Below are 122,961 nucleotides of genomic sequence, written 5' to 3'. Positions count from 1 at the left end.
AATTTAAGTGAGTCCACCAAAACAAAACTCAATTTTTAACTTAATCAAAAACTAATATTTGTAGCTTACTGTCAACCTCAACCAAAACTTCAATGCCAAACAGTCACTAACTTTTGTTTATCATCCAATGAGGACGGCTTTTGTTGGCTCGTAATCATAGCTCCGGTCGACAAAACAAGCGAAAGACGAAATATAGAGTGGATCTGGTTGGTTTCTTGCTTAGAAATGGTGGTCCGTTCAAATATCTTCAGCAGTGGAGCACTTACGCAGAACCGTAGAATGCTTCCAAGACCACTAATTGCATTGCTGACATTAGAACCTCCCTTCGTCGTCTAATAAGTTTCCTTTGGCCTAATTAATTAATAATAGTTTTATCTTTACGCATATTGTCTAATTGTATCCATGCCATGTGGTATGACATCCATGCACCCACCCAAAATTAACGATTAACATTTGAAGGGTATAAAATGACTTTTAATACACGTTTCTGATTTTGTTTTTACTACCTGGAAATTAATAAAGGAAAATTCAAAGGGAGAAATTACAAAGTAAGCATCCACTTAAAGTTTGTTGGGATGCTTGTAATCCCTTTGAGGAAGTGGACGTACGTGTGCTATATGGAAATTGAAGGGGCTTTTTTATTTTTTATTTTTTTTATTCTTCATTCTTCGTTAGAAAAATGGTGGAGGCTAAATGTCAACAGCGTAGTCAAAGAAACATGCATTGCTGAAACATTTTCATGGAAATAATCAACTTAGAAGCTAGAATTAGAGATAATTAAAGCATAACTGATGTAACAGTAGTCGAATGGAGGAGAGTAAGCTTTCGCATGTTTGTCGATTAATATTATTAATGTATCACAGCGAAAAAACACCAGCCTCTTTTTTTTTTTTTTATAGTTTAACATGGGTGTCCGGGTCAGCTTGCGCGCACCTCGACTAATCCCACGAGCCCTGAAGTTAACGACCATGTAAGTCTCCAGTGACCATCATATGATCAACCACAGGGCTCGAACCTGAGACCACAGAGGAAATAAATCTCTTGGTCCCAAACTCTTACCACTGGACCACCACCTAAATGATTAACACACCAGCTCTTTTTGATATTACATTAGTTAGATACATTTTAAAATTTTTTATTTAAACTTTTTATTTTTTATTTTTAAATTATTTTAATATATTATATCAAAAATAATAACTATTATATTTTCAAATTCGATATTATTACATTTCAGATATTTACCTAGATAGGATTTGTGGGCCAGCCCCATGATGAGTGGATGCATAAATCATGGTCTGCTATCAATTACCTTTTGGACTGGGGCTCTAAGCAAGATGTATCACAGCTTTTTCAACCTTTTTTTAAGTCAATGACTAAAATAACCTTTTTCCTGTCCGTTTATGAAACCTTTTTCTCCGTTACCCATGTTTATCCACACCACCTTCTCCGTTGCCCACACAAATCTGCATTACCGCCGCTGCTGAGTTTGTATGGGAACGACAATTAAGGTCAATGCGAAGGGGAAGAGGAGGGAAGAAGATGGGAGGGGCAGAGGAGAGAGAACGTGGCAGGTGTGTTTTAAAACAGCAACCAAAGCAAGTGTTTGGGTCTGCTGTTGCGGCTGCGGTTAGAATTAAAAGTTATTTTAAAGCGTTTGGTTAATATTAACCACACTTTTTTTCACGTGGCCCCACTTCAAAACTGAGGACCAACCTCAGTTTGTGAAAAGCAATTTACAATTGCTTTTCGTTGCTGTGTTCTCCTCTTTCTCACCAACACTGTATAAATTTAATTAACATTGCAAAACTTTCCCGGCGCTCATCCTCCCCTCTGTTCCCAAATTACTGCCATTAACTTGAAGGTTTTCAGGAAAACTAGACTTTTGACAAGTGGCAAGATTCAATGTCTTCAAAAAAGATAAAGGAGCTTCAAACACTAGCAACTTTCTCATCAGCTCCACCAACAAAACGATGGTTCCCCTTTCCTTGGATGATGGCCACACAATTGATGTTATGGCCATGAATATGAGGGCGAGCAATTTCATGCCAGGATTCCTTGTCTGTGAGAGAAGCACTGTTTTGCCATGGAGCAAAAATACGAGTTGTCTGAAATGAAGACTATTTGTTAAAAGTGACTGAAGTAACCTGTTTTTGTTTTACTTTTGTTTTAATAATGGTATTACTAAAATAACCTCTAAAAAAAAACCTTTGTGTGCAGAGGCCGTGTCGTAATTTTCTTTTTACATGAATATTTAAATTGCTTGAATACCTTTAGGATCGAATTTTTTATTTTACCCCTCAAACTCCCTTTTTTGTTTTAATATTTTTTACAGTTACTTGCATTACCTGGACTATCACTAATTTATTTTTTTATTTTAATTTTAGTTTTTATTTTAATTAATATAATTTTTTTTATGTTTTTCTTTTCAAATAGTTTGATGAGACACTGAAAAACTTTTATTAATATACAAGAATTATTCAATTCGTTATGTAATCATAATTATAAAACAATAATATTTTACCATAATATATATATATATATATATATATATATATATATATATATATATATATATATGTCATTTGAGATAATTTTACAATCAAACCTCATACAAAAAGAATATTAACTAAATATAAAAAACTGTTTTTTTCCAACTACAATTTTAACCGCAGTTTTAACCAAATACGTTAAACTTTAAAACTAACCTCACAAAAAACATTTTTTATTAAATTTTTTTTTTTATTAATGCTTTAAAGCGTGTTTGTTTACGCGATAACAATTACGTTTAGAATAAACAACAATTTTAATGCATGATTGATTAAAGTGGCAAACAATGTTTTTAGTTTATGGGACGCACCAAAAATTGCATAGAAACACGGGTCGGGGAAAAGCAAGATATACCTGTTTTATCGACACTGTTCACTGTTTAACTAAAGACCATTTTTTATATATTTTTTTCAACAAAAGAATTACGTTAATTCATATATTTTTATGGAGTGAATTTGATTCTTGTACAAGGCAATTATTGGTTCAGGCCAACTCATCCAACATTTCGTCAATTTTGATTTTAATTGACCAAAATCAAGAACACAAGGGGTAAAACCAAAAGGCACTGCTCTACATGTTTTTTCCTTTTACTTTCTTTTTCATTGGTGGAGAGAAGAAAGCAGCCTTTACCACCGACTACTGTTTTTTTTTTTTTTTGAAAAAACAGTACCGATGGAAAGGGACGTATCTCTCCCGTGGCCTTTGAAGAAGACGATCGTTTGCTATAAACAAAGAGGGTAAAAGGATGGTTTTTGCCTCTCTTTTATTTTCATTTCGATTCCATGACTGCTTTTTTTCTTTTTCTACAACGCCTAGTGCAAGTTTACATTGACTAGAATTGGTGCTAAAAAGTCAAGAATTCAACCTCAAATTAACCTACCTGCATTTTTGTCCTCCTTCACGACTTGAACGTTTATATTGTTTTTTTATTTTATGTTGGTCAAATTAATTTAGTTTCTACGAACATCCTCAGTTGCCTTAATTAAAATAAAGCACCTGAGGATTTAATCCGTTGATAATAGATATTTTCTTTCACTACTTGTTTAATTCTAAACCAAGTCTGTGGTCGCTGTTTTCGAACAAGTCTAGGCTTACTACAGAACTGGTGTTGTATTTAAGGCTTGTGGTGACCCAACTCTCCATTCACCTCTTCACTTCTATCACTGTCTCTTTATCTCTCCTTCTCTAGCTTGCATCCATTGCCGCAAGAGGGCGGGGGAGAGAAAGAGCAAAAGGATGTGGGCAATTGGATTGGTTGTTGTCGCATTGGTTGTGGTATACTATAGTCATTTGATTAGCAAATGGAAGAATCCTAAAATTGACGGGGTTCTCCCTCCAGGCTCCATGGGCTGGCCCCTCATCGGAGAAACTCTGCAGTTCATTATTCCTGGAAGATCTCTAGACCTCCATCCATTCGTCAAGAAAAGGATGCAAAAGTACGTAATATGCCATAGTCTGTGGATTGTGAGAAAGAAACAAAGTCCATGCGTTTACTTGCTTGCTTATTAATTTCACTACCAACGAATTGATATATGAATTCCCTTGTTTCAGGTATGGACCGATCTTTAAAACCAGCTTAGTTGGTAGGCCTATCATTGTGTCCACTGACTATGAAATGAACAAGTACATCTTGCAACATGAAGGAACTCTGGTTGAGCTATGGTATTTGGATTCATTTGCCAAGGTTTTCGCTCTTGAGGGTGAAACGAGGGTGAACGCCATCGGCAAAGTTCACCGATACTTGAGAAGCATAACTTTGAACCACTTTGGCGTTGAGAGCCTGAAGGAATCATTGCTTCCTAAAATAGAAGACATGCTGCACACCAGCTTAGCAAAGTGGGCTACTCAAGGACCTGTTGACGTCAAACAAGTTATTTCAGTTGTGAGTACACCATTTTCAGCTGGCACACTAGTATTAATTAACATTTTCTAAATCTAATGCATGCGTCTGCTTAATTATAACCTGCTTCTTCTTTTTCTGGCTGTAGATGGTTTTCAATTTTACTGCGAACAAAATATTTGGTTATGATGCTGAAAACTCGAGAGAGAAGCTAAGTGAGAATTACACAAGGATCTTGAACAGTTTCATCTCCTTGCCCTTGAATATCCCTGGCACTTCCTTCCACCAGTGCATGCAGGTAAACAGAGGAGTCCCTCAAACATCCCTTGAAGTTTTTATTTTAATTTCTACTCATCAGGAATTGGGATTCATCGATAACATGTCTTTCTTTTGATTCAGGACCGAGAGAAGATGTTGAAAATGTTGAAGAATACACTGATGGAGAGACTCAACGATCCATCAAAGCGTCGGGGAGATTTTCTTGATCAAGCCATTGATGATATGGAGACAGAGAAGTTCTTGACAGTGGATTTCATCCCCCAACTCATGTTCGGGATCTTATTTGCCAGCTTCGAATCTATGTCAACCACTCTAACTCTAACATTCAAGTTTCTTTCAGAGAACCCCCGAGTAGTTGAGGAATTAGCAGTATGTGTTCACTCACACCTATTATCAATTCTTTTTTAAGCTTCCAAATTAAAAATGCCACTCTGTTCACACCCGCACGCACTAATTGTTTCATCAGGCTGAGCACGACGCAATTGTGAAGAACAGAGAAAATCCAAACTCCCGCCTCACTTGGGAAGAGTACAGATCGATGACTTTTACCCAAATGGTTAGCTTCCACGTTCTTGAAAATGGTCCTTTTGTGTTACAATTTTACATCAATATTTCGACTCCCTTTTTTTTAAGATGAATCTTTTTTATCCTCATGGAATATGTGGTCAATCATCCACAGGTCGTCAATGAAACACTTAGAATTTCCAACATCCCACCTGGTCTGTTCCGAAAGGCATTGAAAGATTTCCAGGTCAAAGGTATGCCCCCAAAACCAATTCTTAATTCAACATTTCTATGCTTTCCTTTTCCAAACTGTTCAATCTAATGGATTGCTTGTGAAATTTCCAGGATACACTGTTCCAGCTGGTTGGACAGTAATGATTGTTACTCCTGCTATTCAATTAAATCCTGAGACATTCAAGGATCCAGTTACATTCAACCCATGGCGGTGGAAGGTGAGAAATTCTTCCTTCACAATATCTCTGGGAGGATTAAAATCGATTCACTGTCACAATCATTTATACGCTTGCCATTCCTGCTCTTAATTGATATAGACATATATTTTTTAATTCCTTACAACAGGAACTTGACCAAGTTACCATTTCCAAAAACTTCATGCCATTCGGTGGCGGCACAAGGCAATGCGCCGGGGCGGAGTACAGCAAGCTGGTCTTGTCGACTTTTCTTCATATCTTGGTCACCAAATACAGGTAGATTTGATTTTTTTCTCTTGATAGGCGTCATACTTGAACGTTGAGGTGACTACTACATGGAATATATTTTTTATCACGGAGGTTCTTTTGTTAACTGTTGGGTTTTTTTTTTTTTTTTTTTGTAATGCCAGGTTTACCAAGGTCAAGGGAGGAGACGTATCTCGCACTCCTATCATTTCATTTGGCGATGGCATCCAGATTAAGTTTACAGCCAAGAACTGAAGTAGTTTTTTCCCCTTACCTCTGGAAGTGCATGTTCTTAATCACCTTTTCTTATGCACTTGTTATAAGCAAATAGAAAATAATAGTGATCCTTCCTCGTCAATGAAAGAGTCTCAAACCTCACACCGTGAAGAGGACGAAGTTAACCTTTTATGTAGAATATTACATGAACTTTCTTGTATAAGCAAAAAGTGTTCAAGAAATGCAATAAAGAATATCTTTCCCATCTGATTCAGCTTTTTATATATATATATTTGCAAGTTATGTTAATTAAATAGAGCATGCAAATTCTTGAGGGTGTCTCCTACTTCATTAGCACCAATATAAACCGAGGTAAATGACCGTGGTTATGACTGTTCTGTTTATTTTTGTATTTTACTAGATCTAAAAATGGATGGATTGGTTTGATTTGAGATTTTGCTACTAAGAACTATTCTACTTATTAGTGTACTTTTTTTCGGGTAATTATATCCTGTTTTTTTTATGTTTTAATAGTGTTTTTAAAAAAAATTAAATTTTTTTATTTTTTAATTAAAAATTAATATTTTTTGGTATTTTTAAATCATTTTGATGCTCTGATATCAAAAATAATTTTTAAAAATAAAAAAATATTATTTTAATATATTTTCAAATAAAAAATATTTTAAAAAATATCAATATCTATATTAACTGACACAGTAAAAAACAAACACCACCAAAACTTGAAACACAAACAAAAGAGAGCTAAAGCGAGTGTATCTCCATGTATTACAACACTTTAGGCTTTCAATCTATTTGCGGGCCAGGTTTGATTAGAGTACTATTACAGAGCAGGGATTTCGTGCCACCTCATCATTTCCCGTTTGCTTATGAGTCCAGTGGGAATCCTGCATAAAAAAAGCTTCAAACAGTGGTATAAAGTATCACTTTATTATTACACATTATATTAACAAAAACAAAAATGCATTGTGTAGAACAATATGATGTGAAAGGTCATAAAATAATCACAATGATAATTTAAAAATAATCACAATTCATATATACTTTTTTATACGTGAATCTAACATACATAAGTTTTTTTAAAAATTTCCTTACGAGAATAAAATATATATCTAGTTATTTTAATGTATAGTTTTTATACAATCTTCTCAGAATAATTAATTTTTTATTTTTGCATACAGTGTGTAAGAATTATCAAGACATAATCTTTTGCTCTTTTTTTTTTAAATTAAAACTTGCTCTATTTTTCAAATCATGATAAATTTTTATTAAAATAACCATGCCATGAATTAAAAAATATGTCTTTTAATTAATAAAATACATAAACAAAGAAATTTAATTTTAGCATGAGATATTTTTGAAAAAAATTCATAAAAAAACTATTTGCCGGGACTCGATTGTGTTGATAATGTTTTGAAGAAAAAAACTCCTTTTTATATTAAATATGCATTATTCAATACTTTATTTTGAAAGTAACTTGCTCTTTATGCATCGTAAAGTAATCTCTATATAGAGTAAGTAAAACGGATAAGGGATACGTATCAAATTTTTGTTTTTTGGATAAAAAGTCTTAAAATTTGCAGATTGAAATAGAAACTGCGCGAACAGTTCAGCTAGGGGTGACTATATGGGCTCTGGGCAACGGCAAATGTACAGAAATGTCATTCCATCGGCGGGACACCACCAGTTAGTCGATAAATAATCATTTTAAGGGGGGGAGTGGCCTGCAAAGTATCCGTCACACTGACGAGCTGAATGAAATATTGTCGTCTATTTCACAGATGATTTAGCTTGTGTTTCTCATGGGTGCCCCTCCCATCTAGATTTTCGTTTTTCACGTTCGACTTGGTAAATATATGTACAGTAACTGTTTAGTACTGAGATTCATTTATATTTTCAGGATTCTTGTCTCACAACTCCTCCACTACCGCCTCATTCCAAACTCCTTAAATCTCAGGATAACGTCGAAGAAATATTTTCAGCTTAACCCAACTCATCTCTCAATTCCCACCATCGATGATCTCTTCATCCAGAGAATTACCTGTACTGTGCAATCTAGCTGATCATTTCTGTGTGATCGGAGTACACAAAGCACACCTTGCACAATGGCAGCTTAGTTTTCACATATCCTTTCCTCACACAAGTTAATTATTACCACACTTTGTATCACACAACCACCGGACAGCACATATTATTTAGATGTGAGATTTGAAGATCAAACGAAACTAGGGTTTCTAAACCATATCATTACAAGGAAGAAAAAAAGTGCGCGCTTAAGGTTTTTTGACGCCGGACATCGAGAGACATTGTATGCGAGACCTACTTAAAACGGTTGAGTTTATTGTTTGTTTAGACGTGAGTACATAAAATTGTTTGTTTTATTTTTGTTTTTGTTTTGTGGGTTTATTATTTGTCTAGTTTATCTTTTGTACTCTGTTTTCCCCCCCCCCCTTTATATAGATTTTTTTTACTCTTTATTAATAGCTGGAGGGAGGATGAGAAGATCGTGTTATATATTTATTTATTTTTAAGAATTCTAATACAGTTTAATTAATTAATAGGCATTAAAACTCATTGAGAAAAGATAATTCAATGTGGTTTCCATGATGATTAATAATAAATTAAATTTTTTTAAATGGGATAGGAATGAGAAATATGATAGGCTTGCTACTATGATTGATTTTAAGGAAATTTAATTCTTTATATTTTTCGACCTATAAAGGTTTTTTCTTATTGAAAAAAAAAATGGCTATGGTGAAATGGATTCACGAGTAATGACAAGGCCGAAGTTCTACCATCACTGAAGTCCACCAGAGACCACAACTAGACAGCGAAACGAAAGAGGGAAGAGGAAGGGTGGCAATTAGCCCAAACCTGCAAGATAAAATTAGCCCAAGCTACGTGATAAGTTTTTATCTTTTGTTTTGGGTAAACGATGGCCCTAACACCAACCCAGAGAACTAATTACAGTTTCTAGGCTCGATAAAGCTCATTATCATTTTAGATGAGCAGAAACTGGCTGCAAAGTTAAAATTCAAAGAAGTTTCCAGTCATCTGCCCTCTCTAATTTTAAAATCTTAAATTTAATGGTTGGTTAACTTCAAACCCAGTCTAGTCTTTTTAGATCACCAAATGGAACCTTTGGACTTTAAGACCGGTATGATTTCATATTAAGAAACAATGTGGTGTTTTTAAGACCGAAGGCTAAAAGAGGTATGACTGACAGAGTTGTAAGAGCAAATGCAACTCTTCTGGCGTTTTGTTTTGAGAAATTGACAGATAATGCAAGAACAATGGCCCAGCTCAACAGATCAAAAGTTACATACAGGAAAATACAAACAGAAGAAGAGCTGTAGATCGATCATTTTGAAAGGGCATTGCTTTCGGTAGAATGCCGAGGCCAGCACTACAAAATATTACAGAGAAAAGCGATATCAAATTATCCTTAAAGCTCACTGTCTCCTGATACCTATTATTTTACAGTAGATCAAAACTAGGTAGCTATGTGCTTGTTTTTTGTCTTGCCATTGTCCTAGTGCTATCTGTACAGAAACTAAAATCAAGCTGAGGGACTTGAATAGTGCTTCTGTTTACTAGAACACGTGCACTTCGCTTTAGTATCCGTGAGGGTCTGCAAAAAAAAAGAGATTTTTGGTAAAGGAAGATAGAGATACTTGAAACATGAAAGATCATGTGAATTTGATTGATGATTAGTATCTTTTGTATGTTACCTTTACTTGTTTCTGTAGATCTTTAATGTGCTCAACTGCCAAATCTAACATATCTGCCGTGTTTGTTTGCTGTCCAAGAAGAAATTGATAATTGTTTAGCATATATCTCTAATGTCAATTTGAATTACTGTTTGAGAATGACATATCTAGAGTCAGAACTACCTTGTCCATGTTCGGGAAAAGTTCTTGCAATTTTCTCATTCTTTCACTAATCCGAGTTCTTCTTACCTGCAATATACACCCAAGAAAAGCTTTTTATTAGTTGATTACGGGTTTCCTAAATAACAAGGAAAGGCCATCGATACCATGGCTAAATCAACTAATTGCCATCAGGGACATACCCTCTCTGCTATGCTTCGTGGGTGGGTAGCGAAACCTCTTTTGGCTCGAATCTTACATGGGACAGAATTGCCTTGAAAATCCAAAAACTTCTCGATGGTAGCCGTTTCTGAAAGAGTCTTGGGCAAGCTCAAGTGGTGAGTCAAACCAGTCACACGGTTTCCAGAATTTCCATCCTGATGGAGAATTATAATACCATTATCATTTTAACAAAGCATAAGCAGAATGAAGAAAAGCTACAAATTTATCTGCATGCTGCAAATGATACCTGATTGTCCAGTGTGTTTAGGCCAGAAAACATGTTCCCATCATTATCCCTCTGTCTCTTAAGACCACTCAGAGAAGCACCGTCCCAAGAATCACTAGTGAACCTAGACATGTACCTTGCCTCGCTAACATCGCCTTCTGGACTCCTCCCACCAATACATTCTTCTCCAATTTCAGCAATCTGAGGCAACATCCTTTGCCCTGATGAGAAGTTCACATGCCTTCTTAACTTATTAGTTGGACTAGCTTCTCCATTCGTACCATTTCCAGCTCTGAAGCTGCCACCTTCTCTCATTACAACAAAGCCTGTTAACCATTAAGAGTTATTCAGCAATGAATCAATCTTGAGGAGATGAACATTAGATAATTTATTAGTCGTAGACATTGAACTAAAGATTAAAAGGAAACATATTCAATAACCAAATTATAAGCAGACCTGCTCAATTTGTCATCAAAATTAATGGTTTGGGACGGATCATTTAACATAATTCATTTGCAATGACCAATTTTGTTCCAGAACTCTGCTCGGTTCTCTGTTTCTTTCACCGACAACATGAGTGATTCAATGAGAAGAAAAGAAATGGGAAACATTTCAAAAGTCAACCTTGTATAAAGTAAAACTTTTGAGATCCCTTCAACTTTCCGGCCAAAGAAAGTGCAACAAATCCAGGAAGAGACCACAACATGTTTGATTACTGAGAAAGTGAAGAAAAAGGTAGAGTGTCTATTCTCCTTTCTTCAAAAATTTGATCTTTTTCATTTTTTTCAACTTGACAAAACCAAAAGCCATTTAACAGACTACTTCAATTTTTAGACAATTTTCTTTTCCTGAAATTGATGACACTGATCAACATAAAAAACACAACACAAGGTTCTGACTACATTTCTCAAATTTAATAAGGCGATTTTCATGGAAAAAATTCATTAATTAGAAATATAGAAATTCAAGAGAGAGAGAGAGAGAGAGAGAGAGGAAAAGAGCCATACCATTGTCAACGCCAAGGTCGGAGAAAAGTCCAGCTGGAGAGCTGTTTTGCCTAGCAAGATTAGATCCGTTCGCGGTACTCATCTTAGTTGCTTGCATAGAATTCTCTAAAGCCATTGAACTCATAACATTGAATGCGCTATCCATAGAATTCCCAACACTCACTGAATTGTCAGTAACCAAATTATGCCCTGGTAAACTTTGATAAACCATCTCCGAATCTCCTCCTTCTTGCTTTATCGCTGGTCTCTCTCCAAATTCTTGCAGATTTTGAGAACTGGAATCACCAGAACCATTACATGATGACATAAACCTTGCCAACATGGTATCCATTTCAGGGCTTGAAGATCGAAGATACCGATAATCCCCGCTTTCGATGCCACCACCATCATGGCCACTTGTACCATTCACAAGGCTCTCCAGGATTGAGCTTGGCGCAGAGCGATAACGCATCAGACCAGAATTTTGCTGGATTTGTTGCTGTTGTTGATGGTAGTGATAGGGATTTAAATCCATGAATTCTTGACTCTTTCTCAATTCTCCATCTGAATACTTGAAACTAGAACTGTACAAAAGATTCATGTCTTCTTTTGAGGATCCCTGCAAGCCACCAATACCATACATCATTGATCAATTTAATCGCTAATTGATTTCTTTTTGGCTCGGCTTAATTAAATTGTTGATAAAAAAACACGAGAACCAGATTTAAGCACTTCTAAATAGTGAATTGCTTTGCTTGCAGCAGTGCTCAGACCTCTAAACTTGGCTTAAACTTCAGAGTTGCTTGCCCTTCAATATATGGAATATAAAACCCAAGAAAGATCAACTTTTCCTTCAAAGTAAGTCCAACCCGAAAGATCTACAGAAAAAAATCAACAAAAATTACATCTCAGAAAAAACCCAGAGCTTGCATCTACACAGCTATAATTGGTCAACTCTTGCTTAACATACAATTCAGGAACCCAAAAAGGCAGCTTCTTAAATGTTGGATAATACTAGGACATGTAAATATGACAAGAACAGAAAACCAAGTTTGCTTTAGCTCAGAATATTTCTTGATTCAGGTTCACGTGCATTGAAAGTGGCATCAAAGCAAAGGAAGCCTCAAGAGGGAAAAGACAGGCAGCATACATAGTGCAGTCTTGACTCAAATTAAACACCGCTTTTGAGTACTATCAGGAAAGTACCTCAGCTTTTTTCTGGGTCTTTATCCAAAATCACAGTCGTTTCGTTTTTACCTGCAAAACACAGAAATTAACAACAACAAGAAACCAAAGACAAACTCAGAGAGAGAGAGAGTGTCTTGCAGGAGTTGAGCAATCTTGTAGCCTTGTTCCTGTCTCTCCACATGGTATATTTATGAACCATTTTGCTACATCATAGCACTCACTTTTTTATATAATTTCATTAATGCCATTCGGTGATGTCATCTGATCCTGGATTCATGACATGGACTCGTGGCCGTTGACCAAACTAGCCTGATGGTTATTGAAATTATTAATATTCAGTTTTGTTTATTGATTTATTGGTTAAGGATTTTTTTTTCAAATCTTGAAATTAGCATTTCGAATAATTAATTAAATCCTTTTAATGTTTCAATCATTTAGAAAAGAAAAAAAAAAGCTTAATCTTGATTAATGTTTAAACTTATCTAAAGCTGTCTCTTACCTTTAAAAAAAGTTTCAGTGATTTTATTTTATTTTATTTTATTTGGTTTTAGGGTTTTTGACAATGTTATCCAGTGAGGCTTAAAAAAGGTATAGCGTGCTTTCGACTCTAGTATGACATGGAGAGACAAGTCAGTGGATGTGTGCTGCTGTGACTGTGGGGGCATGAAACGTGGCGTAGCAGATGGCGTGGCTGCCTTTTGGCTATGGGTCAAGGGAAGAGGCAAGTGGCTCGGCTAAGTTAGATGTGCCCACCTCTTTTGGAGGCCTAAATGTGAGAGTTGTTTAGTTTAATTAGCCAGCTAATGGGATGTTTAAACTAATTAACTAGCCTGGGAGTTTCTTGATTAATTTATCATTAAAGAAATACAAGTTGATAATTTCTTTTTTCCATGAAATATTATTGGTTTTTATTTTATAAATAAACATTTTAGTTGCTAACAAGTTGATTATTGATATATGAAAATGAAAATATTAGTAAAATAAAACAGCTAATGCTGGTTTTGTTCTATACATTTAATATTAGTTTCTTTGCACAATGATGAAGCTATCAAGTCGAAAGAGTTGAAATTAAACTTTATTTTAAAATATTCAATGATTGGAAAAATAAAATAGTCTATTTTACACGCTAAAAATAATATTGTTATTATTTAATTAATTTGATTAAATACAGAGTTTATTTTTATTATAGTAACGTTGTTTTTAAAATATTTTTTAATTAAAAATATATTAAAATAATATTTTTTTATATTTTAAAATTTATCTTTGACATTAACCTATAATATAAAAAATAATTTAAAATAAATAAATAAATAAATTTTTTATATTGGTAAATATACTCAGGATGAAAATTTCGGAGTCATGTCAATACGTTGACTCGTCCTCAGCCGCAATTGCAACAGTGGCTGCTCCGGAGAAATGTAAAGGTAAAGGACCATTTTGTCCTCCGACTGTAACGTGATACTCGGCTAGGTCTCCAAACAAATATGTATTTCCAATTACATCACTAGTCTATCAGAGAATACCCAACTAACCCCTAGCATTCCGATTTATAACAAAAACCACGTCATTTTAAGACAAATCAGTCCTCGTCTTTTATGACTTTAAAGGCAAAAAAATTAAGATGACGGTTAATTGGATAACGTCGTCTAGTAGTAGATGGGAACTCAATTGAGATTCCCTTTTGTTTTGGGACAAATGAGAATTGAATGATAATTGAGGGAAAATATGTCATTAATTTTAGCAATGAAAAAGAATTTCCTTTTTGTGGTACTAAATTTGTTATTTATGACTTTATTTTTCAGAAACACAAGTTATGTAAAATATTTTTTTCTTGCAAATTTAAAATTTAGAGTAATCATTCAATGAATTAATTTTTTTTGGATATTCAAGATCATATACCATATAAATCATAAATTATTAGTAATAATTTAGTACCTTTTTATAAAGTAATGACTTCACTATTAAAAAGTATATATTGGAAACTAAAAGGCATGGCAAGTATAGATAATAATCCCTATTTCATGAGTTAGATTCTCTACAACATATTATTATATTGTAAAATAATATAAAATCTGAACCGAACGATTTTTGTGTAGTCCTTATTATCATTGTTATTTTGAAAACATAAAAAAATTAAATTTAAAATTATAAAGTGATTAAGACATGTTTAATGTGGTCATATTATTCATTATAGATAGTAGTGGAATGGGAATGACACCATTTCTTTTGTCCTCAAATGTTGTAATTATGAGAAGTTGGGGTCAAAGTAAACTTATTTAAGACAGTTATTTTAAGACAAAATTTTAATATTTTTTTGACAAGAATATATAAATTAAAAAACATATGGAAACGATTAAAATTAAAATATCAAAAAAGTATTTTAAAGCTAAAAGAATTTAAAAATATTGTTGGACCGTAGTTACCGACAAAACTTTCAGCGTGTAATATTTTCCTGTAAAAACATAAAAAAATAATCTATGCAAAACTGTCTTCGCACGTGGTTTATGGGATTTTTCTACATAGTGGTTACTTTGAAGGCATTAAATATCAATTCCCTTCAATGTGAACATATTGTGTATAAATATTGACTCTTCCCAGGAGTTGAACCATCGGAGCCAAGTCATTTTTAAATAAATAAAAAACCCTTTCGGTGAATGCATCAGAGATTCGGGAATAGAGACAAGCTGAACAGAGTCTCTTTCCTTCATATTTGTCAAGAAATTAAGAAAACCCTAATTGTTTTGTCCAACAATAATCATCATGTACCGAGCTGGATTGTGTTTTATGATATTATTCTAGCCTTTCAATGACTGGCAATATTGACCATAGCCAGGGTAGCTGTGCCCACCACTTAATTCAAATTCACACATGGCTACAGGAAGGCTGCGAACAATGTAAGCAATCAAATATTATTTGATGAATTTAAGTAGATTAACTGTAATCAAATTCCTTAGAATTAGTTGACTTGTAAGAAGTCCACCCTCATGTCGACAAGGTTTATCCTCTTGGGGTGGACAGGCCTTCGACCATCTCAACTAAGTCAAATGACATAAATGGTCAGTACTGCTACGTACTGAAAATGAACAAAAAAAAAAACACTAAAAAAACAAGGTTAAGGAATGAAAACTATTGTCAAAATGGATGTTCAAATATATAGAAAAGGCATGAAAATTAAATAATTTTTTTAATAACTTCCATGGGTTAGCTAGTCGAATTAAAGAAGATCCTTTCATTCTTGATTTTTTCTAGTTAAACTTGCATATATTTTAAAATTAATGTACTAGACTAATGCACAAAATAGATTTTTAAGATTGTCTGAAAAGAATACTTAGTCCAAATCAATGCATGAATGATATAGGATATTTTAACCATAAAAAAAATAAATCACTAAAAAAACAATAAAGAAGATATTACAAGCAACTGATAAATGTTCTCTTCTGAAAGGGAAAAGGGACTGTTCCAGTGGATAGAAGGCAGGAAGAATTTGGCCATTCCGATGCTTTCACTAAAGAATTATTCCCGACGAGCGGACGAGCTGGCGATCCAGTATGACCGTCAAGGTTGAGCATCTCTTCTCTATTCCTTGGTCCCTACCCCGCTTGGCCTCGTCATGTCAGCTTCGGCGTGTAACCTAACTAACCTTTCTTGTTACTGTAATTTCTCTTCAACAAAATCATAATTTGCAACTATCTTCCAAAACAGGTTAGCGTAGCGCTGCTGAACATGATCAGCTAAGAACTTGCCTTGGTTTTCAATTCATCGATCCTAATTTCACTTTTATTTAATTATCTGGGAAATTTCTTTCTCGTTGTCTTGCTGTAAATTCTAGCAGGAAATAAACCTACTTGAGAAGCACGTGACCCAGCAATCTTCACTGATGATTTTCATGAAAAACCCATCATGGAACCGGTCTCTATAATTGATTAATTTTGTGCTGTTTATGTCCCTTTCCTTTTGAAAGCCAAATCGTAAATCACTCCCGCCAACCAATGACCCGAAATGAGCCTCATTAGACGTTAGGAAGCTTGTGGTTCTCAGTTCTCACCAACACTGACCTAAAACTGGCATTTTGGGGGTCACTGATTGGAGCACCACATAAATGCACTTTCATCTATCCGTCCCCTCTTATCAGACGGGGTAGCTGTTCTTGATAAAAATAAATAAAAAAGGTACGATCTTGTTAATTGGAATCTTTCTATATATATATATATATATCGTGTGTGTGTGTGTTTGTGTGGAATCAAATAAATACTTTGTTCTCAAATGCCAAAGCATCAGGGACGAATCTACGATTTAGATGGAAGTAAAGAATAATATTTTAGAAAGAAAGAAGAAAAATCTTTTCACTATTGTTCTTTTATTCTTCTATTGTGCAAGAACCTTTTATTTTCTTCCCCTTTTGGTACTAGATAAGCACATTTTAAGCCCGCTAATTAATTTGGACAAACTATAATGTGATAAAAGGGCAACTCCTTATCTTAGGACCCTTTGTTTATGATCAGCTAGCTGTGCTCTAGCTGGTGGAAAGAGGGGCAAAAGTTCAGTATGATATAAATAATCCACAACTGTAAAATGGGATAAAAAGCAAACCCTACTTTATTGTGTGATTTGCCCCAAACATAAGGTTGTGGAGTAATTTATTCGGGAAAATCTGGACATGTATCAACCCAATCCACCTCTTAATTGGTGGTTGCTTCAGTTTGGATTGTACATATGGTCTGTATGGCTTAATGCATGGTGCCTTTTGTGTTCATGCGTTCTTTTAATCCGAGTCTTTAAAAGTGAATGACCATTAATGGCTGTGAAGTTATCAGTTAATATTTACTGTAAGAAAATAAAAAAGAAAAACCATAATATTCTTTAGAATGTGAAAGAATCCAACAATAATGCCTCTAAAATCTGCAGCAACTACAATCTAGGTATACTGATATGCGCACAGACCGGAATATCCGAACCTATGATTCGTTCTTAACTGTCCTTCGGTGCACTGTTTGTCCATGAATTGGCCATTTTAACAAAATAAAATCGTTTTGCTTCTATAGAGTTCTAGTAAAACAGAAAAAAGTTCTGTGTATCAAAGAAAGAAAAGAAAGACTCTGCTATCTGTGGTTCAAGTGAGGATTTTCGCTGGTAAATAATTTCAAGGAATATGCTAGTATAATGGGAAAAGCATGAAGAGAAAGGAACAAGCTTTTCGCGTTAAATAGCAAAAACCATAAAAAAACGAAGGAAAAAAGGTAGCAGCTGTTTGTTCTGTGGAGGGAAACAGAGACACGTGAGTGTATTTTCGCCTCGATGTTTGGTTATTCACTCCAAGATTAAGCTTTTTAAGGTACTCTGACGAATAAGTTCCTGCCTCGAAAAGAGGAGTTTTGCAAGAACCTCGGGTGCTCTGATATTAATTAATCTTAATTTGAGAAGCAACTTGACCTGTATTATTACAGTTTTTAAGGATCTTAAAAATATGTAATATAATATTCCAAATAATGGCATTTGTTCTAAGATTCTTGTCATGTATACATGTGCCGATAAGGATTCACTGCTTGGATTCCGCATATTGCCCTAGCTTTTGGTTGCCATGATCGGTAATTTGAAATGAAATACGGATGCCTCCATTCTCAAAGAAAAAGGGCATGGCTGATGGCTGTTCCGAGCTCAGGACACTGGATGTGGCCCTGAACACGGTGGCTCCCTAGGCTTCATTAAATTAGCCGAGTAGGGATGTGGCCCCCACGGTTATAGCGCAAGGTATCCAACTAGAAGTAGCCAACACTATCGAACACACGGCGGAAAATGAGACAGCCTTACTTTCAGAGGCCCACCTACCCAGGGGTCCGGGCCTAGATCCAAGGTTCAACTTACCCAGCGAAGAAAAAAATATATATATCCGAGGGCAGTGCTTTATTGAAGTTCTTGATGGATGGACGACTTGACGACACGACAATCAATCTGAGTTCTTTGGGATTCTATCATGGTGAGAAAAATGATAAAATATCAAATGCAAAAAATATCTAGAAAAATATCACGTAAAGTGAGCAGTGAATATCATATGCTACTATCAAATTATCAAGTTATTGGACACGATTCAATAAAGAGAGATGAAAGAGGGGAGAAGGCAGAAAAACGAAAGAAAAAAGAAAAAAAATCACAGAGACATACCAAAATTACAATGATAATATTATTAATATTGATAAAAAAATCTAAAGACAAATATGATAACCCAAAAAAAAATCATAAATGTTGAATAAAATAAGCCACATAAATTGTTCAAAAAGAAATAAACCCCAACACTTTTAAACAGTTCATAAAGCTCACTTTCTTCTGTGATTTTTTTTTATCATCATCATTTGTAATTTTTTTATCATTGAATTCATCTTGTCAAATTTTTTTTTTAATAATACGTTGTCTTCAAAGCTTCAATTATCTCTAACATCATTTTTTTTTCTCAACTCTTTATAATTTTTAAAGAGAAAAAAGATAAAAAAGTAAAAATAAAATAAAATAATTCAAAATCTCGATAAAACTTCGATGACAATACCACTAATATCATTAAAAATATCTTAACAAGATAAATTCAACACCACCAACATAAAATCACAAACAATAAATAAACTAGAAATAACAGAACTCAATTGCCTTTAAACCGCTCATAAAATCCACTTCAATTGTTGTTGATAATCTTTTTTAATATCATGATATTTCTACCAGTACTGATATAATATTATCATTAAAGTTTCAATACTTTCTTTATTTTCCTTTTCTTCTCTCTCCTCTCTTTATTGTCAATTTAAGAGTGTATAGGACAACTGCAACTCATAAATAACAAAAATCATCTACGACTTTCAAAACTCTGATATTTTCCTGTGTTATTTTATCAGTTTTTTTTTTTTTACTATGTTATATTCCCAAAGAACTCCAATCAATCTACCATTCTGTCCCTCAGGTCACAGTCCATACCAGTCTAGATTCTTCTGTAACTTAATTTATTTTGTGCACGTAGAGCGAAAAAGTAAGAGGATTAACAAGAAGAAAAATAGCAAACTAAAATGAATGCAGATCGTTTCCTTCCCAATACTGCACGCAAACTAAAATGAATGAATTTAGATCGTTTCCTTCCCATTTCCCAATACTGCACCCCTACTATGAAAGCAGAAAAAAGAAAAAAAAAAAAAGTAATTTATCATTGAACACTGATTTCACAAATAGCAAACTCTAGACAACTTCCATTCTGTCTGGGGACAATCCAATACTCTTCTTCAGCATAATAAGCAGTTTCGACGACCTCTGTTTATTTCTTGAAGACAAAGTCTACAAACAAACAGCTCGCATGAAATATTGATCAGTAGTACGCTTTTCGAGGGTTGTTCTGTCAAGATGAAATGGTAGACCATCAGAACAAGGCTAGCCTTGTAATAATTGAACTTGCAATTCTACGGAGGATACGGTGGACAGTTTATCAAACTAATAACCAATATCAAATTACATGAAGGAAAGGACAAGAGAAGCAACGGATAATACCAGAGGGTTTGGCCTGTGACGGTAACCAAGCATCATTCGCTTCTTATACTGCTCGTATATATCATCATCAGGAGACACCTCCCCAGGGTTGTGAGCACCAACACCCAAGTGATCCTTCTTTACATTGCCAGCCATGATCGGATTTGAAATACCACTTCTGGAGCTCCCCAGACCCTCACCTGAAAGCCACACACAATATTATCAGGCTTCTACTACACATTACAAAGCAAAAACAAATTATTAAACAAATAGAGCAAATAGAGAAGTCCAACTACGTTCTCAGAAATAATTACAATCTGCTCAAGTATAACACACATTCCAAGTCAGGCTGCAAATGAGGAATTCAACAAAACCACAAATGATTCCAACTCTAATCTCATGCTCTGTTTGAGAAGGAGAAACGCACTGGAATAGTATGCATATCATGCATCTAAATCTAAGTATTCCACCACTTATGGTTATTATAAGGATGTTCAAGCAGATCCATTGTGGTCCCGCTTTCTAGTCCTTCGGTGAATAATGATCAAATCAACAAAATTCTTTAGTTCATGTTTTGATTCAAGAAAGAAGTAGTATTCATGACCACACTTTGTTCACATTTCCTTGCTGACCATCATGCAAAAGGTAAGCTGTAGAGTAAGTACACTTTATTAATAGAATAGAACACTTTGTTCACATTTCCTTAGGTGATTGTTCACATCAGATCTCTGGTTCTCTACACTCCCTATCAAGGGTTCCATCAACAGCCCCTCAAGCAACTAATTAGAACTCCATCTCAATTTTCATGAAAGGTAATGCAAAATGCTATTGATAAATTCCCTGAACTGCTATCAGTAACTCATGAGCACACTTCGATCCGATTTCCAAACTAACTCATTTTGCAAAATGTAGCTGTAAGAGCAATTACGGTTTTACTAATAGAGTAATATTAACTGCTATCGGTACAACACATGATACAAATCAGGCACAGTTAAATAAACTAATGCAGGCAAACGAACTAGAAGAAACATACTAAGAACAATTTATTCATTCTCTAGCAGGGAAAACAATTCAAATCCTGCCATTCACAGCAATCACATTGTTGAATATCCCATCAAGACAGAATTATTTGATTCATGATTTATAACTTCAGAGAAAATCAGAATTTCATGTGTGCACATGTGTGTGAGAGGGGGGGGACAAGACTCAGAACCTTCTTTCCAACCCATTTTGGACAAGAGTTTATGGCCAACATTATCCGCCTGGATTCTAGCCCTTTCTGCAGCCTCTTTAGCAGCTTTTGTTGCAGCTACATCATTACAAGTAGCCAAGAATTTCTCAAGCTCTTCTGGTGGGATGTAATCACCCATGTGATGACCTTTTAAGGAAGAAGCTGCAGTGCCACCAAAATTTCAAAATAAGACCATTATATGAAGAAAGCATTTAGAGACCACAATTGTTCTGCACATAAAGCATATACCTTGAAGAGAAGCAGGAGGGGGCATCTCATCCTTAGACAGTTTAGGCTGTCTCCTCCTCTCTTCCTGAGCAGCTTTCTTCATGTAGAACTCCATCATTTCTATAGGATCTGTACCTGCTGGTGCACTAGATTCACCTGCAATATGAAAAAGAAGTAAATGCAACACCTAACAGATGGATACAGTTATACATAAAATCACATAATCGATGTGTGTCCTGACATAATGTGGGACTTAACATGCAGACAATTCATCTGTTCACACACGAGAAAGCAGTGATGTACCAAATAGCCACCAATACCTCTACGCAACAATGACAAGATCAAAAAAGGCCACTGCTAAAAATCATGCGAGGCTACAACAATTTCTAGACAATCATTTTGATCTGATTCTAATGGAAATCATTGTAAAATATAACCAATACATATATTCTTTAAACATTGACCCATGACTTTGGAACAGGGTGACTAATCCAGCATTAATTGGCTTTCAACATTATGCAAACAAATTCAATAAAAGAGCCGTGAAAAAGCCATGAAATGAAGTCTGTTTGGTAGACATTCTGGTGTAGAGAGAGATTGATGGATTTGAATGAACCCGAGTCTGAAAGGTTTGCCTAGGTACAGAATTAGGTGATCTAACATTCAAAAGATCTAATTCGATACAATCTACAGACTCCATTCAGTTGACTTTCATCAAGTGCGAACATCTCCAGAGTGCTCAAGCAGCTTCTGTTTTTAAAAGAACTTAAAGAACAGATTTGTTTTTCCCGTGGGTTAAAAATAGAAATAAACTTCCAAATACATCCATTGTATACTGATAATGAGCTATTACCAGCTCTTCCTGAAGATGTTGACAATGAACCCTTGGGCTCTTCAGCAGCTTCGTATAAAGCTGAAGCGGGAATTTGGTAATTTGATTGCTGCTGCTGTGACCTTCGAGAGCTACCCGTGGATTTAGATGCCGAAGTACTTGTACCACCTATGCAGACAAAGTGTGCTTGGCATGAAAATTTCACTCTAATATCAACAAAATTTGAAGGAAAATTAAACAAATCAACACAAACAGAGACTCCCAACAATACAAACAATGAAATGAAGATCCTTCTTCTAAAGTCACATTACATTACTACTTTAATATGTCGAGCATTTTTATCTGTCATAAGATCAGATAAATGCAGTCTTAAGATGTGACATCGTGTCAACATCTTCAAGTGTGAACTTTGTTACTAGACTTGAGGGCAAGAAACAAAATGCAACCAGGGAAGCTTTAGACAGTCTTAGCTCCCAGACAATAAATATAACCGCTACAAGGATAGCAATCGAAGGACTGACCACTAGAAGAGATATGAGAATCCCTGTTCTGTGAAAGAGCCTTTTCTTCTTCGGCAAGCCTATACTGATAATACTTGAAGTCTGCGCAATTCTCATCAAATAAAAATCTGCAGATAACACAAGCACCACTTATAAATAAAACATTTAAGTCTCCAATGCACAACTTGCAGCAAAGGAAAAGGATGCTATCAGAATTAAAAGGAAAATCAATATGTAATGAGACCAGTGTTACTCGTGACTCACTTGAAAGGTGTATCTCCAGGATTCTTTTGGCGTGTAACATTCTCAAATTGCCTTCCATGTTTAGCAACGAAACTTGCTAGTTTGTCTGCAACATTCTTCACTGTGGGATCACTTGGGGGAGGTGGTGCTGCACATCACTTATAAAACTGATTAATACCAAGAGCATGAACAAGGGAATGCAAATTACTCTTGTAGCAGGCGTGCCACATATGGCAAATCTTTCATTGAACATCTCTTTCCACCAATGTTGATTGGCACTTAAGATATAAGCTGCATTCATGAGACAAGAAACATTCAAGAACGATTTGTTCTCCTCATTTGCTGGTCAAGATCAGAGTAGGCATTACCCAGATGATGGTTTCAATCGCACTATACTTAACTGGGGGGAGAAACTTTATTCCACAGCTAAAGACTCCTTTTTGAAAGAGATGCGTCCATGTAAAGCTTTAAAAACATGAAGACCATAGGAAATAATGAAGATTGACAACTACTGACAGTCCAACTGTGTGTGAAGGAAGGGGTGAGAAGAAAATCATTTTACAAAAACTTTAACTCTAGTCATCTGTTTTGCAAGTGAGTAGATCAAAGGAAACATAGACTTGTGACATACATGAATACCTTAATATAAATTCAAACCATAAAAATCAAAAGCCAATAGAGAATAGAGTATGAAAATCTAGCAAGAAATAGGTATAAGCAGAAGCATTCTAGCAGCTGTGTGTGCAAGTGTGATAACTAAGGTCATATCTGACACTACAGCAGCAGATATCTTGTCAGAATGTAAAGCCGCATTCATAAATGATAAATATCTTCTAAAGTATCATCTATCAATCAAGAAGTTAAAACACCAAATAAATCACAAGAAGCTTTCATTGCAACTCAACCAGCTCAGAGAATATCTATATTAGTAGTAATTACCAACATCCAATCGTTTCAATGATTGTTCAGATGCATCCAGTTGACCCAACTTCTGCCTCTTTGCAGACACACCACCTGAAGTATTTACAGCATCTGCTTCATCTTCATCCTCGTCATCTTCACCCAACTTAACTGCAGGTGCCACAAGCTTTGACTTCTGTTTCAAGCTGAAAGCAAGTTTGCCACTGGAAGCAGTCTGGGATGTCTTCGATGCATCATTAGTCTTAAACTGCATAGTTACTTTACCAAAAGAAGGTTTAGGCGTCACAGTCCCTGAAACAATTGTTTTGGGTTTAGAATCCTTTTCTGCAGCACCCTTATCCTTTTCCTGTTCCTTCCCATTCCCTTGCTGAAGTTGTTTAAACTTCTCCATAAATGAACCATCATTAACAAACAGACTAGATGGTGCTCCTTTGTCCATTTGCTAAAGAGCCAAATATCCTCAGGTTGTTTACAGGAAGTTACTGTCTGACAAGTAAGCTTTCAAGCAATTTAGACATACGTAGAGACCTTTAGGTCTGATCTTTACGACTGCGAGTCATGCATTTCTTAATATAACAATGATAGTAAACAAAAAGGAACATGAACAACTACATTATCAATAATCCACCCAAATCCTTTACCAGAAAAATTATATCTTCTGCATCTCAAATAAGACCGGTAATTATCGACCATCCAAACCTGCCTATAATAAATTAATAATCCACACTACCTAGACCAAACCTGCCCAATTACTCCACAGCTACCGAACCCCTCAACCCTAACCACTTGTAGCCCAAATCCCATTTTTAGCACTCTCAAATTCGTTTCAGCCCCTATAAAAACTTTTTTTTTTAAAAAAAAAAAGTTTAGCTTTCAAATTATAAAATTTCACTCCTTTAGAGGTTTTCAGGAAAAAAATAAAACTCCAAATCATGGAAGAACCCAAATACTTGAGAAATTCTATAATTGATATAGAAACGAAATTTCCCAATCGTCTCACGACTATAATCAATCCCTAACTCTAATTAACTGACATGAAGTCATTTCAATTCAAAGCACAGAAAATATACGAGCCAAAGAATTCCAATTTTTTTTAGATCCGCAAAAATAAGTAATTTAAACAGATAATCTAAAACCCTAAAACTCAAATCTGCCAAACAATAATCAATAAGCTTGAAAATCCACAAAATCAAATTCGACGAGATTTGAAACTTTTGTATAGATACCTTAATGATTTATCAGAAGCGTTGATGTCAATTTGGTAAAGTTATTTAAGCATTGATCGTGATGATTTTTTGGGCTGGATAGAGAAGAAGAAAGAAAGGTTTTTTTCCTTCTAAATTGGGGAAAAGGAAGGAGAGAGAGGCTAGGACTTGAGTTGAGACGCATGAGCGAGAGGATTTGCTTTGCTGTATATGGTTGGGTAAATTGACATTATTGTCCTTGGCGTTTGAGAAAATATATATTATGGTAGCGTTACTTCATTTACTTTAGACACTGGATGTAAGGAGAAAACAAGAAAAAGACCATATTGCCACTTTACTGGTTTTGCGTGATGAGAATGGAAATAAAATTTATGTAAAAAAGAAATGTTGAAAAGTATTTGATAACATTTATAAAAATATATTGTTGGATAAAATATCAACAACTTTGAATGTTAATTATATTTTTAATATAATATTAATATTATAACATGTATTGAATACTATGTTGATTTATTAAAATAAAGATTCATAAAATATTTATTCGTGCATATATTATTTATAAGTCTATTCATACTTATCATATATAATTAAAATAAATAAAAAATCAACCATTGAATAGGTGATCCAGTAATAAGAGCTTATAATTAAAAAGCTTGCTCTCATTGTGGTCTCAGATTCAAGTCTTATGATTGCTAATATTGATAGCTAATGAAGACTTACCTGGTCGTTAATTTCAGGATCCGTAAGGATTAGTCAAGGTACGTGCAAACTGACCCAAACACCCTATACGGAAAAAAAAAAAACCCTTTTCAAGTAAAGATATTTATTCTAATGTCGAATTATATTGCTAAAAATTAGTATCTCCATGCTTATTAATATAAATGCATATTATTTAAACAAACAATAAAACTCTTTTTTTCTTTCTTTGCAAGAAAAAACATTAAATTTTCTTATAACATGTGATATAGAAAAATATTTTTTAATATCTAACTATGCTGATAAATAAATTGATACAAATTTAATGGTGATTATTATTTTCAAGAGATCTAATTATAAATAATCATACACGCATTTATATATCAACTACCAGACCCCTCTTCAACACTACAATCGATGATGTTGGAAGAGAATTCCCATGACTTAATTTTTTTTTTCGTGTTCTGATGTATACTAAAAAAAATCAATTAAATAGACGAACAAAATCTTCTTTCTGTATGAAAAAACAAAAACAAGCAAGGAGCTTACACTACCAATTCAACAATTTAGAGGAGCAACATAAAATAAAAACAAACATTACTATCCCCAAATTCCATTACAGCTCCATCCAAGCAGTGCAGCAGAAAGCAAGAAGCTAGACAACCCACCAGTACTGCTACAAAACACAGAGGGAATTCCGTTCCCATGGACACAAGTAGGAGCTTAAAAACCTTAAACATCACAACCCCTTTACCTTTCAACTTCCGTTCAAGAGCCTCTCTTTTACGTCCTTTCTGCTTATCACAACTCAAGAAGCATTTCAACCCTTCTCTTCCACTGTCTCAATGCTACTCTCCTTTTTGCTCTCAATGTAATACCCTCTTTAAATATCTTTCGCGATATGCTTATGATTTTTTTTTTTATAATGTTTTGGGGGTGCTTATTGTTTAATTTTGTGGGTGTAGCTGGAAGAGGAAATGGGAATTCTTTGCCAGATGGAGTGGGTAAGGGAGTTAACGAAGTCTCTCGCAATAAGAAGCTTCTTCAAGTGGTACTAGTTTCTCCTCAGGTACTGGCTATAATCTAAATTTCACACCTTTTTTATTCAAGATGTAGTATCGTTGCTGGCTCAATGCAGTGTTTGTGTTATTTTGGCTCTTAATTATCTAATTGTTTAAGTCAACTCATTGATTTTATTAAAGACGAAGTTAATCCATTGGAATTCGGGCGTGTTTATGTGAATTATATGTAATTGTTTTAGTTTGAGGTGTAATTAGATTGCCAATATATCATGTCGGGTGTAAGCCATTGGGGCAGTTAAAATTGAGGCAAGTTTAGATTGTTCAATCTTTGTTATTGTTGCTGTTCATGTTATTCGGTTCAGACATGACAATGGTCCATACAACGAGGGGTGACCCCTCCGGTAACTATAGACATCCCATAGAATTGTGATGGTGAAGATGCAATATTAATAGTCTAGAGTAATGGTTATAGACAATCATGCAAAAATAGACTCACTTTCAAGCAAAAGAAAGAAGATCACCAGAGCATTATCTTTTGTACTTTATGGAGTAAAAGCATAGAGTTGTAGAGCCATTTAGTTTGAAATTGATAACACTAAATAACCATTCATATACGGCCCTGTCTGTGCATGCCTACTACAGTCCCTTTAATTAAAAAGATGATCAATGAGAATATATGGTTGGGAGTTAGGGGTTGTAAACCATCCGGGTTAAGCTTGTGATGTTCTTGCTGTTGCTTGCTCAATATGTCCAAAATCAACCATTGAATATGATATATTTTGTGTAGTCTGTAAGCATTATCTGCTATAAATGTTCTGAAATCTGATGTTCCTATCTCTCATTGTTAGTTGAAGAGAAAACACAAAACAAGTTGAGCAGAATCCTTAAGTTCCTAGTAATTTGTGGTCAACTTGATGTTTCATGTAAAACGATCTGTTGTTGCTCATAAATTGGGTTGCTTCAATTGTTTGAACCTGATTTTTGAAATTGTGGGTTGGTCGGTTGGACTATATAGTTTGCATTCTGTTGTTCATTGTGAACAGTGCCTCTATGGTACCCTTTGTTTGAAACTGTTGTGGAATTTGCTCGTGCTGTTTGAGTGTTGACAAGAAGTAACCTTTTGTTGCTTGCTAAGTAGCTCTTGTGCGTTTGTGTTCACAAATGGAAGGAATAGTAACGACTGTAGATTTTCATATATGGAGTAAATTAAATGGCTGTGCATAACGTGAGAGCTCAATATATTTTCCCAGTTATTTTTTTTTTAATCATTCATTTTCCCTGTTATTAATTTCTCCAAATGTTAGAAGTATTTTGGTATCATCAAATTCAATAGCAATTAAAACATATTTTTCCTGTTTCTTTTGGGTTGCAGACAACCTCAATTTCTCAAGGCAGCCTTATTTTTGTTGTCCTTGGCAGATTCCTGGAAATACTGGTTGCATTGCAAGAACATGTGCGGCAACGTCTGTTGGCCTACACTTAGTTGGGGTACTAATTCACAATTGATCATTTACTTTTGTGATTATCACCCATTGCTCATTTGACGTGCCTCTTTCTCTCTCAGCCCTTAGGATTCCAAGTTGATGATGCAAAACTAAAGCGTGCTGGACTAGATTACTGGCCGTATCCTTGCACATCTTCTGTCAAGGGATCTTTTAGCTAGACATTTTGTCAGTGTAGTTACTTGTTCTGCCACATCAACATCCCTTGATATGGGACTAAAGATTTATATGTTTCTGTCTTTCTAAGGTTAAGACCAAAATGAGCTGCTTGTGGAACTGCATGTTTTCTTCTTCTTTAACCTTAAGAAGATGGAAGAACAAACAAAAAAATGGTAATTTGATAGTGTTTACTACTGTAAGAGCTTGACTTTTGTTCGTTGCACCAGACCCAGCTTTTTTTAGTTGTTTCTGATTTTAGAGATAGAAACAACGTAGATCTCTTGGAAGCATTATTCTGCAAGATCATTTAATATTCAAATTCTATTAGCATTAAATTCATATGGATGTGTTTCCTTTTATCAAGTCTCAATCTTAGATATGTGGTTGTGAAAGTTCATGACTCCTGGGCAGAGTTTCAAGACTATTTCAGGCAGCAGGTTTTGCTCATTTCTGATGGTGTATTTTGGAAAACATGTTTTCTTTCTTTGATTAAGCATATTACTGTCCCTTGATGCATGCAGGAAGGGGATAAACGTCTGCTGGCATTTACTAAAAGAGGAACAACAACTCATTCAGTAAGTCTTTTTTTCTTGTCACGACTCGTTAAGCAATTTTGCCATTCTTAAAGATCTCATTTGCAATGAGTGAATAACTGATGCATCTCATTGGTGTCAAAATCTATGACAGTCCCATAAATGCTTAAAATGAGCTACAGATTTGTATCTCCTTTTGCAGGAATTCTCCTATAGGAAAGGTGATTATCTAGTATTTGGCTCAGAAACATCTGGCTTACCGCCTGAAGCCTTGCTGGACTGCAAAAGCGAAATGTTTGGTGGTGGGATGATCAGGATACCTATGGTTGAAACATATGTTAGATGCCTAAATCTCTCTGTGAGTGTTGGCATCGCTTTGTATGAAGCTTCTAGACAGTTGAACTATGAGCAGCTTCAATTCCCCTCAGAAGATTTTGTGAACGGCGGCGAACAGTCATTTATCACCGAGGATATTTTTGCTTGATATTAATACATCACCAGCAAACCAGTGAGACCATCAATGATTATTTGGAAATTTTGGATAACAATTTGAATTTTTTTGGTTAACAGGGATTTGTAGGAGAGGTAACATTCAATTTACAAACCAAAACAGTATTTAACGTTGTTTTAGTTGAAACTCCTTGCGATGGACCGTGCAAAACGGGCACTTCAGCAGCAATGTTCGTGGATTGTGTTTTTGAGAGTGTGTTGTGTGTGTCTCGCCACCAGAACTCTTCAATCGTCATAATCCAGAGTCATGTTTTGTGGGCCTCCGACTATAACCTTCACATCCTGTTAAATGCTTCTTTGCTCTTCATGAAACACCAAATTACATGCAAGACGACTGACACTCCTAGATGAATTGCGGACTTCGTTCAATTTTCTCTCAAGATCGGTGTTCACTAGAAACTTGCATTGCAATTCAGAAATTGTAAAAGTTAATAAGACGAGCTTTTTGTCCAGAAACGGATAAACATGCACGTGCTGGAATCAGAATATCCCAGAAACATGTATTTTTCATCAGCTTTGTCACAACCATCAAGAAGAAAACAAACGATAATAACCAGGTAAACAACAGAGCAAACTTAAAAATAATTAAATGAAACAGGTGATTATGCAAGTAGCTACTGAGACTGTGACTCCACCGACATGAAACAGTTAAATTATCTGTCATTATTTCACGATCCAAAATCTCATGGCATTGTCTCCTTTTTTTTATGAGTAGAGGTGTCTGTTGGAGGTTGGCCATTTCACATGACAAGTCTCAAACTTTCAATGATTTTCTAATTAGGACAACGCCATGTTCTTGCATGATTGATCATAATCCACTTCTCCTTCGTTAGGCCGTTTATACGTTTGGATCTTTATGATCAATGTCTCTCTCTCTCTCTCTCTCTCTTTCTTACGTTCTTCTTCTTTTATATTCCCTTCAAAACTTCTCTAAATGTGACCATATTCCACAAGAGGTCTTAAGCGTTCAAAGAACTTAAACCGATAATTAAAAAGGTGGGTTCATCGTAGGCTTTCACTACCCACTTAATTAACAATTATAAAACTATCTAGGTAGTGGTCCAGTGGTAAAAGCTTGGGATCAAGAGGTTTGCTCCCTCTGTGGTCTCAGGTTCGAGCCCTGTGGTTGCTCATATGATGACCACTGGAGGCTTGCATGATCGTTAACTTCAGGGCCCGTAGGAATAGTCGAGGTGCGTGCAAACTGACCCGGACACCCATGTTAAACTAAAAAAAAAAACAAACAATTACAAGCCGAAATGAAACTCTTTGGAATCTATATGGTCAATGTTAAGAAGATTTTGAACTATAAACTGCTAATACAGGGGATAAAATTATTTAAATTCATCCTCTACTTTACCATGTTCATAAACAATTTTGGGAAAAAAAATTAACAGTGCTGGTGATAATTTGTTCTAACATCCAACAGTGTATAAAGCAGGAAGGGCGCCTATAGGCTGAAAAACAAAATGCACCTACCCATGTGAGCATAGACATGTGCTTTGGAGTTTGGTCCTCATACAGCATATAGATTTTTACCCGATATTGTGAGCACAGTGGGCCTGTACATTTGATTGATACACTATATCTAAAACATCTCTTTGCTTTTTATCACATGATATACACACAAGTTGCTTGTATATGGTGGGGTCATAATTTAATTATCTTGTTCACGGATATACTTTCCCATGTTTGGTACTGCCGTAAAAATAAAAATCGATCGATTAAAATTTGTTTTTTATTAAAAAATAATTTTTTTTTTGTTGTTTTAATGTGTTGGTATTAAAAATAAATTTTAAAAATTAAAAAATATATTATTTTAATATATATTTAAACAAAAAACACTTTAAATTACCACTACTATCACACAATCCTCTTTGTTCTCAGGCTTTTCATAAAAGAAGAAGAAGAAATCAATTGTACAGCAAGAATGGATGAGAGAAGCAAGATTATGCTGTGGAGCTCCAAGATTACAGAAGCCAGATAGATATATAACTATGGATTGCATTCTCATAATAAATAAATGGAGTCCCTTTTAAGTTTAAAATCCCATCAAGATTTTTGATCAATTGATTACCGAGGAAGTGAAGCACAAGGTTCAGTAACAGAAGTAAGAGGCACGGCACATTCGAAGATTTTGAAGATCCTGTTAGCATCTGTTTGTCTTATAATTTAAGGATTTTTTCTATAAAAAAAAATGTACTCTGATGGACATACATTTTCTATACATGGACAACTAATTTATGAAACATTTATTAACTTGCGTGACTGCGTCCTCACCTGGGTCCCTTCAACAGAACACCTTGGCTCCACCATGCCAACCAATCAAAAGCTTTCTTCTTCCAGGGAAGTTGAGGAGGACGAAGAACAGTTGATGTGTGATGAGAGGAACCTGAACCAGAACTACATGTCACTCAAACCCAGTCCTGTACAAGTCACAGCCTGATTTCATCCTTGTAATGACTTGAATATAGCACATTGCTTTCGTTGCAGGGACCGTCACTTAGGACGACGCATAAAGTCTCCTGTTAGTTGATACAGTACTTTCTTACTTCTTCGCCCTGTCTTTAAATGGTCGCCTCGCTTTCTTCTTCTTCTTCTTTCTAGGGTCTATCTTTCAAAACTATTACAAGGTTACATAATTACATCATAGCTTGTTCGAAACACTGCTGAAGCTTGATTTGTATGTACATTTGATGTGAGGAGCAGTGGCAATATTGCAGAGGCAAAAGATATTCGGACACGGGCCTGCCAGTCATGGAAAAAAGCTTTTTGGTATAGCTGGTGGGGTTTATCCTGGATGAGTCCTTTCGATATCATCATAACTTGTGCCAAAAGTGAGTGCGGAAATCCCCTCATGGAGGAGAGCCCTGTGAGCTGTAAGACTTATCCAAAAGGAAAAAGGAAAGAGGAAAGATTAGAATGATTATGAATGTTTTTTAAAGTATTTTTATTTGAAATTATATTAAAATAATATTTTTTTTATTTTTAAAATTTACCTTGATAACATCATATTATAATAATTTTAAAACATTAAAAAAAACTACAGAACTACTGCAACACGACAAACACTTTCTGAAGCCCAGATGAAATTCAAGAACTTATGTGCAAAACATAAAATTTAGGTAAGGTTAACATTTAAGAAGATATTAGTTTTTTTTGTACATAAATGCGGTTCCTCGTCATGGCATTAGTTGCGGTAAGAATATAGAGATTCTTACAGGAGGGTTTAAGAAGAAACATGTTCTCTCACTCCCACATAAACACAGGAATTCGTTGTATCAGCATCACTCATTAATTTTCGGACAATAATTTGGTTGAAGAATTCTCCTCGATGTACTAATGAATTAGCACCGATTATGTCGTTGATTACTGTACTCTATAAATCTTGGTTTATTCGGTAAGATCTGCTTTTATAAAGTAAAAATTGAAAACAAGAAAAAGTCTTGATCATGAGGGCTGTGATTCTTGTTCTGAAATGATGGTAGGGTCTCTGTAACGTTAATGTTAGATAGATGATGTGGCCGGTGTCTGCTGTGAACTAGAAAAAAAAAATTATTAAACCAGGAAAATAAAAATAATAATTGAAAAAACCAAACCGATTAAAATGGGTTGGTTTAAACTGATTTTCAATTAGATTCAACTCTAAACATGTATATTTTTTTTTTGATTTAGTTGGTTTTTTTAATTAAAAACAAACCGAACATGAACTTTTGCAGATAATGTCTTTATTAGATCCAAGTTTTTATTTTTTTCGCATTTTCCAGCAGATAATGTCTTTTGCATAGAGAGTGCCCAGCTGGAGGGAGGAGGGCCATTTATATTTTTCCTGCCTGATAACTGAGGAGGCTGTCTCAGGGCCCCGCGGCCTCGCTCACCTATACACTTCATGGAGGCCTTCACTGGAAATTCGATTGAAATGTAATGGTGACTGGGGAGAGAGCACAGAAACCAAATTTGGAAACAGAAACGGAAACTGTGATTGTTTTGAATTTTTCTTACCGAGAAGAAGGCAAAACTAGAGAGTAAAGACCAATGTCCCACTTTTTTAAAACTATTTTATTTGTTTTTGAAAAGATTTGACAAACGAGTGTTAGTTTCGTGAATTTCTTTTCCTTTTGTTTTCAAATTTGTTCTTTAAAAACAGAAAACTAATTAAAATATATCAAATTAATCCTTAAATCCTTAGTAGTGCATTTTCTAGCAACTAGTCACATTATTTAATTATCTACGAAGAAAAAAATTATAGCGTAATATATGTGAGCGTTCTAAAATGATTATAATTAACTTATCAATATTTATTTTTTATAAATGGATACCTGAACTCTTAAAAAGAAAAATAGAAACTAAATCACTTGAACCGTAAATTAGACAATAGATCAAGGACATGCTCGTCCAAAACAATATATATAACAAACCTCATCTTCCAGTTTCCAAAACCTCCTCCCCTCTTTCTTTCTCCCTCTCTCTCTCTGACACTACACTCTGTGCTTTCATTGCCGACATCCTCGTCTTAAAAACACAAAAGCTAATACATTCTAGCAATTAAAGACACGTCCTCCGAGCAAAACTCAAAATCACCAGAGATGAGTGCGTTACTCACAACACTAGCTCTCCTCTTCACCCTCATCTACACAGTCACTTCCAGCTGCACTCCATCAGACCTAGCAGCATTACTAGCCTTCAAGTCTTCCCTCAATGAACCATACTTAGGCATCTTCAACACATGGTCAGGCACTAACTGCTGCTCCAACTGGTACGGCATCAGCTGTGACCCCACCACAGGCAGAGTCGCAGACATCAACCTGCGAGGTGAATCCGAAGACCCCATCTTCGAGAAGGCTGGCAGGTCAGGCTACATGACTGGTTCCATCAACCCTTCATTATGTAAACTTGACAGGCTCTCTACGCTCATTCTGGCAGACTGGAAAGGGGTTTCGGGTGAAATTCCTGGATGTGTTGCTTCTTTAAGTAATCTCCGAATCTTGGATCTTATAGGTAACCAAATATCTGGCAAGATTCCTGCAAATATTGGGAATCTACAGAGACTTACTGTTTTAAACCTTGCTGATAATGGACTCACTGGAGAGATCCCTGCTTCTCTCACAGCTTTGGCAAATATGAAGCATTTGGATCTTAGCAGCAATAAGTTGACTGGTCAGTTGCCAGCTGATTTTGGTAACTTGAAAATGCTTAGCCGTGCATTGTTGAGTAAAAACCAGCTGAGTGGAGCAATACCAAACTCTATATCGGGCATGTATCGGCTAGCAGACTTGGATTTGTCTGTTAATAAAATCTCGGGTTCGGTACCGGGCTGGTTAGGCAGCATGCGGGTTCTTTCTACGCTTAATCTGGATAGTAACATGATTTCCGGTCAATTGCCAGCATCTTTGTTGAGCAGTACCGGTTTGGGGATATTGAACTTGAGCAGGAATGCTATTGAAGGTAACATACCGGATGCTTTCGGACCGAAATCTTACTTCATGGCTCTTGACTTGTCTTACAACAATCTGAAGGGTCCGATACCCGGTTCACTTTCGTCGGCAGCATATGTGGGGCATTTGGATTTAAGCCACAATCATCTTTGCGGAACAATTCCTGTTGGGACACCATTTGATCACCTTGAAGCATCCTCGTTTAGTTTTAATGATTGTCTTTGCGGGAATCCATTAAAGACTTGTTAATGTATTAAGAGGCCGATAAAGGGTAAAACCGGGCGTCTCGTTTTTCGCCCGAAATACCGGGTTGTTCTATAGGTGTGCTCAAGTGTCATTATTGTAAAAGTGGACCATCATATTAAGTGTGAGTTATTTCTATATTTTATTAATGTAATTGCAATGTGATGTTTGATCCTAAGCTGAAATGGACAAAATGTAAAATAATTGCATGCACGTGATAACACAGCATGAGCTCGATTGACAGAGACTCCTGGGAAAGTGAGATCAAGATCATGCACTATTAATTAATTTCTAAGCATCATTATTATTGTTTAATGATGAGCATTGCTGAAATAATTGCAGGACAATAAGGAGAATCCAGACATGAAAAGATAAAGAGAGTTGGTTCTCTGACAGGAAATGGCTTCGCTTCTGATTGTTTTTTAAAATATAATTTATGTTAAAATATATTAAAATAATTTTTTTTATATTTTAAAAATTATTTTTAAAATCAGCATATTAAAACGATACAAAATATAAAAAAAATTAAAAATTTTATTTTTTAAAAATACAGGTTGACCTGCGTTTCCAAACAAGTTTGAAAGTGAGATTGTTTTTAAAATATATTTTTATTTAGAAATATAGTGAAATAATTTTTTTTATTTTTTAAAATTTATTTTTAATATAAGTATATTAAAATAATCTAAAAACAAAAAAAATATTTAAAATAAAAAAATTAATCTTTTCCAAAAACATTTTTAAAATGAAAAAACAATACTAAAAGAAATCCAAAGCACATTCTTTTTGTTTTTTAGCTTTTGGATATGCAAAAGCAGCATCCACGTGATCAACAACAACAGGATCATAAAGAGATTCGCATTATTTGTATGAAAAGATTTGCTTTACTTATTATTTTCATAGATGTGCGGTCTATCTTCAAGGCCTTCGGTACCTGGAGGAACAGAAGTGAAGGCTATATATCTTTCTGCACTTTAAAAAGAAATAATCAATGAATACATAAAGTTCCTCAATTTCTTTAACTGCTAGCACTACTACACCTTTTGAAACCTACGAGTTTTCCCAGCACTGTGCAGGAAGCGCAGAAACAAATCAACTTCCATTTTTTGCGAGTAGGTTAGACAGTAGTTATGATCTGCTGCCCTATTTAAGATACCCTAGCCCAATTCATTGGATTTGAGCAAGCTCTTAACAAGCAGTGGCATGAACCAGTTATTGTTTGCATAAAGATAGACATGCCCATACTTTTTCGCGTGCATTTATCAAAGATAGAACTTAAATTTCTCACACAGCATTAATTTATGATATTGTTAGGTGGGAAGAGAAGTAAACACAATAGCAGAAGTCAGACTCTCATACAGCAATGCATGTTCCCATGTAATAAATGTTGCGTACCTCATTGATTACAATCTAACAATGCTGCTCCCTTCTCCCTGCTCCAAAAGCAAACCATTCACTCGTGAAACCAAGTTACCCCTGGTGTCTTGATTTCTCTCAAAGACATCCAGCAAAGTGCAATAAGCAGCACTTTTCTAGTGACTGTTAATGTTGTTGATAGAAGTCCACAGGCATTGATCTTAAAACCCCTGTTGCGAAACAGGCAGATGATTTTCCGGAACATTTTCTATAATATTTTGAACAGTCATATATAATCCAGAACAAACCATAAGACATGTACTTCTTATCATCATTAAGCTGAATATTGCAACATCTACTTAAGTGTTTTCGGCCTTGACTGAATTTCGCCGATATCCAGTCATGACTCGATCGGTCATGACGCAGAAAATTTTAACCAGATTGAAACATACAGTCATTTTGGTTTTAAAAACGACTGTTTTTTTATTTCAAAAACATTTTTGAAAAAAATTAAATTTATTATTTTATTTTAAATTTATTTTTTAATATTTCTTTAGGTTGTTTTGATATGCTAATATAAAAATATTATTTCAATATATTTTTAAAAATACACATAATTACCACAAACAAGTACGGAAGAAGAAATAAATAGGTTACACAGAGCTTAAGAGCTACAGCATTTCAATTCTTAGCAAATCAAATCAACACGGGAAGCTTGGCTCTTGGAGCTATAAAGTAGTCCGAAGTAAAAAACTGGAAAGCAAGTTTAAATCAGCAAAATACTATAATTGCAACCCCGAAGAGCTGTTGGACATTTAAGACATTCAAGAATTTCCTATCCTAATTGACAGTAAAAGGGCAAGGTTTAGCATAAAAAGAAGCCTAAAGAATATCAGCTAGATCCTTGTATCGATAATTTAATCTGCCTGGAACAGTAAATTTCCATATTGGATGTGTCTTTCAATGGTGAACATAAAAAGGAACCTAATGTTATGAAAAGATAATCTTACTTTTGATACACATCAGGTAACAGGGAAAGAGGGTTGGCCTTGCAAATGCTCGAAGATATGTTATTTTTACTTCCATTTATTAGCTATTTACCAGATTTGATTTAAAACCAAAAATAACGTGACAAACAGTAAAGGCATCTCAAGCTCAAGAAAATCACATTTCAGATTCAAATCCAATATTCCAAAATCCCTCAGGAGTCAAGGGAGGGGCATACTTGTATCGATGCCTAGAAACACCATCATGATGTTCACACCGAACGTTCTGTTGATTACCATCAGCAGACTTACCTCCATTATTGGGAAGAACTGCATCATAGAATTTTTTGCACTGCTTGCATTGAACTCCTTTCAAATTTTGCCTCTCAGCTTTCTTTCGAACTGGTTCAACATACTTGAAACCTCTTTTTCCACCTACTGGAACTGGCATCCACTGCTCCCCAGGGCTACGATCAACATTTGCATCCTGCGTTTCATCATCTGAACTGCCAGGGTCCATGTTTTTTTCTTTCTGAACTACAACGTGAGGATCATGAGCTTCTTCCTTCATGGCTTTGTCCAAGTCTGCCCTAAGGTTCTCCAATGGGGTATCAAGGAAATCATCGTGAGGGTCAGGCCCATCTTTGCCTTGACGAGATCTAGTATCTATCCAACTAGATGCAGGTCGCTTTGTGCCAATTATTCGAGCGGATTTTACAGTGGGAGGACATTTTGGTGCTGCATAACCAGAAGTCGGAGATTTGAAGTTTGCGATTGGAATTGATTTCACAACTTCATTGTCCACCAAGACATTGCTAAATTCATTTTCAGTCTTGACTTCCTTCATCTCACAAGGCGCGGCAGATGCATCAACATTTTTGTTCCCACGATCTAAAATACCAAGCAATTGAAGATCGATTAGGATCAGGAAGAAATGCACATGCAATTTATGAGAAACTACATACGCCCTTAGGGTTTTTTTTCTGGCAGGATTTTATAAAGCACAAACATCATAAATTCAGAAAAAAACAGATTAAACATTCGAAGTACCTACCAGGAAAATTTAGCAATTTATCTATGATCTACCAAGCTACAACTACTAACGAATCACCACGGAATTCAATTGTCTAGTTCTCTTTACTTTATAGAAACATGAAGTAAAGAATCAATAAAACCTTACCAGTTGAAGTTGTCAGTTGATGCTTCAAGGAACCACTTTCATCTTCTAATTTGTCATTAAGCATATTCTTCATAGTAAGACCAGACTTTGTGCAGAGATATTTATATTGAGACCTCAACTTTATGTAAAGACCATGCAAATCACTCATCTTCCTCTTCTCAGCCAGCAACTCACAATCCTTCAATTCAATTCGGTGAAGCAAGTTTTCATACGAAACCTTTCTTTCAGCCTCTTTAACGCTGCTACTGAGATTTGCCTGTAGTTCATTGACCTTCTCCTCTAAACCATTCACTTTGTCTAAAAGTACCTTTTTATCATTCTCAGACTTCTCCAACTGTTCTTTTTGCTTCAAGATTTCCACAGCATTCATTTCAATTTGTTGAAGTAATTCAGCTTGCAATACTCTCCCCTCTTCAATTTCTTCCGTTTTTTCCAAAAACTTTTTTTTAAGTCCACCAAGATTCTCCTCCAGACATTCCACTTTGTACATTAGTTGTTCCTTCTCCTTTTCATGCTCAGTCCTCAACTTCTCGTTATCCTCAATCAATTTCAATAGAGACGAAGCTTTCTTGCTCAAACTGTTTGCCAACTCTGTTTTCTCTGCTACCTTTTCTGTCTTCTTCCTATCCTCCTCTTGTAGCTCTTCAACATGTTTCTCTAAGCTCTTCACTTTAGCAAGCAGCTCATTGGTCTTCTCCTCATTCGTTTTCAATTCCCTTCCTTTATCCACAATCATAGCTGCCTTCGTTTGAACCAACTGAAGTAACGTATTCTGCAATTCCATTCCCTCATCAACTTCCTTATACTTCTTCATAACCTCCTGCTCCAGCTCATCAATTTTTGATTCTCGATTTCTTGGTATAGCAAGCAGCACATTTGCCTTCTCATTCGGCTCCCCCGCCGACTTTTCCTTCCCAACCTTGAGAAGCTTGTTTTCTTCAACAACTTCCTGCTTCTCAACCCGAAGCTTCTCAATAAGCTCGTAGAGATGTTTTTCCTTTTCTTTCCACACCTCTTCCGCATCCGAATAAATTTTCAGCAAGCTCTTGGATTTCGTTTGGAAATTCGGGTAAAGCTGGTTACAGAATATGTATTCTATTTGAGAAATCCTGTCTTTTGCTTCCTGAATTGTTGCTACCAGTATAGTACTAAGCCCTGAGACATCACCGGCTTCTAGTTTCGGACAACACTCCAGGAGCTCTCCCTTCATCTTTCTAAAACGAAATTTTGTGAATTTTAATTACAAGATCCGCAAAGCACAGAAACCAAATTAGTTGCATGATGGATTGGAATGCAGATAAAAGCTTAATTAGGAGAAACTAAGCAACTTAAACCTGAAGTTTTTATATTCTGCAAATGGAGAGTTTTTTTAACCTCGTTTTCTCAGGAAACAAACAGCAAAAAGGAAATGGAAATGTAAAGATAAAATAAGGAGAGAATTTGGGAATACCTTATGTGATTGAAGTGGATGGATAGATCTGAGTAGAAGTGGCGTTGTGAATTTGTTGAGCAGGCGATGGCGGCTTAATTGTCCTTTCAAAAAATCAAAACGAAAAGCTTCGCGGGCATGACATTTGCTTTCATGCGGCAATGGACTGGGCCTTTTCGTTAATTTGACAGTCCACTGGTTTATGCAGGTTAAACACGGTATGAATGTTCTTTTAAAATTTTTTTTTTTTGATATATTAATATTAAAAATATTATTTAATATATTTCTAAACAAAAAAATATTTTAAATTATTAATCCCCGAGTATCTTCAGCATAAAAAGTTGTTTCGCGGTATTTTCTTAGGGAGTGTCAAATCAAAATGATTTTATATTAATTTATTAATACATTTTTTATTATCTTGAAATTCAAATAATAAAAAATAGATAATGAGAATCAAGATTTTAATTATTATATCAAATACGTAGTTTAAATCAAGACCATCTTATTAATAAAGAATGTTTTTGTATATTAAGGGATTTAAAGCCTGTAATTCAGAGTACAGACGGACCGATTGTCAGAAAGCAGCCTCGCTGCAAAAACCTGAACAAGCTTTAACTAGGCTCAAAATCCCCAAGAACATGCCCATCTCATAAGGAAACAGGAGCTTACAACTGGGCATCGGAGGTAGGTCTCTTGCACTACAAAGATCTCCACACCTCTAAATAAGCTGAGAATCAAACTTTCACAATCCCTACTTCTGCTGGCACAAATAGGTGGAAAAGTTGAGTTCATGCTAAAATGTGCAAAACGCTTTCGACACCAAATTAACATGGACAGTCAACTCTTGGCGCAACTGAATGACATTGGAAGCATACACGTTATGAACAGCTAAAGACCTCTATTCCACTCTGTTCTCAAGTAAAACAGCCATCGATTTTCTTGTATATATGAAGCCAAGCATAGCCCTTGTGTGGTTATGGTTATAATCATGTTGTAAGCCCTCAGCTCAGAAGAATCAGCAGATACACAAGCACTTGTTGCCTTTGCAGGGGTAATGGCCAATAGAGATGAAATACTAGATTAAACATCAGCAACGAGATACTTAAAACTATCAAGGCATAAATAAAAGTCAGATATTCTCTGGTAAAGATGTTCCCTTAAAAAACTCCAAAACAAAATGAAATTCACTAGAATGCTCAAAAGATATGGCCAAAACTGAAATTAAACTAATAACACAACGGAGGCAGGTTACTTCACTCTTCTTTGTCATCAATGACCATGGTGCCCAGTCCCTTGAATCCCTCTAGGGGTAGCTCTGAAACAGTGACAAGGGAGTAAAATTCTTCCTTGGCATCTTGATCATCATTCCTCTTCCGTGCAACGCGGACACGAATTCTCCTTGGGACACTCCTAATACCACGGCTCCAGATATGCTTGTTTAGCTTAACATCAACTCTAACATCAGTAGTCCCCATGGCCTTCTGAGCAAACTTCCTTATTTCCTTAATGGCCTTTGGAGCCTTCTTCTTGAAGGTGCTGCACATAGAAATCAAACATTTTTTTCAAAACAAATCATATCTACCACCCAACCAAGAAGGAAGATGGAGTTGGCTATCAATGAATGAGCACTACCTTGCAAAACCTATTCAATTGCACTAATTACATGCCTAGCAAAGTTTGAACTTCTTAACCCTCGCAGGTCAAAGCTTAAATTACATCAGTTTTAAGAAGACATCCTAGAATGTATTGTGAAAATGTCTGCAATAAAGGTTTAAGACAAATAACGCAGCAAGGAGAAATAAAATGTACAACAAATGCCCAAGATTTGTAATCCGGCATGGCGAAAAATCATTTTATGTAAGCAGGTACAAGAAAATTAACCTCGCAACTCTGAAGAAAATATATTCACATTTATTTCAAGAGGAAAAGGCTGAAAAACGAAGATGACAACCGAAATCTCAAGTCAATTAAAAGCAATATAAAATCAAGTCGAACTAAAAAAGAAATAGGTTATAAGAAAACAATGAGCAAGAGCATAAAGGGCTCTCTTATAAGAACAGGAGATATATATATATATATATATATATATATATATATATATATATATATATATATATATGAGCCCTATGATTGTTTGTTCCTTCAAATTCTCTTAGAAGATTCATAACAGCAACTAATCAAGTTCTTCTTTCAATTCAATAGTAAATAGCCTCTCTTCACTCTTTAACAAATCTGATAAACCAAAAAAATAACTTCAACCTTCCAATCTAATTTGTTGTTTTACCCGGGAAAAAACACACCTTTCAGTATAGAAATATTTCAATAACTCAAAAACCTAACAAATTCTTAAATCATATCTAAATGAAGAGGAAGAAAGTCAAGTACCATCCATGCAAGCGTTTATGGAGGTTGATGGTGTACTCTCTGGTAACAACCTCCTCCTTTCTTCCTTTCCCTGATTTCTCTGGCATCTTTGCAGCGCACCTATTCACAGAAAGGTCACAACCTTCCTCTTTCTTTCGGCTGCTACAACTAAACCCTAGCTGCTGCTTCACTATTAATATACTACCAATCTATAATAAAATATCCTCGTCTTTCCGCAAAACTACCTATATACCCTTTCGTCGAGGCTTTTTTTGTCATTTGGATTTCTATATTTTTTTAAAAAAAAAAAAGCGCTAGACTTTGTTTCCTGGGTCGGCTCAAGTCTGGACCCAAGGGGAATTGACATATGGGCTTCGTTGCTTGAGACCAAGTAAAAATGGACCAACAGTCCAGACCTTTTTGTTCAAGTTTGACTAGAACTAGTAATGTTGTTTTAGCTTCAGTGTAAAAAAGCAAAGCGGGAAAAGCACAGCAGAACAGAAGAAGAGAGAAAATCTAGGGCACACTTCACTTCCCTAAAGAAAGCGAGGTTCTTGCTTCTTCTTTTTTTGTTAATTTATATTTAGTTTTTTAAATAGTTGTCATCATGGATGTATTTCTCGTTTCCGTGGATGATCCTTTTCTTTTTGTATCATTCTAGGGGATTTTGGATTTCTGTGTAAAGAGGAGCTGCATAATTGATTATATAAGATGGTAATTGAGATTATGTGTTAAAATTTTTAATCTTGTGATTAAGGTTTAATGTGTGTGATCAAATGTGATTTCAGTCCGGAAGGAAAGAAACAGTATTGGATTTGGCTAAGTTTGTGGACAAGGGTGTTCAAGTCAAGCTCACTGGTGGTAGACAAGGTCGATACTTTTTACCTTTCTGCGTCTATTTTTATATGTAGATATTATGGATATGGATTTCTGGATTATGATTTGTTTTTGCATTGTTTTGGAGTTCAGTTTGGTTGTTTGGGGTGATTAGGTTAAAGAAAAGAGAAATGAGAGGACTTGAAGTGTATTTACTGAAAGTGAATGTTAGGTGCAATGTTGTAATCGTCAAATTTTCTCAAGTTGGGTGTAAAGGGTCGAACAAGGATTTCCTATTTTTTTTTTATTTTAGACATTAGCTGGAAGGCAGATGACTAGTATGGACTATGGAAGGACCATGTTTAAAATGTGGCACTGGAAATCACCTTACATTGTAGAAGGTGTATTTCAGGGGATGATAATTGATCGTGTAATAGATGGTCACTTTTGCAATTAGAGATCTGCTAGCTTTTATGTGGTGTTCCTAAGTGTTGTGATTTTAGGTTTTGATTAGAAGATTTAGGATATAGGTTCGTCATTTGTCATAAGAATATAATGCATTGGGGCACAAGCCATGCTTGAAATTGTATAGTGGAGATGGGTGTGAAACAGATATATGAGAATGAGATTGTGGATATCGAATTAATGGCAAATTTTTGGTCAACAAGTAAGAAATATTTTTGTGTAATTTTTTTTGTTATCAGCATATACCTGGCAGATTTTTGAAAATTTTCTTTCTGCCACTACTTAATTGAGATAGAGATTCCAGATCTTTCATAAATAAAACATTGTCACTTTCTAACTGTGGCATGTAAGGCTAACCTCTTGCTCTTTTGGGTTCAGTGACTGGGACTTTGAAGGGATACGATCAATTGCTAAACCTTGTCCTGGATGAAGCAGTAGAATTTCTAAGAGGTAACCATTTTACGTTGTTCTAGCAATGTATTATGGTAGTTTTGCATCAATTTTTTAGTGCACCCACCCAACATATTTCTGGACTTGTTTTAGAGCATCTCTCCAGGTAGTTCTATTATCCTGTCACCTGAGTCATGGAAACTCACCATTTCATTCTACTTAATTCATGTTAACAACAGCCATCTCCTTTACACTATCATTTCATTTGGATGGGCTGGATTATGTAATAGTGTTAGCTCTAGAATTGCACTTTGGGGGTGCATAGAGCTCGTCATTGAGATCATCTTGAAATGTATAATAGTTTAGTATCAAGCATCAACTTGTTTTAACTTCTGCGAGAATTTTTTTGAATTGTGCAACTGAAGTTGCATTGGCACTCACTGAATGCTGAAGTTTTATCTATATAGTTATGTGTGTGCTATTTACAGTTTCTGAGAGAGAATGCATAAGGATTGATTTTGATTTCTTTTCACTTGGGTTGCAGATGCTGATGATCCACTAAAGACCACTGACCAGACAAGGCGCCTTGGCCTGATTGTATGTTTTCTTCCAATCTCATTTATTCTATTTATACATTCACAAAAAGGGTCTAATTTTGTATGAACCCAAACTGGCGCTTATGTTTTGATATTATGACCAGACGTGTGGTGTAGGATTGCTAGTGAATTATTCGACCCAAAATTATCATATAGAATGAGTTTGGACCAATATATTTCTTTTGAAAGTCCAAATGATATCGGTACAAATTTTTCTAAAATTTTGGCATGTGCTGGGCAAGATAGATCGAGCTGAACCTTCAGAGCAGTATTATTTTTCTCAAGTTGATATAAAGGCAGGGCTTATTGTTGTTGAAATGATTTTTTTTTTAAAAAAAAGTTGTTTAAATTGGACTCTTGAAGAGGTTTAACCACACACTAATCCAAATCTTTTATATTTTAGAGATTTGTCTTTGTTAGATCTTACTCTGATGCTCTTATTACTACAAACTACTCGAGTAGTTAAGGTTCCTATTGGATTTGATAGTTTTTTCATAAATTTGTTGTCATCGTGACAAGCCCGTAATTTCTGCAATTTGTCTCCTGTGAGATTTTCGTAACAATTGCCTATGTTTTCACTGCCACCATCATTCAGTTGTTGCCTGGACTTGACATTTCATCACTACCTGAACAAAAGATTGGTGAAAATTTTATTTTCTACATTTTCAGAGCATTCAGACACGTAGTATTTAAAGTAGAGAGTCTTTGGCCTTGCATTTTTTATTCTCTCACATTGGAAGTATGAATATAATGAGTACAATGTTTTATTGTGCTACAGGTTTGCAGGGGAACTGCAGTGATGCTGGTGTCACCAACTGATGGTACGGATGAGATTGCCAACCCTTTTGTCCAGCCAGATGGGGCCTAGTTATATCATTGTTTATATTCAAAGCCGCTAAGTTTGAATCTCGATGCTCTTTTGGCTTGCTTCTCATTCTAATTTTGAGAAATTGCCACGCTACTGGGTAGGGAGTTCGTGGTGAGCTTTTGTTTAGTCTTCCCGTGCTCTTGATTTGTTTTTTTTTATCTTCAAAGAACTCGAATGGTAAAACTGTTATCTCGCCCTATTACTTAGTTGGCTGAGTTGACTAAGATACCGTATATTGCACGCAGTAGTTAGTTGTGCTTACCAAGTTACCCTTCTTACCCAGAAAAGGACAGTGAAAAATATGTGAAATGTGTGTTATTGAAATCCTTGATGTTATTTTAATCTAGTTGAAACATGAAAAGCTGTTGATTTTTTGTGTCATAAGGCCAGGTGGTTTGAATTTTTCTTTTCCCTGTTAAATCTTTTGTTTGTTCTCCAAAGTTATATGCAAGGATTCCTTTTTGGGCCCTTCGGCTTTTGTTTGGTACACTTCCATTGGACGGGAAAAAAAAAAAAAAAAAAAACCCTCATGACGACATCGTCCACCCAGTGAAAAATTGTGGGTTTTCGGTCCGGCAAGGTTATTAGGATTTTATTGGCTTAAAGATCTGACCAGAAAAACCAAGCTGTGCCAAAATCCTGATTTTTCTATTCAATGGCTAGATAAAACCAAGGTAGTGGCTAATGCATCTAAAGACTTGTAAAAGGCAATTTTAAGGTGGTTGTTTATATGATCTCGTGATGCGTTTATTCATTGAAACCGAGTAAGGGTCACATGGGGGCTTATGGTGGGGGTAACCCACCACCTCACACTTTCGGTCATCTTAAGCTATCTTTCTGCAATTGAAAATTGCTGCCTAGTTGTGATGTGGCCATTTCCTCTTGATTTTCTTTTTGTTTCTCGTTCAATGTTTATATAATTAAATCAGTGTTGATTTTTTGTTTTTACTTTTTCAACTGGCCACGCGACTTGGTAAGCTTCAACTTCTTCGATGAATTATGAAATTTCCATCGTAAATCTTAAACCTCCCTGAATATCCTGATTTATTTACTTTATTTTCTTGGGTCTGTTTAGTATGTATATATTTTTATGGTCATGAATGATGAATTCTTGTCTTTGAGATGTCGTAGGTTCTTGTATGCTGAAATTTACGAGTGTTATAGTTACCAAATTCGAAACAATCTTCTTTGCCGAACAGTTGATGGCAACATCATCGACAATCTGCTCAGCTCAATTGAGAAATATTCCTCTCAGCCTTGGTGCCACTATTTTCCTCATCGCCAATATTTTATTCCCCGACGGACATTCCAATGCTTAAAATTTGGCGTTGCTTCTTAAAATATTTAACCTTAATTATATATTGGAGTACAGATTTAGGTTGGTGGGAAAGCTACCTCTCGGCTTCATGGCAAAGCGAAGAGAAATCCTCGCCCATTCTACCTTGACATTGTTGAGGGATGCTCATTGCCGTCAAGACAGCTCAGATCCATGCTGACCATAAAAATCCCAGGTGCTTGAAATGCACAAACAGGTCTGATTTGTACAGTCGACCTATCGCAACTATACATTGCACGAGCCAAAATTATTTTCAATAAATTGTTTTTTAAACCTACACATATATTATTTTAGGACAGATTAAGAAACTCTATTAAATTATTATAAAGATACAAGACTAGCTGGAAAAAAAGGTCCCTGTCCAGACTCATTGCCATGCATTTTTCCATACAATTCCATCATTCCATGCTTGCTTCAAACATATGAAGGAGTCTTCGTTGTACTGCTTTGAAAAACGCAGGCGTCATTGAGTTAGCCTGACCTAAGAAAGATGAGTCATTCACCTTGTCTTGTGCTCTTTCTTTCATGTCCGCCTCAACAAGCTTTTGTCTTTCTAACATACTTTTAGACCCTAATTTTTTTTCCCCCTTCTTGGCATCGTAGGGGATATTTTCATATTAGAAACTAGAAAGCAAATCCCCACTCACCCACCCCATCCTTTTTCTTTTGGGCATATAAAATCTCTAGATAATCAGTCGGCTACAGGAAAACATAAAGAAAACAAACAGGGCCGATCCCGTTCTTGTCATCGTTCAATCATACACCAAACAAGTTCTCTGTGACTACAACAAGACCTGACAGACAGAAAAATTATTGTCGCCCCTTCGATACCATGTATATTTGGCCTCTTTTCTTGTCTTCTCCTCACTTCCCACTGTTTTTTTATGGGGAGTCGGAATACCGAATAAGCAAGAACCTTTCTGATTTATGTCTTAATGTGTATAGTTAACATCATCCCCTTTCAATTAGGACCACGTATCAGCATTTTATACCACGAACTGAAAAGGATAAAGGAATGGGATAGAATTTTCCTACACTTTAACTCTTATTTTCATGACTCGAAACAAGGAAATTGGTAAATCCACAGAATGGGTTCGAAGTCCATGATGAAGGAAAGCGACTTGATTCTTATCAGAGATATCAGTTCCCTAGAGATTATCTTACGTGTTTGGATCTAATCTAAGTGGAACATGTGGGATATCTACGAGGCCTATCTGTCACCTCTTTTGTGGTTGGTTTTGGAGTTGCCGAGCAAGTTTTAGCATCATGGAACCAAACCGAATTTCCTTCTTGCTTTCAGCAAAAAGTGGGCAGTCTTTTCGTTTTCCAGGCAGATGCCTGTTTGTGTGAGAAAAAATTAATCGATAGGAGCAGTAGAGTTGTGCCACATTTTAAAACTTGTATAATGTTTTCCGATACCTAGTTATAGCAAACGCTGAAAACTATTAGTATTTTTTTATGATAGGGATAAAATTTCACCTCATCAGGTAGAAACTAGAGACCCGCCCCAAACTATTGAAAGAACCTGATTTGTGTGTGTGTGTGTGTTTGATACCGTAGTTGGAGGTTTTTTGTTTGAAAAAATATAAAATTAATTATTTTTGTACCAATTTGATATTACGATTCTATGACTTCTGGGTTTGCTTTCTAAAAATTAACAGTTTGAATCTCACAAACCTCAAGATCATTAGAGGCTTACATGGTCGTTAACTTCAGGATCCATGGAATTAGTCGAAGTACGCGCAAACTGGCCTGGATATCCACGTTAATAAAAAAAAATTCTTTTATCAATGCATAAAAAGAGTGCGGACATTGTTAAAAAAATTATCATAAAAAAAATTTAATTGTAGACTAAAAAGTTTATATGTATATTCAATAAAATAAATTAAAAATTATATATATTATTAATAATAATAAATATGTTGATTCAACTAAAAATTGAGTTGAAAAGAAGAGATAGATATGTTGTTTCTTGAAGTTTTAAATGGTTTGAATAAATAAAATTGAATTTTTCTTTTACAAATCAAATATTAATTTAATATCAAAATTTATTTTTAATATCACAAAAGCCTAATATAAAACCAACAGAAATAAAACTTTAAACTCAATTTCTAGTCAACTTATTATAAAAAGATTAAAGCATAAATAAAAAAGTCAAATGATAAAAACAAAAAACACTATAACTAAATATTATAATACACAATAGATTGTGTCATTTTTTTTATTTTTTATTTTATCTAGCATTGTCTCGCGTATTCATAATTCCAAATATTATTTTATAATTGATTGAGCATCAATTTTAAAAAACCCAAACTGCAATTGTTAAACAAAAAGCAAAAGCAAAATAACCTAACAATAAACAAAATAATGCAAATAAAAAAAATCTAAAATGATCACTGTTCATATAAGAAATATTTCAATACCAACTTTTTTTTTTTGAAATGATTACTATTCATATAAATAATACTTGAATACCGGTCTTTCTAATATTTTTTTATAATATATTTTTTATATTAATATATCAAAAAAGAAAAACACTAAATATTTTTGTCCATCGAAAAGCATTTCAAATCTCATCACTAGATGCAACCTCCTCCAGGACAATTATGGGGTTTTGGTGAGAGGCAAACCCCACCGGACTCGTTGCCATCATAGAATATCCTCCTGCTACCAAAAACTTAAAAAAAAAAAAAAAAAAATTCGTCTCCCCCGGAGCCAATAGCAAAATGTGACATTCTTATTGGTTCCTATTTTGGACAGCTTCACAAGGCATCGAAAGGACAACTACCGCCTCCCCACACAAAAAAAAATAAAATTGGTCTCTAATTCCTACTCCATTCCATCCTGTACCCGCGCCTCCATGAAGTCAGTTACATGCCAATCAACCACAGCCATCCGATCATTACTTCTTCTCGAGATCTCAACACCTCCATTATTATTTCGCAAACAAACGCAACCACTTGCGCAAATGTCCCCATCACGCCCAACTCCACCTTACAGCCTTTTCTTTCTTTCTTTTTACAATGCCAATCATGTCAAGTGTCAACTAAAGTAAACTTATCACGCTATTTTGCCACCCCCACTGGCTTATTAAAATCTCACGATATATTAAAAGAACACAACATCACATGTGGGCCCCGGAACTTTCCAAACCTCGCAGCTGAAAATTCCAAGTCCACATGTAAAATAAATTGACATAAAAGCCCTCACGTTTTCATCCCAATTTACATTCACATGACATTGCCATCATCAACTTTCCAGAAACAATCATGTCCAATCCAAGCTCTAACAAAAACAAAAACAAAAACATCAAGCACAATAATAAGCATCATAATATTAATAATATTAATCTTTAATTTCTAAAAAAAAGTAAAAAAAAAAAAGTGAATGAAAATCTATAGATTGATCCAACAACACGAAGAATTTGATCTTGATCTCGGTGTTTAAACTTCTTGATAATCTTGAAACCCATGATGATTCAACGATATCTCTTGGTAGAACGTACTCGGTCGAGATCTATTCGGTTTGTATCGAGAGAATCGATCACCCTGAAATGTACGTCTTCTTTCTTGATTCAGACTCTAACAATCTTGGCAGCTTTAACAACAGGATTCTCTCTCGCGATAGCTTCGCGACCTGCAGTTTTGTAATCGTAGCTACAATCATGTCGATCTGAGTACCGATGCTCCCAGCAAAACAGCTCCCCACACCGACACCGGAATCCAGTCAATCCCACTCTTCTTCGGCACCCTGAGCACCTGTTCACCTCTTTCTTCGCCACATGATAGGCACAGGATCTTTCTTTATCCGATGCTGTTTCAGGCGACTTTTGTGGATCTTTCACCAGCGAACGAGATATGCTGGATCTCGCCGACTTCTCGCCGGTGAATTTTAAGATCTCGTTGTTAGATACGCTGGTGGCTGTTGCTGCAAACGTCATGCTAGTGGCGGTGGAAGAGGAAGAAGAATTAGACGTGCTGGTGCTAGCGTTGAAACATTTCTGACACATGTTGTTAGTTGCAGGATTACCCGTAACTCCACAATTATTGATACATGAAGTCAAGGTTTCTGGTACCTTGAACTCGGTCTCTTCTTTCTCTGCTCTTTGAGCCATTTCTTGATGATATTTTTTGCTTTTCAAGAATTCGGAATCGAAGAATTCTTGAGTTGTTGTGAGGGTTTCTTGTTTTAGTTCTGAGAGAGAAGAGAGAGAGGTTGGGGTTTGGTGCTAGTGAAGAGAGAGATGGGGGGGGGGGGATTTGAAGGGATTGAAAGGTCGGTTATGGCGAGAAAGAATATGGGCCTCATAGAGACGCGTATCAAACATTTCTTTTTGGACTTTTTTTTTTTGAAGTCTCGTGACAGATATGCCCTTTTGAATTTTGTGGAATCACAACTCAAGAGATGTTAATACTTAATAATCATTATCGAGAAAGTACATGATGTGGCTTTGCTTATTTTATGCAAATTAGTGTGGACCTGTAATTCAACTACCTGGATGCTTCTTCTGCTTCGTTAATTCTCTATGCAAATTGCTCATTCAAAAAGCTTTCTTTGCTGGCTGGCTAGACTCGTTTTTGTTAACTATTCCAATAGTTTCCGATAGATCAGCATGATATATCAGCATTTGTTGTTCTTGTTTGGATCAGTCTTTTAAAAAAATTGATTAAAAAGAGAGTAATAATCCACTATTTCTAGACTCAGTCAAGTGCTAAGTCTAAATATGTATGAATCCAGTGAGTTGTCATACCCATCATATCTAGGTTTAGTAAAGCACTAAACTCGTGCTCTTTTTAACTCCAAATAATCTCAGACTCCATGTTTCAAATATAAATTAATGATATTTTATCATGACAAATCAATAATATTTTATCCTGATAAGTCAAGGATATTTTTTGACACTCTAACCATCTCTCTTCAATAAAGAGTGCTCACAAACTATAAAAGAAAGTGAGATACCTTCAAAAGCATGTTCAGTTTTTCTCCACTGCGAAAAGCATATCTATTTTTAGGGTTTTCTTTTAAATTATAACTATTTTTTCTCTTGAACGATACTCAACTAATTATCGGAGAGTCCCCAAACACAAAAGAGATGACCTTTTACAGGTATCAAGCATGATCTACCAGCCATCTCGCCCGAGAATGATGGATCATATTGTCAAAATCAAGAGATTAACCAAGTATCTCAAATATCAACTTGGCTTACAAGCCCATGGGATAAATTTGGATCTCATCAATGGCGCTATCTGTGAGAAATGATCGAAAAGCCATTGATTACTCTTTTAAAAGTTGGGCTATTATCATCCCTAATTACCATTAAAGTTTGAGCCCCAGGGTTTTGAAAGCTTTCAGTTGGTACCAGCAGAATGTTGATTTAGACCGTGCAACTTCAAGAGTTATTCTAAGTCGAGGACTTCATTCATGTTTCTAAACCTGGCAGGGTAGATTATCCTTTACTAGTCTTATTTTCATAATAATCCAAAGAATTATGTTGATCTTGAAGGAATCCCTTCAACGATCACCTAGAAAACCTCTATTGGAGGAATGCCATTATCTCCCCTCTTTAGGGCCGAGACTATAATCTCGAGTAAAAATATATATTTTTATTCGATTATACCTCAAGGAAAGATAAAAATGTATTATAGTCAATGACTAAGAATGTAAATTTCTTATGTATGAATTAAATTGTTCAAAGTAAGCTTTCCACTTTTCAAGTTCTCCCTACAACACAAGCCTCTCAACCTTCCAATGATAGGATAGACTCACTCTTTTTAGTGTGATAACACATTTACTTTGAAAAGAATGATCATTTCCTTAATGCTACTTAACAATTTACCCTGAAAGGAATTGACATGGTATTCTTAATACAATCCCACATCTCTCTAAGAATGGTATAAACATTATCTCAGCAACGAGGATGGATACGTTCTCCCCTGGGTACAAGCCTTCAACCTTCCAAAAATGTGATGGATTCACTCTTTTTAGTGCGATAGCACATTTACTTTGGAAGAAATAAAAGTTTTCCTAGTACTATATCATAATTTACATTGGAAATGATTGATATGATCTCCATAGTGTGATCGCACATCTCTTTAAGAATAGGATATAATAGACACCACCTCAACAAAGATGTTTTGTTCTCCTAAGAACAATAATCATAAGCTCTTTCGTGGATTAAATTTGAAGCTTCTCAACACAACTTCCTACATGGAGGCTTATTAACAATCCATAATAAATACATCCAAACTAATAAGAGGACACCTACAAACGACATCTCTTCTTAATTCCAAGAAAGAGAAATCCTTATAAACCTTGTTAAGGTTAGATGATTTGCAGCCCAACATTAAAAATGTTTAACTAAGTATGGGTGTTGGACTCATAAATGATTAACTAAATATAGGCATTTGACCCATAAATATTTAACTAGGTATAAGTGTTGGACCTAAATAAAATTTATACTCAAGGACTTTAGACTCATGAAAATCAATATTGAGATGAATGATTCCTATATAGGGATTGAAGGGATTACATCAAAAAGAAAAAAAAATACACATTGAAATGGTGTTGATTCCTACTTCGAAATGACATCATGGTTTTCAGGGCTTTAATCATAATTATCAGGCGTTCACTTTCATAATTCCAAACCTTAATTTTGTGTTCATATCAAAATATTTTCTAAAATTTATTTTTGATTTGGTGAATGAAACGTTTTTAATTTATAAGATGATTTTTCAATTTAAGTTTCAAATTTCTAATATCGAAGGATGATATTCTTTAAAAGAATAAACTTTCATGCTTGATTATTTAGTGTTTTGCGTCCCTTCATCTAAAGTGAGATATATTTGATTTTGCATCAATAGAGAAAAATATCTAGAAAAGGAAGGATGATGAGATGATATACAAAGGAGAAGAATGACAAATTTTGTTGTTTCAAATCGGTTTGATTTACTTATGGCAAATAAAATAAAAACTAACAATAAAAGATCATATTGAAATGTTGGAATATTTTTTATAGAAGGATAAAGAGAAAAATCATATTTTACATAACAAAAGTGGTATATATTTTAGCAGGATACATCTTTACTCTACAATAAATGTTATTTGTACAAAAGTTATTAAATATATTGTTTATTATTTGATTCCAAACTCGGATCATAAACTAAACGAGTTAACTCATATTAATCCAAGTTAATTAAAACAATCTTATTTTAAGAAAAGAGATTTGACAAAAAAAATAAATCAGGTTATAGGTTGTAATTGATCCTGTTAAGCAAACTAGATCACTTCAAATTGATTTTTTTAAAACCTAACCCAGGTGGATCTACTAGGTTGGGTTTAATAAATGTAACTTGTATAATTATAAAACCTTTTAAAATACTGAAAAATAAGTATTTTCTAATCTATTCAAATAAAAAAATATCTAGGAAATCACCTTTAGTGATTATTTGTTTATGTGGTTCAACCGTGCTTTTCACAAAATTTGATTTTTTTTTCAAATTAATATTTTAGTGTTTTTTTTATCGTTTGATGTGCTGATGTCAAAAATAAATTTTATAAAATAAAAAATATATTTAATATATTTTCAAATAAAAAAATATTTTAAAAAGTAATTGCTACTACAACATGAAACACTACCTTAACTTGCATCAACCATGTTATGAAAACAATGCCGGACAAAAATTATATATAGTATGAAGTCTATGTTAACCATAAAACTCACCATCCTCTTCCAAAAAAGATAGATATAAAAAGAAGATGGAAAATAATATCTATACCATTATAAAGTTATAAGAATTTCCTCACTTTTGTTTTTCTCGTGTTTTTTTATTATATTTATCTTTCTCCTGTACCAAGCAGGGGAAGTGGTATTCTCGATTATCAACTCCCTAGTGCTGCATTTTTCAGAGATTAAATAATGTTTGTAAGCTTGTAACAAGGTTTTGTCGTGTATAATGGCAAAGTGAACGAGCCATCGTGGAAAGTTTGATCAGCGACGCTGCCTCGCTGTTCCCGAATTTTCTTGTTGGGTGGATTTTTTTATGGAAAATATCAAGAAATCTTTACATTTCGAGCTCGAATATTGGATCATCATTATCGCTGGTGTTGACATGTGACTGCTTTCATTTTATTTTCATACTAATTCTTTTGTGCCAATAATTTTCGGCCAGTTACAATTTCCCCATCCTCGATGATAGCTCGTCAGACGTGGTATTCTTGCCGATGCAATTGGTTTCAAGTACTTTGCTCTGAAAGAGTGCCGAAATAAAAGAAAAAGGAATTGCTAAGGTGTCCATAAACAAAAGGTTTTTTAAGGCTTTCAGACTGCATGAATGATTCCATCTTAAAATGTTTGTGACTAATAATTATCCCTCGAAAATTCATGCATGCTGTTAATTATGTTTCCTTAATCTGTGAAGGCCTCCGGGGTTAGGCATGACGTCCATTCATCGATGCTTTTTTTTCCTTCCATTTTTTTTTATATCAAAGAAAGATGTGACAGGGAAGCACAATTACTCCATCTACACGTCCAGGCTGGTTGATAAACTTGAAGCAGCTCGAGAAAAGCTAAAAATCTAGATAGCTTAACATCGAAGCGACCTTGCCCCTCGAGATCAAATTCCCTGATCATCAATCTATGCATATCTCAAATATTTTATTTTTCACCTTTTCCCCCTCGATCGGATTTCAACTCGATATGGCCTGTAAGGACCGAGGATAATGACTTTTAGAAGCCAACGACAAACGGAGCTTGGAATTACTGAATAAACAAACTGTAGCCCTTGTCTAATCTTTCCCACCATCATCAACCTTTTGGATTGGACTCTTGCTAGCGGTAACATACACCTGGTTGACACCATATCCTTTTCTCTTGCACCAAAAAAACCTGTTTATACACGCGTTGCAAAAATCTTGACGGGTGGTAAAATTGGCATCGCAGACAATGTGACGGACCCCTCTTGGATGTTAATGGTGACAGGGAGGCTTTAAGCCGCCCAAACGGACTGACCGCCCCCACCTTGCCTTTTCCTTCGAGTCCCTGTCGAGCTCTACGTGGCATACACGCTTAGGTCCCTGTTACATAATCGCCTGTAACACTCTCCGTACGCGTGTGATCTAGCTCCCAAATGTGCAAAACGTGAAATTAGCATGGGCTGATTATGGCTAGTAACAGTATAATGTTACTAAAAAAATGCTATACGCATGAAAGAACATGTGCCGAGTAAAAACTTAATCTAATTAATGAAGTCTCTTGTCTTGTTCCGACTAATATGAAATTAAACTCCACCTACATTTATTTATTTATTTATTTGGAAATATTATAATTTGCGTAAAATTAATGAGTACTATTAATTTCACCTGACATCTAGATATAAAAAAAAAAAGGACTGGGAGACGGGTGAGGGTGGCCATCATCCCCCCTCACACGCGACCAGGGCTCGATAGAGGTTTTAACAAAACCAGGAAAAAAATGCAAAAGATTAGTCATTAGTGTATACTAATAATAGTAATATTGTAGTTTTTTTCATCAATTATTAACGTGTTTCCTTGTTTTTGACATTTCGTAGTTCGGTAGAGACACCATCATTCCACGTACATGCACTCCGAACCCGTTTTAGAGTATCCGAGACGACATCTTTTTGTGCCAAAAAAGGGGAGGAAAAGATAAGATCCTTCAATGATTGAAGATTTTAATCTTCAATTTAACTGAATGGAGGCTTAGGACACGTTTGTTTAAAACTATCTCCCATGTCATGTCCTTTGATTTCAATCCTGCTTTGTTCTGTGTTAAGTTTTAAGTTGAAACTATCATTAGCATAAAACAATGTTTTCATCATTAATAATTAGATGATGAGTTTTTAAAATTGGATCCAAAATAAATTGCTTTGCTTAAATAAAATAATTTATGAAACTGCATTGTGCACACAAGACTTTTTAGCAAAATACAAAGTCAAGTATATATTATATTTTTTCATTAAACTAAAAACATTTTTCATGGATTTTTTTATGATGTTTGGTACATAGGATGATAATAAAATAATTTTAGTGATTAATAACATTAAAAAATTAATAATAATAATTTTCGTAAGAATGATAACAGAAAAAAAAAATTAAGTTAGAAATGAAGGATGTGGCGATGATAAGAGGATGATTATGATTATGATTATGATTATGATTGAAATTATTAATAATATTGTTAGTTTTTTTTATGAAATATTATTTTATAATTTAATAAATTAAAAATATCTTTAAATTCATAAACTTTATGTAATGATTAAGAAATATTTTGTGTTGACAATTTTTTATGACATATTTTACAACATTACCTAAAAAACGATTTTTGTCCCACCAAGCAAAACTTTTTTCTCACTCTCCTTACAGCAAACGAACTTGTTACGTGACTGATCTGAGCTTTTTTTTTTTTCAAACTATCCATGCTTATTTTCATTCAATTAGAAATACCCTTTAGTTTCCTGGATTTTGGAGTTTTTGTCATATATCTCATTAATTTACAAAACATAAAATGTATATTTTTGGGAGAAAAATAAATTATTTATGAAAATGATACAAATTATTTAAATAACAAGAAAATAATTTAATCCATGAAAATTAATAAAACAAAGAATTTTAAAAAAATTAAGAGCATTATGCATGGGATGCTGAATATTAATTGATGTTGGTTTATTGTTGTGCAAATGATCGAGCTAGAAGCTTAATTTGAGGATCAATTTTTTTTTGAAATATGTACATGGCATGAACTCTTAGATTTTGACCATTTAAAGAGATGTTTAGAAATGTAATAATTGTTATTTTTAAAATATTTTTATTTTTAAAAAATTATTTTTTATTTAATGCATCAAAATAATTTAAAAATATATATATTTTAAAAAAAAATTATAAAACGCCTTTCGGAATTCCAAACGGCGCCGAAAGCTTTGTTTGACATCAAGAATCACCTTACGCGGCTAATCAACTCTTAAAAGGCTTGGAAGGTTATCTGTGGGTCCACCACTTGAACAGGTCAATTGATGTGACTGGCTTTGGGATGTCAAACAAGAAGAAGTTTGAACGGTTCGGATTCATATTCGTGCATCAATTGAACACACGTGGCGGGTTCGTGTTGAAGGATTGAAAGTGAGGCAATATGGTTGGCTACACGTGAACGTGGCACTAGGCTGGTTTCCTTTCTTAAAAAGAGTAGAACCAGCAGGTGGTCGATGTGACATCGTCATCTGGTCGGCCTTCGGATAAAATCGATTCAAGTCGCTTTAGCTAAACCTTAAATTAGTTCACAAATTATAACCCAAAATTTGATCGAGATTCAAAGAATTTTTTTGTTTGAGATTCCTATAACTTTAACAATGTTTATTTATTTTGAAACAATATTTTTTTAATAAAAAATATATACAATTTAAATAGTAATAACAGCTTAATAGCCTCTAATCTCTTTATCAATACTAATAGGATAGGCCTAAAAATAAAATCCTATCAGCCATAAACATCTCCTCCTTAAGTACCCTTTAAAACAATTAAGGGTATAATTCAGGTTTTAAATTTGTATTTTAAAAATTATTAGATTGAGTCTCACAAACTCCAGAATTACTGAAAGTTTACATGATCGTTAACTTCAGGACTCGTAAGATTAATCGAAATGAGCACAAGCTGGTCCGAATACCCACGTTAATAAAAAAAAATAAGGCTTCTTTAATATTTTTTTAAAAATAGAGATTTTTTTACTTCAAATCAATATTTTTTTAATATTTTTAAATCATTTTGATATATTAATATCAAAAATAATTTTTTAAAATTATAAAATATTATTTTAATTAATTTCTAAAAAAATACACTTTAAAAAACAACAAAAACATCAATTCTAAACATCCCCTAACCTGAGCTCGAGCACAACAGCTCATGAGAGAGGCTCCGTATATCTATTTGTCAATAAAACTGAATTGTATGCTTCAGAAAAATCCATATTTGTCCCTAACAACGAGGAAGGACTAGCCTCCTCCGCCGGAATTCACTTGTTCTTCTTGTCAAGACTATCAAGATAGGCCTAAAAGTATAAGCAAATCAGCCATGCACATCTCATCTTCGAGTACCCTCTAAAACGAGTAAGACCTTTTCTTATCTCGAGCCCAAACATAGCATCCCATGAGAGAGGCTCCATGAATCTGTCCATAAAACTGAGTTGGGTGCTTCAGAAAAGTCTAAATCTATCTCCAGCAATGGAGAAGGACTAGTCTACTCCAATGGAATCCACTTGTTCTTGCATCAGCCCATGATTTTCTCATACCAGGGCTCGTTTGACGGTGATGATCACGCTACACGCACCTGTATTGCAAAAGATGACTGAAGTGATAGAACCCCACCTTGAACAATACACCACCTCTCTTATAAATTGACTTTCCTGCATCGGAATTGCCTTTACTTTCAATTACATAAAAGGAAAATGAGCATACATCCAAAGGCAATTATCCTCCGCAGCACAAATCCACCAACAAAAATAACCTCACAACAGTTGATTATTTGGACTTTTAGGGCTTTAACCATTTGATATTTACTAATCAGATTCCTTGTCAGCATACACATCTACTTTCCAGCCTTCCAGGTACCACAAATTTCTTCAATATGGTAGATTTAAAAAGTGGAGGGGAGGGGACGAGAAGCAAGTTGCTTGAGAATTTCATTTGTTGAGTAGGCTGCTACGTGCCTTCATCATTGGTTTTGTGCGTTGTGTGAACAAGAACAACACATTCACGGTGGTTGTTTCATGCCTATCTAAACCAGGAATCATGTTTACATCTTTATATATATACGCACTAATTAAAACATGTCTGACTCTAGGTTCTATTGCAAGACACACATCCTTGCCTCGAAAAACTAGAGTGAGAATATAGGAGACTAAAATCTTTGAAAAAACTGAAGGGGATTCAGAAAGTTTTCCCCGTTTTCTTTCGTTATGAAGTGAATCCAAAGATTTTCAGCATCGTCCGTTCGATGAACATAACCAGGTATCACCAAAACCTTGACGCGCTAATGTGATCGACTGTTACTGCAACTTATCAAACCATATCCTCTAAGCTTTTTGCATGAAACAAAACTAGAACAACTTAGAATCTCAAGCTATAACGGGTGCTATCTAATCTGAATGAAGTTAAATCAAGTGACCTGGAATCAAATCCGAGATGAATGGGATCAAGAAAGGTCTGACAGCTTACGATATCCAAAGTCCAATAAGTTCCTAATAATAATAATAATCTTAAGCAATCGAGAAGCATCAACAACTGCAGGTCAAATATGATTGTCTAAAGCAATCCAAAACCACCAAGGAAATCTAACTAATGCATGAACTCTGATAGGACCACACTAACCCAAAAAAAAGGTGATGGGTTGATTAGAGGTTAAAACTTACATCATCCAACACAACAGCTCAAATTCAACAAAATTTATGTAAAATCAAGAAATAAAGCCACATAAATAAAATTTGTTTTTCACTGAATTCAACTGCAACTTTCGAAAATCAAATACTTAATTACTAGTTTCAGGAGTGTAGAAGTGAAGAAACCTTTACCTTGGCACAGGGAAGATAATTTCTTAAAAGCCGTTACCTCTGGTGACTCCAAATCCAAAAAAAGTTACTCGAAGGTGAGTACTCCTAAACCCCTGCAACAACAAACCATAAAACAGTGTTAAACTCTGCTAATTAAGCTCACTTAAAAATTAAAATATCAAACACGAACAAAATTCAGACAGTACACGTAGAACACAAACAGATAAATGTTTCACTACATAAAAAATATATGAGATTAGAATAGAGAGAGACCCTAAAACAAACAGGAAATCGTGGTTGGTTAGAAAGGGGACTAAAACAGGAAGATTGAGGTGGCGTATATATCGCATAGAAATGGTGGCAGAGTAAATGATCGCAATGCGCCAGGTTCTATCGAGAAGGTATGCGTGGCAGAATGTTATTTGATCAGAGTTGAAGTCTAGAGTTTAAATTTTGATTGATTGATGGAAATTCACTGTAGTTGTAATAATCGTGTCATTGGATAATAAGCAGAAGTGAGAACTTGCGATGTCCTTGGTTTTAGTTTCCATTTCTATACAGCTATTTGTTGTTCTCTCTAATAATCGTGAACGAGTCAGGGAGAAGGGAGATGCGAGACAGGTGGGCGTGTGTTGCATACCTTTGCTAGGATTTTTCCTTCCAACTCCTCCAGAAATCTTGGCTGCCCGCGTACTGTGTTCTGTGCAAGGTAAGTTAATACAGAAGAGTTTCCGATTTTATTTGCACATGGAAATTAATAGATAGGTGATTCTCTGGCCTTGTCAGGATCGTGTGAGACTTGTCTATAACGAGGCCAAACGTTGAGCAGATTGATTAGCTAATCATACCTTTTTCTTTTGGGTTTTCGTCTGCATTATTTCTCCTCTACTTTGCTAGGATGTTTGTCCATTGTAATTGAAGACATATATGGAATTAGTTTCCTGTTAGGACATCTTAGCCCTCTTCCGATCTTAAAAGAATGTGTGCGTGTGTATTTTCCTCATCACCTGCACCAACTCTTTGAAGGCATATAAGAGCATTATACGAGGAAGTGTGAGATATTACCCTAAGGAAGTTCATTACAGAGGATATGATTACAAATTACGACAGGCGAGCCACATGAATATATACATTCTTCGGGCACAGGGAGTTTTTAAATTGAGAGGCGTTTCAGAGTTTTGTGGAGATTGTTGTTTTTTAAAATGTTTTTTTATTTGAAAATATATTAAAATAATATTTTTTTATTTTTAAAAAATTAATTTTAAAATTAACATATCAAAATAATCCAAAAGTACTAATAAATTAATTTAAAACAAAAAAAATTCAAATTTTAACAAAAAAATAAATTTAACCTCAATTCCTAACTGCATAAATCATTGTCACTATATATGACTCAAGTCATATGCAAAGCAAACGTCTCCCAGTCATAAAGGAAAACATATCCTTTTTATAGTATTTTGCACTAGGAAAAATAGTTAGAAAAATGGTGATTGACGGATCAAGATTTTTCTATTGAGCTCGGGCGCCAACCTGAGCCTAGGTGCTAAGCACACCCAACACCATTTGTTGAGCTCGGGTGCAGCCCGAGCCCGAGCCTGGATGCTGGGCATACCCAACACTCTAGCCAAATGTTAGGCACCTTCTGCATCTTTTTGTGGGCTCGGCACACCACCGAAGCACAACACTCAAAAGATGTGTTATGGTATACTTTTTAAACCCTATAACAAGAGTTTTTTTTTTTTTCATTAATGCTTGTGGAAGAGATATCATTCTCTATTAATGCTTATAATACTTGTGTAAAGATATTTGTTCTTCATGAATATTTTCATGGTAAAATTATTCTTCAGCTTCTTCACCCTAAAAAAAATAAGGTTTAGGATTATAAATACCCTTTGAACTACCCGGTAAAAAATAAGTTTTTTTTTACATTAAAAAAATACAAATTCAACACAATAACAACCAAAATCTTAGAATTTAAAGCTTTTTAAGTGTATTTATCACTACTTTTCTCTACTAAGTTTCTAATTTTAATATCAGAGAGTCCTCAAACACCTTAAAAAAATATTTTTTGCAAGTATACTTTAACATTGAAGAAATTAATTATTTACAAATACACTTATCCAATCTATAATTCGACCACCAAAAAACCTTATCCTATAAATACTTCTATTTTTTAACACTGCATCAGTGACCATTGCTTTCTTTTCCTCTTCTTCTTTCTTTCTGTGAAATAACTCCTTGTTTTTTTCATCTACCTTGTTCGTGAAGTACACCCCGATCGATTTACAAGTTCAATAACAAAGGATCGAGTTGTTGTAGGTTTTTTTTTGTCTCCATCTTCTCCTTGGGTCAGGGTTGGATTGGGAGTTGATACATTAGTGATTTTTTATTAAAAAAAAATCTAATTTCTAAAACAAATACTAGCTCCGATGCTCTTTGTATATTTATTTGTGGATCATGGAAAGCACTAAACAATATAAAATATGCTTTCTAAATCCCCCAAAACCTACATCACGCTTTATTCTTTTCTATCAATAAAACTCTAAAAATCTAATACAAAATATTTACATTCCAAAACATTTTTCAAATTAGTTAAATTACTGATTTATATCCTTTCAATAATTTTTCTTTTTAAAATGTTGAGTATCCTTGGTTACTATCTTTTAAAAAAGTGATTTGATCACTTTTGGCTTCTTCGGATTTATAAGCTTTTATTATTTCTTTTGAGAGGCTAAACAAATATTAAAAAATATTTTTAAAGTTTTTATTCATTTAAAAATGAAAGTATTTATACTATATTCGTTGGATACTATTTACGTAAACTTAAAATTAAAAATAACTATTTAAAAAAAGTAACCATAAATTTAATGCTAATACTATCACACCAACCTTTTCTTTATATCATGCACCTTATATGTTTATACTTCATACCATCCATATAGATTTTATTTAAGCAAAGGATATTTTCAATAACATTGATTGCCGTAGAAGGAGACATAAATTTTTTGTAATATTAAAATATAGATATTAGTATATGATACGCAATGATTTATCAATTTTCCTTATATTAACATTTTAATCAAGGTTTTTTATTATTAATAATGGGTGTGTGCATGAAAATTCATTTATATGCTCATTTGATCCAAACATGCATGGAAAGGTTCAATATTAACAATACAACAAACATATATTTTTAAAGATATATTTAAATTTGGTATAAATAAGATGTATTGTGTTGTGCTGCTATGTTATTCAGTATTGTATTATGGGATAAAAAGAGTGTTTGATATTTAATTATTGTATTGTATCTTTATTTAAATTATACCTGGGTAAATATATTGTTATGCTTTTGAAGTTGATGATATCTCAAAAATCTAACTAGCATGAGAATAGAGCTTTCGTGCTGGACAATCAGTTAATCAATTGGTTATAATAATCTCTTTTATTTTTCTTAACTAAGGTAGTTGATAGCTTGTACCTGGTTCTTGGTAGGTCAAAGCTACTCGTGGCTAGTACCTACAAAAAATCCCTTTTGATGGAGGCGGGAACTCTCCGATGCTTAAATAAATATTTTTTTAGAGAGAGAAAATACAGGAATATTCTAGAGATGCTCTGAAAATATATATGCAGTAGATAATGAAGATTGTAAATATTTATTCTGAAGGTCTCATGATGTATTTATAACTCATGAGTTTTGTCATTTTATGGAAAGAAAAGATTACAGTGTAATTACTCTGATAATATTTAATGAGGAATGAATATTCTTTACATCTATATTAATGTTAAATGAAAATATGACGGGTCCTTAAAGTTTTTTTATATACCTGAAAAGATGTAGAGATATTAGAGTTTTAAGACGTCAAATACAGCCAAGCCTATAGAGGTTGAGTTATTCCCCGAGATTAGATCCAAGAGAGGTTAGTCATTCTCCTGAACATGCTAATGGAGGATGATCATTACCTTAAACTTAACTGATTATAAAACCCAAATGTCTTGGGTCTGGCATGCTTGCCAGACCCATGTGACCTTAGACTTGTAGAGTGTCAAGTCCAAGTGCTTTGTACATAGTTAACTGCCAAGTCCAAGCGGTTTAGATCTGACATGTTTATCAAATCCACGTGATCTTAGACTTGACTAATTGTTAAGTCCAAGCACCTTGGGTTTGTCATATTTATCAAACCCACATCATCTTGGACGTGATAAAATATCAGGTTCAAGTGTCTTGGATTTGATAAACACATATTTTATTGTATCTAATAAGCAAAAAGTCAAATATATCATTAATCAACAACTTTATTTATATATATTTTTTTTATAATGAGAGTGAATAAATAATTTTGCTGTTTATTTTTTTTAAAAGATAAATATGCCATCCAATATTAATGGGTAAGTGGAAAAGACTAAACTGCCCCTACACCAAGACTTCCTTTTCTTTTCCTTTTTTAACTGAAAGGCAAAAACATAATTTCGCTATAACAGTATCCAGTGCAACGTTAAAAAACCCATGCCGTTAATATTTTGTTCATAATATATATACAATAAACGCAGTCTCGCAATGTCAAAATTTATCTCTTTTAAAAATTCCACACCCCTGCCATAACTCCGGAAATTTAAAATCCTCTGGGGTTTTTTTATTTCCATGAAACCCCATAATTCTCCCCCACTTTCCCGAGAAAATCCTAACCCATCCGCATTTACTTATGACACCATCTCTATTAATGTCGAAGAATTTTTATTGCCGCTTAAACCCTCAAACTTAGGGTGTGTTTTCAGAATCGTAGACTTTCAATCATTGTTTTTTTGCGGGCGATTTTATAGCCGGAAAATTTAATCAGGGTTTCTGATTGTTTGAGAGAGATGGGAAGCGTGGATAAAAAAATTAGGGTTAATTTCAGTGGAGATGGAGCCGCTTTGTTGAGAGATAGAGTTAGCGAGAAGCTTAAGGAGTTTATGGGCGATTACACTGACGATGTTCTTGTGGTACGCATTTATATATGAGTATATGAATAATAAATTTCGTTGCTTTTGTACTCTTTGAAATTTTGAATTTCGCGTTGCAGTGAATCTATTCTTTAGGGTTTAATTTGACTGGCTAGTTTTGGATAGATATCGTGTTATTTTTTGTTTCCTTCAATGAAATGATGGGGTTCATTTTATCCCGACTAGTTTGGGATTGAGTTTAGCAAAGTTGAAGTGAGTTTATGCTGTTATGAACTGGTTCAGGAGAGGTATTTGTGGAATTTCATTCTGTGATTTTTCATGTAGTGGAAAATGCTGTTGCTGGGCTAACATTAAGAGAGGTGAAAATGACATAAATTTAGAATCTGTTAGAGCTGTTACTTGTTAATGTCACTGGTTATGTGGACATGCACGGTGAGATAATTGGTGATAGCGCGTAGGTGAGAAGATAAATGGTGAAACTGTAATTGCTACATGTTTGCTTTTGAAGTAGAGAATGTTCAAAATTGTTTGAGGGAAATGTGCCAAACATTTTTGTAAATTGACCTCATTTTCGGCGTGCATAGTTTGTTGAATGCTGTCCAACCCTCTGGGTGTTTTTAGGGATTTTGCATTTTGGAATTTTATCTGAGGCTATTATGATTCTGGATGTCTCGTTGATGGTTGATATTTTATCGCTGCAAGGAACTCTGTGGGTGGATTACATATATATTTTATTTGCAATGACATATTTTATTTCCTCATGTGGGCTGAGGTTAATGAATTTGAATATCTTGCAATAAAGCAGGGTTACCTCCAGGAAATTGGTTATGTGTAGATTGTGGGAACTTTTAAGGTTTTGCTCTAAGGTAAGATTCAAATGAATGACTGTGCACATGATAGTGCATTGTCTCATGAGGGTTGAACATGCTACATGATTATTGGAATTCTGTACTACATTGAGAAGTTAGCAAAGGCAATACTTTATTTATGAATATGAAAAAAAGGTGAGGAGTATCAAAACCTTGCAGGATTTGGAATTTGTACTTGAGATTATTTTTAGCTGCTTGGCCTTATTCACATGGGACTGTTCAGTTATTTGAGTGGACTTTATCAAGTGAGCCGGCATTTAGCTGAATGAAGTGTTGATAAATTGGTTTTGTTGTGTCATGTTGCTCTCATTGGTGCTCAGGTACACGTAGGAATTTAATTCAGACTGGACATGGAGTTCTGAGTTGGTTCTTTTTTTCTATGTATAAAAAAAAATACAAGGATCCTTTTGCTTTCATTTATTTTTTTGGGTGATTTGACTACGGGACTAATTTTCTGAATTTGGTACAGTTTTGGGTATTAGGTCAGGATCATGTACAGTTTGAGCTGGACTCTGGCTTGAAGTGGGAAGCCAATGCACTTGTGTATTTTTGAGATGTTGATGTATGTTACAGGGCATGCTTTGAGAGATTCTGTGACATAGGTTGAGAAGAGAAAAGCAGTAAAAAACAGCATTTACAGCTGAACAATGGTTAAGATATGAATAAAATTGAAGCTGTAACAAGATAATGAGGTTTAGGGTTCACCAAGAAACCTCTAAAATCTGAACAGATTGATAAATATAAAAATAGTCCTAGCAGCCTATTTACACCAGTTAAAGCCCTAGATCTTTGCAGGAAAAGAATACACTAGTCTTATTATCAATGCAACAAAACCTAACCTAAGGAAATATTTTAAAAGTCACATGGTAATACTCTTAATAATAATTTCAGAAAATAAAACTAATTTTAAGACTGCACCTGTGCTACTTTGTCTATAAATTTGAGTAGCTTGGAACTACCTTTATCTTTTTTCCTATGTTGTTTATAAAGGTTTAATCCTAAAAGTTCTTCCCAATGTCAGTTCTATACATCACATATTTGTTTCCAGAGTGATGTTCTTTTGTTATTGATACCGCATTTAGTATTTTTAAGTCCTGTTAGTTATTAGTTGTCTTAAAAAGCACTTTCATAATACATTTCTATTATTACGAAATTCCATGGTTCAGCAGAGGGTTTGACAATTTTCTCCTCGATGCTTAAAATATAAATGTTTTGGCAGGAATATGTAATTGTCTTGCTGAGAAATGGCAGGGATAAGGAAGAAGCAAGAAATGAATTGAATGTTTTTTTGGGGGATGACAGTGAGTCTTTTGTATCCTGGTAATTTGATTCTCATTCCAGTTATTGATGCCTTTGATATTGTAGAAAATATATTATTGTTAACTCTGTTTTAAGTCATTCCCATTTGTATAAAGAGATCACTTGTTTTTTAACAGGCTGTGGGATCACTTGGCTACAAATCTGGATTTGTATGTACAGCCTCAGGAGACTGGCACAGATGAAGTGGCCAGAACAAATCCCACACTGGTAGAACAGACTGGGGGGAATGAATCTCATCATATGGATTCTGAACCCCAAAAAGTGAAGCCTGATAATTCATATAGAGGCCGGCATAAAAGAGAATGGAAAGGTGTAGTGAGAGATGTGAACCACCGGCCTCCTCTTCGAAGCTCCGTGGTTGTTAATATTCATCAGGAGGAAAAAACTCATTGTGAAGTCAGTCATGCAAGAAGATCTACATCTCCCCAACCTCCACAGCAGAAGAAAAGGAGTCAGCATGATGAGCGACAACATGTGAAGGTTTGGATTTCTAGTTTTTCTTTCATATTTGACTGAGTAGTATGGCCTAAAAGTTAATTACTTTTATTTTATCTAAATGGGCATTAACGGGTGTTCTTAAAATCAAGAATGGAAATTAGGAGATTTATGATATAATCTAAAGCTACCAAAATAAAACTCTACACAAATTCATGTTTTGTTGGAAATTAGGAGATTTATGTTTCTGCTTTGCTTACAAACTTGAGGCCATAATTTTCTACCATCACTCAGCCTATAAAACAGCCTCTATTGCACATTATGCTGCACAGGGTTTCCACATTAAGAAAAAAAAAACTTCAATTGTTAAAGTGAATTTACACACAATAGATTAAATAATTCCCTGTGGTTCAGACCTGGGGAACTATGTTTCTTAACTAAAATTTGGAGGATGTATGATGTGTGATTGCTGGTGGTAGGGTTAGCAATAGACATACCTACTCATCTGATTTTGAATACTAGATTCCATCATGCTGCGAATCTTAATATAATTTCAACTCTCTTCTTCTTCTTCTTCTTCTTCTTTTTTAATGAAACTAAGTGCTTTGTCCCTTGATCATCAAATTTTGCATCCACTAACAAGCTTTTTAGCAGAGGGACACAGTTTCTCAAGCAACCAGTCGTGCTCCTCGACGACTACTTCAGTTTGCAGTGAGAGATGCTGTCAGAACTTTGAGACCATCTGGCATGGTAAAAGAACCCTTGCTGAAGCGTCTTCGCTCAGTAGTGTCTACATCTACTGAAGACACATCATTGGTTGATCGTCCTAGGAGGCTCCAGTCAATTGCAAGAGTTCCAAACCCCATGGCTACTGTATTAAAAGCTGTGCAAGAAGCTGCTGAAGATGTAGTAAAAGTTAAATCTTCAGGAAGTGTGTTTGACCGGCTTGGTCGTGATATGGATGCATCATTGACCACTGAACAAGTCACTGAATTTAGAGATGCTGCTGTTGAAGATGACGAATATGAAGAACTGAATGGAATTCAGGAGCAAAACCACTCAAACTATCCTCAGAGAAGCAAGTTCTGTGGACATGCAGGGGCTATGAATATGATGGAGCATGAAGCTGGATTGACTTCTGATTTGATGTCTGATAATGAAGGTTATGATGATGCCAATGTTGTGGATCATAGGGTTATGGATGTTTCTCATACTGGCACATCTTACGGAAGCAAGGGTGAGGATGCACTCATGTCAAAATACAATTTAGCTAAGGATCAGTCAGCTGCAAACACTTCTCTTAAAATAGTAAACATTTCTGTGAATGTGAATACATGGAGGCCACCTCATTATCAAGAACCCAGGGATGCTGCAATGGATAATCAGAAATCGGTTCAGAATAATGAAGGAAATGCTGGGAGATTTGGTGCTAAGCTAATGAAGGAGGTTAGCAAGCCTGTCTCAGTTGGTAATGGAAATGTAAGATGGTCTCGTTTGCCAGGGTTCTTTATTCTTCTTGCCTTTTCTCTTATGAAATCACTTGCCATTCCTCCTTTGCATTGACTGATGACACTTTTTATGTGGCGTGATGATGAACAGGCAAAACCTGCTGGTGGTATTCAGCAAGAACCTCAGAAGCCTCCATCATCTGCATCCGGTCAGTTATATAGAATCTTCTAAGTGCCATTGAATCTGTTGTTCTAATATGAAATGAAATTTATGTTAGTTTTGTTGCAACTTATGGAGTTACCCATTTGGGTGTTTTTCATGGTTGACATCATCTCAAACTCATCTATGGCAAGACGGTCGCCATTCTGATATGTGTCCTGCTTGTTTCTTATGGCCATTTTTCTGTAATATTTAAATGAGGTTGTTTTGGATGATTCTTCAGGTCCATACACTGCAGGTTGCCCCTTAGAAGATGCTGATTCTCGAACCATTTTCGTTAGCAATGTAAGTGCTGATGCGCATCAAGCTGTAGCTTTGAAGGATCATTCATCACTGTATCCTGGTAATATTTTCACCGCTCTATTCACAGGTTCATTTTGCTGCAACTAAGGACAGTCTATCTCGGCATTTTAACAAGTTTGGTGAAGTACTCAAAGTGGTTATAGTAACTGATGCAGCAACAGGACAACCAACAGGGTGAGTTGTTTTACACTAGTCAGCTCTGTTTCCTTAGCAATTCTTTGAATTGTTTTTGTTGGGGCTAAGTCAACATGACTATGCAGGTCAGCTTATGTGGAATTTATGCACAAAGAGGCAGCGGACAATGCATTGTCTCTTGATGGCACCTCATTTATGTCACGTATTCTGAAGGTGATGAACATAGAGACCATCTTATCTTGCTACAAGCAGTGGTCTTTTCTGTTCCGGTGTCTTTATTTTTTTGTTGCTTGCATGTCTGTCAGTTGAGGAGTATGTTCTGTGCATTTTCCTTTTTTTTCGAACTTTGTTTATTGGTTTGATAGATAGATGAAGTTGCCAAAATTTGAAAAAGTTAAATCAATGGCTGCATCAGCTGGAAGATTTTTTTGTTATGATGTCAATATTTACAATGAAAAAATGAACCACGCTCATGTGCTTTTGCTCCTCATCGGCTGTGACTTAGTGGGTTGTTTTGCAAGTTTTCTTGCAGTCACTATGTGTGCTCTTCTCGTGCACATGGGGGCTTGCAAGTGCCTGTGTGCATGCATACATTCATAAATGAAAAGTATCGCAAAAGTACATCGAATGACTCCATGATGGAAAGTTGTCGAGATTTGTTCGGTTATATATATTTTTAAAAGGCCTAAGTTCTTTTACAAGCATATATTGAGCGATCAAGTTGAGTGGTTCTGATATCTTAAGAGCTTTAGATGATTTTAATAGGTCTGTTCTGGTAAAATGATAATTGTGCAATGTGGTGTTGTTTCACAGAAGATCAAGTTTGAGTGCTTCTGATATCTTAAGAGCTTTAGATGATTTTAATAGGTCTGTTCTGGTAAAATGATAATTGTGCAATGTGGTGTTGTTTCACAGAAGTTACGTGGTCCAAGCTGGTAGAGTCACACATGCCTGCTTGTAGATGAAGCGTTAAAACTGCTGTTTTCAATTCTCATTGATAACAAGGAAGCATCTTATTTTCTATGGAGCAATCAGAACTTAAAGCATGCTTTCATTTTAGCTTGAAAAGATGGTAGCTGGGATTTAGATTTGATGAGCAATTTGTTGGAACCGATGCACATTTTATTACTTTCTTAGGAGTCTTCTCCAAGATTTGGTAGGCGTCTTAACTATATTTTTGTCGTGCAGGTCATGAAGAGAAGCTCTTCCAACCAAGAAGCTAATCTTATTACAACATGGCCCCGCATTGCCCGTGGATCTACGTATACTGCTGGTAGGTTTTCTAGAGCAGCTTTTCCAAGAGGCACTCCTGCTGCATTTAGGCCTCGGCTCCATGTGAAACCTGGTGCGAGAAGTTTGCAGTGGAAGCGAGATGCTCAAGCTACTCCAGCTGGGAGTAGTGCTGCAGTCTCTGGCAGCAGTGTTGTCTCCCCTTCTGTCCGCAGTCTCACCTATGTCCGCACAGAACCAAAACCAGATCGTTATTCGGGTACTGCTGGAGTTTGACAGCTCATGTTTTCTTTTCCCTGAACATCCGGATTTTGATTGGAACAGGTTGCATAAAAATGCCTGAATCATAACTCTGGCAGATTTTTTGGTTCTAGGAAAGAGATGAATCCACAGATCCTCATCCTCAGATTAAGATTTTTCTGTACATGGAGGACATATGCTAAAATTAGCGAATATTTGAAGTGTAGTGAACAGGGAGGGTTTCTTTTAGCAAATATTTTGGGGTTCTTTTTTGGAGGGGCTGGAGTTTGCTGGATCTGAATCGGAAAAATACCTGGGACTCTCGCAAAGCTGTCCCACCCCTGAGTTATATACACCATTAGATTGAATTTTGTGAATAGGAAGGATACAGTTGATACCTTTGTCTTGAGGGATTTTGTTTTGTTCAGTTTTTTTTTTAATTGAAAAAAGAGATAAGAGAATGAAAAAGAAAACAAATAAAAAAAGAAAAAGAATTGACTAAGTTGCTGTTATTAGAGCATGTGCTCACCTTCTCTTTAGTATGGCCAAAAACAGAAAAAAACATCAGGGGTTTTCGTTGCTTTGCTTTCATGTGATACTTGAAGATCTCCTAGGTTGGTTGGTGAACATGTTCCCAACTTTTACACAGGAAGGCGATATGCAGTCTTTAGTTTTTGCCTTGGTTGTATATTTTTTCACTGCGTGCTATCCATTAAATCAAACTTGGTCCAGGAAGCCATTACGTGAAGCAGGTGGGGAAATCATTCAGTTAGAAAACCCCCTCGTATAAATCCATTCCAAAACTTCCAAAGTTCCTAGATCTACTGGTTACATCTACAATAGCAGTAGCACACCCAGATAGGTGCCTTGCTGATCTCTTGCGTAGCTCTTATAGTCACTCTTCGCGTTAAATCTTTGACAGCCCATCGCACGTGCTTCTACTTGTACAGTAGCATCGAGATCTGCTTTGTATTATACAGCAACCAAGCCTATGCCGCCAGATTTAGATAGTTTGGTGGCACCAGTATTTTACTTTCAACACTTCTTCCTCGGGGTTTTCATACAAGGCTGTTTGGCTATGAGAGTTTTATCCTGCAAAACAGTCTCCTTCTGGTGGTGTTCTTTGAGCAGGGAACAAACTCGTAGCATCAAGGAGACTGGCTTTGGTGTTTTGTTCTGGTACCCTCCGAAGGATCACACCCGTTGATGATCATAGATCCGTTAAATGTCTCTATGATCCATATTCCAATAGATCATGTTAGGAGAGATCTGCAAGGTCAAGGGACTTAGGTTCCATAAAATGTTGCAAACTCACTCAAAAACGAGAACTCCCCATTAGATGACACCTTTTCAGTTTCTGCTCCTATCTTCAAGTGTTATTTTCATCAGCAAAACATGTACTCTACGAAGAAAGTTTCTTCTTCTTGGGTGACCGTATAGAACAATTTAGAATGCACGTACACGGTGCTTTTTAACTTCAAGTTTGGCTGAATTTTCTGCAATTTCAAATTTTCAGGACAGCGTTGAGATTCAATTTCTGCACCTAAACCTTGATCGTAAGCACAACTTAACAATTACCATCAATATACGATGTTGTTAGAATCAACAATTCATGGATGGAACTGGTTTCTAGCAAATTTAAATGAAAATAGCATATCATTAAAGTACAGTTATCACTGACAGTTTAAAGAATATTCCTGCGTCACACACTGGAGGTAATTGCGGATGCAAGAAATCGGGGTCCGGTGTTTAGACAAATATCAGCAATCGCTCACCAAACATGCTATATTTTTTCTGGGCTATACTTTCTCAAACCATTAACCCAACCCATGATCCCTTCTAGTCCCTGTATCTTTCTGCATTGTCCAACGCCAGAGCAGGTTTATAGGGAAAGAAACTATTTAAACCTGTTTGGATGTTTGAACAACACCTGTCTAACAAATGAACCAGGACTCCAGACAAAGCTGATATTATTGGACCAACCAATGGATATGTCTAAGGGATTAAAAACTCAAAACCGTTATACCCATGAAGGTGAGTTGCACGAAGGCTGAATTCCCAAAGGAGCTAGAAAGCATAAATCCCGTAATTGGTAGGGCTACAAATACAAGGAACGACGATACCATTCAAAATTCAAATTATTACTTCCATGCTCGAAATGGCGATGATGGCGAATCTGTGACATAAGAGTTGTATTCAACAGCAAAGCCCAAAATAGACCTGGCCAGAAATAATAGGCACATTCGTAACCAAAATCGCGACCACCATAACATGAATCTTCTGTTTGGGACATCTTAGGAAGTATAGCAAACACAACAATGTGAAAACTCTTAAAGAAAATCTAACCATGAGAATTAACATTTATTATTATGATAACTGAGACTTGAAAAATCAAAATGGAAGAAATCATCTTGACAACAAAGTGATCAACAGCCCAACTGACATCCCCGCAATGCACAAAAAGGAAACCCCACGAACCCTCACAAAGAAGATATTCAAGTTTTTAGCAACCTGAAGTGTTAAAGTCAAAATCTGCAACCTTCCTAGCTCCTCCATCTTCTTAAAGAAGTACATTGGCTTCAATGATTGCCTCAACATAAATGCCAAGGTAAAAGGGAATCCGAAAGCCACAAAACTTTGAATTGACACCTCAGTCATGGGAGTTGCTTTTGTAACATAAGAGATCAAGGCTCCAAGTCCTAGTTGAACCAGACCCAGCACAGCAACAGCTCTGCTCAGACCATAAATATTCTTCATCATACTTTCCAAAACCTCTCTGGTCTCATTGGCTAAAGCTGAGAGGTCCCTTTCTACAGTTGGTCCCTCAATTTCTTGGTGTTTGAGATCAGGGATTTGGCTTGGATGCTCGCTTTGGTTTTGGGACTTATCGGATTCTGATGGTGAATTTGAACTTGAAAAATATCTGGGTTTAAGGTTCAACAACCTAATAAATCTAGGATTTTTCAGCTCACTATCCAAACTAGAATCTTTGGATTTTGTAAAAATAGAACCTTTTTGATTGAAATCAGGGGTTTTAGCTGGATTTTGGGCTTTTCCAATATCAGATGCGGAAAAAAAACTAGAACGAGTAAAGCCATGACCTCTGGTTTTAGTACTAGAACAAGAGTACGATCTAATAAAATAGAGAGTAAGATTTGGGGGTTCTGGATCTATTAGTGATTGGTGTTCCAGAGTGGAGTAACGAGCAGGAAAGCTTGAAAAGGAATTAGAGATATTGAGATTAGTGTTTAAGGTTGGTTGTTGAGAAAGACTGGAATTAGAATCAAGGGAAGGGTGGTTTTGGGGTCCATGGGAGATGAAAAGGGAGGAAATAGACGAGGAAGGAGAGGGTTTTAGTAACTTATGAGAGAGTCTACGTGAGATCACAACGGAAGCCATACTGGTGTGGGGTGTTCTAAAGTCTAAGACCAGAAATCTTGCGGTGGCTATTGATTTGCAGTGCAGAAATACATCGGGTAGCGATGGTGGTTAGTGGAACGAATGGATTTTAACTTGTTGCAGAGCTTGAGGCCATGCCTAATTCTTTCTTTTTCAACCAATCCAGCCCAACCCAAATCTTCAGATTCACTTTCCCAAGAACTTATTCAATTGATGAGGTTCTACTGGAAGTAAATTATCCAATAAAATATAGCAACACCTGCACTCAAAACTTTGGGCCGTGGAAACGCTAGAGCCCAGACATTGAAAACTGAAAGCTTTGTTTATAGAAAAGCCATAAGAAACGGTCGGGCTCTTAAGATACTCGGTCCGATTCTTGTTTTCCAGTTGATACTCTCACCTCCAGTGTTCCACTTCGAGTAATTTCAACCCTTTATTTTTGCTTAGATTTTTAAGATTGTGAACAACACTTTCGAGTTTCGATTTCTTGAATAGCATCAGAAGATCATCCTAATGCAAGCGAAGAGTATCGTAACATTTTCCTAAAATACATAAAAGTCACTACACAAACACACATTCTAGCCACGAAGAGTCTAATGCAGGATGACCCCAAATACGTAAGTTTACATAAGAGAGAATGCCATAGCAGCAACCGAAGCCGAATAAGAAACAGCTGATCCGGTAGCCATTGCTGGCAAGGGAGCCAAAGCATGCATCATCGAAAGCGAGGACAGTGATTTTTTAGCACACCATTGCAAGAAGCACAAGAGAAGCAACAGAAGAAAACTTCATAGAGGGCATTACCAAAACTACTTGCTGCCCAGAAGAAAACTAAAAATATATAGTATCCTTGCTGCTTCAATGCGGGTTATTAGTAGACCTTGCGATTTACAGGGAGATATGCCTGGTGACCCCATTTCATCTCTCAACGCATGGTTCACATGTGTGCACCAAGATGAGTCCAGGAGGCAGCAGACTGTCATTTGTATGAATAATGCCACGTAATGTAATGTTACCTTTTTAATTGTATGAAGCGTGTGACCCAGATTCCTTTGTTTTCATTGATTACAAGACGGCACATATGAAAAGCACAATCCTCTGTGAGCTGTATCAAATAAATTGTTTTTAAAAGTATTTTTTATTTTAAAATAATAATTTATTTATATATATATATATATATATATATTATTTATTTTTAACATGATTAAACCGTAAAAATAAACACAGTATAAACTGATGTTGTGGGAGAAAGCTCAAAAACGCAAATAATAAAAAATTTGCTCCATTTTTTTGCTCTTTATTGTTTTTTATACAATCAATAATCAAGGAAATTAAAGCAATAGTCATCAACCCAAATACCCAATACATAAAATAGCCTAACAAAAGAGAGAGAAATTGAGCACAAAAGCGTATTATATTAATCCAAGATTAAATACACTAAAAAATTAACAAACTAGCTTCCACCAAAACTTGGTTATTTTATTGAATTCTATAAAATTGATAACATGAGAATCAAACGAATTAGAAAGAAGAGAAGTTCTCCGCAATTCTTTGCATGGAAAAAGAAATTCTAAAAAAATAAATTAAGCTAGAACATCTTGATACATCCTTTTACTCTCCTCTCTCTCTCTTGAAGCTCCTTGATTCCCCATCTCCTTCTTTAATTGGTTTGAGGTGTGAACAATTTACTGCAAGTACAATGCAATGAATGAAGCAAGGGAGGCGCCAACCAATGAACCAACAATTGGCAAGCTAGCTGATGCACCACTTGCTGGTGATGGGGCAGGAGCAGCAACCTCATCAGCCATCACTGCACTCACGGAGGCAGCAGCGAAGAGGATAGCGCATGCAATCTTCTTCATTTCCATCGCTGTTTTTCAGGCAGTGAACCGGCAAAATAACCTCGCAATAACGATAGAAAAAACTTTGCCGAACCTGCTTTGATACAGCTTGCAGCCTTAATAATATTCGTGGCATGGTGGAGATATATATAGGGGTTGGGTGGAGCTGTTGTTGGAAGATAACAGCTGTTTTTGTGCCACTAATCTTGGTCAAACTTATAAATTAGAGGCTTGTTTTTTTGTTTCTTAGCGGCGAAGCTCATTGTTTTGAGCGAGTCTTGTGCTGTAGTTAGTTTATATAATACAGGAGGATGTTTCTCCAAATGATATGGCAAAGAGAGAATTTAGCAGTTTTAATAATTTAGGTATTAATTATTAATCATATCATACGATGTCTACAAAACTATTAACCATATTATTTAATTTCAGAAAATTCTTTATTATATTATTCAAATTTAATTTAATAAACTAACTAATAGTTCATTCCAAGTCTATTCATTATTCTTACCCTTGTAACTCTTTCATTTTTTAAATTATGTAATTAAATAAATAAACACATGAAATTTAATTTAATTAATTAGGTTCATTTAGGTTGTCGCAGGATGACCGACGTCGCGGCGATCGTCCACCCACAAAATATAAAAATGTAATGTAATGGGGGGATATATCTGGTCAATGTGGGGAGACAAGGAATTCGTTGTCTCTTAGTAGTGAAAAATGGTGTGGGAGTCGCCACCTAGTATTTTGGTCACTAGGAACCCTAACTGGTCTCAGAGATCGGGCACGGGGACTGGTTGCGTAAAGGGAAGGTATTAGCACCCCAAATACGCCCTACCTAAGGTAAGCTGCATTGTTTATTTGTCTGATAAAATTCAAGATCTCGTTGTGTTTCCTAGTTGTTGGTCCGTCTACGGTTCAAGAAAAGTCCTCCTCAATAAGGAGGTTCTTATCTTATCGGGTAAAAACCTAACCGTTCTAACGTCTATGTAAAAATCATATTTTTAACATCAGGAATACGTTTTACGTATAAATTTGTAATCCCATATACTAAAAGAGGACAAAAAGATTTTTTAGAATTTTTGAAATATTGGCCTAGTTCTCATGGCTTGAATAAACTGGTTATTAAAGCCAAAATGCATGCTAATACATATATTATTTTTTTGAAATTTCCTTTGTTGTGTGAAAATATGATGTTATAATATTTTTATATATATACGTTGGAGAGACTAGGCCGTATGCACGAAAACAAAACATTTTTAACTTATTTTATTTTTTATGTCTTGACGAAAACCGGGTATTTTAATACCGGATTTGTATCGTTACAGTATAAAAATACAAACCGGTATTGATCAAAATACAGTAATAAAATTACAACAAAATCACATATTTTTTGAAATAATTTTTAAAGAATTTTTTGTTCGAATGGGCCAGACCCGGCCCGAAAGGAGACTGGGCCGAAATCGGCCCAAAATAAATTGGGGCCTGGTTTCTACAGGGCTGGACTCAGCCCAGCCCAACACCACATGGCTGGTTACTGTTCACTGTACATACAGTGCAGGTGAACAGTAACCCGTTAATTAATTAGCCGGTTACTGTGCACACAGTAACCGGGTAATTATTTCCTTGCTTGCAGAACGTGCACAGTGCACGTTCTGCATGCAAGACGATGAACAGTAAACAGAGATAAGGGTCAGAGGGCTGACCTGTGGTGGCTCTAAAGGCGGTGCTGCTGGCGGGTTTGGCGGTGGCGTTGCCGCGGCTGCTCTTCCTCCTCTCTGCTGTTTTTTCTTCAGCTCTGTTCTCCCCTGTTTCCTTTGTTCCCTCTGTCAACCTTGTTCTTCCTTCTCTGCAGCAGCTTTGTGGAGGTGTTGGTGGCGGCGGCGTGTGGGAGAAAGATGATAGTGACTGGAAAGTCCAATGACAGCAGCTGTTTACTCCTTCCCCGTGCAGAGGAGCAGGTGCTGCCTTTTCTTCAAGTGGTGCAGCGCCGGGTGGGAGGAAGATGATGAGCTGAGGCAGGATGGTGGTGGCGTTTGGCAACGCTGGTGCAGTTGGCGTGTTACTAGGGAGGATGGCTGGGATGGTGTTGGTTCCCGAGGGTAAGGCACGATTCTTCTTCTTCTCACGATTCTTCTTCTTCTCCGTGCAGAGACCCCAGTCTCTGTTTTTCTTCCCGGTTGGCTTCTGTTTGCTTTGCTTCACTGTTTCTGTCACCTTGCTTCTCTGCTTCTTCTTCCAAGTGGTGGTTCTAAGAGGAAGGTAAGCGGTGCCTTGTTGTTCTGACTGCTTCGCTGGCGGTGGAGGCCGGTGGCGGTGTAGTGGCTCACGGATGGCAGCTCCAAGCAGTGGCGAGACTCGACTGTTCACTCCCCTTGGTATTTCATTTTGCTTTCTCTTCTCTTCATTATCAAGCCTCTTCCCCTTCTACACTCCCTATTCCTCTTCTCTTAAATTCCCTCCCCTGTTTCAAACTTCCCCCTTTTTCTCCCTTCCCCCTTTTCAGTTTCAAAAGAGCCCTCTCCCATCCAAAAAAATCCTCCTCTCCTCTGTTTTTTTTTTTCTTTTCCCCCATCATGTACTGCTGTGTTGGGTGCTATTTATAGAGCCAAGTGAGTGGGGCTTCTTACCGTTGCGCATGGGAGCAGGGCAAGCGGCGGCTGGTCGGCCATTGGGTGCTACTGTCGAGGTTCGGCTCCAACGGCATGGGGCCTCGGGTAGAGGAACAGTGTTCAGCAGGATTTCTGGGCGCGAGAACAGTGGCGGCGTGTCCTTCCACGCGCCACCGTCGCTGGCGGCGCGTGGACCCACGCGCAGCCGCAAGAAATTCCAGGCAGCGGGGGCGTCTGGAGCAGCTTCCTCCCCTCTTCCTTTTCCTCGCCGGCGGCGACAACACCGTTACCTGCAAAACAATCAAAACGCAACACAGGCAGTTGATTTTAGTTTTCATTTCCTTTGTTTTTCAAATCTTCTTCGGTTTCTTCCTTTTTTTAAAAATCTGTCCCGTTTCTCTGCCTCCTCTGCAGATCGGTCATCTTCTTCTTCTTTCGGTGGCAGATCCGCCGTGGAGGACCCAGCGTCGTGGGTGAGGAGGCGGCGTCGCTGTTATGGGAAAGAGACGTCGCTGCAAGGCTGGCGGAGTTTGCTGCTGGAGACCGGTCTGCGGGTTAGGAGATCGCCTTCTTCTCCTCTGTTTCGGGTGGCAGATCGGGTCTGTGAGAGAGGAGCTGCTGCTGGGTCGTTGATGACGGGTGGAAGAGATGACTGGTCTTGGCTGGTCTGCGGCCGTTGCTGTTGAAGGAAACGAAGGTGAAGAAGATGCTGCTACTGCTGGGGGAGGAACTGAGGAAAGGGGAAGATCTGTGTGCAGAGGGGGCCGGTCTGTTTGGCTGAGAGCGACCAATGGGAAGATGACCGGAGCCAAAATGGGGGTCGGTTCTTCTTTGAGAAGATGAAAGGTTGGCTTTTCTCTTTGGCCGAGGGGTAGTGTCCCTTTGCTGGTGAGAGGGGAGGTTTCTGGAGATGGTTTTTTTTGGGTCAAAAGGAAAAGGAAATCAGGGGCTCTCCAGCTGAAGGTTGTAGATGAGAATGAAATGGGGTAACAGTCATGGCTGAGAAGGGATCGGTTTCGGCTGCGGTTTTGGAAGGAAAATGGAGTGGGAGCAGAATGGCTGCTCTGGTTTGGTTTCAAAGAGAGGGGGAGCAGCGGGGAGGGCAAGGAGATGGTGTCGGTTTGAGAAAAGAAGATGATGGTGGAACCGGCTGCGAAATTGGAGGCTTGTGCAGGCGGCTGAAGAGGAAAAATCTGCAAAACCAAAGGAGAGGAGGGGGGCGGCGGCTCTCCTTGAAAAAAAAATGGGTTTAGGTTTAGGTTTTTTTTGTATTTTTTCTGATGTTGTCAAAATTACCCCCCCTTTGAAAATTCAGTGTAGCATGGTATTTATAGGAAAAGTTTTGCTAGGTTTTCAAACTAGTCCCTCAACCTTTCCTTTCCTTCTCTTTTTCTCTTTTTTGTAAATTTTGATTTTTCTTATTTTTTTTGTATTTTTGAAAGCGAGCAATATCAACGTCAACTCAACAAGGAAAATCAGTGATCATAAAATTTACGCGTCAAAAGTTGAACGCGTTCCAAATACCTTTGAAAATTTAAATTCTTTTGAGACGATGCTAAAAATGCTAAAAACGATGCAAATGTATTAAAAATGTATTTTTTTGGATTTTCAATGTTTTTCGCTATTTTTGGATTTTTTTGAAAATTTATCAAAACATGGGTCAAAAATTGGGTAGCAACAGATGCCCCCTCTTTACAATGCTTACGAAGCAAAACTCCTCAATGTTTCGCATAGTAAGCTTTGTAAAGAAAAACTCTAAATGTTTCTTTCTTTTTTTTTTCGTTAACTTGAGATCCCATCTGGCGATCTCCTTTTTCAAAACCAAAGAATGTGTGTAGCTCGGTCAACCTGAAATCCCATCTGGCGATTCCCTTTAACCAAAGCTACATGAGATCCCATCTGGCGACCTCATTAAATCAAAACAAAGAATAAGTGTGTAACTCGGTCAACCTGAAATCCCATCTGGCGATTTCCTTTAACCAAAGCTACATGAGATCCCATCTGGCGACCTCATTAAACCAAAACCAAAAAAGGTGTGTAACTCGGTCAACCTGAAATCCCATCTGGCGATTCCCTTTAACCAAAGCTACATGAGATCCCATCTGGCGACCTCATTAAATCAAAACAAAGAATATGCGTAACTCGGTCAACCTGAAATCCCATCTGGCGATTTCCTTTAACCAAAGCTACATGAGATCCCATCTGGCGACCTCATTAAACCAAAACAAAGAATGTGGAACAAATGGTCTCATTATAATGGGTGACGAACCCAAGAAAAATGATGGTCTCATTGTATGGGTGACGAACCCAAGAAAAATGATGGTCTCATTGTATGGGTGACGAACCCAAGAAAAATGATGTGGAAAACGGTCTCATTATGATGGGTGACCTACCCAAATGGAAAGAATGTGAAGTGCGGTCTCATTATAATGGGTGACCTACCCAGGTGGAAGATAGAAAAAATGTGAAGTGGTCGCGTTATAATGGGTGACCTACCCAGGTGGAAGATAGAAAAAATGTGAAGTGGTCTCATTGTTATGGGTGACCTACCCAGATGGAAGATAGAAAAAATATGAACTGGTCTCATTGTTATGGGTGACCTACCCAGATGAAAGATGAGAAAAATATGAAGTGGTCTCATTATTATGGGTGACCTACCCAGGTGGAGGATAGAAAAAATATGAAGTGGTCTCATTGTAATGGGTGACCTACCCAAAGATAGAATGTGACTTACCTGGCAAAAAGACTTGGTTGGAGCAGTCCTGGCAGGATAAGGCTGACAAACTTGGCGCTTTCTGGTTGCAGGTTGACTTGAAGACTCCTTTTGATGACGGGGTTAATCTCCTCGTTTCTTTGAGATTCTCCTACTGGCAGGGTTCATCTCATTCTCTTCCCGTTTCAAGGTCACAACCATGATTCTCTGTTATTATCGACTCAATGATTCTTTCTTTGTCCACAATCTTGCTGGACTTCATTGAGGATCTTTCTGTAACAAATCACAAGTATGTGCAATGCTTTGAGGTTAGATGACATGCATGCATCCTTACCTGATGTGAAATATAGGCCCCTCCCTTTGATGATCCATCGTCATAGGGTGCCTTTGTTTGCATTCCAAAGCTTTATTGGTTCTTTCGATGCATTGGCTCATTCATGTGCTAACCATCCCCTCAGTTGTAAGTGCAGTGCACATCCTGGGTTGTCTTCGACGGTTACTGCTCTTGCTGTTTATCAAGCTTGACTCTGCCCCCAAGTGTGGTGTTGCTTGATTCATCGTGAAGGATTTTCTCTCCTGGATTCTTCTAAGAATTATCCTCTGATTGGTTGTGTGCATCATGCCATCACCCATCAAGATTGTCAACCAGTCATGAACTTGCCTAAAGTTGAAACAATACTCTTCAAGTATATGTTGTCACCAGTCTTCATGGAAATCATCCAGTCGTCCAGACATGCCTCTCATAGCTTGCAGTGAAAGACTCATCATTGTATGCTCAATGTTCTTTCTCATGGATTCCTCTCAGCTCGTCAAATCAGATAGTGGAAAGAAATGTCTCGACATCATCAATGATGTTCATGTTATCACCCATATTCATACGGTGAAGTGCGCATTTGAGCTTCAGAATAGATGGTCCCACAGTCAATCTTGGTGGTGTGCATCTTTCTGACATTCATTCCAATGCAACGATGCGATAACATTTGTCATAGCCATGTTTCAAAGGGTAACCCCAAGATGAAGATACGAGGTTGTCCCTTAATTGCAGTGTTGTTTTCAATTGCTGCTAGAGTTCACTAGATCATGGAATGTTTTTGAACAACATTGCCCCCAATAATGATCTGAATGCTTGTTCTGCTGATTAGCATTTCTTTAAACACCGTTGTCCTCAGTGCATTGATTCATCATTTGATCATCTTTCATTGCCCCCAGTTGATCTGAATATTGTTTGTTTTCCTACCCATGATCCACTGTATTGCCTCCAGGTGTCTCAATTTTTCAAGGAGTATTGAGAAGAGTTGATGTCATTTCATGTCAAATATTTTGCAAATTCAATCGATGTTCTTCTTTGTTCGACAATCTTTCTTGTTCTGGAATCAAATCTCATATTTCAAAGGTCATGTCTATTCAAGTCTAATTGTTGAAATAAAATCAAAGAGATGTCTGTTTTGGAAAAGATCTTTTGAAAATCAAGCTTTTTGGTCAAAGACCCAACACACACTATTCAATATAGTCCTTTGATTGTCTTGTATTTTGAAAACAGAAATGACCCATTGTAAGTTTAAAATGACTTTTTCCATGGTTCTTTATGTCAGTTTTAATCTTTGATCTTGGGTATATCTTTTCACGGTCTGCAATGAGGTGACCTTCTGTGAATTTCAAGAAACAAAAGGCTCAAGTCAAAACTTGAGGATTCATCAAGAAAGATTGTTTTCTTTTTTAGCATCAATTTTATTAGCATGCATAATAACCAGTAGCTTAATCCATGAAGTCACGACCCTTATGGAACAACTCTTCAATTTTTGAGATCGCCATTTATCGGTTCAGATTGCTTACTTGATTAAAAAGGGCTTTTAAAAGCACGTAATGTAGGCTATGGTTCATGGCTATGAAAAATGGTGTGGGAGTCGCCACCTAGTATTTTGGTCACTAGGAACCCTAACTGGTCTCAGAGATCGGGCACGGGGACTGGTTGCGTAAAGGGAAGGTATTAGCACCCCAAATACACCCTACCTAAGGTAAGCTGCATTGTTTGATTGTCTGATAAAAAAGTTAAGGTATTATTGTATTTCTAGTTGTTGGTCCCTTGATAGTTCAAGAAAAGTCCTCCTCAATAAGGAGGTCCTTATCTTATCGGGTAAAGCCTAACCGTTCTAACGTCTATGTAAAAAAACATATTTTTAATATCAGGAATACGTTCTACGTATAAATTCATAATCTCAAATACTAAAAGAAGACCAAAAGATTTTTTTAGAATTTTTGAAATATTGGTCTAGTTCTCATGGCTTGAATAAACTGGTTATTAAAGCCAAAATGCATGCTAATATATATATTGTTTTTGAAATTTCCTTTGTTGTGTGAAAATATGATGTTATAATATTTATATATATATATTGGAGAGACTAGGCCGTATGCATGAAAACAAAATATTTTTTTTTATTTTATTTTTTATGTCTTGACGAAAACCGGATATTTTAATATCGGATTTGTATCTTTACAGTATAAAAATACAAACCGATATTGATCAAAATACAGTAATAAAATTACAGAAAATCACATATTTTTAAAAGGTTTTTTTTTTAGCATTTCATGAAATTTTTGACTGGACCGGACCTGGCCCAAAAGGAAACTGGGCCGAAATCAGCCCAAAATAAATTGGGCTTACTTTCTACAGGGCTGGACCCAGCCCAGCCCGAGACAAACAGTAACTAGGGGGTACTGTACACACAAACAATAACTGTACACGCATAGTAACCGGGTTACTGTACATGAGCACAGTAACCCGTTAATTAATTAGCTGGTTACTGTGCATGCACAGTAACCGGCTAATTATTTTCTTGCTTGCAGAACGTGCACAGTGCACGTTCTGCATGCAAGAAGATGACCCCAAAATGGTGATAACGGGAAGGGTTACCTGAGATGATGAGCTTGGATAGATGGGCTGACGGTGGTGCTGGTGGCCGGTTTGGCGGTGGCGTTGCCGCGGCTGCTCTTCCTCCTCTCTGCTGTTTTTTCTTCAGCTCTGTTCTCCCCTGTTTCCTTTGTTCCCTCTGTCAACCTTGTTCTTCCTTCTCTGCAGCAGCTTTGTGGAGGTGTTGGTGGCGGCGGCGTGTGGGAGAAAGATGACAGTGACTGGAAAGTCCAATGGCAGCAGCTGTTTACTCCTTCCCCGTGCAGAGGAGCAAGTGCTGCCTTTTCTTCAAGTGGTGCAGCGCCGGGTGGGAGGAAGATGATGAGCTGAGGCAGGATGGTGGTGGCGTTTGGCAACGCTGGTGCAGTTGGCGTGTTACTAGGGAGGATGGCTGGGATGGTGTTGGTTCCCGAGGGTAAGGCACGATTCTTCTTCTTCTCATGATTCTTCTTCTTCTCCGTGCAGAGACCCCAGTCTCTGTTTTTCTTCCCGGTTGGCTTCTGTTTGCTTTGCTTCACTGTTTCTGTCACCTTGCTTCTCTGCTTCTTCTTCCAAGTGGTGGTTCTAAGAGGAAGGTAGGCGGTGCCTTGTTGTTCTGACTGCTTCGCTGGCGGTGGAGGCCGGTGGCGGTGTAGTGGCTCACGGATGGCAGCTCCAAGCAGTGGCGAGACTCGACTGTTCACTCCCCTTGGTATTTCATTTTGCTTTCTCTTCTCTTCATTATCAAGCCTCTTCCCCTTCTACACTCCCTATTCCTCTTCTCTTAAATTCCCTCCCCTGTTTCAAACTTCCCCCTTTTTCTCCCTTCCCCCTTTTCAGTTTCAAAAGAGCCATCTCCCATCCAAAAAAATCCTCCCTTAATACAGCTGCTAAGAGCAGTATTTATAGGCGAAGGGGGAGCGGGGAAGGCATCATTGCGCATGGGGAGCAGGGCATGCGGCCGTTGGTCGGCCATTGGGTGCTACTGTCGAGGTTCGGCTCCAACGGCATGGAGCGCGGCGGGTAGAGGAACAGTGTCAAAACGACACTGTTCAAATTCTTTTTTTTTTATTATTATTATTATTATTATTATTATATATTTTTTTTATTTGTGGGGACCCAAAAATGGGTTACAACATAGGTTATTTTATTTCCACCAAACTGTAATATTGTCTGGGTCAGGACCTTAATTATGGAGGATGGGAATGTAAATAAACTGGAACAGGTGCTGCATTAGAATGAAGGCACTGTAAAAGCTTGTTATTGGCTGTTGAGTATACCAGAAGAGAGGGTTTTAGGCATGGAGGATCATCACAGAGTTCCTACAAAGATCCATAATTAATTTCATATGGAGAGCAGCTCACAACTCATTGTACTACAGAATTCTTATTTTTGTATATGAAATTTTCTGTTGGTGTTACTATTATTCCATCAGCGATTAATTTAATGATTGGATTACGGATGGAAATGCTCTATCGGTAAAATTTTCATCGATGTTTTTTGGTCTGTTGATAAGGTTGTTAGCAATAAAAAAAAATATTATTGCCAATAGATTTACTAACGGGAAAAGCACGCTAAAAAAATTACTCGCTTTATTTTGTTGGTATTTCTCTCGAGAAGCTTGTCATATAACCAACAAAAATATTGTATGCAATTCTATCGATGATTATTTAAAAATATTTTTTAAAAAAATCTATTTAACAAAACTAGAAAATAATTAAATTAATATAAATCAACACTCCATAATACTCAGAACAGAGTTGCTTGAAAAAAAAAGAAGAAAATAAACTCAAACAGATTTGCAACAAATAACTAACGCAAAAAAAAAACTACAACAACAAATAAATAAATCAACTAAAAATAACTTCATATGAAAAATATAATGCAAAAAAAAAACACAAAAAAAGAAGAAAAAAGAAAAATCTTATCTTAATATAGTTGCAAGTGAAGCTGTTAAGAGAGAAAGAAAATTCATAAAGTAAGTTAATTAAAAAAAACTAAGAAGAGAAAAGAAGAAAAGAGAAGAAGAGAAGGAGTTGAGGAGAGAAGAGAAGGAAATAAAAAAAATGGATGTTGATGTTTTTTACATAAGAAAAATAAGAAGAAGAAGGGGTCGTTTGTTGTAAAATTAGGGATTTTAGTCTTTTTATTTGGGTATTTTACCAGTGGATGATTAAATATGAATATTTTTAATTATTCCTTTGGTGATTTTATCTATAACATTTAATTAAAATTTTTAATTTAATTGAAAATTTTCAGAAACCGCCAAATATCACCGACGACTTTTCAATTCGTCAGTGATTATGTCTATAATATTTAATTTAAATCTTCAATTTAATTGAAAATTATTTTTTTAAAAATTATTTTTTTAAAATTAATCACGCAAGGCATTTATCTGCTTTGCTGGGGTATTTTTTCATTTTTTGTTTTAAAACTAAAAGGTCTGTCCTACTAATTTTCGTAAATCAACGCCGGCTTAATCCATCCTCAAATCTTATTTTAGATAGGCTCCAATAAGTGGGTTTCTTCTTCTTCTTCTTCTTCTTCTCTTTTGCAGAAAGGGGAATTCCATCGATCAGAGAGGGTAACTCCAGATAAATAGGGCCAGATTGACCTCGTTTGTGGAGAAATTACGTGTAGTACTCTCGTCTCGTTGATCACCTCTTTAATGCATTGAAAATTCATTAAAAAAAATCAATTCGTGTCTGTTACTCTGTTTTAAAAATGAGTGATTGCTTTTAATTAATTAATTATCGTATCTTGAGAGTTGACCACTTATACACTATTAAAAACTACTAAAAAGTTTGACTCGATGGTGTTATTTATTTATAATGTATTAAAATAATATGTTTTTATTAATATATTAAAACAATAAAAAATATTAAAAAAATATTTAAAGCTAAACATAAAATATAATTTTCAAGAATTGTACCGTGATGCCAAGCCGCCTATGCCTCAAAATTTAAAGTGAAAAGTTCGAGATACCAATGATTAATGTTGTGATGAAATCTGAATGTTAAATTACAGTGTGGGCATGGCCGGATTTTTGGGTTGCTGTGTAGCCGAAGTGTTAAATATTAACGTCATCACTGCCTATAATAAATCTCCGTCAGGTAATTGGCTAATTTATCCATGTATAAATACTCTAGCTTTGAGTTGTAGGAGCTAGCCTACCTTACATCAAATTTCCTTAATTTTTCTCGTAGTCTATACTCTATAGCTAACCCGTATTCTCCCTCTCATGGCTAAATCCTCCACAGTTAAGGTTGTAGAGCACTGCATAGTCTCTCCACCACCCAATTCAGCTCCACCAACTATTCTTCCACTAACTTTCTTGGACATACCATGGCTATTTTTCTCTCCAAGCCAACCTCTCACTTTCTATGAATATCCACACTCCACCTCTCACTTCCTATCCACCACTATCCCCAGCCTCAAGCACTCTCTATCCCTTGCTCTCCAACATTTCTTTCCTTTTGCTGGAAACCTCGTTTTTTCCCCAGCAGGATCCACTAAGCCTAACATTGTCTACAATGATGGAGATTATGTCACATTGACAGTTGCTGAGTCTAGTGGTGATTTCAGTTACTTTACTAGTAATTATGCAAGAGATGTCAATGGGTTTTACCCTCTTGTGCCTAAACTGGCTACTACCAGTACTGTAGCAACTGGCACACGAGAAGAAGTGGTTCCACTGTTTGCCGTCCAGGTTACTGTTTTCGCAAATTGTGGGATTTGCATTGGTCTTGCTTATCATCATGTGGTTGCCGATGGAAGGACATTCAACAATTTTATCAAGGCATGGGCCTTTTTAAGCGCACATGACTGTTCTCTCTCCATCGCTTCATTACCATCTTACAATCGGTCAGTGATAAAAGATGAACATGGGCTCGAGGAGATTTTCTTGAAGGAATTGTGGAAGAGAAAATCTTCACAAGAAATGGTTCTAGGACCTGAAGCCCAAGTAGATTTGCCAAGTATGGTCCGAGCCACGTTCGTGGTGAGATTGGCAGATATGGAGAGGATCAAGAATTGGATAGTTGTTCAATGCAAGAGCAAGAATCAACCACAACCTGTACATTTATCTCCATATGTGTTAACATGTGCTTTTCTTTGGGTTTGTTTAGTGAGAGCTAAAATTCAGAGGGGTGGAAGTGAAAACCACTGCTATTCAAGGGGGGAGGATCCGATTTATCTTGGCTTTATTGCTGGTGGTATGACCCGGATAGACTTTCCGGTACCCACCACATATTTTGGTAACTGTGTTGGGTTTGGTCGGTCCACGGCAACCAGGAATGAACTAATGGGAGAAGATGGGATAATTGTGGCTGCAAATGTGATTGGAAATACAATTAGAAGGTTGGATAAAGAAATTTTTGGTGGGGCGGAAAAATGGATTTCAGAATGGGAGGTAATGTTTGGGTCGGTGATCCATGTTATTGTTTCCGGGTCTCCGAAGTTGAATCTCTATGAGACGGATTTTGGGTGGGGGAGGCCTAAGAAGATAGAGGATATTTCGATCGATAAAATAAGAGCCATTTCACTCCTTGAGAGCAGGGACGAAAAGGGTGGAATTGAGCTAGGCTTAGCCTTCCCCACGGGTGAAATGGATGCTTTCAAGACTCTCTTTATTCAAGAACTCGAGGCTCTTCAATAATGGTCCGTCCGTCCTTTTTATTTCTAGATCGATGCATTTCTTTCTTTGGCATGCCTGTTTCTTTTATTGCAGGATCATTCCTCTTTTTCTCTTATTTAATTGTGGACCGAACTCAATTCTAAATCTATTTATGACCATTATTGTTGTTATTATTAATTAAAAAAAATTAAAAGTGTTAGTGATTTTACCATGGATGTCCTCACATAATACTATTTATTAAAATAATATTTTTTTATGTTTTTTTAATTTATATTTTTATCTTTTAAATTTTATTATTTAACATTTAGCTTATGAAAAATTGAGTTTTATGATTAGTTGCGGTTTATTTTCTATAAGGTTATCTTAATTTTATAATTCATGTTGCGGGGTTAACAGGTTAACCCGGTCTACTTGAGTTTTTTTATAAAAAAATTGTATTTTTTTTTATTTCATCATTCAAAATTAAATTTTATTAGGATTTAGTCTTAGATATTGTCAAGCCCGACCCGAAACCCGCTCAAACCTAACCCGAAATATATATTTATATTATATAAATATATTTGTAGAGTATTTAGAGTTTTTTAATAAAATAACACACATATAAATAATATTTATTATTTTATCATTTAGCAGCATATACCTACTTCAAATATATATATTAATTATTTTTATTTTTTAATGATTAATAAATTACAATAAATAATAGATACTAATTCATATTAGATACTAAAAAACCTGAAAACTAATGCATAATTTATAAATATTTAAAGCTTTTATCTGGTGAATAAAAAATAGTATATAATATATATATATATAAAATTTGATCCTCGAATACCCGTTATAATCCCCAGCATTGACTAACACATGGTCCTGCTAGCTTAATGTCCATCCCTGCCATGCTTTGTACTCCCATGCATTAACTAACAACACAACGGCAGACATTGAAGTTATATCAATGGATTATGTGAACACTGCCATGGAACGATTACCGAAAGGAGATGTTAGACACCGATTTGCTGTTGACATTGGCAACACATTGAAGATTTGAATTTTGTATGAATTAATGGCATGTAATATGAGGTTTCGTGAGTCTGAATCGTTATTCAATTTTTAGTTTTTAGTCTTTGTGTTGGTTTGAAGCAGCCTCTAGTTTTTGCACCGGTCGTGCACCCGTTGCTAGGATACTGTTGTTTTATTCATAACCCGGTTGGGTTTAAAAACAAATCAATTCAGAAGAGTGTATATTTAGAATTGTGATTACGGTTATTTTTTAAAGTATTTTCCATTCGAAAATGTTTTAAAATAATATCTTTTTTATTTTTTAAAAATTATTTTTGACATCAGCATCTCAAAATGATTTAAAAATATTTAAAAATAATATTTTAAAGTAAAAAAAAAATTAAATTTTTTAAAAATATTTTTAAAATATAAAAACAAATAGAGGCAGAATTAAACCAGTAGCTAATCGATTTTGGTCAAATTTTTTTAAATTTTTTTTTTTATCAAAACACCATGCTATGCGCGTGTTAATAAAGTGCCACGTAAGTGAATTAATTATTAAAAGTGAGCTTAATTAGTGCGGAAAAGACAACCAGTTTTTTCCCTCCACCTTCTCCAAGTTTTCTCTATGAATATGAATATCTTTGTTTTGTTGTTTCTTTCTCGCTCCAGCCCACCCAGGTCAGTGTATTTTTTTATTGTTAATTTAATAAATCTTCATAATTTGAAGAATTGCCAGCTGTATATGATATATCCACTTCTGATGAAAAACTTATATAGTAATTAAATATTAGATATTATAGTAAACTAATATTTAGGCCAGGCCCAACTTATAGGGTTACTTTGAGCCCTTATTGCTTGGGCTAGGCCTAAACAGTAAGGTTACTTTGAGCCCATACCACTTAAAACGTGCTCAAATGGAAGGTTTGGTTTCAAGTAAAATGTTTGTACCAACGTAGTGTTAAAATCTAATCCAATTATTAATGTACAATAAAAATATCACCACGATTTTTTTCTTTTATTATCATTCAATCCCTACCTTCACATTGTCAGTTTCAATTTATTTGAGAACTCGACCAATTTTCACTTCTTTATATTGTACAAATTCATTCAATATCAATTGAAATATGTTATATATATAAATTAAAAATCAATTATTAAATTGAAAACAAACAAAAAATTAACAAATAAAAAAACTAAAAAACAGTAATCAAAACTCAAAAGTCTAAATTTGTAATAACCAAGTGTATGTACGGTGTAGGAGGGAGAAATGAAGGAAGGAAAAAAGGATAGGGTCGTTGATGATACACCAATCAGATTTTGAGCATATACACTGGATACAATGAAAAAAAGATGACAAAGAATAATTTGAGATGGCGGATGATCTTTTTTGACAGCTGGAAACCACTACATGTTATCCAAAGTGTGCAGTGGTTCTAACACGGCGGTGCATGCATATGTCAGTAGCTTTTTAAACAAGAAATTATTAGTTTAATGGCAAATTACGTAACTACCCTCAACTAACCTTAAAATTAACAAAAATAATAAGGTTAAAAGATCAAAATACCACTGACAACAATGAATTAAATATCTTATATTCAAGAGTATATGTGTAATGCTATTATGTATATAAAAAAAATATTTAAATACTCCTACATGTTACCACTTATTTTTTTTGTTTCTAGAAGTATTTTGATTATTTTACTGTTTAAAAAATATTAAAATGATAAAAATATCACAAACAAATTAATAATGACTTATAAATCCTTTAAAAATATTAAAATAATATCACCATACTATAATGATGAACGTAAAAATACGAGGAGAGAGCTCCGGTGAATCTCCCGCATCTTATATTTGTTTTACATACTGACTGTTTTCTCAAGGAAGTTGATCAGCTCATGGACGAGAGCGACTTCTCTCTCGAAGACACTGTTTGGGAATGCGGTGCAAACCGTGTTCTCAAAAAATTTTAATATTTTTTTTTGCTAAAATTTAATATGTCTTGTATGTTTTGGATCGTTTTGATATGCTGATGTCAAAAATAATTTTTTAAAATGAAAAAACATCATTGGCATGCATTTCGGCACGAAAAGTTATTTGAAAAGCAACCCCAACCACACTTAGCTCTGTTTGGTATTGAGGTTACTGTTATGGTTGTGGTTTTAAAAAAGTTGTTTTATAAAATGTACTTTTAGTTGAGGTTGGTTTGGAAAAATATATGTTTGGTTAAAACTGTGGTTGAAATTGAGGTTGAACAAAAAGTAGTTTAATGTGTTTGGTTAAAAAAATGCTTTTCAAATTGAGGTTATAAAATAATTAAAAAATATATATATTAATATTAATGATTTGTAATTTAAATATTGTAGATTTAATTACTGTTATTACATCATGAAATAAATAATATTGATATCAAATATTTTTTGTTATTCCATTAAACTATGTGCAATGTCATCACATACGAAATCTATCCAACAAAGACTATATTTTCCATGGTTTCTTAAGCGCTCAACAAAAAAAACTGAATTTTTTGTTATGTCATCAAGAGATTTCCTTTTAATTTTTTGAATAAAACACAATTAAAATAAAAATAAAAACTAATTTTTTTTAACTGGGTCGGACCCGACAAGAAGATAATTGGAATTGCGATCAAATTCTACAAATGCTACATCATCATGTGATATCCTTCTAATTTATGTAGTGTTATTAAATAATATTAAATACTAGTTTTTCGAGTAAAATATAATTTTTTTAAAAAAATTTACAATTTAATTCACTTTAAACTAATTTTTAAAAAAAACCAAAAAAAAAATACTGTCCACATTCACGTGAATAATGCAAGTAAAATCAATTAATTGCACTGATTTTTCAAGAAAAGAAAAAAACATTTTACACTGTTTTTTTTTCTTTTTAAAAAAAAACTAAACTGTTCATTAAAATAAACAGTGGGATAATAGAACATGGCTTCACTGTTATGGTACCTCCCCACGAGCAGCAAAATGCTGCTTCTCAAAACCTGTGGCACAATCTCAAAACCGTATAATGGGTACTACCAGCAGGACGCATTTTTTTCTTATTAACCAAACGCTGTTACCAAACGGGCACACGCTTAGCTCACCCAGTATGTCATCCCTGCCCATTGTACGCAATAGCAGACCAGCCGCCATTATAAATGGGTGGCACTATGCACGCTCTCTCGGCAGTACCAAATAAAGCAAAAAAGAGGGGGGAAATGGCAGAAAAATCTTACGAGGAAGAACATCCTACCAAGGCTTTTGGATGGGCAGCCAGAGACCAATCCGGGGTCCTCTCTCCTTTCAAATTCTCCAGGAGGTTATTCCCTCTCCTCTATCTTGTTGCTACTTTATATAATGATGGGTTTTCTTTTTTCCTTGCTCGGTTTAATTAGATCCATTTTCTTCTTGTTTTTTTAATCATCAATAAACTTGCAGTACAGCTGCAGAATGGGCGACATCAGATATGGCAGTCTTTTAGTAAAATAAGTTGATTAATTCACATCTCTGTAGTTATATGTCTTCTAAGTAATATTTTGGTTGGTGATGGCGATCTGATTAATCTTCTTACCTATTAATATTTCTGATTTTCATTTGCGGTCAATGTTAAGCAAAAATACCTCTTGCAACAGGTCAACAGGAGAGAAGGATGTGAGATTGAAGGTGCTGTTTTGTGGAATATGTCACACAGACCTTCATATGGCCAAGAATGAGTGGGGTAATTCCACGTACCCTCTAGTTCCTGGGTATGAACAGACTGCAAGAGAAATCTTTTAACTTCTTCTGTATCTTGATTTTCATTTTAAACATTTTTCCTTTAGTTTTTGCTTGCACCAACATTTTCTGTTCTGAGTTTCAACCTTCACGCTTTCTGATTCCTCCATTTTTTCCCTTTAAAATTGCAACTATGATTTGGATCTCTTTTTTGACTCAAAAGCAATCAAATTTCTAGTATTCCTTTAACACCCCCCCTCTCTGTTACAATCTTTATCTTGATCAATTGTTGTGGGAGGAACATGATAATTTTGTAAATTGAAGTGATATCATTTGTTGAGATTTATTCATGAATAATTTATTGAAAATTCTCTTTCATGATTAATTTATCGCCACTAATCTATTGAAATTGCCTAAAATAATAATCATATATTTACTAATTTAGGGATTTGGTAGGTTTGATTTTTATTATATTACAACATGATAATATTTTTTGTGTATATAAACATTGCGAACAATGTATTATAAATGGAAAATTGGCAGTCCAGCGAAAATGTTTAGAGGAGTTTTTACTAGTATAAAGAGCAGTTTTGACTAGTATAAATTTGATTCATGCATTGCGATTAAAGGTGTTATTAAATTAAATTAAATTGGCAATGCAGGCATGAGATTGTTGGGCAAGTGACAGGAGTAGGAAGCAAAGTTGAAAAGTTCAGAGTTGGAGACAAAGTGGGGGTGGCGGGCATGATTGGATCATGCCACTCTTGCGATAGTTGCAGCAACAATCTTGAAAATTACTGCTCGGAAGTGATAATCACATATGGTGCAAAATACCTAGATGGAACCACCACATATGGGGGCTACTCGGACATTATGGTCGTAGATGAGCACTTCGTAGTTCATATTCCAGACAACCTATCTCTTGATGCAGCCGCACCTCTCCTATGCGCTGGAATTACAGTGTATAGCCCCTTGAGATTTTACGGTCTTGACAAACCGGGTATGCATGTGGGTGTGGTTGGGCTCGGTGGGCTAGGTCATGTAGCTGTAAAGTTTGCAAAAGCTATGGGGGTCAAGGTGACAGTTATTAGCACCTCACCCAACAAGAAACAAGAAGCCCTCGAGCATCTTGGTGCCGACTCATTTTTGGTTAGCCGTGATCAGGATCAGATGCAGGTATATAAACATGATTCAGAGCACCTTCCTTGCATTTGTAAACTAGTTAAACATTAAATCAAATCTTTTATCCTGTATGTTTGTTTTATGATCTAATATTGCTTGCTATTCAGGCTGCAATGGGCACAATGGATGGTGTAATTGACACGGTGTCGGCCATGCATCCTATCTTGCCTTTGATTAGTCTATTGAAGACTCAAGGAAAGCTGGTTTTGGTTGGTGCGCCTGCGAAACCACTTGAGCTACCAGTGTTTCCTTTGATCGTGGGTATGTATAAATGCATGTATCTCAGTATGTGTTCTAAATTTAACGCAGCATTGATCTTCTCATGGGTAATCAAACAGATAAATATTAGTATAACTACCATGTTATTGGCCTGACAGGAAGAAAAATAGTGGGTGGGAGTGCTGGTGGAGGAATGCAGGAAACACAAGAGATGATTGATTTTGCTGCTAAGAACAACATAACAGCAGATATCGAGTTGATTTCAATGGATTATGTGAACACTGCCATGGAGCGGCTATTGAAAACTGATGTTAGGTATCGATTTGTCATTGATATTGGCAACACAATGAAAAATTGAATTTTCTCCCCAATAAATATTGGATGAATAAAATGCATGTAATGTGAGAATTCATGAGCTTGAATCATCTTCAGTTTTTGGTACTCTTTAAGCACCTCTTAATTTATATAAATAGATCAGTGTAGAGTACGACTTGTAATACTTTTTAAAACTTCTGTTGTTGTGGTTGTCATCGACTGACCCAACTCAATTTAAAATAAGAAAATTGCAATGCAATATTAAGAAGAAAAAAAAACTATAAGTGCCCACCCCAAATATTGTGGACCAAGAGTGAATTTATTACAATAATGAAGGAGGGATTTTTGATTCATACTAGAATTATTAACCCAATTCTAACCCTTGCATGGAGGGTAGAATAGTCTTTTTTTAATGATCATAAAGTTATTTATGAATTGGATAACGAAAACAAGGTTTTTATATATTTATTTAGCATAGTAAAATTACTTGATTATCTTTAAAAGCAAAGTTTTCTTAACTTGAATATAAAGGCTTCATCATTTTAGATTTTTTATAGCTTTGGTCCATGGGTCTTTGTATCTTTTTTCATATTGGGTTTTTGTAATGATAATATTATTTGACGGGTTGTTTGATATTTGACCTAGCATAGATATTATTAAAAAAATTGACTTGCACACATGCAAGCGTGTGAAATGTCATTAATCCTTTTACGCTATGCGTGAGACGTAGTGAGGTGGTGTTATTAGATTCGTCTTTGCTTTTTCTTCGTCCAGGTATGACGCGTGTTTTAATTGGACATCCAATTCAGTGCATGCAATCCTTTTTTTTTTTTTTACTGCTTTTCCTCTCACCTTGATTTTTGTGTTGACCCTGCAAAAAATAAAAGCAGCCCTTCTCTTTATTATTTTTTCATATTTAGTCCTTGTTTTTTTTTTATTACTATTTGATTTATTTGAGATGATTTATAAAATTGGATTTTTTTTCAATTTCATCCCCTTCAATATTTTTTATCTTTCAGATTTGGTTCTTATTCTTTTAATTGATATTTGTGTTATTTGAGATTATTTTTTAAAGTTTATTTTTTTATGATTTCATCCTTTTAAGGTTTTTTTCTTCCAATTTGATCCTTGTTATTTTATTTGCTATGTTTTTTTTCCTTGGAAATGTTTTCTAGATTGATCTCCTTTTTTACGATTTCATGCTCCATGATTTAATTTGTTGATAATTGAGCTTCTTCATTGAGCATAAATCTAGGATTTCAGGGGTTGTGAATTTGAAAGATTAACCTAGGTTTAGAAATTTTGCTCGGCCTTTTCTTCTTCTTTTTTAAAGTCGTGTTTTTTCAGTTTCACCCCTTAACATTTATTAAATTAAAGATTGGACTCTATTTTTTTTTTCTATAGGAATTTTCACTAATTTTGAGAATAACCCGAGTTATCTCAAGTCTTTTTATTTATCGTTTTTTGTTTAATTTATCTTTTTTAAAAAATTTATTTTTAAATCATATCAAATATAAGCATGAAATATTTATTTCATGATATTTTGATTAGTTTGTTTTCTAATTCATTGCTCAAACAACACGTGTAGCCTCTTGATAAAGCTTTTCACAATGACATTTAAACCGTCTTGATAAGTTATTTTTTATAATTGAGCAGTTGTCATGGTGAAGCGATGATAGGTCGATGACTGGTTTCTTTTTCTTTATCTCCAGAGTATAATTAATTATTATCTTTTTTTTATTCATGTTATTTACAATATTTTTATTTTTAAAATTATATTATTAAATTAATCATGTTTATTAAATCTTGTTAAGTTAATAATCAAGGTATCATGCTTTTCTTACATTTTAAAAAACATCGGTATCACCTTTTTTTTTTTTTCCATGTTAAGAAAAGTTTCCTATCTAATATGTACTATATCATGTTTATCTATTTGGAACATCTTTTTTTTTTTTTGGATTCGAGGAAACCTCACCCTCTGAAAAGCGCACTTTGTGGGTCCAGGTGAGCGAGTAAAACCCCAGCTGTTCCAGGCTCTTAAAAGAGGTGCACGCCCTGACTCAAACTCGAGACCTGCTGTGCAGATCTCAAGCCCTTTGCCTTCACGCTACGCCCATTGGGGATTTTGGGAACATCTCCAGTGGTAGCAAAAGCCATTCATAGTAACCAAGACTCTTACAAAAGGTGCACGCCCTGACTCGAACTCGAGACCTGCTGTGCAGATCTCAAGTCCTTTGTCATCACGTTACGCCCTTTGGGGACTTTTGGAACATCTCCAATGGTAGCAAAAGCCATTCATAGTAACCAAATTATTAAAATGGTATTTTGAAGAGTATATATATGGTTGATTTTTTTCTTATATGCGCTCCAATAAAAAATATTATTATAATAACTTATTTATATTTTAATATATTTGTTATTAATACAACAACTTCCTTGCAACTAATTTAATTAATTTTTATATAATAGAATCAAGTTATTAATTATGATTAAAAAAAACCACTTCAACAACATTCAAAAAGTTTCATCATCACTGCAAGGAGAAATCTTGGAAAATCACAGCCCACCTTTCTCCCTCTCTCTCGCACAATGCTCTCCCCACGCTATTTTGATGTCCTTGAGATCTGGAGGCAATGTTCATTTAGGACCCACTCACAGATGGGACTCTCTTGTTTATGAAGCTTTGATAGACCGTGATAACACTGCAATTTTCTTTGTTAAGGGGCTTTTAATCTACAGCCAAAGAAGCTTTTTAATGCTTCAAGGTTTGCGTGTGTATGGCTGGGTTTTTAGGAGATCCAAGTTTTTGCTCCGATCTGAAGTCATATATATCTCAAGAGATTGTGAGGTGAGAGACCCCTTTCATTATCCCACTAATGGTCAACAGTTCTATTTAATTATTTTAAAGGCGATGAAGAGCAGAGAGTTGAAGAAGAAAAATAAAAGATTGAATTATTTTAAAGGCGATGAAGCAATGCAGCAATGTTCATATCAGGCCACACAAATCTAAGTATCTAACTGTGAAACAAGTAAAGCTGTACAAAATCTAACCATATATGAAATCAAAACCTAATAAATTGAAAACCACAAAAGACTATGAGGAGAGAAGATGAGAATAAAAAAAGAGAGGTAATGAGAAATAAAAGAAGTAGAAATATGATGATATGATTTATTAGTGAAATTAAATGAAATCAAGATTTGTGCTTTGTAGGAACATGAATTGGAACGTGTATTGTGAAGCGAGATTTGATGATTTAATATTTTAAAAAATATCCTTTCTGTTTTTAAACTGTTGTTAAAAAACTTTTGTAGGGTGTCGTTTATGCTTTGGTTTAATAGAGTTTTGTTTTTTTTGACTTCAAGCATTGATAAATAAGATTTTAAAGCTTTTGACAAAAAAGTTTCCTTATTCGAAATGCTTATGTTAAAAAGAAAAATTTATATCTTTAAAATTATTATTTTTTAGATTGAGACCCTCTATTTATAAAGGGTTTTCATGTTTTTTTTATAATATCACATGACAAAATATCTTGAATATTTCATCTCATGTGTTAATGTTTTATTGATAAAAAATATAAAAACATATTTATTTTTTATATTAATTATAAAAATAACTATCATGAAATTTGAGGGATAGAAAATTTTGATTTCTACTGTTACACACCGGGTCCAGATTACTACAAACATTTCTGAACTTTTAAATCATTACAAAACCAGTCCCTCAACTAAAAAAAGTTGGAATTGATCTCCTGCACCCTTTTTTTATTATTAACATAGGTGTCCGGGCCAGCTTGCGCATACCTCGACTAATCCCACGGGCCTTGAAGCTAACGACTATGTAAGCTTCCAGTGACCATCATATTAACAACCACAGGGCTCGAACTTGAGATCATAGGGAAAGCAAATCTCTTGGTCCCAAACTCTTACCACTGGACCACCTACTAGATGATTAATCTTCTACACCTTCGATCCGTTTGAAAGTGGGCTCATTTATCATGTTTTTCTAATTAAAGGACTTTTACATATTATATGTTATTTTATAAATATTAACATATTTTTTCACACTTTTCAATTAAAAAACATAATATAATGAAACATATCATTAACTCTGGTACATTTTACACTATTTTAAAAATTAATTTAGAGTTTTAAAGTTAATGTGTCTTAAGCAATTGTTGACACATCACCATGCCATATCACACGACAAGAGATATGTTGACACAAATGGAGGGACATCCATATTTTATTTATTTTTTAATTTGGAAATCTATTCAAATAAAATTTAAGCATCATCTAAGAAAATCATAAAAGTTCATGCATTAAAAATCACATTAACTTTTCCAATATATTATTTTGTTGGGAAGCACACAACCATTGGTTTGGAAGCCGGAAATTCACATGTTTATTTTTTTTTTCCTACTTATTAATTCAACGCAAGGAAATAGAGTTGAGAGTAAACGACAGCATACTTGAGATAGCTTTATGGGAAATTTCTCAGCCGAGAAGTCAAGGTAACTATTATTACTACATGGACAGATGGCTTTTCTCTTAAGGTAATTGATTAGCTCACGGATGTGCGACTAAAGGTGCTTAGCTCACCCAGTATGTCATCCCTGCCATACGCAATGGCAGACCACCCGCCATTATAAATAGGTGCACCATGCACGCTCTCTCGGCAGTACCAAATAAAGCAAAAAAGAGGGTGGAAATGGCAGAAAAATCTTACGAGGAAGAACATCCTACCAAGGCTTTTGGATGGGCAGCCAGAGACCAATCCGGGGTCCTCTCTCCTTTCAAATTCTCCAGGAGGTTATTCCCTCTCCTCCATCTTGTCGTTGCTTTATTTAATTATGGGATTTTATTTTTCTTTTCGTCTAGCTCGGTTTACTTAGATCCATTTTCTTCTTGTTTTTCTAAACACCAACAAGCATTCAGCGCAGCTGCAAGATGGGCTACATCAGATATATGGCAGTCTTTTATTTTTAATATGTGAAATAAGTTTATTGAATCACATGTTTATAGCTTTACATTTTTAGTAATATTATGGTTGGTGAATGGCGATCTGATTGATTATTTACCTATGAATATCTCTCATTTTCATTTGCGGTTTATGCTAAGTAAGCAAGAAACACCTCTTGCAACAGGTCTACAGGAGAGAAGGATGTGAGATTCAAGGTGCTCTTTTGTGGAATATGTCACTCAGACCTTCATATGGCCAAGAATGAGTGGGGTACTGCCACGTACCCTCTAGTTCCCGGGTATGTACACACAGCAAGAAAAATCTATGACCGTATAGTTATTTCTCATTTTTTTTGCACATAAACATCATGAATGGCAATTGGCAGTTCATGGAAGATGCTTAGAGGAATTTTACTGGAATAAATTCATCCATGCATTGCATCTGAGGGTTAATTAAATTAAATTGGCAATGCAGGCATGAGATTGTTGGGGAAGTGACAGAGGTAGGAAGCAAAGTTGAGAAGTTCAAAGTTGGAGACAAAGTGGGGGTGGGGTGCTTGGTTGGATCATGCCACTCTTGCGATAGTTGCAACAACAATCTCGAGAATTATTGCCCAAAAATGATACTCACCTACAGTACCAAATACCACGATGGAACCACCACGTACGGAGGCTACTCAGACAGCATGGTCACGGATGAGCACTTCGTAATTCGTATTCCAGACAACCTACCTCTAGATGCCGCTGCACCTCTCCTATGTGCTGGGATTACAGTTTACAGCCCCTTGAGGTTTTTTAATCTTGACAAACCGGGTATGCATGTGGGCGTGGTTGGGCTCGGCGGGCTAGGTCATGTAGCTGTAAAGTTTGCGAAGGCCATGGGGGTCAAGGTTACAGTTATTAGCACCTCTCCCAAGAAGAAACAAGAAGCCCTTGAGCATCTTGGTGCTGACTCGTTTCTAGTTAGTCGTGACCAGGATGAGATGCAGGTATATATACATGGTTCAGAGCACATTAATTCCTTGTATCTGTAAAACTAATTAAACATCAAACATAATATAATATTGTTTGTTATTCAGGCTGCAGTGGGCACAATGGATGGTGTAATTGACACGGTGTCGGCCATTCATCCTATCTTGCCTTTGATTAGTCTATTGAAGACTCAAGGAAAGCTGGTCTTGGTTGGTGCGCCTGAAAAGCCACTTGAGCTACCAGTGTTTCCTCTGATCATGGGTGTGTATATATGCATGCATCTCAGTATGTGTTCTAAATTTATTTTGGTATATATTGAGCTGACAGCGACGAATTCCATGTTATTGGCTTGGCAGGAAGAAAAATAGTGGGAGGGAGTACCATAGGAGGAATGAAGGAAACACAAGAGATGATTGATTTTGCTGCCAAGAACAACATCACGGCAGACATTGAGGTTATCTCGATGGATTATGTGAACACAGCCATGGAGCGGCTTTCGAAAACAGATGTCAGATACCGATTTGTTATCGACATCGGCAACACAATGAAGATTTGAATTCTCTACCTCATAAACACTGTACGAATAAAACGCATGTAATGTCAGATACCGATTTGTTATCGACATCAGCAACACAATGAAGATTTGAATTCTCTACCTCATAAACACTGTACGAATAAAACGTGTGATTTGACATCGGCAACACATTGCTTTTACTCAGTACAGCGGATAACTATTAGATTTCAACAAAGAGAGCAACCCTGTTATTTGCAGACATGACCTTATTCTTTGGACAAATTATCAGTAAGTCCTGTTTTAACAAATATAGATCGTATTAATCTTGATCTTTTCAATCCCACACATTAATTTATTTTCCTTTATCATAATTACTTAAACACTTAGCGTCAATTTAATCATGATCTTTTCAATCCAACACATTGAATAAAATTAATTTATTTCCATCTTTTCTCTCTCTAAAACAAAAAAATACTTTCCTCCTTTAATTAGTTGATGTGAGAAAGAACTACTTCTCTCTTGATATTTTATATGTTTGGTGTTGATTTCATTGTACGTACAACCAGCGCTTGGATGAGTTTAGAATAAAGGACGTCAAACATGGCCGGATGAAGAAACTCTTATAATTAAGAATATTAATTAAGATGTTGAATTGTTAAATTCAAAGTTTTTAAACCCGGCTGCCAGCCCGGTCCAAGGCCCGGGTTCCGGGTTTTAACCGGGTCGGCCGGGTCAATTTTTATTTTTAAAAAAATTCAAAACGACGTCGTTTTAGTTAAAAAAAAAACAAAAGTCAACGGGTTGCAACCGGGTTTTTGACCGGGTCACCGGGTCAACCCGCCGGGTCAGCCGGGTCACACCGGGTCATGGCTTATGCTATTTTTTCATCAACTCGGCTCGGTTCCAGCCCCGGGTCGACCTGCCGGGCCGGGCCGGGTTTCAAAACACATGTTAAATTAATTAGGTCATTATCCCATAATTCAAAATTCATAAAACACATCATGTCTGTTGAAGAGGTACATGCATAACGACACTGTTTATTTTTGTATTTCAAAAATATTTTTTAAAAAATTAATTTTTTATTTTTTTCTTTGAATTAATATGTTTTTTATGTTTTTAGATCGTTTTGATACTCTGGTGTCAAAAATAATTTATAAAAAATAAAAAAATATATTTTAATATATTTTTAAGTGAAAAATACTTTAAAAAATAACTGTAACTATACTTCCAAACATAGTTACACTCCCAAACAGACTAGTTCAACTGCTTTCGTTCTCTCTTTTTTATATATATATATATATATATATATACACACATTGAATGTTGAACAAAAACAGTAATTTGAAGTTTTTAATCACCATGTTACCTTTCAATAGTGCCGGGTCGACAATAGTGCTACAAAGATATAGTACGTAGTCTTTAAAAAAACAGGTAAATGATCATTTAAAAATTAGTTTTTCAACTCTGATCTTCTTAAATTAATCCCATTAATTTGAAGTCAATTTTTTGTGTAAACTTTCCATGTTAACACAAATGACGTTGAGTGTTTGACATGGGGACTAGTGTTAGGTAACGGTTTACCAAGATAGGGAAATAAAATGAGGACTCCAAGTGTCCGCTAACGTTAATAAAAATCAAATTTTTTTTAAGCACCAGCCGTTCTATTGCTGGCCTCTGTGTTTCTCTGCCTCAACGTGTCTCTCCAGCTGTCCACGTTATCTATGACCCCACACGTTTTCTTTGTGAAAACCTACACCAACCCTCACTATATAAACACCCCTTGCCACTTCGTCCTTCTCATCACCACCCTGGATCAAGAACACTGAACAATATTCAAGATTTGGTTACGCTCTCAGTATATCTCTTGAAAGGGTTTGTTTTCGTGTCTTGACACCCGATTTTGTACAATGGCATTTGCTGCAATGAAGTTGTTTGCTGCTGCTGTTGTCATGGCAATGCTTGCCAGTGTTGCTGTTTCCGCCCAAGATCTTGGAGAGTTAGCGCCAGCGCCAGCTCCTGGAATGGACAAGGGAGCTGCTTCCTTTTCTCTTGGGATGTCTGGGGCTCTTATCTGCTCTTCTCTCTTCTTGTCTATGCTTTCTCTTTTGAGGCACTAGGTTTTTGTGATCTGTGATTCTCTTGGTCATTTTTATGTTTTACTGGGATGGGATTTATACACGTGTTACTCTTTTGAGAGTCTTTTTTTGAGGGATTTTTTTTAGTACTATTATTTATTTATTTGTTTATACGGTGAAATAAAGGTTTATTTATTATTATATATGGGTTTGTCTGGTGGTTGTATTTTTGTTGAGGTGAGGGGTATGTATATATCGATTTATTAGAACTTGTGTATTTTCTTCGATATTAATAAATTATTATTTCGTTTTAGCAACTCTTTTTATAATATTCATTTTAGCAAATTATATGTGCTTTGCTTTTTTCTTTTTCGTTGCCGAGTTTTTTTTTATGGATATATTATTTTACCATATTTTTTTAAGCAGTGTTAATTTAAAAAAAAATCGAGGAACTTTGATGCGAGATCAACTTATGTCTGGTGGTTCTCCTTCAATTACTAGAGCAAAAAAAAAATATTAATTGATTGGAGATTAATAAATCATATATAGTTAACACATCAATATCTAATAATCTTATTCACTACGGTTTCCTGATAAATTTAAATCTTGACATAAATATAATAACTTATGAAAAAAATACAATAATTCTTGTTGGATGTATAATAAAACTATTAAATATCAATTTTTTTAACAAAAAACAAGGTAGCATGGAATTAATTTATATAGTCTGCTACTTTTTTTATTTTTTCTGCTAGGAGAGAGGGGATTAATTGATTCAAAGTTCAAGGCTTGTCCTTAAGAACTAAATTCTTAAAAATAGTCAGAATTATTTTGCATCTCTGAAAACTTAAATTAAGGAAGCAAATTCGACAACAAAAGGTCAGAATTATTTTTCTGTCTTAATTGATTAGCGTTCAATTTTCCTTTTGAGTTTTGATATCTTGAGATAAGTTCATGGTCTAATGTCGCTCTCTCGATGGGGATTTTCTTTTTCCCTTTTTATTAACAAAGACAGATATGAAAGGAGGGCATGAGAGACTTGCTTACATGTTTTAACACCCAATTAATTGCTGATTAAATGATACACGTGTCATGCTTTTATTGGAAAATTTTGATGGAAACACCTTCGTAAACAAATCGAAATAGACAAAACTAGCTTTAGTGTCCACTCTTCTCCGCGGGGCTGAAATATTTTTTCATACAATAAAATAATGTTTGGGTCCTAAAATGAGGTTAAAAAAGAACATAAAAGACGAACATCATAAATATGTATCAATATTAATTAAAATTAGGACAACGTTGTTTATTTATTGACAACACCTACAACCCACAATGAAAAAGAAGATGAAGATGAATAAAATTATACAATAAAAATTTATTTTTGACCACCGAGAGCTGCCACCCATGCCACCCAAACTGCGTGGCAACCCCAACGTGCCAACATTTTTTCCAGATTAAAAATATTATTTAGATGTTAAATTATATTTTCATCATCAATCAATCATACAATTAACAAAAAAAAAATCTAGGCTAAAAGATCTTAATACCCCTAACCCTAATTACTTATATTTTTTGGATTCAAGGGTATATGTGTAATTTGACTATTTATATAAAAAATAAAAATATTGAAATACATTTGTCCTTGCTGTGTTGATTCTTTTATTATTAGGATTTTTTTTTGTTATTTTACTGCCATTAAGAATATTAAATAGGTCAAAATTCCCCAGCCAAATCTATAATAACTAATAGCCGTGTGAAGATACAAAAACACCCCTAACTCCAAGGCAAGTCTCTTTTTTTTTTTAATGCCATAGACTTCACTTGTTGTAGTGAATGGTAGATTGTCTTTATATCTACAAGAAAACCCCCTTCCTTTTTAGTTGTTTTTTTTATCAGTTTCGTTATTATTATCACTATTGTTGTTATTATTATTAGCATCATTATCACTAGTATCATCATTGTCATTATCATTATTACCACCATCACCACTACCACCACCACCACCACCACCACCACCACCACATCTATTATTATTATTATTATCATCATCATCAGCATCACCATCATTGTTATCATTGTTACTACTTAAAAAAACAAATGTTGAAGCGATATTAACATGTTTCTTAATAAGAAAAATTAATTATAAACTTAAAAGATAATGTATATTGAATGATATTTTTTAAAAAAATATTAATATGGTAACATATTAGATGATTTTTTTAATTTTTTTTGAGATAGTTACATGTTGGATCAATCCGGATTGACTTATCAAATTCGCAATCCAGGTCATGAAATTGTAACAAACGTATAAAAAACAAATCAAAATATATTATAAAGATCAATTCCTAACCAACCTCAGTATTGAAGGATGGAATTTAAAGAAGAATATTAAATAAAAAATTAACAAAAAAACTACTCAAATCACACTACAAGATTTAACAGTTTTACCGACAGAATTTTTCCGTCGGCGTAAAACACATATTCCGTCGGTAATTAATTTACCAACGAAAATGATCCGTCGGTGAATCTTTCATCAGTAATTTTTTTTCCGTTGGTAAAACAAAAATTACCCGCTTAATTTTATCGGTATATCCCTGGGAAATAATATTTTTTATTACCAACGGATTATTTAAAAACATTTTAAAAAAAATCATTTTATAAAATTATAAAATAATTAAATTAACATAAATCAACATTGTATAATATATACTCAAAATGCTTGGAAAAAAGAATGAAAAAATCAATTCAAAAAAATTTGCAACAAATAAATAAAACGAAAAAATAAATTCAACTAAAAAAATTCATATGAAAAAAATGAAGTTGCAATTGCTAAAAATTTAAAAATCCTATAAATAAATCAACTAAAAATTGATCTCATATGAAAAAAAAATATCACAACAACATTTATACAATTATTAAGAACAAAAACAATTAAAAATAAAATAAAAAACAAATATAGTGAAAAAAATCATGAAAAAAGAAGGAAAAAGAAAAATATTACCTTAATGTAGTTGCAAGTGAAGCTAATGCGAGAAAAATAATTTCGTAAAGCATTTTAATTAAAAAAAATAAGAGGATAAAAGAAGAAAGAAGAAGAAGACATACCCGAGCATGGAGGAAAAGAGAAGGAGATTAGGAGAGAAAAGAAGTGAAAGAAATAGATATTGATGTTTTTTACATACAGTGAAAAAGAAGAAGAAGTAGAAGTAGAACAAGAAGAATAATAAGAAATGAGTCTGTCTCTTGTGAAATAAGAGGATTCAGGCTTTTTATTGGGGCGCGTTAGCAACGGATTTACCGATGAATAATTGAATATTAATATTTTTTAATTATTCCGTCGGTAATTCCATCGGTAATATTTAATTTAAATTTTCAATTTCGTAATTTTTTTCAGAAACCGCTAACAATTACCGACGATTTTTCAATCCGTCGGTGATTCTGCCTGTAATATTTAAATGAAAATTTTAAATTAATTGAATTTTTTCAGAAAACCGTCAAATAACACTGATGCATTTTCAATCCGTTTGTGATTTTGTTCGTAAAGAACAACAATTAACAGTGCAATTGGAAAGTAAACAGTTCTGGAGCTCTCTGAAAAATATCGACGGAAAATTCCGTCGGTGATTCCCTTTGTAATTGACATGATGAACAGTGTTCACAGTTTACCAATGAATAGTATTCCGACGGTAATTCCGTTGGTAAAAATGACACGTCATCATTTTTTTTTTGCTTTATTTTAATTTTTTTTCCCACTGTAATTCCCTCGGTATATACCGAGGGAATATTTCCGTCGGTAAAATCCCTCGGAAATTTACCGATGAAAATATTCCCTCGGTATCTCCGTTTGTATTTATCGATTTTCTGGTAGTGTCAACATGCAAAACTCGTGATATGGGCCATGAGATTGAGATAATCTGATAGAAAGAAAGTAAAAAAAACATAAGAATCTCAATTTTCAACCGACCTAGTTTTCAATGATGAAAAAAAAAATAAAAAATAAAAAACAATCGAAGTCAACTCAGACTAACCTATTAAACCCATGACCTAGGTCATGAATCAGGATAACTTCATAAAAAGTAAATAAAAAAGTCATGAAGCTCCATTCCTAATAGATCTAATGTTAAAGGTTGAAATTGAGAGGTGAAAAAAATAAATCCTTAAGACCGGGATAACTCCATAAAAAGCAAATTGAAAAAAAAAATACGTTGCTAAATTTCTAAACAACTTAATATTGATGGATGAAATTGAAAAAAAAAAAAAAGATTTGAGTTGTTGAATGCTGATTTTTTTAAAAATATATTCAATTAAAAAAGAACCTAAAAAATAAATCAAGTCAACTTTGATCAACCTACTAAACCCGCAACTTGGATCATGAGATCAGGATAAACTTATAGAAAAAAATTAAAAAAATATTATAAAACCCAATTAAAAAAATACTCAATTAAAAAAGGATAAAAAAATTAAACAAAATCAACCCGAGTCAACTTATCCAACCCGCAACCCGTGGTATGAAATCGAGATAACCCCATAAAAAGCAGATAAAAAATAAAATTTAATTTCAACTAACTTAATATTAAAGGATAAAATAAAATAAAAAATTGTAAAAAACAGCAAAAAAATTTCCTAGAACCCTATTTGTTTTTTTGCGTTTCAAAAGCGCTTTTGAAAAAATTTAAAATTTTTTTATTTTTTTCTTTGCTTCAAATTAATATTTTTTTGGTGTTTTCATATTATTTTGATACGCTGATATCAAAAATAATTTTAAATAATAATAATAATATTATTATTTTAATGCATTTCCAAGTAAAAAACACTATGAAAAGCAACCGTAAACACATTCTCAAACACAAACCAAACATTTTATAAATATATTTTTACTACACATAAATTTCAACCATAATTTATACCAAATACGTATCTAAATCCAACTAACTACAACTAACCATACTTTATTAAAATTTATTTTTTTCAAAAAAAAAAAACTACCTAAACAATAACCTCACTCTTATTTTTATATGCACATGCTTTTACACGGTACAGTGGAAAACTGTTAGATTTCAACAAAGAGAGCAGCCCTGTTATATGCACATCACCATGTCAGCCTACAAGAGACACGCTGACATAAATGGAGGGACATCCATATTTTAGTTATTTTTTAATTTGGGAAATCTATTCAAATAAAATTAAGCATCATCTAAGGAAATCATAAAAGTTCATGCATTAAAAATCACATTAACTTTTCCAATATATTATTTTATTGGGAGGCACACAAACACAACCATTGGTTTGGAAGCCGGAAATTCACAATTTTTTTTTTCTCACTTGTTAATTCAACGCAAGGAAATAGAGTTGAGAGTAAGCGACAGCATGTGGGTGTGGTTGGGCTCGGTGGGCTAGGTCATGTAGCTGTAAAGTTTGCAAAAGCTATGGGGGTCAAGGTGACAGTTATTAGCACCTCACCCAACAAGAAACAAGAAGCCCTCGAGCATCTTGGTGCCGACTCATTTTTGGTTAGCCGTGATCAGGATCAGATGCAGGTATATAAACATGATTCAGAGCACCTTCCTTGCATTTGTAAACTAGTTAAACATTAAATCAAATCTTTTATCCTGTATGTTTGTTTTATGATCTAATATTGCTTGCTATTCAGGCTGCAATGGGCACAATGGATGGTGTAATTGACACGGTGTCGGCCATGCATCCTATCTTGCCTTTGATTAGTCTATTGAAGACTCAAGGAAAGCTGGTTTTGGTTGGTGCGCCTGCGAAACCACTTGAGCTACCAGTGTTTCCTTTGATCGTGGGTATGTATAAATGCATGTATCTCAGTACACTACCAGAAAACCGGAGAAAAGCAACGGAATTACAGACGGACATATTCCGTCGGTAATTAATACCGACGGAAATAATTCCGTCTCAAAATCGGTCGGTATATACCGACGGAATAATTCCGTCGGTAATGCCGTCGGTAGATACCGACGGAAATATTCCGTCGACTTCACCGACGACATATACAGTTCGTCTGGAAATACGCAACGGAATGGTGACGTCAGGCGATTTTACCGACGGAAAGTACCGAGGGATTCAAACTGTGATAGCCGTACAGTGACGTGGCGATGTCACCGACGGCATCACCGATGGAATTATTCCGTCGGTGATTCCGTCGGAAAAAGCCATTATATACACCCATCTGCCGACACTCTCATCCTCTGTTTCTCCTTCTTCTTCTTTCCCATCCCACCTCTCCCCTCCCAAACTCCTCCCAAACTGCAGCCAAACACCCATCCCAAACTCTCCACTATTCTCAACACGAGCACTCAAGTTTCTTATATCTTGTACGTGGTCACAATATCCGTTTCTTGTAGATTTTATCATTTTTTTGTAAGTAAATCTATCCTTTTTAATTAGTTTTAATATTTAATTGTGAATTTTATTGTTTTAGTATATGTATTTTGTTAACGTTTGTACTTGTTTAATTGTTATTTGTCAAAGAAACTTGTAGTATGAATGTATAATTTTGTAGTTGTTATAGGTTGTTTTAGATTTTGTCAAATTATATTTGTTTGTAAATTGTTGAAATTTTGTTTGAATTACACCGAATTAAATGTGTCGTTGTGATGAAATAAATAATTAATAGCGTATTTAAGTGTCTTGTTTAATTGTTATCAATTATATTTCGAAGTTGTGAGTAATTCTGTAAATTTATATATGTATAAATTTGTATGTATGAACGTTGATAGTTGATAATTGATAATGAATATTTAACATAAGTGTTGTTTTAGTTTGTTGGATAATGTCGGGGAAAACCAATATTTTTGTTATGTTTTATAGAGGTTCAATAGAAGTCATGGATGATCGTTCATGGATGTATCGGAACTCACCCCAAGGATTGCGGAGGATGGATTATTGTAACGGTGTCCAGGGTTTTATTAATTTCGCAACATCTATTCCGAGGAATTTTACTGATGGCGGTATTAGGTGTCCATGCAGGAAGTGTAAAAATTTAAAGTTCTGCATCAAGATGTTGTAACGATGCATCTTCTAACCAAAGGGTTCATGGAAGATTACCTGTGTTGGTATGCTCACGGAGAACTATTTGTTCCTGATGAGAGCATGGAAGAACAGGTGGCTGGGTCAACTTCTAGTGCTAGTAACATGCATGAAGTTGGAAATGAGAACAGTAATCCTTACAGGAATATGGTTATGGATGCAATGAGAATGAGTGAAGATAATGTCAGGGGATGTCCAATCGTAGAAGAAGAACCTAATGCAGATGCAGCAAGGTTTTTTGATCTGTTTAGAGATTCTGACGAACCATTATGGGATGGCTGCACGAACCACAGTAAATTATCAGCCGTAGCACAGGTGTTCACCATCAAGTCAGATCACGGGTTGAGTGAGGTCGGTTATGACAAGATTATTGAATGGGCGAGAAGCATTTTACCTGAAGGGAACAGGCTGAAAGAGAACTTCTATGCTGCCAAGTCCATGATGAAACCCCTCGGTTTAGGATACCAGAAAATTGATATATGCCCTAACTTCTGCATGTTATACTACCTTGAAAATGCCGAGATGACCGAGTGCATGACGTGCGGGCATTCCCGTTACAAACCCAGAACTGGTAGAGGGAAGACTTTCGTGGCATATAAAAAACTTAGATACTTCCCAATCACACCTAGACTGCAGAGGTTATTCATGTCACCAAGGACTGCTGAGCACATGACATGACACCAATCACACCATGCGGTTGATGGAGTGATGGTTCATCCTTCTGACGGTGAAGCCTGGAAACACTTTAACAGTATGCATCCTCCCTTTTCAGCTGAATCAAGGAACGTGCGTCTTGGGTTGTGTACAGACGGATTCAATCCATTCGGGTCATTTGCTGCTCCTTATTCTTGTTGGCCGGTCATACTGACGGTTTATAACTTGCCACCGGGGATGTGTATGAGGCCGGAGTTCATGTTTTTATCTATGGTCATACCAGGTCCGAGCAGTCCGGGGCGGAATATAGATGTTTGTCTTCGTCCGTTGATTGATGAGTTGACGCAGTTGTGGTCCCCTGGAGCTTTGACTTATGACATCTCGAGGAAACAAAATTTTGTTATGAGAGCGGCTTTGATGTGGACTATCAATGATTTCCCAGCTTATGGAATGGTGTCTGGTTGGAGCACGCATGGAAAGCTAGCATGTCCATATTGTATGGAGAACAACAAGGCATTCACGCTAACAAACGGGGGTAAAGCTTCTTTTTTTGACTGTCACCGTCGTTTCTTGCCACATAACCACAGGTACAGAAAGAACAGAAAGGATTTCTTTGTTGGCAGGGTTGAAAATGATGTTGCACCCCCGCGTCTTTCCGGTGAAGAATTGTTTGATGTTGTGTCAGAGTACGGTGAAATTGTGTTTGGTCTCCAATCAGGTAAGCAGAAGTTTCCTGGTTTTGGTTTGACCCATAATTGGGTGAAGCGAAGTATATTTTGGGAGCTTCCTTATTGGAAGACCAATCTTCTCCGCCATAACCTTGACGTCATGCACATTGAAAAGAACGTGTTTGAGAACATTTTCAACACCGTCATGGATGTGAAGGGGAAGACAAAGGACAACATCAAGGCTAGATTGGATGTAGCGCTGTTCTGTAACCGTAAAAATATGGAGTTGGTTTGTGATGGGTCACGGGTCGCAAAACCAAGAGCAAGCTTCGTGCTAGAGAAAAACGCACAACTACTAGTCTACAAATGGCTTAAGAGTCTGCGTTTCCCCGATGGATATGCCTCAAACATATCAAGGCTGGTTAATACGGAGGAATGCAGATTATATGGAATGAAGAGTCATGACTGCTATGTGTTTATGCAAACACTCATCCCATTAGCTTTTCGTGATTTGTTGCCAAAGGGGATATGGGATGCACTAACGGAGATTAGTCATTTCTTCAGAGATATATGCTCCATCAAGTTGAATGTTGATCACATTGAGAGGCTTGAAAAGAATATCGTCGAGACAATATGCAAACTTGAGATGATATTCCCTCCATCATTTTTTGACTCAATGGAGCATCTACCCGTACATTTACCGTTTGAGGTAAAAGTTGGAGGACCGGTCCAGTACAGATGGATGTATCCATTCGAGAGGTTAGATATTACAGTTGCTATGACATTTATAATTAAATGTTTTTATTTTAATGTTTTTAATTGATAATTTATATATATATATATATATATATATATATATATATATATATATATATATATATGCAGGTACTTGTTCAATCTTAAAAAAAAGGTTAAGAACAAGGCGCATGTTGAGGCGTCAATATGTGAGGCGTATATTGTTGAGGAGATCTCAACATTTATCTCATACTATTTCGAACATCATTTGAGAACGAGGATAAACCATGTTCCACGGCATGATGATGGTGGGGAAGTGCATTCAAGTGGGAACTTGTCAATATTCTCCAATCCTGGACGACCCACACCTAAAAATGCCGTGAGGGGAAGATATTTGTCTGAAATAGAGTTCAGACAAGCACACAATTATGTCCTATTTAACTGTGATGAGCTGAGACCTTTTATTAAGTAAGTAGATGTTCGACTTAAACTTTGTCAAGAGTGTACTATTTATGTTTTGTGATACCATACACTCATATACTTTGGAACAACCTTGCAGGCAACATCGACCATACTTACTGTCCAATAACTCACAGCTGACCGAATCCCAGATCTTTCAATTACAAGATGAACAATTTGCCACATGGTTTAGAACACATGTAAGTCCTAGCACAAACTCATTATCTCTTGCAATGTAATTAATTGTAGTCAATGTTACATAATATCCGTTTATTGATTATTGTTGTATTTAATTTACAAGCTAGGTTTATCAAATGGGAGGTAGTGCTGCTATTTCACTGTCTTTACTATGTCTGGGCCCTGAAAGAAAAGTCAAGTGCTATAATGGATATTTTGTCAATGGATATGTCTTTCATACTGAAGAATACGGGCATGGAAGAAAGACATACAACAGTGGTGTTTGTATTAAGGGATCGACTTCTAGTGAGTTTGAAGTTGACTACTACGGTAGATTGGAAGAGGTCATCGAACTGCAATATCATAGCGAGCAAAATAGAGTGTTTTTATTCAAATGTTATTGGTATGACACAACTGACAGAGAAATCAGAGTAGATCCTCACTATGGTCTCGTTGAAATCAATTCAAAAGCTAGACACCGCAACGTAAACGACGTCTTTGTTTTCGCAAAGCAATGCCAACAAGTTTATTACACATACACCCCTTCCTTTAGAAAGGACCGATCAAGAGTTGATTGGTTATCCGTTTTAAAAACAAAACCCAAGGGTCGTGTCGAGGTTGTTCAGGATGAGAACGAAGACACAAGTGTGATAGATGAAGTCTTTCAAGCTAGTGAGTTGGTTGAACCATACCGAGTTGCTCCGTCGATTGACTTAGAAGAAAATTCGAATTTTCGCGTTTTCAACGATAGTCTTGTTGATGTTGACGCAGAGGAGTTGAATGTTGTTCTGAGCTCCACTAGTAGAAAAAAGAATGTTGTTGAAGAAGATGATAACGAAATTGAAGAGTGCGATGAAGCTGATGATAACAATTCAATGGAGGACGAAGATGAAAATTCCGACTAACTAAACATGTCCTTATTTTTATAATGTAATAATTTGAAACATGAAATATTTATTCTTTTTTAAGGGTCAGCCGTTGTTATTGTGTTGTGTGTGTTTTTTAGTTTGCAATTCAAGATTTTTTGAGAGGGTTACATATAAAACATAAGAAAAATTTACCTTTTCATCGACGGATATACCGACGGACTATAACCCGTCGGTATTTCACAGAGAGTTGCAAAAAAATTACGGGATTTTGCCACATTCACCGACGGATATACCGACGACCTATAACCCGTCGGTATTTCACAGAGAGTTGCAAAAAAATTACGGGATTTTGCCACATTCACCAACGGCGTTTCCGACGCCAATACCGACGGCATCACCGACGGAATTGTCCGCACGCATGTCTGACACGTGTCCGTCTGCACAATTACCGACGTCACATACCGACAGCATCACCGACGGCCCGCGCATGTCTGACACGTGTCCCGTCTGCACCATCACCGACGGCATTACCGACGGATCGAAAAGTTTGGCGGGATTTTCGAACTTTTTTGGTGCGCATTTCAATTAATTTCCGACGGAATTACCGACGGAAATTAATTGCACCGACAGCAATTAAGGGCCGTCGGTAATTCCGTCGGAATTTCCCTATATATACCGCCCCCCCACCCCCCCCCCCCCCCGCACCGTCTCCTCCCTCTCCCCCTCCTCTCCCCCTCTTCTCCTCCCTCTCCCCCTCTTCTCCTCTTCTCCCTTTCTCTCCCCCTCTTCTCCTTTCACTTCTCTTCTCCTCTTCTCCCTTTCTCTTCTCCTCTTCTCAAGTGTGATCTTCTTCTCTCATTTAGTTTCAAAAGGTATGTATTTTTTTTTCTTTATCTTTGTATTTTTTTTATTTTAATTATGTTTATTTTTTTTGGTGTTCTTTGTTTTGTATATTGTTTGTAGATAAAATCTTAAATTCAACACATTATTAAGGTAAGCATTTTTTATTCCCAAATTTATTTTGAATTGATATAATGTTTTTTAATTTTGTGTGTTGTGTAGTGTTTTTTAGTTTTTTAGTTTTATTTATTAATTTTAGTTTTTTAGTTTTGATATTATTGTTTGTATTGTTATAATTGTTATTGTTGAATTTATGTTAAAAATGTTAGTTTATAAATATAATTGTTATTGTTGATTTATTTTAAAAATGTTAGTTTATAAATATAATTGTTATTGTTGATTTATTTTAAAAATGTTAATTTATATATATAGAATTGCATTTAATTATTAGTTTATCTTAATTTAGGATATTATTGTTTGTATTGTTATTGTTGAATTTATGTTAAAAATGTTAGTTTATAAATATAATTGTTATTGTTGATTTATTTTAAAAATGTTAGTTTATAAATATAATTGTTATTGTTGATTTATTTTAAAAATATTAGTTTATATATGTAGAATTGCATTTAATTATTAGTTTATCTTAATTTAGGATATTATTGTTTGTATTGCTATAATTGTTATTGTTGAATTTATGTTAAAAATGTTAGTTTATAAATATAATTGTTATTGTTGATTTATTTTAAAAATGTTAATTTATATATATAGAATTGCATTTAATTATTAGTTTATCTTAATTTAGGATAAAATAATTAAATGAATGTTCATAGTTGTAATTCTATATGATGTTATTGAATAAAATGTTGTGTTGATGATGATGAGTTGGGTTGAGATCCAGGATGATTGGATCGGGATGTGAAATAAAATTGGAAGTGTAATATGATTTTGTCGACAACTTGGGACCCCCCAGTACAGGGGAGACTCTGTCGAATTTTTTTTAAATAATCGAAGTTAATTATTCGTATACATGTGTGTAGATGCGTAGAATGAAATCTACAGCACGTCGTCAGAAGACGGTTGCAGCTAGTTCTTCTAGCAGCGAGGAGGACGTATCCTTAGGTGCTGATCACGGCGAGGAATCTACGCCAACTTGTGATGCTGCCTCTTCTAGCGCGGTTTCACAGCGCAGAAGCGGTGTGCCTTCACAGCGGGGTCAATTCACCCGCAAGTACCAGGCACAATGGAAGGATGACCTCTCAATGTAAGTTTGTTTAGGTTTTAGACTTTTTTTTTATATACTTATAACATAATTTATGAACAACTAATTAATATTAATTACTACTTTTATTTAATTTCAGGTTTACAAACATTGAGGCTGCAAGGACTATAACATTGGCGTTTAAATCGTCGATGGAGATTCCATTGTTTCAATGGAGCCAGGTTTCCAAACATCCTGAGTGGAAACCTAATATCGATGCATGGTTTAAACGATTTCAGGTCGGTGTTAATTTTTAATTTCCAGCTTATTTTTAATAAATGATTTTTATAATTTTATATCTTGTACTATTTTTATTTTATATGAATTATTTATATACACAGAACAAATTTGAGTGGGATAGGGCGGACAACAATGTTGTGAGGAGGGTATGGGAGAATCACGCGGCAACTAGGTAACATAAAAAATAATATTTATTTTTGTTTTATAATTTAATGTTTTAAATTCTAATTTGTTACTATGGAAGTAGGTTGCGTGATTTTTGGTATGACACCCAAAAAAAATCAAAAAGACAGCGAGGGATAACGGTCTTGAAGGATGGAATGAGGTGGCGGTTTGGCAGGAATTCAAACCGCCATTCATCTCGGGGGAAATATGGACGGCATATATTGAGCACGTGACCTCAGAGCGGTTCTCACGGCGCTCACAGTCTGGCGCCGACAACCGGAACCGGCAAATTTATGGTTCGGTGACCACGCACACTGGCGGATCCGTCCCATTCAGCGCACATGCAAAGCGGATGGTAAGATTAATTTTATTGAAATATATCGATAATTAATTTGTCATTCCTTATAATATATTTAACTTTCAACCTATTTTTTCCTTACAGGCTGCGTCTCTTGGACGTGAACCGAGTCCAATGGAGCTGTTTCTAGAGACGCATGTGCGGAGTCAAGACCGCCAAAAAGGGGTGCAGCAGTTCGTGGACAACCGTGCTCAGCACTTCGTGGTATGTTCGTTCATTCATTTTATTTTGTAAGTTATTATTTTCTTGAATTGCATCTTGAATTGCATTTGATGATTTTTTTACCGATGGAATTTTCAGGAGACCTATAATAGCCAGTTGAGGGAGAGATATGGGGACAATCCGTCGACCCATCCAGATTTCGATCCAGATTTGTGGATGGAGGCGGGATCGTCTGGTGGACCCGATAAAAACAGGGTCTACGGGCTCTCCAACACTACGGCTGACAACTTGCGTTCGACTCGTAGTGTCTCAACTGTTGGAAGCTCTCCATCAGTATCGAACACTCAGTCTGAGGAGTTCATTGCGTTGAAACAACAATATCAACAACTCTCGACGAATTATGATGAGCTCCGTCAAATAGTCATGGAGATGAGATCAAAGATGGGTGACGATACTTGTGCAGCTTCTTTTTGGCCGTTTGGTCCCGGGAACAACCAGCCTCCTCCTCCTCCGCCTCCTCCTCCAGCTCCGCCGCTATACTAGTTTAATTTTGTTTTTTAAACACATTAAATTTGTAATGAATATTATTACTTTTAGATTTTTAATGTTTAATGCATTTTTATTTGTTTATTAATGTTTTTTACAATTAATAAATTATTTTTTATATATATTTCAAATACATACCGACGGATATACCGACGGATACTATCCGTCGGTATTTAACAGAGAGTTGCCGAACAATTACCATCCATGCCATATTTCCCGACAGTATCACCGACGGATATTATCCGTCGGTGATTAACTTCCGACGGCCATACCGACGGATAATATCCGTCGGTATTACACAGAGAGTTGCAACAAAATTACAAGCCATGCCATAAATACCGACGGACAACCCGTCGGTGATGCCGTCGGTAATTACCCTTAAAATTACCGACGGATTGGCCGTCGGTAATGTTCCCGCGAGGAATTTTTTTTTTGGCGCGCGTATCCGTCTGTATTACCATCGGTGTATGGTTTTTTTTATTTGCGACAGAATTAGCGACGGAAATGGGATTTACCGACGACTGGTTTACCGACGGATCACTGCCGTCGGTGAATCCGTCGGTATTGTTTTCACCGACGGATTTAATTGCTGTCACCGACGGAATTAATCCGTCGGTAAAACTGGATAATGTTGTAGTGGTATGTGTTCTAAATTTAACGCAGCATTGATCTTCTCATGGGTAATCAAACAGATAAATATTAGTATAACTACCATGTTATTGGCCTGACAGGAAGAAAAATAGTGGGTGGGAGTGCTGGTGGAGGAATGCAGGAAACACAAGAGATGATTGATTTTGCTGCTAAGAACAACATAACAGCAGATATCGAGTTGATTTCAATGGATTATGTGAACACTGCCATTGAGCAGCTATTGAAAACTGATGTTAGGTATCGATTTGTCATTGATATTGGCAACACAATGAAAAATTGAATTTTCTCCCCAATAAATATTGGATGAATAAAATGCATGTAATGTGAGAATTCATGAGCTTGAATCATCTTCAGTTTTTGGTATTCTTTAAGCACCTCTTAATTTATATAAATAGATCAGTGTAGAGTACGACTTGTAATACTTTTTAAAACTTCTGTTGTTGTGGTTGTCATCGACTGACCCAACTCAATTTAAAATAAGAAAATTGCAATGCAATATTAAGAAGAAAAAAAAACTATAAGTGCCCACCCCAAATATTGTGGACCAAGAGTGAATTTATTACAATAATGAAGTAGGGATTTTTGATTCATACTAGAATTATTAACCCAATTCTAACCCTTGCATGGAGGGTAGAATAGTCTTTTTCTAATGATCATAAAGTTATTTATGAATTGGATAACGGAAACAAGGTTTTTATATATTTATTTAGCATAGTAAAATTACTTCATTATCTTTAAAAGCAAAGTTTTCTTAACTTGAATATAAAGGCTTCATCATTTTAGATTTTTTATAGCTTTGGTCCATGGGTCTTTGTATCTTTTTTCATATTGGGTTTTTGTAATGATAATATTATTTGACAGGTTGTTTGATATTTGACCTAGCATAGATATTATTAAAAAAATTGACTTGCACACATGCAAGCGTGTGAAATGTCATTAATCCTTTTACGCTATGCGTGAGACGTAATGAGGTGGTGTTATTAGATTCGTCTTTGCTTTTTCTTCGTCCAGGTATGACGCGTGTTTTAATTGGACATCCAATTCAGTGCATGCAATCCTTTTTTTTTTCTACTGCTTTTCCTCTCACCTTGATTTTTGTGTTGACCCTGCAAAAAATAAAAGCAGCCCTTCTCTTTATTATTTTTTTATATTTAGTCCTTGTTTTTTTTATTACTATTTGATTTATTTGAAATGATTTATAAAATTGGATTTTTTTTTCAATTTCATCCCCTTCAATATTTTTTATCTTTCAGATTTGGTTCTTATTCTTTTAATTGATATTTGTTTTATTTGAGATTATTTTTTAAAGTTTATTTTTTTACGATTTCATCCTTTTAAGGTTTTTTTCTTCCAATTTGATCCTCGTTATTTTATTTGCTATGTTTTTTTTCCTTGGAAATGTTTTCTAGATTGATCTCCTTTTTTACGATTTCATGCTCCATGATTTAATTTGTTGATAATTGAGCTTCTTCATTGAGCATGAATCTAGAATTTCACGGGTTGTGAATTTGAAAGATTAACCCACGTTTAGAAATTTTGCTCGGTTTTTTTTTTCCTTTTTAACCTCGTGTTTTTTCAATTTCACCCCTTAACATTTATTAAATTAAAGATTGGACTCCGTTATTTTTTTTCTATAGGAATTTTCACTAATTTTGATAATAACCCGAGATATTTCAAGTCTTTTTATTTATCGTTTTTTGTTTAATTTATCTTTTTTAAAAAATTAATTTTTAAATCAAATCAAATATAAGCACGAAATGTTCATGCTTATGATATTTTGTTAAGTTAATAATTAAGGTATCATGTTTTTTTTACTTGTTAAAAAAACGTTTAATTATTATATTTTTATTTATTTATGTTATTTATGATATTTTTATTTTTAAAATTATATTATTAAATTAATCATGTTTATTAAATCTTGTTAAGTTAATAATCAAGGTATTCCTGTTTTTCATACTTTTAAAAAACGTCGGTATCACCTTTTTTTTTTTTTTTGTCATGTTAAGAAAAGTTTCCTATCAAATATGTACTATATCATGTTTATCTTTTTGGAACATCTCCGATGGTAGCAAAAGTCATTCATTAACCAAATTATTAAAATTATATGGCTGATTTCTCTCTTATATGCACTCAAATAAAAAATATTATTATAATAACTTATTTATATTTTAATATATTTGTTATTAATACAACAACTTCCTTGGAACTAATTTAATTAATTTTTATATAATAGAATCAAGTTATTAATTATGATTAAAAAAAGCCACGTCAACAACATTAAAAAAGTTTCTTCCCTCTCCTTTTCATCACTGCAAGGAGAAATCTTGGAAAATCACAGCCACCTTTCTCCCTCTATCTCGCACAAGGCTCTCTCCACGCTATTGTGATGTCCTTGAGATCTGGAGGCTATGTTCATCTGGGACCCACTCACAGATGGGACTCTCTTGTTTATGAAGCTTTGATATATAGACCGTGATAACACTGCAATTTTCTTTGTTAAGGGGCTTTTAATCTACAGCCAAAGAAGCTTTTTAATGCTTCAAGGTTTGCGTGTGTATGGCTGGGTTTAATTTTCAGGAGATCCAAGTTTTTGCTCCGATCTGAAGTCATATCTCAAGAGATTGTGAGGTGAGAGACCCCTTTCATTATCCCACTAATGGTCAACAGTTCTATTTAATTATTTTAAAGGCGATGAAGAGCAGAGAGTTGAAGAAGAAAAATAAAAGATTGAATTATTTTAAAGGCGATGAAGCAATGCAGCAATGTTCATATCAGGCCACACAAATCTAACTGTGAAACAAGTAAAGCTGTACAAAATCTAACCATATATGAATTCAAAACCTAATAAATTGAAAACCACAAAAAGACTACGAGAAGAGAAGATGAGAATAAAAAAGGAGAGGCAATGAGAAATAAAAGAGGTAGAAATATGATAACCTAATTTATTTGTGAAATTAAATCAAGATTTGTGTTTTGTAAGAATGTAAATTTAAACGTGTATTGCGAAACGAGATTTGATGATTTGATATTTTAAAAACTACTATTGATTTATTTTTAAAGTGTTGTTGAAGAACTTTTATGTGGCGTCTATGTTTTGGTTTAATAGAACTTTGTTCTTTGTAGATTTTCAAACTACGGGCGTTGCTGGTAGAATTTAATAGGGTAGACCCAAATTAATATAACAAGATATATTATTAAAAATTTATTTATTTAAAATAAAAATATTATACTATTCCATATTTAAATACTAAATAATATAAAATTTTAAAATGTTTT

The 122,961-nt window shown here is 35.3% G+C and overlaps 16 protein-coding genes and 1 long non-coding RNA gene across 28 annotated transcripts; 9 read left to right on the top strand and 8 right to left on the bottom strand.

Annotated features, from left to right (window-relative positions):
- Positions 1-3,319: 3,319 nt before the first annotated feature.
- On the top strand, positions 3,320-6,331 carry LOC7475050 (cucurbitadienol 11-hydroxylase). The gene is made up of 9 exons (XM_002313250.4): positions 3,320-3,983; positions 4,099-4,429; positions 4,536-4,685; positions 4,787-5,035; positions 5,133-5,222; positions 5,346-5,424; positions 5,516-5,622; positions 5,750-5,877; positions 6,012-6,331. The coding sequence occupies exons 1-9, from the start codon at positions 3,784-3,786 to the stop codon at positions 6,100-6,102; spliced, it is 1,425 nt and encodes a 474-aa protein (XP_002313286.1). The 5' UTR covers positions 3,320-3,783; the 3' UTR covers positions 6,103-6,331.
- A 2,978-nt stretch (positions 6,332-9,309) lies between these two features.
- On the bottom strand, positions 9,310-12,767 carry LOC7475051 (transcription factor bHLH130). Of its 4 annotated transcripts, none has more exons than XM_024607942.2 (8): positions 12,591-12,767; positions 12,158-12,262; positions 11,406-12,003; positions 10,420-10,703; positions 10,154-10,327; positions 9,975-10,040; positions 9,813-9,881; positions 9,310-9,712 (listed from the first exon to the last, which is right to left on the bottom strand). In XM_024607942.2, the coding sequence occupies exons 3-8, from the start codon at positions 11,983-11,985 to the stop codon at positions 9,641-9,643; spliced, it is 1,245 nt and encodes a 414-aa protein (XP_024463710.1). In that variant the 5' UTR covers positions 11,986-12,003; positions 12,158-12,262; positions 12,591-12,767; the 3' UTR covers positions 9,310-9,640. The 4 variants fall into 4 exon arrangements, with proteins under 4 accessions (XP_024463710.1, XP_002314023.1, XP_024463709.1 ...); XM_002313987.4 differs by having other exon boundaries at positions 10,420-10,724; positions 12,591-12,766; XM_024607941.2 differs by lacking the exon at positions 12,158-12,262 and having other exon boundaries at positions 10,420-10,724; positions 12,591-12,766.
- A 6,839-nt stretch (positions 12,768-19,606) lies between these two features.
- Positions 19,607-25,425, bottom strand: LOC18102049 (SURP and G-patch domain-containing protein 1-like protein). 4 transcript variants are annotated; one of them, XM_052455705.1, is made up of 9 exons: positions 25,251-25,425; positions 24,043-24,522; positions 23,125-23,251; positions 22,882-22,988; positions 22,382-22,528; positions 21,550-21,684; positions 21,283-21,462; positions 20,091-20,269; positions 19,607-19,938 (listed from the first exon to the last, which is right to left on the bottom strand). In XM_052455705.1, exons 2-9 carry the CDS (start codon positions 24,461-24,463, stop codon positions 19,912-19,914), a joined length of 1,323 nt encoding a protein of 440 aa, XP_052311665.1. In that variant the 5' UTR covers positions 24,464-24,522; positions 25,251-25,425; the 3' UTR covers positions 19,607-19,911. The 4 variants fall into 4 exon arrangements, with proteins under 4 accessions (XP_052311665.1, XP_024464091.1, XP_052311664.1 ...); XM_024608323.2 differs by having other exon boundaries at positions 24,043-24,866; positions 25,251-25,424; XM_052455704.1 differs by having other exon boundaries at positions 24,043-24,510; positions 25,251-25,424.
- Positions 25,426-26,466: 1,041 nt separating this feature from the next.
- LOC7454896 (uncharacterized) lies at positions 26,467-29,820 on the top strand. The gene is made up of 7 exons (XM_002313251.4): positions 26,467-26,796; positions 26,891-26,994; positions 28,367-28,435; positions 28,512-28,570; positions 28,985-29,045; positions 29,130-29,183; positions 29,344-29,820. Exons 1-7 carry the CDS (start codon positions 26,631-26,633, stop codon positions 29,623-29,625), a joined length of 795 nt encoding a protein of 264 aa, XP_002313287.1. The 5' UTR covers positions 26,467-26,630; the 3' UTR covers positions 29,626-29,820.
- Positions 29,821-34,078: 4,258 nt separating this feature from the next.
- Positions 34,079-35,507, top strand: LOC7475053 (DNA damage-repair/toleration protein DRT100). Its single transcript, XM_002313253.4, has one exon. It carries the CDS (start codon positions 34,238-34,240, stop codon positions 35,333-35,335), a length of 1,098 nt encoding a protein of 365 aa, XP_002313289.1. The 5' UTR covers positions 34,079-34,237; the 3' UTR covers positions 35,336-35,507.
- A 2,218-nt stretch (positions 35,508-37,725) lies between these two features.
- LOC7475054 (protein gamma response 1) lies at positions 37,726-40,503 on the bottom strand. Of its 3 annotated transcripts, none has more exons than XM_024608997.2 (3): positions 40,299-40,503; positions 38,849-40,062; positions 37,726-38,559 (listed from the first exon to the last, which is right to left on the bottom strand). In XM_024608997.2, the coding sequence occupies exons 2-3, from the start codon at positions 40,056-40,058 to the stop codon at positions 37,847-37,849; spliced, it is 1,923 nt and encodes a 640-aa protein (XP_024464765.2). In that variant the 5' UTR covers positions 40,059-40,062; positions 40,299-40,503; the 3' UTR covers positions 37,726-37,846. The 3 variants fall into 3 exon arrangements, with proteins under 3 accessions (XP_024464765.2, XP_024464767.2, XP_002314025.4); XM_024608999.2 differs by having other exon boundaries at positions 38,849-40,058; XM_002313989.4 differs by lacking the exon at positions 40,299-40,503 and having other exon boundaries at positions 38,849-40,278.
- Positions 40,504-41,376: 873 nt separating this feature from the next.
- LOC7454897 (60S ribosomal protein L31) lies at positions 41,377-42,850 on the bottom strand. Its single transcript, XM_024609001.2, has 2 exons — positions 42,663-42,850; positions 41,377-41,813 (listed from the first exon to the last, which is right to left on the bottom strand). The coding sequence occupies exons 1-2, from the start codon at positions 42,746-42,748 to the stop codon at positions 41,531-41,533; spliced, it is 369 nt and encodes a 122-aa protein (XP_024464769.1). The 5' UTR covers positions 42,749-42,850; the 3' UTR covers positions 41,377-41,530.
- A 192-nt stretch (positions 42,851-43,042) lies between these two features.
- On the top strand, positions 43,043-46,160 carry LOC7481998 (sm-like protein LSM7). Its single transcript, XM_002313254.4, has 6 exons — positions 43,043-43,191; positions 43,303-43,355; positions 43,430-43,511; positions 44,301-44,372; positions 44,857-44,909; positions 45,687-46,160. The coding sequence occupies exons 2-6, from the start codon at positions 43,353-43,355 to the stop codon at positions 45,774-45,776; spliced, it is 300 nt and encodes a 99-aa protein (XP_002313290.1). The 5' UTR covers positions 43,043-43,191; positions 43,303-43,352; the 3' UTR covers positions 45,777-46,160.
- A 4,039-nt stretch (positions 46,161-50,199) lies between these two features.
- LOC7475055 (zinc finger A20 and AN1 domain-containing stress-associated protein 5) lies at positions 50,200-51,373 on the bottom strand. The gene has a single exon (XM_002313991.4). It carries the CDS (start codon positions 51,224-51,226, stop codon positions 50,687-50,689), a length of 540 nt encoding a protein of 179 aa, XP_002314027.1. The 5' UTR covers positions 51,227-51,373; the 3' UTR covers positions 50,200-50,686.
- Positions 51,374-58,907: 7,534 nt separating this feature from the next.
- Positions 58,908-61,044, bottom strand: LOC112328661 (uncharacterized). The gene is made up of 2 exons (XR_008060114.1): positions 60,938-61,044; positions 58,908-60,777 (listed from the first exon to the last, which is right to left on the bottom strand). It is a non-coding gene; the product is annotated as an uncharacterized LOC112328661 (long non-coding RNA).
- Positions 61,045-65,196: 4,152 nt separating this feature from the next.
- On the top strand, positions 65,197-72,232 carry LOC7482274 (uncharacterized). Of its 2 annotated transcripts, none has more exons than XM_024608503.2 (9): positions 65,197-65,644; positions 67,694-67,794; positions 67,911-68,274; positions 68,881-69,708; positions 69,829-69,886; positions 70,121-70,182; positions 70,268-70,374; positions 70,461-70,548; positions 71,524-72,232. In XM_024608503.2, the coding sequence occupies exons 1-9, from the start codon at positions 65,522-65,524 to the stop codon at positions 71,839-71,841; spliced, it is 2,049 nt and encodes a 682-aa protein (XP_024464271.2). In that variant the 5' UTR covers positions 65,197-65,521; the 3' UTR covers positions 71,842-72,232. The 2 variants fall into 2 exon arrangements, with proteins under 2 accessions (XP_024464271.2, XP_024464272.2); XM_024608504.2 differs by having other exon boundaries at positions 65,198-65,644; positions 68,884-69,708.
- A 1,903-nt stretch (positions 72,233-74,135) lies between these two features.
- Positions 74,136-75,383, bottom strand: LOC7475056 (uncharacterized). The gene has a single exon (XM_002313992.4). The coding sequence runs from the start codon at positions 75,202-75,204 to the stop codon at positions 74,212-74,214; it is 993 nt and encodes a 330-aa protein (XP_002314028.3). The 5' UTR covers positions 75,205-75,383; the 3' UTR covers positions 74,136-74,211.
- Positions 75,384-76,662: 1,279 nt separating this feature from the next.
- LOC7482275 (arabinogalactan protein 23) lies at positions 76,663-77,177 on the bottom strand. The gene has a single exon (XM_002313993.4). The coding sequence runs from the start codon at positions 77,070-77,072 to the stop codon at positions 76,890-76,892; it is 183 nt and encodes a 60-aa protein (XP_002314029.1). The 5' UTR covers positions 77,073-77,177; the 3' UTR covers positions 76,663-76,889.
- Positions 77,178-88,405: 11,228 nt separating this feature from the next.
- Positions 88,406-90,071, top strand: LOC7482276 (anthocyanin 5-aromatic acyltransferase). Its single transcript, XM_002313256.4, has one exon. The coding sequence runs from the start codon at positions 88,496-88,498 to the stop codon at positions 89,909-89,911; it is 1,416 nt and encodes a 471-aa protein (XP_002313292.2). The 5' UTR covers positions 88,406-88,495; the 3' UTR covers positions 89,912-90,071.
- Positions 90,072-94,037: 3,966 nt separating this feature from the next.
- Positions 94,038-96,443, top strand: LOC7475057 (probable mannitol dehydrogenase). The gene is made up of 5 exons (XM_002313257.4): positions 94,038-94,222; positions 94,536-94,649; positions 95,280-95,793; positions 95,907-96,060; positions 96,177-96,443. The coding sequence occupies exons 1-5, from the start codon at positions 94,062-94,064 to the stop codon at positions 96,374-96,376; spliced, it is 1,143 nt and encodes a 380-aa protein (XP_002313293.2). The 5' UTR covers positions 94,038-94,061; the 3' UTR covers positions 96,377-96,443.
- A 4,529-nt stretch (positions 96,444-100,972) lies between these two features.
- On the top strand, positions 100,973-120,032 carry LOC7475058 (probable mannitol dehydrogenase). 3 transcript variants are annotated; one of them, XM_024609125.2, is made up of 5 exons: positions 100,973-101,142; positions 101,478-101,591; positions 101,768-102,281; positions 110,504-110,657; positions 119,766-120,032. In XM_024609125.2, exons 1-5 carry the CDS (start codon positions 100,994-100,996, stop codon positions 119,963-119,965), a joined length of 1,131 nt encoding a protein of 376 aa, XP_024464893.2. In that variant the 5' UTR covers positions 100,973-100,993; the 3' UTR covers positions 119,966-120,032. The 3 variants fall into 3 exon arrangements, with proteins under 3 accessions (XP_024464893.2, XP_002313294.4, XP_052311822.1); XM_002313258.4 differs by lacking the exons at positions 110,504-110,657; positions 119,766-120,032 and adding exons at positions 102,372-102,525; positions 102,621-105,166 and having other exon boundaries at positions 100,974-101,142; XM_052455862.1 differs by lacking the exons at positions 101,478-101,591; positions 110,504-110,657; positions 119,766-120,032 and adding exons at positions 102,372-102,525; positions 102,621-105,166 and having other exon boundaries at positions 100,977-101,142.
- On the top strand, positions 116,978-117,959 carry LOC127905783 (uncharacterized). The gene is made up of 2 exons (XM_052455863.1): positions 116,978-117,566; positions 117,664-117,959. Exons 1-2 carry the CDS (start codon positions 117,343-117,345, stop codon positions 117,818-117,820), a joined length of 381 nt encoding a protein of 126 aa, XP_052311823.1. The 5' UTR covers positions 116,978-117,342; the 3' UTR covers positions 117,821-117,959.
- Positions 120,033-122,961: the final 2,929 nt, after the last annotated feature.

The sequence above is a fragment of the Populus trichocarpa genome, chromosome 9, assembly GCF_000002775.5.
Source record: "Populus trichocarpa isolate Nisqually-1 chromosome 9, P.trichocarpa_v4.1, whole genome shotgun sequence".
Classification (NCBI taxonomy): Eukaryota; Viridiplantae; Streptophyta; class Magnoliopsida; order Malpighiales; family Salicaceae; genus Populus; species Populus trichocarpa.
The sequence above is the reverse complement of the archived record's forward strand: the minus strand, read 5'-3'. Positions and strand labels throughout refer to the sequence as shown.

Bases quoted from the DNA above. Each gene is read 5' to 3' on its own strand.
- LOC18102049 (XM_052455705.1), bottom strand. From the start codon at position 24,463: ATGGACAAAGGAGCACCATCTAGTCTGTTTGTTAATGATGGTTCATTT. The intron at 22,989-23,124 runs GTGAGTCACGAG...TGTTATCTGCAG, and splicing joins CCTGGAGATACACCTTTCAA to ATTTTTATTTGATGAGAATT. The intron at 21,463-21,549 runs GTATATGCTTTA...GTGGCACTGCAG, and splicing joins CCCTCCTGCTTCTCTTCAAG to CTTCTTCCTTAAAAGGTCAT.
- LOC7454896 (XM_002313251.4), top strand. From the start codon at position 26,631: ATGGACACAAGTAGGAGCTTAAAAACCTTAAACATCACAACCCCTTTA. The intron at 26,797-26,890 runs GTAATACCCTCT...TTGTGGGTGTAG, and splicing joins CTCTCCTTTTTGCTCTCAAT to CTGGAAGAGGAAATGGGAAT. The intron at 29,046-29,129 runs GTTTTGCTCATT...TGATGCATGCAG, and splicing joins AAGACTATTTCAGGCAGCAG to GAAGGGGATAAACGTCTGCT.
- LOC7475051 (XM_024607940.2), bottom strand. From the start codon at position 12,030: ATGATGTATGGTATTGGTGGCTTGCAGGGATCCTCAAAAGAAGACATG. The intron at 10,328-10,419 runs GTATCATTTGCA...ATTCTCCATCAG, and splicing joins TAAACACACTGGACAATCAG to GATGGAAATTCTGGAAACCG. The intron at 10,041-10,153 runs GTATGTCCCTGA...TGTATATTGCAG, and splicing joins CACGAAGCATAGCAGAGAGG to GTAAGAAGAACTCGGATTAG.
- LOC7482276 (XM_002313256.4), top strand. From the start codon at position 88,496: ATGGCTAAATCCTCCACAGTTAAGGTTGTAGAGCACTGCATAGTCTCT.
- LOC7475050 (XM_002313250.4), top strand. From the start codon at position 3,784: ATGTGGGCAATTGGATTGGTTGTTGTCGCATTGGTTGTGGTATACTAT. The intron at 5,623-5,749 runs GTGAGAAATTCT...TCCTTACAACAG, and splicing joins TCAACCCATGGCGGTGGAAG to GAACTTGACCAAGTTACCAT. The intron at 5,878-6,011 runs GTAGATTTGATT...TTGTAATGCCAG, and splicing joins ATCTTGGTCACCAAATACAG to GTTTACCAAGGTCAAGGGAG.
- LOC7475053 (XM_002313253.4), top strand. From the start codon at position 34,238: ATGAGTGCGTTACTCACAACACTAGCTCTCCTCTTCACCCTCATCTAC.
- LOC7482275 (XM_002313993.4), bottom strand. From the start codon at position 77,072: ATGGAAATGAAGAAGATTGCATGCGCTATCCTCTTCGCTGCTGCCTCC.
- LOC7475057 (XM_002313257.4), top strand. From the start codon at position 94,062: ATGGGTGGCACTATGCACGCTCTCTCGGCAGTACCAAATAAAGCAAAA. The intron at 94,223-94,535 runs GTTATTCCCTCT...CTCTTGCAACAG, and splicing joins CCTTTCAAATTCTCCAGGAG to GTCAACAGGAGAGAAGGATG. The intron at 94,650-95,279 runs GTATGAACAGAC...TTGGCAATGCAG, and splicing joins ACGTACCCTCTAGTTCCTGG to GCATGAGATTGTTGGGCAAG.
- LOC7475056 (XM_002313992.4), bottom strand. From the start codon at position 75,204: ATGGCTTCCGTTGTGATCTCACGTAGACTCTCTCATAAGTTACTAAAA.
- LOC7475058 (XM_024609125.2), top strand. From the start codon at position 100,994: ATGCACGCTCTCTCGGCAGTACCAAATAAAGCAAAAAAGAGGGTGGAA. The intron at 101,592-101,767 runs GTATGTACACAC...TTGGCAATGCAG, and splicing joins ACGTACCCTCTAGTTCCCGG to GCATGAGATTGTTGGGGAAG. The intron at 102,282-110,503 runs GTATATATACAT...CTTGCTATTCAG, and splicing joins GTGACCAGGATGAGATGCAG to GCTGCAATGGGCACAATGGA.
- LOC7454897 (XM_024609001.2), bottom strand. From the start codon at position 42,748: ATGCCAGAGAAATCAGGGAAAGGAAGAAAGGAGGAGGTTGTTACCAGA. The intron at 41,814-42,662 runs GTACTTGACTTT...TTCTATGTGCAG, and splicing joins CATAAACGCTTGCATGGATG to CACCTTCAAGAAGAAGGCTC.
- LOC7482274 (XM_024608503.2), top strand. From the start codon at position 65,522: ATGGGAAGCGTGGATAAAAAAATTAGGGTTAATTTCAGTGGAGATGGA. The intron at 68,275-68,880 runs GTTTGGATTTCT...CAAGCTTTTTAG, and splicing joins ATGAGCGACAACATGTGAAG to CAGAGGGACACAGTTTCTCA. The intron at 70,183-70,267 runs GTAAGTGCTGAT...CTCTATTCACAG, and splicing joins GAACCATTTTCGTTAGCAAT to GTTCATTTTGCTGCAACTAA.
- LOC7475055 (XM_002313991.4), bottom strand. From the start codon at position 51,226: ATGGCTCAAAGAGCAGAGAAAGAAGAGACCGAGTTCAAGGTACCAGAA.
- LOC7481998 (XM_002313254.4), top strand. The intron at 43,512-44,300 runs GTCGATACTTTT...TTTTGGGTTCAG, and splicing joins GCTCACTGGTGGTAGACAAG to TGACTGGGACTTTGAAGGGA. The intron at 44,373-44,856 runs GTAACCATTTTA...CTTGGGTTGCAG, and splicing joins AGCAGTAGAATTTCTAAGAG to ATGCTGATGATCCACTAAAG.
- LOC7475054 (XM_024608997.2), bottom strand. From the start codon at position 40,058: ATGAAGGGAGAGCTCCTGGAGTGTTGTCCGAAACTAGAAGCCGGTGAT. The intron at 38,560-38,848 runs GTAAGGTTTTAT...TTGGTATTTTAG, and splicing joins TCAACTGACAACTTCAACTG to ATCGTGGGAACAAAAATGTT.
- LOC127905783 (XM_052455863.1), top strand. From the start codon at position 117,343: ATGCGTAGAATGAAATCTACAGCACGTCGTCAGAAGACGGTTGCAGCT. The intron at 117,567-117,663 runs GTAAGTTTGTTT...ATTTAATTTCAG, and splicing joins TGGAAGGATGACCTCTCAAT to GTTTACAAACATTGAGGCTG.